This window comes from Nymphalis io, chromosome 7 (assembly GCF_905147045.1).
Source record: "Nymphalis io chromosome 7, ilAglIoxx1.1, whole genome shotgun sequence".
In the NCBI taxonomy this organism is placed as follows: domain Eukaryota; kingdom Metazoa; phylum Arthropoda; class Insecta; order Lepidoptera; family Nymphalidae; genus Nymphalis; species Nymphalis io.
Window position 1 is genome coordinate 2,740 of NC_065894.1, and position 144,179 is coordinate 146,918.

Here is a 144,179-nt window from a genome sequence, read left to right on the forward strand (position 1 = left end):
ACCTACCTACCTACCTACCTACCTACCTACCTACCTACCTACCTACCTACCTACCTACCTACCTACCTACCTACCTACCTACCTACCTACCTACCTACCTACCTACCTACCTACCTACCTACCTACCACCTACCTACCTACCTACCTACCGTGTGCATTAAAACTTTACTGTCGTAAAAAAAAAAAAAAAAAAAAAAAAAAAAAAAAAAAAAAAAAAAAAAAAAAAAAAAAAAAAAAAAAAAAGCCAAGTATATTTTTTTTTTGTCACTTGGTGTCTTGTGGAACAGACATGTCTATTAATTATAAGTATGATATTATTATTATGGTATTCGATTTTAAAATATTACACGAAAATATTATTTTCGTGAATATCGTGATTTATGTAAATAATAATAAATAATAGTATTACGATGTAGGAGGAGATTAGTATAATACATTCGATAGACTTCACTTCTTAATACACGAACGTTCCGCGTTTTTTATGAAAACTCTGAAATCGATAGAGTCCCTCGAGAGTCTATGTCGTGTCATGTTTATGGTTAGCTCGTGTCATGTACGATGTCACTGCTGACTTTATTGTTATTTGAAAATATTTCATAGCACGAACTATGTATTGTTCGTCGAACGTTGAGAAAATATACAATACTTATTATATTTATGTAGTTATTTGTATTTGTATTAATCGTGGATAAATAAATTACGCATAAACTATGTTATCATCGTAATATGTACTTACAACTTCAATTGCACAATACATGAACGTATCGCGTTTATTTTTTCGCATTTGAAAGATATTACATTATCGTTCTGTTATATGTATTTCAAATGCAATAATCGAATGAAATTACACGAATATCGTTATCGTGTTCGATTCTAGTGTTATTTTAAAATATTTCATCGAGCACCGACCGTATATACGATTTTTAACGACTCTCACTATATATTATAATATACACTAACTACGTCGGAAGCGTTGAAAACGTCGTCCAACGTCGAGTTAATATACAACACATATTGTATGTATGCGTTTGTGTTGTTTGTGCAATAATCGCGGAAAGCTACGTAACGCGCCTGGTGCTGATCGAGTCACCGACGAAGCCCTGCGTCACCTACCTCTGCGAGTAATCTCGACGCTGACGCGCCTCTTCAACGGAATCCTCCGCACCGGGCACTTTCCATCTCCGTGGAAACTCGGTCGAATCATCCTCATACCCGAGCAGGGGAAAACATAATGCTTCCTGAGAGCTATCGCCCCATCACCCTGCTGTCGTCGACCTCAAGTCTTCGAGAAACTACTACTGCTGCACATTACGCCCCACCTCCAGCCACGTGACGAACAGTTCGGTTTCCGTGCACTCCACCACGCTGCAAGTCTCAAGGGTACTACACCATCTCGCTACCGCCTACAACAAGCGAGAACATTCCGTCGCAGTACTTCTTGATATGTAGATAGCGTTCGACCGCGTCTGGCACACCGGACTTAAGTTAAGACTGTGGCCAGCCGCAACAGCAGATACACGGAATATATTCCAGTTTCGATTGGTGCTACACTAGCACTGTACACCGACGACGCTGCATTTATAACTACATCTATGAATGCCTTGTATGCAGCGACCAAAATGCAGCGAGCACTGGACGCACTTCCCTCTTGGCTGGAGCACTGGAGGCTTCAGGTCAACGTGGCGAAGACTGAGGCGCTACATATCGGTCGGGCACAAACCCTACCTCCGCCGGTGTCGCTTCTAGGGGAATCCGTCGACTGGTCCCCGACTGTCAAGTACCTGGGCGTGACCATCGACAGAAAGCTCTCAATGCGACATCATATGAAGAACGTGGTAGCGTAGGCGCGCGCCGTAAGAACCCTCCTACGTCCTCTACTGGCGTCACACCTGCCGCTCCGTGTGAAAGTGTGCGTTTACAAAGCGTACGTCCGCATGCGACTCACTTACGCAGCCCCAGCGTGGTTCGCGCTGGCTAGCAAAACAAGCCGCAAGTCACTGCAGACACAACAGTCGCTAGCGTTACGCATTATCACCGGAGCCCCTCATGTTTGGCCGCGCTGACGGAACACAATCCCAGCACTTGCGCGGTATCGCACCATACCATCGGTGACCACCAGACCCAAAAGGACTTCCACGCGACCTCACTCAACATTGACCGCTTACTCGTCGCTGGCTGATGGGCGCTCGCCGGCAACCACCGACGGGCTCGACCTCGCTGAGCGACGGAAAATGACAACACGGACAAACCACTCCGCCACAGATCGCTGATCGCCGACGCTTGATCGCGAATTAAACACCATAGACAATGATCCTACCCAGTGACCCGCCTGTAGTTGCAGACGGCGTTGCCACCACTGCAGGGGGCCATCGCCCCGAACAGTTACCCCAAGACCCACACAGGCCTGAGTGGACATTTCTGAGGGCATTCAGTCAGTTCGAGCGGCGCGTGGAGTGAAGACGTGTTTCAAGAAGTCAGCAAGTTGTTGTTTTCGTTGAAGACGTGAAACCAATTTAAGCGAAGATTATTATATGAAGATAATAAATATAAAAGCACCTCTTAAGAGGTGCATTACGTCATACTACGTCATTGCATGCTGCTTTTTGTTTTAAATAAACAGTTCTTTTCAGAGCTATTCGATGTTTCCGACGATGACGTCATATAATGCATGCATGCGTGGCGTGTGTATTCTTGTTGCTATGTGCGTATCGACGTGCTGCTATATATACAAAAACTATGACGTATTATTCGAAAAAAATAAAATATAATAAAAAGTTTTCCTTTTGTACAAAAAGTATATAAAACAAGTTTTATTCGAAAAAAAATATGATAAAAATAGAAGTACTTAATAAGTACTTAACAGCAAAAAGTAAATAAAGCTTTATTCCATATGTACTAAAAGTATATAACTGTTAGCATCTACTATTCTTTTTTTAAATAAAACAAAACATACACATCATTGAGTATATTTATATCATATAAACCACATTATAACATTATACATTAACACAGTAAATAGTATAGTAATACACATCGTACCTTTGATTTTGCTACCAATGCACCAGACGAACTGAGAGACAAATCAATTCACACGGCCCTTTTAAGTCCTTACCCCTACTTAAAATTATAATTTATTTGACTACCGGTCTTGATGATTTTCTTACATTGTAATAAAGCTTATTCCACCACGCTGCTCTAATGCGGGTTGGTAGAATACACATGTGGCAGAATTTCAATGAAATTAGACACATGCAGGTTTCCTCACGATGTTTTCCTTCACCGTTAAGCACGAGATGAATTATAAACACAAATTAAGCACATGAAAATTCAGTGGTGCTTGCCCAGGTTTGAACCCACGATCATCGGTTAAGATTCACGCGGTCTTACCACTAGGCCATCTCGGCTACATACCAAAGTTAAATACTTCATCTAGGATTTAAAACAAATTCTCCAAAATACCAATCCACCAACCCGCATTGGAGCAGCGTGGTGGAATAAGCTCCAAAACCTTCTCCTCACAAAGGGAGAGGAGGCCTTAGCCCAGCAGTGGGACATTCACAGGCTGTTACAGGTTATTTGGTATTTGGTAAACCTTACCAAATATTGTTCACGATAACAACACTTTTGAACAATATTAAGAGTTTTAAATAAAATAGATAGCATTGCGAGTCATAAACCGAAAGGAAAGTGAATCCCTAGACAAATGTCAACGATCATCTCAAAGATAGTAAATCATAATATTTCTATCAGTTCAAGAATGCATAACGCATAATTCAATCGCATAAGTCAGTGTTTTTTTTTTATTGAAGCTAGAAATTCAAATTAGATATTCGTCGTTTTTATTTTAAACAAATGTAACTGTAACGTGAATGTAAGCCACATTACGTTACAATTTACTTTAAGCTTCGTTGCAAATATTATTATTATTTTTATTAAAAACACTTTTTTCTAATAATCTTCCAGCATATTTGTAAATACGGCACACAGCAGCGATTTGTGTATTTGCTTTGGCTGACAATAAGTTTGTAATGTGTCTATATTGATTATTATAACGGATTAGAATCCCTAACCGAATCGTTAGGAACGGTGTTGTCAGCATAGCTAACCTCACCTTCCTTATGCTTAATAAAATTGAGTTGTACTCACACAGTGAATCCTCCTTGCCTCGACGTTACGCGAAAAGTAAATCCTTGAATTCCCGTTCACCACTCTAGCAACCATCGCCTGCGGCGCTCAGCGACGGCTATCCTCTCAAGATGGCCGTCACTCAGTTAATACACTCACTTTTAAATAATGAATTTAAGTTAACAGTTTTAACGCAACATCATTTTAACTTATTAAATTATAAAACAATTTTTAAGAATTATTTAAACACTGCTTAGAATTTTAGAATATAAAACTAATAATAAAAACATTTTAAAACGGCATACAAAGTTAGCACGCTGAGAGTAAAAATGAAAACTATTTCTTTTGATGTTACAGAAATTCGTAAACACAAATAACCATTGTTACTTATAAATTGTAAGTTTATTTGTAGCAATTTTTTTTTAATTTAGAACGGTGTTAACGGAACTTGCCGTTTTATGATGTCTAGAATAATGCAAGTTATTTACTTAAATGTAATCAAGAAAACTAAACAATGATGTGTTGTTTTTTTATAAATCCAGATAATAGTTTTACAATCGAATTTTTAATTTAAAGATTAACTTTTTAACAAATAAGGAGTAATTGTTCGTCTCTTAAGACTACTCAACCATTACACCTTCTTTTTAATATTACTTAGTCAAATCATACATTTTAATCATAACATTACTTAGTAAAATAAACTTGTAAATTAATTTAGTAATATTAACATAATTTAGATTTAGGAAAGAGTTTTATGATTTTACGTCGACAAATATAACTTCAATAATACGCCGGGATAACATCACTTGCGAGCTGGCAAGGCGGGGGCGGCTAGTGTAGAACATTCTTCCCGACTGTACTGGCCGTCATCGTGTTTGGACTCTATTACCACTTACCATCAGGTGGAGTAGGTCATTTGCCTTCCCGGCAAATATAAAAAAAGTATTCCATTATTGCTATGTGCACCACTTCATTGGTAATCTCAACATGACTCCCAATTCCTCTTCTTCTTTGTCCAAACCCTCTTCCCAGTTCAGCTGGGGTTGGGTTTTTTATACATCTGCGTCAGAGAGCTCTGTTCTGGCTTGTCGGTGTACTCAGATTCTCTTTCTGTGCCTCTTTTTGCATGTTTGACCACCAGGTTGCGGGCGGTCACCCTCTTCCCCGCAATAAGTACGGGATTTTTAAGGCTTTCTTGATGAGATGGTCAACGTCATGTCTCAGGATATGGCCGTACCAGCGCAGTCGACATTTCTTTTTCAACAATTGGTTTTACCTTGAACGATTCCCTGACATACTCATTCCTTACTTTGCCGTAATTCCTACAGATTAATTTTTTGGATGTGCTCGATGAGAGGTTGTTTTCATTCCAAGAATTCCATCCATGACAATATATCATTTGAATTTGAAAGTATATACTTCCCTCTTAAAGTGTGCTTTCCCATGACAATCAAAAGTCCCATTGCCTGTCGTTGAACATGGCCGGCACTGATTTTAATGAGAAGTGGACAGATGGACAGTTTTTATGTTGCATGCTCCAAAGTGAGCTCTGCGAGTAACTAAGTAATTTTTTTTTCCCCAAAAGGAAATACCGCTAACATCGTTTTTTGATATAAATAAGATGTATATAAATTGTAATATCAGAATCGCTGACTAATATTACAATTTATATTAGTTTCGGAGTCAGAGGTCCACCACCTATGTTGCTTATGTAAAAACCATAGATATGGACAAATGGGCCACCTGATGTTAAATGGTCACCATTGTCCTTAGACATTGGCTATGTAAGAAATATTAATCATTCCCTACCACCGTTTACAAAGTGGTGCTTCGATTATTAATTATAAATAAAGTTTGCAGTGAGTTGAATAGTTTTGTTTAACCTGAGATTGATAGAATAAAAAAAAAAAATATATTTATTGGTATGCTTGATGGATAGATGTCGGGGTATTTAAGCAACATAATCATATAATATCATAGATCGGAAGTTTGTATAAAATATTGTTTTCTTCAATCCATTTAAGTCACTTTAAAATATATTAAGTGAAACTACAGGGATTTACAGTAAGTTATGATCAGTCACTGATGATTATTGAAAGAGTAATCATAAATATAAAAATAAAAAACCCTTTACCTTAATTTTTTTTCTAACCAGAATAGCATTTCATGGTTCTTAATTTAAAGTCACAGACTTCTTAACAATCATTATCCTTTCTTTATACTTAAGTGCGAGCGAAGCCAGGGGCTAGTACTAAATAAAATCACAGACTTTGGCAAGGCTACTCAGTTTATTATCCTATCTTTTTCAAACAAATGTAACATTTAAATAAAAAACAAATCCAAAAAATTTTGACTTACATAAAAAAATAATTATACTTATGTTTTAATAAAACCAAAAATAGGGCAATTAAAAATAAAATTTTGTCCATTGAACTTGACATACATTTTAATAAGCTGCTTATGGGCTTACACATACAATATAGAAAAATTATATAATATAAAAAAGCAGTTATATAACAGTTTTGATTAAAATTTAAAAAGCGGTCATTTGACCAATCTGGGAGGTTTAGTGTTAATTATTATTATTAATTTTTAAGGGAAACTTACAATGTTATGACACTTATAGCATATTAATATAAAATAATACATACATCAGCCTAGTTTCCATCAATAGCAACTAAACAATTACTAAAATTAACAAAAACAAAACCTACATAAAATCACATTGCCAACACATGTAACAATAATATTAAGTGAAATCAATAAAGGTATAGTAAGATATTTTGTGTAACCAAATAAAATTAATTATTTAAACAAAAATTTAACAAAAACAAAACATAAATTAAATCACATAGCTAAACATTGTAATATTAAATAAAACCAATAAAAGTGCAGTAAATAAATAATTTATACATAAAAATATATCTTTTTTAACCATGTATTAAAAGGCAAGTAAGAATATGACTACAATTGCAAATTTATAACAAACTAAAAGATTGCATATTAAGATGTGTTCATACAATCATATATAAATTAATATATTATATTTTTACCTTATTTATTTTATATCAAATTACCAACAAAAGTTATAATAATACAACAACCAATATATAATTTAGGCTAAGCAAGATTAATTGCACTTTTAATTATATGTAATTACAGCATGCTTTTTATTAATTTTATATTAACTGAGTGACCAATATATTACATTAATTACATTTTATAATCATTAATAAATAACATATTATGATAACAATAAATTAAATTGAATTAAATTAGAAATTTGTTGTACTTAGTATTCATAATAATTTTAATGAAATTAGTTAAATATTAATTTGAACAATATTGCAAAATATAATCTAGGAGAAAGAAAAAGTGTGACTGTAGTCAAGAATGTCAAACATAATAGAGAAAATCCACAATAATTTAAAAAAAAAAGAATAATTTAAAATATATAGATAAAAAAATACAATTAATTGGAACTAACTAAATTAAATTAGAATAATGTCAAATCATATTTTATTTTAATAAGCATTGATTTTTTCAAATATATAATATGAATATCTGAATAGAATTTATTATAATTTTGGCAGCTATGGCTATTGCAAGGATGAATTACGACCACAATATCTTTCTTGAGTGGAGTGAATCTTTAGGTCTTAATGTCAACCCCTAGCATTATCAAGCCATCATTATTGGCAGACAGAAACAAATATCAAAAGTCAACTGGTCTTCCTTGTCATCCATAATGTTTGACAATATTTGCTTTCCTTATTGTGATCATGTTAAAATCTTGGTAGTTTTTGTGATAATATTCTTAGCTGGACTCACCATATGAATGGCATCGGCAGAAAAGAGTTAGCAGCTCTGAGGTCTGCATTGTCTTCAAAATTTTCTTTAAAATAATGCTCGCACAGATCTACTTCTTCCTATTCTTGATTATGCTGACGCAAGCTTTGTAGCATTAACCGAAGACCAATTCAATAAAACTGAGAGACTTCAAAATACTATTATTCGATTTATATATGGATTAGGCAAATATGACCATGTTTCACAATTTCGTTCTCATCTTAATTGGTTACCCATTCGACTTCACCAGAATATGTACATCCTCTCTCTATACTGCGTGTTGTTTCACCCTTTTACTCCTCCTTCATCACTTGATATGCATTAGAAGATGACAATGACGACGACGACTCAGTGCTTTTATTTATGTGGTCTGTGTTTTGTTGCATGATGACCGTTGTAATAATCTTTAACGTATGTGCGAGCTACTCGAGCACATATTGGTCCGTGATGGACCAATGACTCTTTTAATTCAACGAAATCACATTTTAAGCTGACGATACGACTTTCTAGATTCGTAATAGTTGTTTATATCTTCGTGTTCGCGTTGTTTTCTTATAATATAAATGTATCTATAAGGTCTACTAAAGTAATTTCTTTTTTTCAATGTTGAATTAATTGAATATTTCGACACTTTTGCTCCAATCGAATGTAATAAAAATTGCGATTTTTCTCTTTTCACACTCCTTATCGAAACCAGGGGCTACTAAATAAAGTTCGAAATATAGTAGCCACTTTTTCCAAATTCAATTGTTATTTATTCGTTGTTTATAAGCAACTTCGGTAGGTAAAAAGTTAAATTTTTAACCGCTATTTTAAACTTTTGACAGGAGCCACGAAACTAAATTTAAAGTTTAATGATGTTTAATACCAAGTTAATGTTAACAGCACGCACTTCTAAAACCGTGTATTATTATTATAATTGATCTTTTAGGCTTTGTTACACTTTTATAATATTCACGTATTAATTGTCACTAAATTAACCGCGAGGCTGCATGTGACCTTGCTCACACGCAGCCTCGAGGCTGGTAAGTGAAGAAAGCTGGTAGAAGTTAAGATACACACAATACGTATGCAATATAAGTTTTATGTAAAAACTGCACAAAAAAACACTGAAAACTCGAAATTGTTACCAAAACTTTTTGATTGTGACAACTGCGTTTGACAGTACGAGTGCGGTTTCGGAATTCCATAAAATACTTAAAAGTAAACCTTAATAAATTATAAATTAAATAACTTAACTTTAAGAGATAAAACACAAACACTCAATTATACCATCTAACGATTAGAATTTAGCAATAGGCAGAGCTTATTACATGGTCTTTTACATAATCCGTTTTTTTTAATGGTAACTATTTTTGTGATAAAATCTTTTCCAGAATATTTTTCAATGACCCTACCTAGTAACCACCTAGCAGTTAGTATATTTTGATCTTTTTCTACCACAATGTCATTAATTTCAGGTTCAGATTTTTTCATAGACCATTTAAACCGTTGATTTAAGTTCACTAAGTATTCCTCGGACCACCTTTTCCAGAAGTTATTCAACCATTCTTTGAGTAAGTTCAAACTTCTATATAAATATGTAATCTGTAGACAGTTATGGGCCTCGATGCCTGAATAATAAAGTTATTATTATTATTATTTAACATTCACAGATTGATTTTGACACATTGACTTTGGCAGTTTGACATATTCAATTTGACACTGACACATTGACTTTAAAAATTGACATTTACAGTTTGACTTTGACACTTTGACATTTATAGTTTGACTTTGATACATTGACTTTGGCGGTTTAAAATTTACGACAGATTGCAAGCTCTGGGTAGGTACCACCACTCTTTTTTTTACTCTTACTCATCAAATATTCTACCGTAAAACAGCAGTACTTGATTAATATTGTTGTGTTCCGGTTTGAAGGGTGAGTGAGCCAGGGTAATTACAGGCACAAGAGACATAAAATCTTAGTTCCCAAGGTTGGTGGCGCATTGGCTATGTAAGCGATGGTCGACATCTCTCACAATGCCAATGTCTAAGGGCGTTGGTGACCACTTACCATCAGGTGGCCCATATGCTTGTCCGCCTTCCTATTCTGACAGATTGACTTCGCCATTCGATACATTGACTTTGCCAGTTGACATTGTCAGATAAACTTACTGATTGACATTGACAGATTGACTTTGTCAGATTGACATTGTCATATTGACTTTGACACTGACAGATTGACTTTGACACATTGACATTTACAGATTAATATTTATAGTTTGACACATTGACTTTGACAGATTGACATTGACAGTTTGAGTTTGGACTTTGACTGTGACAAATTGACATTGATGAGATGATGAGATTGACAGATTAACTTTGACACACTGACATACACAGATTGACATTGACAGTTTGACTTACCTATGGCTAAAACCTACGCCTACTGGGAGATTTTTTCGACTCTAATAATATAACATCAAATACAATGGATTATACTTACGTCGAAAAAACTACGCGTGAACATAGCACAGAATAAGCCATGCTCACATATACATCGCAATAATAAACACGTCTTCGTCCATCAAGATCTACAGACATGCAGCCACGTGTTTATTAGACAGACGCAATTATAACACCCTTGCAAATACCACATGAAGGTCCATATCGAGTTGTAAAACGAACGGATAAAGTATTTACAATTTAATTACCCGATCGTCAAACAAACATTTCAATAGATCGATTAAAACCCGCATATGTATTACAAGATTTCGATACCAGAAGCAACCTGTTACCCGCTCAACCAAACCTTACCATACCAGAGGACAAAACCATTACCAAAGAAAGAAAGCAAACTCATTCGCCAAACAACATGACGTCACAGCCATATCGCAATCCTACACAGACGCGTCAAGGCCGCAGCGTCGAGCTGCCGGTACGTTTCACTTGAGGGGGACTCGTGTAGCAGTAAGCATAGCAACAAGAATACAGACGCCACGCATGCCTCATTATATGACGTTATCGTTTGAAACGATGAATAGCTCTGAAAAGAACTGGTTATTTGAAACAAGAAGCAGCATGCAATGACGTAGTATGACGTAATGTCAAGCTCTTAGGGTATGTACGCACTATGCGGATAGCCGGGATGCGGTCAACCGTCCGGTTAGCCGCCGGTTGCAACTGCGGTTAACCGGGCGGCGGCTAGCCATAATCGCAACCGGAAAGTGCGGATAGGATAACGTTGCGATTTCATCGAACCATTTCGAAGATGGACGCTGAAGAAGTCGCAGCTATTTATTATATTTACTTGCGCTATATAAAGAAAAAGAAACAAAGAAAAAGGTACTGGGTTCATCCTTATTTGCAAACTCGAGATGAGACTAAACATTTTGAAATATTTTTCGGAGAGCTCAAAAACTATGAAGACAAGTTTTTTCGATACACTAGAATGAGTCTAAAATCATTTGAAGAACTTTTAAGCATTCTGAGAACCTGTATAACAAAGCAAGATACACAGTTTCGGAATAGCATTAAGCCGGAATTAAAGTTAACGATAGTGCTAAGGTAATAAAATAATTTATATTTAATTTGTTATTTATTTATTCATCAAAAGAAAGGCTATTGTCAAACATTTAAATCATCCTCAATATCATTAATAGAATTAAAAAGTTCAATATAAGACGAGTGTTCACTGTTCTGAGACTGGTGACTGTGAGTTGATAATGGCGATTGTACCTCAAAATTTTGAGAAGGTGGTCGTCCAACGTCCAATGATTGCATAAGCTCAGTGTGAGGATTATTTCTTGAATAATGTGCCGTTTGATATCCACGATAGGTATTATTAACCCTTGAAAAACTCCATGACGCGTTTGAATAATCACAGAACTGCTGTGCATCCTTTATTACTTTTAAAATATCTAACTTTGTCTGCATTTGTATGTGCTCAGGTATTTTCTTAAATTCCTTTACCAATGACAAGAAAAAAAGGCGATCGTCGTCATCATCCATATTCTTTCTTTCTAAATTTTTACTCAACACTCCAACTAACTGTGCACCGACTTCATTATCATCGTTGTTTTTCTTACGTCTTTTTGGCGGCAATGAAGACATTGACGGAACATTGACTTCTGTCTGTATACTCGTGTTTTCATCGTCATTTCCTGTAGCATTACCATCTGTGCGGTTAACCGTTACTGTATCTTTTATAAATAAAAGATTATCATAGAATACATATGGGACCTTCTTTTTTGCTGCAGACCCACTCTTGCTTTCTTTTGCTTTATGGACCTTTACAAAAGCGTCGCGAATGTTTCTCCACCTTTTTTGAAAATCCAGACCTGTAATAAAACATTTTTTTTCAGATATTTGGCAACAGGATGCTCATTCGCCGAATTGCATTATGTATTTAGAGTTGGAGTGAGCACTGTCGCCGAAATAGTTCGAGAAGTATGTGCCGCTATATGGATTTGTTTGAAAGAGATGTGCCTACCAGAACTGACAAAAGAAAAGTGGCTTCAAATTGAATATGGTTTTTCGAAGAGAGCTTATTTTCCCCACTGTATCGGTGCTTGCGATGGTAAACATATTAGAGTTGTAGCACGTATGAATAGTGGATCAATGTGTTTCAACTACAAGGGCTTTTTTTCCCTAGTTTTAATGGCAATTTGTGACAGCAGCTTCAAGTTCGTATTGATTGACGTTGGAGCCTACGGTAGATTCGGTGACTCGGCAGTATTTCAAAATTCTAACTTTTATAAAAAGATACAACAGAATCGCATGAACATTCCTGAACCAGCGCCAATTTCAGAATCCTACAGCACTGCTTTTCCCTATGTCTTTGTAGGAGATGAAGCTTTTGCCTTAAGTGCAACTATGATGCGCCTTTTTTTTTTTTTTTTTATATCGCCGGGAGGGCAAATGACTCTACTCCACCTGATGGTAAGTGGTAGTAGAGTCCAAACGCGACGACGGCCAGTACAGACGGGAAAAACGTTCTGCACTAGCCGCCTTCGCCTTGCCGGCCCGCAAGATGCCTCTTCACGCCTCGTTTGAAGGAACCCGGGTTGTAAGAGGAGGGGAATACGTGAGCTGGTAAGGAATTCCATTTTTTGGAAGTGCGACAAAGAAAGGAGTTGCCAAATTTCTTTGTTCGCGATGGAATTGATGTCACAGTTAGGCGGTGACATCGAGAACCAGCTCGCGTGGACTTAAGAAGGAAGGGGGAAGCAGGAATTAGAGAGAATAATTCCTCAGAGCACTCGCCGTGATACAGTCGATAGAAAGCGCTCAGTGCTGCTATCTCACGACGCAATTGTAAAGGTTCAAGGGTGTTTGTGACCTTTACGTCGCCAATAATGCGTACGGCACGTCGCTGCAACCGGTCCAAGGCCTCAAGTAGGTACTTAGCGGAGCCATCCCAAAGGTGCGAGCAATATTCCACGCAAGACCGTACCTGTGTTTTGTACAGCAGGCACAGTTGTTGTGGCGTGAAAAAGCGCCGCACCTTGTTCAGAACTCCGAGTTTCCGTGAAGCTGTTTTTATAACAGCCTCGATGTAATCCCTTGGACTAAGGTCGCAGCGAACGTCAATCCCCAGCATGGCGATTTTGCTTTGCATCACCAGCGGAGTACCACAGAGGGAGGGAAGAGGGGAAAATGTTGACATTAGCTCTTCTCCAAGCCTCCGGCACACTTCCCGAAGAGAGAGAAAGTTGGAACAGGCGCGTTAACACAGGAGACAGCTCCGCTGCGCACTTCTTCAGCACTATGGCTGGTATTCCATCGGGACCGCTAGCTTTCCGTACATCAAGTGATTGCAGCTCCGCACGCACATCACGTTGCCTGATTTTAATGTCAGGCATCGTATGGCCACATGCAGGTATTGTAGGTGGCAGTGCACTACAATCATCGATGACGGAATTGTCGGCAAAGAGTTTAGCCAGGAGATCAGCTTGCTCTTGCGGACTGTGAGCTAGCGATCCGTCCGGATTTCTGAGCGGTGGCAGCGAAGGTTGGCAGAAATTATTTTGCACAGACTTGGTCAGACGCCAGAAGCTACGGGAGCCCCTAGGATGCGAAACAAGGTCATGACCAATCTGTACAATGCGCTGTGCATCCGCTCTCGAGTATGCCTTTCTACAAGACTTGGAATTTTTATTATAGTTTGCTTTCAGTGAGTCAATGTTAGATGCCCCGCTAATGCAGCCGTTGATCCACTTGCGATATGCCGCCTGCTTAGCTGATACAGCATCGGCACATTCACGAGTGAACCAACGGTTACGCGTACTCCTACTGACGAGATCTCAGCTAGGAATGTATTATTCCATTCCCAGCATGATCTCGCCAGCAACAGCAGCGGCACTAGCTGTCGGGTCATTCCCACTGAAGCAACGTTCCTTCCAAGGGACCGACGCATAGTAATCGCGCATACCGTCCCAATCCGCCGACTTATAGTGCCAAACGCGACGTTAGCATACCGCTAGTGGCGGCAGCTTGGCCTGTGGCACTCTGGTAGAAATAAGGCTGTGATCCGAAGAGCCAAGAGGAGCCTGAACCACAACCTGATATTCCACCGGGTGAGAAGTCAGCAGAAGGTCCAGTAGAGAAGGTGCTTGCCCATCAATGTCTGGGATCCTGGTGGGCTGATCAACCAGTTGGGTCAAGTCATGTGTGAGAGCAAAAGCATGAGCAGTCCTTCCAGCATGGTCAGTTTTGAGGGATTTCAACCAGGATTCGTGGTGAGCATTAAAATCCCCCAAAAACACCAATTCCGCGTTAGGAAATTGCTCTTGCGCAGCATCTGCCACCCGACTAAGATGGTCAAATAATCGGCTTGTCTCCAAGTCACCATTGTGGGCCTATATCCAAGACGTGATTTAAATGTGACCAGAAGAACGTTTAACTATAGACTTTGTGTGGCTAGACGTTACATTGAATGTACTTTTGGGATACTTGCGAATAAGTGGCGCATTTTCCATAGACCCATTAATATTAACATCGAATTAATTAATGATATTATTAAGTCGGCGTGCATTTTACACAACTTCGTTAGAGATAGAGATGGGTATTCTTTTGAAGACTTGCTAAATAATCCACTGACTGAAACAATTGCACAAGATAGTGTACACAGAAACAATACAACTGCATTGAGATATCGAGAATTATTTGCTGATTATTTCATGAAGGAAGGGAGGATAATTACATTTAAACAAGCTCATATGCTTAAAACATGAACATGAAACATCATTGTTAATATAATATATGTTTAAATAAATAAATAAATAAGTGGTAGGTAAATAAGTTCCATAGATTTCCACCAATTCTTCCCAAGCTTTTTGCCGTAAGTTTCTCTCAGAGTATTCCGTAGATTTTGTATTCTATATTGCCGGCCTATTCTGTATTTCAATTATAAACTTTTCTGTATCGAAATTCATTGCGTCCGTTTTTAGCGCGTCAGTAGGTAGGTACACACGTGCGTCGTCAGTGGCGGGCGGTCGACCGCAAACTACTAACCGCGTAGTGGGTATAGCAACCGTCCGGATGACCGTCAGTCGGGCCGCAGTGCTGCGAGCGACCGCAACAGTTGAGCGGCAGCCGCATGACAGTCCGTATAAATACTAATTTTTCATACATTTTTTTGATTGCGGTTAACCGGACGGTTAACCGCACTCCGGCTATCCGCATAGTGCGTACATACCCTTAAAAGAGCTGTTTTTATATTTATTATCTTCATATAATAATCTTCGCTTCAATTGGTTTCACTTTTTCAACGAAAATAACTCAACTTGCCGACTTCTTGAAACACGTCTTCACTCCACGCGTCGCTCGAACTGACTTAACGCGACGAAAACACGACGGTAAAACGAGTATTTGTAGAATCGTCGATAGTAGGGAATTAAGCGCCTGAGTAAGACGCAAAACAGGTTTTTATGCGCCAATCAAAATCCCTACTTTTAAAGTAGACGCGCGCATTTATTTATTTTTTTACACATTTACAATTTATATTTTTCTTGTATTCTGATTGGTTATTTTTTACTTCACTTTTTGTATGTATACTCATACCGTTTTTTAATAAATCCTTCCACGGATTCCACGATATTCCACCGTTTCTATTGTTCTACAATAAGAAGAAGTTTTATTTTACTGCTACAACGACCACCTCCTAATGTACATTTACTTCTTTCCATTGATACAGGGGACAAAACCTGACGGTATAATTTGTTTAAAAGATCCAGTAAAATTAATTAATTTATTTATGTCAGAATGTCCTCAAAACTGACCATGCTGGAAGCTCATGCTTTTGCTCTCACACATGACTTGACCCAACTGAATCAGAATCAGAATCCCAGACATTGATGGGCAAGCACCTTCTCTCTACTGGACCTTCTGCTGATTTCTCACCCGGTGGAATATCAGGTTGTGGTTCAGGCTCCTCTTGGCTCTTCGGATCACAGCCAGATATTTATTTATTATTATATCTACCAGAGTTCCACAGGCCAAGCTGCCGCCACTAGCGGTATGCAAACGTCGCGTTTGGCACTATAAGTCGGCAGATTGGGACGGTATGCGTGATTACTATGCGTCGGTCCCTTGGAAGGAACGTTGCTTCAGTGGGAATGACCCGACAGCTAGTGCCGCTGCTGTTGCTGACGAGATCATGTTAGGAATGGAATACTATATTCCTAGCTCAGATCTCGTCAGTAGGGGTACGCGTAACCGTTGGTTCACTCGTGAATGTGCCGATGCTGTATCATCTAAGCAGGCGGCATACCGCAAGTGGATCAACGGCTGCATTAGCGGGTCATCTAATATTGACTCACTGAAAGCAAACTACAATAAAAATTCCAAGTCCTGTAGAAAGGCATACACGAGAGCGGATGCACAGCGCACTGTACAGATTGGTCATGACCTTGTTTCGCATCCTAGGGGCTCCCGTAGCTTCTGGCGTCTGACCAAGTCTGTGCAAAACAATTTCTGCCAACCTTCGCTGCCACCGCTCAGAAATCCGGACGGATTACTAGCTCACAGTCCGCAAGAGCAAGCTGATCTCCTGGCTAAACTCTTTGCCGACAATTCCGTCATCGATGATTGTAGTGCGCTGCCACCTACAATACCTTCATGTGGCCATACGATGCCTGACATCAAAATCAGGCAACGTGATGTGCGTGCGGAGCTGCAATCACTCGATGTACGGAAAGCTAGCGGTCCCGATGGAATACCAACCATAGTGCTGAAGAAGTGCGCAGCGGAGCTGTCTCCTGTGTTAACGCGCCTGTTCCAACTTTCTCTCTCTTCGGGATGTGTGCCGGAGTCTTGGAGAAGAGCTAATGTGCAAGCGGTTCCCAAAAAAGGGGATCGGTCTGACCCGGCAAATTATCGGCCAAAAGCTATCACCTCAGTACTTTGTAAGGTGATGGAACGGATTTTAAACAACCAACTGATCCATTACCTAGAAGATCACTGTTTAATTAATGATCGTCAGTACGGGTTTCGACCAAAACGGTCCACAGGTGATCTTCTAGCGTACGTAACACACCTCTGGGGTGAAGCTATCGACAAGCATGGAGAATCGTTGGCTGTCAGCCTCGATATCTCCAAGGCTTTCGACAGGGTCAGGCACAGAAGTCTTCTCTCCAAGCTGCCGGCATATGGTCTGCCTGCTCAGCTATGCATCTGGATTGCCAGCTTCCTACACAAACGTAGCCTTCGTGTTTTAGTTGATGGTTGTGCTTCACAATTCTTTGTAGTGAAGGCTGGTGTCCCCAGGGATCTGTGCTATCTTCCACACTCTTTCTTTTGCATATCAATGATATGCTCTCTCTTGGGAACATACATTGTTATGCAGACGATAGTACAGTGCATAGTGGATACCACGGACGCGCAGTGGCTGGGCGAGCGGAAATTGAGGAGAGGCGGAAGGATCTTATCATTGAACTCGATAGGACGTTAGAGCTCATCGCCAAATGGGGCTCTGATAATCTTGTTGAGTTTAATGCCAAGAAAACACAGGTATGCGCTCTCACGGCGAAAAAGTCAACATTTTCCCCTCTTCCCTCCCTCTGTGGTACTCCGCTGGTGATGCAAAGCAAAATCGCCATGCTGGGGATTGACGCTCGCTGCGACCGTTTCCGTGAGGCTGTTATAAAAACAGCTTCACGGAAACTCGGAGTTCTGAACAAGGTGCGGCGTTTTTTCACGCCACAACAACTGTGCCTGCTGTACAAAACACAGGTACGGTCTTGCGTGGAATATTGCTCGCACCTTTGGGATGGCTCCGCTAAGTACCTACTTGAGGCCTTGGACCGGTTGCAGCGACGTGCCGTACGCATTATTGGCGACGTAAAGGTCACAAACACCCTTGAACCTTTACAATTGCGTCGTGAGATAGCAGCACTGAGCGCTTTCTACCAACTGTATCACGGCGAGTGCTCTGAGGAATTATTCTCTCTAATTCCTGCTTCCCCCTTCCTTCTTAAGTCCACGCGAGCTGGTTCTCGATGTCATCGCCTAACTGTGACATAAATTCCATCGCGAACAAAGAAATTTGGCAACTCCTTTATTTGTCGCACTTCCAAAAAATGCAATTCCTTACCAGCTCACGTGTTCCCCTCCTCTTACAACCCGGGTTCCTTCAAACGAGGCGTGAAGAGGCATCTTGCGGGCCGGCAAGGCGAAGGCGGCTAGTGCAGAACGTTTTTCCCGTCTGTACTGGCCGTCGTCGCGTTTGGACTCTACTACCACTTACCATCAGGTGGAGTAGAGTCATTTGCCCTCCCGGCGAATATATATATCTAAATGAGAGTTATTAGACTTAAAGCGTAATAATTTATAAGAAGTATGTTTATCAATACATATATGTTGATAGAGACTTAATACCTTTTATCCAACGCATTTTGCGATGTTTATCGTTTATCGATGTCGAGTGTGATAAAGATGAACAAAAATCATGCCAACTTATATCCTTAGGACTTCGTAAGAGTCTTGTGTCTTTTGAGGTTTCTTCTCCTTTCCACCCTCAGACATACTATCAAAGTTCGGATCCAACAAATACTCATTATTTTCTCTAGCCGACATTTTACCCTTACGAGTTTTAAGTGAAGCTTATTTAATAACACGCTCGAATAATAAGGCATACCAAAAGACGCTTCAAAGGACCAAGAATTTGAATTCATTGGCTGTTCTACTACGAGGATATCTCTGAAAACATTATTAAGAGTAACAAGATTGTCATTTTTTTTCTTGTTGAGTTTGGTCCAAAACATAGTACGAGCTTTTCTGTAGGTAGCGTTAAAATGAGACATAATTAGACTTTTGGTTTTTTTTTTCTTTTATAAAAATAGGACATATTTTGTTTAACGCCATGTGATCACTAACACGTTTCACACATTTAAAGCGCACACGTTTTAGTGCAATTTTCGTGATTCTCACAAAATTTTGGGCAACTACTTTATCAGTAGGTAGTAATTTTTAAAGCACAAACGCACAGTGCGTTTGTTTCATTTTCACTTGGAGCCCATTTTTCATCTTCATTAAGACGTAAAAGTCGACGTACGGATAACAAAATTGCAGGTTATGCACAAAGTATGTTGGTTGTAATCTCCTCCTCCGATAAGTCACTACAATTAAACGGCTTCCCAATAATAATAAGATAGGAAGACAATTATTACACGACATATTGTTATAAGTTAGAAAGTATATTCCTTGTAATTAGTGTTGCAAGTATTAAATATTAAACAGAGAAGATGGGTATTAGCATGTCGGTTACGCGAAGTTAAGAGTCTGTCCCCTACGATAAACCAGCGCAACGCGCCTAAAACACGCCTTTTCACTTCAAAAAATAATAAAAGTCGTTTGATTACGAATAATTATTTAAAGTGCCAACTGTCAAGTACTGTAAGCTGCCAAATTGAACTAAAAAGGACTGTATGACTTCGTTCTAATCACTGGGCTGAAAATTAATTGGGCGGAGAATTATTGCCACTCCCCCATTATTTTCACTATGTTATTTCGTGTCTGCAGAGCTTGAGACAATTTTATAATTTGTTACGAATTTTTTGTACTTGCATCTACTTGGAGTCCTAGTGTATTGATTGGCTGACTTCATAGTCCACACTGAAGTTCAATGGAATATCAGAACCTGGGTTCGTAAAAAAAAATCTCCCTCGGCATGATGAAAAAAAATTGCTAAATTGACCTCTATCCCCAGAAAATTTTGAAATCTGCGAAATTAGGGCTAGATTGTCCTTTACATTTACTAAACCGTTAAAATAAGAGTTGAATTAAACCCTTAAAATTGATACACCATCTTAATCGTGATCTAAATACCTTTTAAATTTATATTTTACGCAATATTTATTTATTTATTTTTGCTATGAACAGAAATTTTTATAAAATATAACATTAAAATAATTAATTGTACGTATTTAAAGATTTTAATTTGACTGAAAATTTTGACCTTTTTTAATAATGTAATTTTTCTATTTAACCAACGGCGTAAAATTGCCTAACCACTGTCGTTTCTGACAGCTGTCACGTGTAATAATAATATAATAATTACAGCAATGTCCGAATACTAAACAGTTACAATACATATTAATACCTGAAATAAATTTAACAATCTGTGAAATGAATCTGTTATTCGACATTAGGTCTATTAATATTCAATACGTATTTTATTTTTAATTTATGTTAACAAAGTTATTTTATAGCAATATTTTAAATGATGAATTAGGATTTTTCATTCTCCTTCATAATTATCATTACAAAGTTCGCACAGGAAATAATTTGTAAGGTATAAATAAATCATTACGAATAAGTGAAGTGTCGTTAAAATATTAATTAGAAACTTACCACAAAATAAGAAGAATTTCTGATGATATTAACAACTCCTTAAGTCAAATGGTTATGGCGACGGATGTCTTAAACGCAGAGCAACAAATCCGGCATGAGGTAATACTTTTTATTTTTGATAAATAGTTATCTACCAGCTCATATAGCTACTATTGCCATACTGCTCCTACAACTACAACAGGGTTAAAAATCTGAACTGAAAGTGGTTAAAATTTTTTCCCTTCGTATAAATATCAACTTATGCTTCAGAAAAAAAAAAAAGTAATCATGTTAAACAGTTATGAAAACAATCTTTTGCCTATATGTGTACTAAAAGTAATAAAGTTTAGTATAATAGACTGCATGCGGGGCTATTTGACATACAAATAAGTATTTGTATTTTAATTACATCCCAAACAAGTAATTTGTAATTGGTAATTCAAATACATGATGCTGAAGTATTTTGTAATTAATATTTCAAGTACTTCGAAATATATTTATCAATCACTCTGACTGCCTCAAAGACACGTGATTAAACCACGAAAGTTCACACATCTACATTTTAACAAAATTGCACTATTTTCCATATAGAAACTGTCAACTTCTGATGAATTGTTGATATAGGGTTCTTGTACATAGTATTTGTACAGTATTCCAGGTATGCAAGGTTATAGCAAAAGTTACTTTCAAGTGTGTAAGATAAAGTAGTTTTAAAATAATAGGGCAATTTTGTAATTTTTATTTTGAATAAAAATGTTTAAAATACAGTATTTAAAATAAGTGTAAAAAAGTATGTTGTAATATGTATTTTAATTAAACTAAAGCATGTATTTTGCCCAGACTGTGTCACCAGATCTGAAAATTACACCACAATCAATTGCATGAAAGTGGTTTAAAATTCAATTGCAGGATTTGACCCATGCATACTAACAGGTTAAGTTAAATGAAGGCTTCACACTGTATGTACACTGACATTTGAAATAAAGGAGAATGACCAAAATTGGTCCAAATGTCGACCACTAACAACACCTATCTAATAAAATAGTCTACTACATTTTTTGTCATTCTCCTTTTATTTTACAATCTGTCCTTCATTATTTTTACACCAAGCTTTTATTTACTTAGCATGTTATATTCAACTAAATTTTAATAAAAGTACATTTAATTTATTTTATAAAATAGGAATGCGGACAATCAAATGGCCCACCTAAAGGTACCACCGCCCATAAGCACTGTAAGAAATATTCCTTACATTGTCAATGCACCACCAACCACCTGGTGAACAAAGATTTTATATCCCTTGTATTTGTAGTTCACTGACTCAATGGCCCTTCAAACCCTGTTGTAGAATATGTGATGAGTGGTCTATACCTGCCCAGATGGACTGGTACAAAGCACCAAAAATATTAGTAAATTGTTCAAAATTGCTACCAAGTATTACAATCAAAGTTATTTACTTTGATTGTAGAGACATTTGTATTTAAATAGAATTGAAATATCTTTCTGATATTTATGTAAAGTGATGCATTTTATTGATTTTGTTTCAGTATCTGTTGCTATGGAGACTATTATAATTTTTTTAAATAATCTACTGTTTGGCAGGAACCAGAGGTGTACAGTGAGATTGGGGAAGCAACGGCTCTGCATGAGCAACTTGTAAGGCATGTACTTGCAGTCAGTGGAGAGCTGGTAAGTGTAACTATACTATTAGTTTTGTTTTATTATCTGCGACAATGAGTATGCAACAACACTTTCTGAGTCATGATCTTACAAGATTATTATGTCAAAAGTAAACTTATTTAGAATATAATGAATATAAGTAATAATTACAAATGTTAAAAATTAACAACAACATTTAATAACTAAAATAGAATTGAGACATTTCCTTCAATGAATATTTGCTTACAAATTATTGGGTCTTTTATTATTAATCAATATCTACAAAACCAGGAGTCGCGGTCGGGCGTGTGGGGCGAACACTCGTACGCCCGAGCCCACGGCCACGCGACCAACTCGCAAGTCCGAGCTCTCCTGCCCGAGCCGGAGCTCGACCCCGAGCCCGACGACGTCATCGACGTGCTGACGGAGCAGCGGCGACCGCCCGCACTCCCGCTCGACGACTGCGAGGACGAGCTCGACGACGAGGCCGACGACGACGGCGCGGACGACGACTGGGAGGAGCGACTCGGAGCCCTGGCGCCGAGCGCGGCGCACGCGCGGCTCGCGCACACGGCGCTGAGCGCGCTGCGCGACCTGCGCCTCGAGCGCCTGGCCGGCGCGCGCGGGCGCTGGGCGCGGCGCGAGGGCGCGCGGGCGGCGGCGCGGCGCCTGCGGGCGGCGCTGGCCGCGCACTGGGCGGGCGGCGCGGGCTGGCTGCACGCCGCGCTCGTGGCGTGCCTGCCGCGCTCGCTGGCCGCGCTGTACGCCGAGCTGGCCACGGAGCTGCGGCGCGCCCTGCCGCGCCTGGCGGACCGCCTGCCGCTGCCGCGCCCCGCAGCGCCCTACGTGGAGCCGCTCTCGGCCGTCAGCGGTGAGTATGACGAGTGTATAGATTATTTCATTGTAATTACTACTTGTAATTATGATGATGTCCTCCTGACCGATTTCGACCGCGGCGATCTCTCTCGAGGGAGACTAGCCAATTTAGCAGGACACATATAGTGTACGTAACATCGCTTCGGTAGAAATTTATTTCAAGCACTCGTTTGTATTCCGGCGATCAGAGCGGCGACCGGCGAGCGAGCCGGGACCGTGGCTCGCCTGGGCGCCGGGAGGCTGCGAGGCCGAGGACGAGCGTTGGATTCGCCGTCTCGGGGCGTCACTACACGCGCGCCGGCTGCGCACCGGCCCCGACGCCGGGCCCGCCCCACCCGACCGCTGGTGCGCGGCCGTGGCTCACGACGCGCGCTCCGCTCTAACCGATCTGCTGACAGAGGCCGGGTGAGCGCCCGACGCCGACTCGCGGAGGTGTGCGTCACGAGGCCTCCCACTCATTTCGATGTCTCACCGCAGACGTCGCGCGGTGATCCTCGGCGGGGCGGGGGCGGGGGCGTCGCTGGCGGCGTGGCTGGCGGCGAGCGCGGGCGCGGCGGCGCGCGTGCGCGGCCTGCTGCTGCTGGCGCCGCCGCTGCTCACGGCGGAGGGCCCGCGCGACTGCCCCGACGACGTCCTCGAGGAGGTGAGCGAGGCGCGCGCGGCCGCGGCTCGGCGGGCGACGGCGACTGATACTATCGGGTGGCAGGTGGAGGTGCCGCTGCTGGCGGTGGTGGGCGGCGGCGCGGCGCAGTGCTGGCGCGGCGCGGCGGCCGAGGTGGCGAGTCGCTTCGGGGCGGCGGAGCGCGGCGCGTCGCCCGCCCGCCGCGTGCTGCTGCTGGCGGGCGCGGACGACGCGCTGCGCCTGCCGCGCGCCCACCGCCGGCGACTGCGCCTCCCGCAGCAGGCGCTGGATGCCGCCGTAGCCGTGAGTGTTCGCGCTGCCTCGCCCGTAGTGCGCAGGGGGCCGGAAGTGACGCGCCGCTTTGCAGGAGGAGTGCACGCGCTGGGCGGCGGAGGTGGCGGCGGGGGGGCTGCGCGCGCGTCGCCGGCCAGTGGAGGGAGAGGAGGCGCGCGCTTCGAGCGGGTGAGTGCCGCCGTTGAGAGGAATAGTAAATTTTTATTATTGTTTAGTAAATCCTAACATTTATTTTTATTTATAGAGCATCCCGATCTGTGGACGTAATTGGTGAGTTTAAATTTTATTTTTCTCTCAAATATCAAATTGTGTTGAGTGAGATACTTCAAAAGGACTTCATCAACGTTATCCTTACTATATAAACGCTTCGAAACATTACGCTTTTTTATCAACTATATAATCTTGTATAGAATTAAATGCCTCGTCTATGAATGAGTTTTCAACATTATTAATCATACCTGGCAACCTACGTCCCTAGAGGGTCGCGTCGTGTCACGCGTCTCCGGCGGCTCGCCGCTAGCGCTGATGCCGCCGCGGCGCGTCGAGTCTCGACCAGAGCCGCGCCCCGAGCGACGAGACGACGCGCTCGCCGTCGCCGACATCATGCAGCTGCCCATCGTGTTCGCCGACGACGACCCTTCCGCCGCTCGCCCACTCGCCGGTAACTCGCGACGGACGAGCCGGACCGCGGGCCCGCTCACCGTCCCGTCACGCGTCCCGTCGTCGCTTTCAGACGCGAGCCTCGCCCCGGACGCCCCCAGCCCGCTCACCGTGACCAGCGGCGCCCCGCAGCGCGACGAGCGCGCGCGGCGCCGGCGCGGCGCGGGCGGCGGCGCGCTGCGCTACACGCGCGTCATCGTCGCCAAGCGCGGCCGCGCCCGCCCCGCGCGCCCGCCCGCGCGCCCCCCCGCGCGCCCCCCCGCGCGCCCCCCCGCGCGCCCCGTGCTGCTGCGGCGCCGCGCGCCCCCCGCGCCCGCCGCGTGCCCCGACCCCGACGACCGACTGTACTGACATTCATTCTTATAATGATAATGATAAAACTATTAATAATAAAATATTATTAATTATACGTGTCGTTTGATTTCACGATTTCGGAAAATATGTACATAATATACGTATAAACTGAGTTTGCAGATGGGAAAATTACAGTCCTGTGAAGCGGGGTAACGGAGATGATAAAATTATACAAGCTTCTTGCAATGACGACCGACGTGCGGATGAATCGGCTTGGAGAAATTTTGCGTTTGTAGTAGCGAATTTATGGGATGAAAGCGAGGATGAAGATGACTGAAATGTCTATAGAGTTCATTTCATATAATTTCATAGAAATTCATGATTTAAAATGATGTATAAAATTTATATATTACTTACTTATAAAAATAAGAAAATTTTACTGGTGGTAGGGCTTTGTGCAAGCTCGTCTGGGTAGGTACCACCCACTCATCAGATATTCTACCGCAAAACAGCAATACTTGATATTGTTGTGTTCCGGTTTGAAGGGTGAGTGAGCCAGTGTAATTACAGGCACAAGGGACATAAAATCTTAGTTCCCAAGGTTGGTGGCGCATTGGATATGTAAGCGATGGTTGACATTTCTTACAATGCCAATGTCTAAGAGCGTTGGTGACCACTTACCATCAGGTGGCCCATATGCTCGTCCGCCTTCCTATTCTATAAAAAAAAAAAAAAATAAGAAACTATTTACTTATTTATTTTTATCAGCCGCCGGTGCACTACTACAAACCCAAAAACATTTCCAAATTGATTTGACTTCGTACCGTATCTATGTCTATCGTACGTCACAATTTCTAGTCAATCTGTTGTTTTTACAAAAGTAAGTGAAAAACGCAAGCGGCACTCAATATGTACTTTTAAAGAAAATCTACAATTACATTGCAAAATGAAATTTTTATTACCTTTAACTTAATTTAAATTAATTGCAGTCCCTATCAAATTTACAATGTCGCTTCGAGTGTACTTTATTTTTTAACAGGGGCCTGGAATTAGACTTTCTATAGAACTTGATTTTAAAAAACTTAAAATTTATTACAATTTGAATCAATTGTATTAAAAATGTGTATTATCCTCAATAGTACTAAGCAATATTTACATAACAGTCTATATTTCGAACCTGTCGTAACTCTTTGAAGAAAGTTAGATTTTTGAATCGACTATATATAAATGGTCACTATTTATCGCACGTAAGACGCGATAACCTCCAACCGCCAGCGCGCAGTACTTTCTTGACTTACTTTGAACTTAGGTTGCGCCCACTAAACGCACACCTCGCTCACCAAACGCTTCTGATTGTTTCTTGTTATGACGTTATTGAGAGTGTTGACTGCACACGTAAGGAGAAGTATCTTTGTGTTACATAAGTGTCGCTCTATTGCTGGAGCTAGCGATTCATCATCATATCAGCCGAAAGACGTCCACTGCTGGACAAAGGCCTCCCCAAGGATATCCATGTTGGCCGGTCTTGCGCTGCCCGCATTCAACGGCTTCCCGCGACTCATTCTAAGCTAGCGATTATTTATGACATATTATTTCTCCATTTTATAGAATCACGTTTTATTGGAACTAAATATTACCTCTTTCCATATTTATATCGTGTTGATGAATTAATGCACAAATAACTTATTAAATTATATGCGTATTTTGTAAAATGAATTTTTGGAACGGAAAAGCCCTGAAACATGATACTTATAACCCTTTTTTAGCTGGATAAACGCGTTTCATCGTTTTAATCAATTAGGTAGGTTTTTTAATATCAGAAATTCGAGTCGGACGTTTCGTGTAAGTATATATCGTAGGTATGTAGATAAATCGCATTATTATTATTTGATTGCAAAAATCCTAGTACTAATAGTAATTGTAATTATAGTGGTAGTAATTGTAATTACAATCGACCGAGCTATTTTCATCCAGAAAATAGTTCAGCTCATATTGCAAATTTAACAGTTTGTTTTAGACAATTGGAAATTTAAACGCTGATTGCCTAATCTAAGATATTTTTTATAACATCTTTGTTCTATAGCCAAACCGATAAGTGGATCACCTGACGGTAAGTGAGCACCACCGCCCATAGACATTGGGATTGGGAACATGGGAACTAAGATGTCATGTTCCTTGTCCCTATAGTTACACCGGCTCATTCAACCTTCAAACCACACCAAAACAATAATAAGTACCTATTGCTGCCTGGCGGTATATTATATGATCAGTGGGTAGTAGACAAACACGTAAGTAGATACATAGTCATTTGAGTTATAGCCCGTAGGTATAAATCAACCTAAATTATTTAAAATTATATTATGATAAAGTGAACCAGCACTTTCAGTTAGCATCATTACATATTATGAAACAAGTATTAAGAAAGACGGGGCGGGGGGCGCAGCGTCTTCCTGTCTATCGCTATAATCAAAGATCATGGGACCAGGTTTCATACGGTTTTATCAATAGAAGGGGAGTGACTTATGACGAAGGTTCATGTGAATCATTTATTAAGATTTTGTTTAAATTGGCTAAAATGTGACGCTAATCGTTTAAAAAAATCTTTAAAATATATCGTGTAGAAAATTTCGTCAGACATATGTACGGCTAATTAAACTAATTCTTAATTCATCATTCATTTAAAATGACGTAATTAACGTTCTAAAGCGGTGCTAAGGGAATTTACAACCGATGCTACAAAACAATGGTGCACTGTACGTGTGAAACGAGCCTGCATCACACGCATGCGCGCGGCAAAGGGCGCAGGCGGAGGCGGCAGTGAGGCGCGAATTGTAGCGCGGGTGCCCGAGCAACCGACGAGCACACGAGCCCGCGCGGCGCCGCGCCGAGAGCGATGCGACGGCAGCAGCTCGCCTGCCAGCTCCCACCGACCCTCTTGACCGCCGTGACGTGTCGAAGCCCGAGAGCTCATCGCGGTGCCGGATCAGTGAGAGACTGCAGTCGTGCAGACCGATCTCCGTCGCAAGGAAATCGTCGCACGTTTCAAATCAGATTATATCCTAATTAGTCTTAAATTTGATCGTGTCGACAAAAGTAGGTTCAACTCGTGAGTTTAGCGTCGATCAGGGAAAAGTGAATTAGGAGCTATAATCTACGAGTACGATGACGTGAGTTCGAGATTTTTATTCAGCGACAAGTAGATATCACTTACATAACACTTACACCAAGGAGGACGACAAGGACGATTATATTTTTAAAGCGATTTGTGTATCAATGCACGTGTAGTGCGGATTGCGGTGAGCGCTGGACGACAGAGCTCACGTAAACATGAGGTATCGATCGATGTTCGTCTTCGTTGCACGTTACACCATGAAAACAAATTTTCTTTCCGGTCGCGGTTTGGCTCGATGCTCTCCGCAAGTCCAAAGGCACTGGCTCAATCGATGCGACCTCAACTCAAGCTATTAACCTTTATAATGTATTATTTGAGGTTCCTATCCAAAAACACTAATGTCATTATTGTTTCTTTGTTTCGTTTTTATTAAAAAAACAACTGGAATATATTTCAATTTTTAGAATAGGAAAGTAAACATGAAAATAATTTATTCTGAAATTTATAAAAGGAAGTACAGTAGGTACACTTTTATATTTTTTATGGAGAAAAATGCATTTGACTAAACTGCAATACTGTTTAATTATATATCAACATAAGCCATCTAAAGCACTTAATAACAAATGAAAGGTAATGTGGTAACTTACTAAAACAAGTGACGAAGACACTACTGAATTCGCGATCGAGAGTGATTACGAGCTGACAATGGTTGCACTTCCATCCTCTTGTCGAATGTATGTTGATAGGGCAGAAGAGCAGTTGCAGGCCTTCAACTAACATATAATTGTGGCTCCAAGTAGCTTACTCGTTTTGTTTTATATATACTTCCACTTCACCTAAAGCACAAACATCACCAAACCTGGGTTTTTGACAGCTATAAATGTACATTGTCAGGCTAGTCGCAATCTGTAGACTTTATTGATAGCTAGGCAAGATGTCCTTTTGATAGCATATAGTATAATTGTGTAGACAAATACAGTACAAATCATAGTGCGTGTTTATTTGCAGTTACCGAGGTCCCTGCTTAAAAGGAGGTCAGAGAGCGCGCGCGTGACGCGGGGGCGGAAGACACGCGCGGCATGCCGGGCGGCCGGCGGGGGCTCGTGGCCCCGCAGAACACCTTCCTCGAGAACATCATACGCCGCTCGTCTTCACAGCGTCAGTATTTCCTTGTCTGAACCGAACCTTCAACCTCCCTTCAAGCTCTAACACTGATTTCAGTAAAAGTAAAATCTTTTTAATATTGTAATTATTTACCTGCATGAGATTTTTTATTTATTTATTTAAATGCTGGAAACAAACAGTATAATAACGCAATAAATTAAATGAATACAACAAATAGGTACATACACCAAGAAAGTTTTTAATCATTAAAATTCTATACAATTTACAAATTGTTGTATTTCTTATTTCCTTTTTTACGGATTGTTTTGTTCGTGTAGCGAAATCAATATGAAGAAAATATTTACTGTACATTTTACAAGCTCTGAGAATTAAAGAGTTTCGGGCATATTTGGTTACTGGAATGACGTCGCATATTATACGTACTGATCCGTATGAACTTGGGCAATTAGTATATTTCATTAATATGAAATCATGTTGGTATACTTGAAGGATATCGTCATAAGTTAAAGCTTACAGTAAATGTGCACCATGGATTTCTGTGTGCAATAAGTGGTCGGATAATTACTTTGTCCAACAGCAGACAGTAGCTTCCTGTTGGCCAACGCGCAGATCGTAGACTACCCCATCGTATACTGCAACGAAACGTTCTGCAAAATGAGCGGCTACAATCGCGCCGAGGTCATGCAGAAATCTTGCCGGTAAGTTTCTTTTGCAGCATCACCTCTTGAATATTATACCTCAGTGCAGACTATCGCTGCTGCTGCCCGCTTATTCTTGTGTAGTGTGCATATACGACGGATATATTTTTTTTCGTTATTTCTTGTTTCATTATTCTTCGGCATCAAACAATTCTCAAGAAAATACATGAAAAATTAAAAGAGTTGTAGTTAATTTTAAATAGTCAGTTTTGAAAGCTTTATAAAGTTATTCTGGTATATGTCAGTGTAGTGAGTATGAGCGTATATCGTGTCGGCAGCTGCACGTGGATGTATGGAGAGCTGACGGAGAAGGAGGCGGTGGAGCGCGTGGACCGCGCGCTCGATCACCACCTCGCGGACCAGTTCGAAATACTACTTTACAAGAAGAACCGTATGTTTTCTTGATTATTCTCTTAGCACAACCTTCGTCTGACTGTCACTATAAACATGCTGTTCAATTTTTTTTATTGAATTTTCATATTCTGATGATGCCTTATTTAAGCTGTGAATTTAATACAGTAATGGACATATCTCAAAACAAAATAAATAATTATGTACTTTTTTATTTTGAATGTTACCACAAGTACCTACCAGGTGGTGGTGGTGGTGTTCGTCTGCGGGTTTATGACGATATTAATATATCGTATCATAAAAATGCATTTTCGTGTTTTGTTACTCTTGTTTTTCTCGCCCACAATCGTTTTTTCTAAATTTATTATATGTACAAAAACTTTGCTGTATTAAAATGTATAGATTGTATTTTTTAAATACATGTATAAAACATTAAAAATAACTGACCCATGTTCCTTAGATATAAAAATTTATTTTTTAACAAAATGAGCGCCCGGTGCAGGCTGACCTCGCTTCGAACACGAGACTTGATTTGTATTTCCCCCTACCATTTCATTTTATGATTGCAGATTATTGCCACAGAAAGGCAGGAACAAAACAAATAATGAAAAAATCTACTTCTTTCTTATATCACCTGCTACATTTAAACATACTTTTTTTAAACTTTTGAATTCTCCGGAACAAATGTATTGACATTCTTTATTAAAATATTGATGCTTCTATTGTTTTATATTTTTAATATACTTGCACTAATTAAATTTATAGAACGTACGTATTTATTTTTAAATAATAAATTTATTTTATATATAGTTGGTTATATGTATGTGTATGTAGTTATTTTATTTATAGAGGCTTCGAAGAGGGCTCAAAACCTTCCAGGTCTATTTTGCACTCATGTGATGTGCCGACACAAGTTCAATTTTTAATAAAAAATAAAACTGTTCTCTCTGTTCAAAACGGAGAGTAACTATTGTTATTTTTTTGGCAAAGCAATATAGCGATGATCGAGGAACTGTTGGTCTCGATCCTCGATGCCATTCCCTGCTATTTACATTATTTCCTAGGCATGTAAACCGATAGCACGACCTATGTATGTTTTGTGGTGAGCAGGAACGCCGCTGTGGCTGTTGGTGCACGTGGCGCCCATCCGCAACGAGCGTGAGTTGGTGGTCCTGTTTCTGCTCACTTTTCGGGACATCACTGCACTTAAGCAGCCCATCGACGCCGATGACCCCAAGGGAGGCAAGTTACACTCGAACAGCGTGCTTACATATCACGACACTATTACATTATTTTTAAATTTCAAAATGAAATGATAAACTCATTTATTTTGTGCCAGTACTTATGCAGTCACAATATATTTATTATTATATCGATTGAAAGCATTGCCTTGGGTCGTTACTCCCTGTGACTCCCGTCTAATTGCAAGAGGAGTGGGTTACTCAGAGTAAATAAAAATAAGCACACGAGAAATAACAACTTTGTCTTACGAACGTCAGCACATTATTAACAAAGGGTATTAGTAAGGCTCCGAAGGTCCACTTTCGACCAGATGGCACTTACACACACGCTACTCTTCTGCTGTACATTTATAGATAATATATAAGTAATGCATTGATTAATGGTGTAAGGATGACGACGCTAAACTATTGGAAATGGAATAAAATAGTATTGGATCTGTACTGCCTGCCCGAAGGCGTCGCTCATTTTAAGTGTAACAGCTTATAGGCTAATTCAACTTGGACACCAGAGTCAGGTATGTAATAAGAAGGCGGTTTACATGTGAGACAGGTCTGTCGAAGTTCGCAAAGTTGGCGCGCAGCGTGACACGCTCGCGCTCGGTGCTGGTGTCGGCGCTGCCCGCGCTCAAGGAGCCGGCGCGCCAGAGCCAGCTCGCGCATGTCAGTACCAACGCACACCATGTAAACACGCACGCTGTTCTCTTCTCTACACCTAGCGCTAGTGCCTACATCGCTCTGACGTGACCGGACCGACGTGTATGCGTTCTATGGTGGATGAGTCAACGCATCATGGGTCCAGTCATGATCAGAATGATACTGGTAAAGTAGTTAGTACGAAGGATATACTATTTAAAGCATGATCTAATATTTTAACTAAGCACACGTGATATGATCTGGTGCTTGTAAAAATTAAATATTAAGGTTATTTCAGAGAATATAAAAGTGATAACGCTATAAAAAATATACACTTAATTGACTGCAGCAATCTTTATTACGCGTCCGATTTTTGAGATCTCTTCCTAAAACAAAACTTTTCAAAACAAGGTAGTTTTCTTTTTGAATTAATTTAAATATCTAGTTCGCTTGAATACATTTAATGAAACCTACGTCAATATCGCACTGTCTTTTTTCATACTCGACTTCCAACTCATTTTGCACTTTACGGTTGCCCCACCTCTCTCAATAACGATGCAGTCTTTATGTAGATTAAGCGAGCACTTACCAAGCTACTGATTGTAATGCTCATCAGCCATAATATTATATTATAAATAGCACATAACAATAGCAACAAATAAATGTGGTATATCCAAATAAACGTAAGTAATTTATACGAATTGCGATCATTTTGATCCAAGCTGAGGTTTTCATTTAGGTATGACTTTTTAATCACAGGTGATGTCGCTGTCGGGCGACGTGCTGCCGCAGTATCGGCAGGAGGCTCCTAAGACTCCGCCACACATCCTGCTACACTACTGCGCTTTTAAGGCGATCTGGGACTGGATCATACTTTGCCTCACGTTTTACACCGCCATTATGGTCCCATACAATGTTGCCTTTAAGAACAAGACTAGCGAGGATGTTTCCCTACTCGTCATAGATTCTATTGTTGACGTTGTGTTTTTCATAGACATTGTACTTAATTTTCACACAACTTTTGTGGGACCCGGTGGTGAGGTCGTCAGCGATCCTAAAGTTATCCGCAAGAATTACTTCAAATCGTGGTTCCTTATCGATCTGCTCTCCTGCCTGCCTTACGACGTCTTTAACGCTTTCGACCATGACGAAGATGTAAGTATATATGTCATATTTTATCAGGAATTTGCTGAATGGTTTTCACAACGAGTTAGCTTTATATCTTTCAAAATGTTAGCTAATTAAGAAATCATATAGAAAACAATTAAAATTATTCCTGTCTTTCCCCTTTAGTATTAGTCATTCGATATTTTGCTGAATTAGTTTTATTTTTTGCCACTTGCGGTTTCACTGCGTCTCTAACGTGCGCACGCATATTATTGTTCGGTGACACATTAAATGTAGCAAGTCGTATCGTCGTGTAGGGTATAGGCAGTCTGTTCAGCGCGCTGAAGGTAGTGCGGCTGCTACGGCTGGGGCGTGTGGTGCGGAAGCTGGACCGCTACCTCGAGTACGGCGCGGCGATGCTCATCCTACTGCTGTGCTTCTACATGCTGGTTGCACACTGGCTCGCCTGCGTCTGGTACAGCATCGGCCGCTCCGATGCTGACTCCGGCCTCCAGTACTCCTGGCTGTGGAAACTAGCTAACGTCACCCAGAGCCCCTACTCGTACGTCTGGTCAAATGAGTCCGACGGACCCGAGCTAGTTAACGGGCCGTCGCGTAAGACCATGTACGTCACCGCCCTCTACTTCACTATGACCTGTATGACCTCCGTGGGCTTCGGCAACGTCGCCGCCGAGACCGATAACGAGAAGATCTTCACCATCTGCATGATGATCGTAGCAGGTGCCGGAATTCTTCTCTTATTAGCCGGAGCACAGCGCGACCTCCGCGCAGCGACGCGCTCTGCGGCTGCGACGGGGGCCGCGCTCTTTTACCCGATACTCCTCCCTCTCCATTCCAGTTTCCTATTGTTTTTCATTTTCTCTATTTTTGTCTGTTTTGTTTAATTTTATACGATTTACTTTTAGTAATATTACTCGCTATCCGTAGTCCGTACATATCAATTACGATAAGTGAATAGCTACTTTTGTTTTGCTAAGTAACTTATCTTGATCGTCCAAAGACGACATTTATTTAAGCTATACTTTCATAAATCATATTATATAAACATATTTTAGTTTTGGGTTTCATTACTTTTCATTATGTTGATTTTATTATGTATCTACTCTCCCCTATTGCTATCCTCTCCTCCTTTGTGCAGGCCCACGAAGCGTCGCTGTGGGAGGGTATCGTTACCCAGCGCTAGGTCACTCAAAGCTTCATCAAATATTATAGTTTTAATCACTTGACGGACCTCTGAGATTAAGAGTTACTTCGAGAATATAGAGCCATGGGCCCGAGCCTTTGATATAACCATGTAGCAATACCATTTTGAATAGATGCAGATGTGTATGCGTGCTTGTGTTTTGAAGGTTTACTATTTATAGTTCTATAACAAAATTACCATGAGACAGAAGCCTTGTTGCACACATAGGTATGTCGCCATACATAGAAGATATGCATATAAACAAATCCTTATAGGTTTTCTTTGTAGCGTAATAAAATCGGTAGATTTTGATTTGAATTCATACATTCATACATAAATATCAATATTGTCTTTTTATCCATTTAGCAAATCTACTACTGAATTTTACAAGTACATACTTCATAGATCATGCAATTTATTATTTACTTAATGCTTGAAAGAAATCCATAGCCACCAGAACACTGCTACTTATTGACTACCACTCATTGACACGGCCGCACTAGTCGAAAGCGAAACAACTGAGAAAAGCGGGTAGGGAGATTTTATTATAAAATGTTTTAAAATTTAATATTATTATAGCAAAACTTTTTAATTAAAAAATGATTGTAGAATACGGGTTTGGTGTTATGATCACGACTTCATAATATTACTTTTAAATAAAACAATTTGTACGGTTATATAGTAAATATTAACTATTACTAAAGTTGGATATTGAAAGAGAAGGAAATTTTATAACCGGTGGATTCATGTCATCAGAATGTACAAAGAAATCGCTATCGGACCATCTCGTAAGATGTAGAAGAGATATCAAACACAGCTTAGTAGAGTAGCGTACGTATGTTTTGTTCCACATAATATATTAACCTTTTAGCGTTGGAATGTTGACAGCCCTGCTTTATGCGACGATTTTCGGTCACGTGACCACCATCATACAGCAGATGACGTCGGCGACGGCTAAGTACCATGACATGCTCAACAATGTTCGGGAGTTCATGAAACTACACGAAGTGCCTAAAGCGCTCAGCGAGCGCGTCATGGACTACGTGGTATCCACGTGGGCAATGACCAAGGGCCTCGACACGGATAAGGTGAAATTGTTTTTTAAAACTTGATGGATGTATGTAATGTGTGAACGACGTTGTGTAATACTTGATACAATATCTCAACAATTTACTTCGAACAGGTGCTGAATTACTGCCCAAAAGATATGAAAGCCGATATTTGCGTGCACCTAAATCGCAAGGTTTTTAATGAGCACCCGGCTTTCCGCCTCGCATCGGACGGGTGTCTACGCGCGCTTGCAATGCACTTCCACATGTCACACTCAGCGCCCGGAGACCTGCTGTACCACACCGGCGAGTCCATCGATTCGCTTTGCTTCATCGTCACCGGCAGTCTCGAGGTCATTCAGGACGACGAGGTGGTAGCGATACTCGGTTAGCGTCACTACGTATTTTTACTGAGTTAAAAATATAATGTCCATTAGCACTCTCTTATTTCAAGTAATATATTTTCGAGGCAGGCAAAGGTGATGTATTTGGAGACTCGTTCTGGAAGGACAGTGCCGTGGGCCAGTCCGCGGCCAATGTGCGCGCTCTCACCTACTGCGACCTACACACTATTAAACGCGACCGCCTACTCGAGGTTCTCGATTTCTATCAGGCGTTCGCAAACAGTTTTGCTAGAAATCTTACGCTGACGTACAACTTGCGACATCGTTTAATATTCCGAAAGGTTAGCAATACATTTCTATCATACAAGCCTTTTTAATAAAAAGTTATTGATACAATTGCTCATTTTCATAATAGGAAGGCAGAAGAGCATATGGGCCACCTGATGGTAAGTGATCACCAACGCCCATAGACATTGGCATGTAAGAAATGTTAACCATAGCTTACATCACCAATGCGCCACCAAACATGGGAACTAAAATGTTATGTCCCTTGTGCCTGTAATTACACTGGCTCACTCACCCTTCAAACCGGAACACAACAATACCAAGTACTGTTGTTTTGCGGTAGAATATCTGATGAGTGGGTGGTACCTACCCAGACGAGCTTGCACTCTACCACCAATATATTTTAGTTCATACTTCTCATTAGCTCATTAAAAGTTAACAAGCGAACTCTATACTAACGGAGAGCAGGTGGCAGATGTCCGACGTGAACGTGAGCTAATGGAGCGGCGGAAGCGCGAACCACAGCTGGAGCAGGCGCAGGACCACCTCGTGCGCAAGATCTTCTCGCGTTTCCGTCGCGAGCGCAGCGTGGCCGCCACGCCCGCCCCCGCGCCCGCGCGCGCGCCTTCGCTCGTCGCACCGCCACCGGACGCCGAGCGCGGCGACGGTACCTCAGCCGACACATTCTTCAGCTCGCCCGCCCGCCACTCGTTTTCGTTCGGTACAAGGAGTGCTTGTTTAGGTACGAGCATTACGAGCGCGTCTAACGGCGCCGCGGAGGAGAGCAAAACGGGCCCGAGCGCCGGCACGGCGGCGGCGCGCGGCAAGTGGGGCCGACTGCTGGCGGGCGGCTCGCTGGACGCGCCGGACGCGCCTCGCGCCGCTTTCACGCGCTCGCTCAGCGCTCGGGACCGATCCGCCCCGCCCGACGCCGCCGGAGTGGCCGCCCTCTCGCTTAAGGTTATATTTACTTTTATTATTCGACGAATGAATATTATAAAATAATTTTGGTATAGATAAATATATTTCATAATAAGATTTTGAGTGAATGCACTTTTTCTCATATATTTTATTGTAAGTAACGTGTCGTTTAAACAGACTGCATTCGGACGAGGACGAGCCGGTAGTGTTTTAGGAGCGGCGGCGCGCCGTGAACCCATCGACGAAGAAACCGATGACAAGAAAATAACCCCAGCACCGGCTCCAGCTCCAGCACCGGCGCCCACCGCGGCACTTGCGCCGTCGCCCACTCCTGCTGCCGCACCTGTAGCCCCACCCGCTCCCGGGCCTGTGTTGCCGGCGCCTGCCGTGGCGTCATCGCACGACGCTGCACTGGCGGAATTACGGCGTGACGTACGAAACGAAGTCCAACGACTTCAACAAAAGGTATTATGATAGATTTTTACAATGATTGAGACAAATTGTATAGTACATAATACGAAGACCTTCTCAAATCCAACGTAAAATGTGTCAAAATGAATGTGCTTTTCAATGAAGCATTAGATGTTTTAGAAACAACAGAACTATAGGCCGATGATAACCAAGTCAAATTTAATCCTACCAAGACTCAAGCGTGTTTGTTCACCGCCAAGAGGAGTCCATTCCACCTGACTCCTACTTTTCGAAGTGTATCTGTACCCATCACTGACAGTATTGAGCTTCTAGGAGTTACATTAACATCCAAACTCAACTTTGGATAATACATTGAATCCAAAGCTAAAACTGCTGGCAAAAACCTTGGCATCCTCAATAAGGTCAAACAGAACTTCACACCGGAACAGCTTCTGACTACTTTCCGAAGTGTATCTGTACCCATCACCGACAGTATTGAGCTTCTATGAGTTACATTAACATCCAGACTCAACTTTGGACAATACATTGAATCCAAAGCTAAAACTGCGGGCAAAAAACTTGGCATCCTCAATAAGGTCAAACAGTACTTCACACCGGAACAGCTTCTGACTCTATATCAAGCCCAAGTCAGATCGTGCATGGAGTACTGCAGCCACTTATGGGACGGCTCTGCCTTAGCAGAGCCGTCGTGGTACTTATACCAGCTTGAAGCTTTGGATTCAGTGGATCGTCGTGCTAGAAGGTTCATTGGCGACCAGACACTGGTCACAAAGCTCCAGACCTTAGAACATCGTCCTAAGGTTGCCTGTCTGTCGGTATTCTACAAGATATCTTCAAGGTATCTTCTAGGCAAGCGCGCTCCATCTTAAACTGTATCTCACTTTCCGTCAGGTGTGATAACAGTCAAGCGTTAGCCTATACACAAAAAAAAAATTCCTTAGTCTTTAGTATTTCTTCGATGTGGCCTTCATATTTATAGATTGGCGATTAGACACATACTTTTGTACAACAGGATCCGAGAAAACGTTCAAAAATATTCAATTGTGAAATTTGAAAAAAATTGTTAAGGAACGTTTGAGTGCTAAAAGATATTACAAAACTAATAACTTTTTAGATGATCACAACGAAACCATCGCCTCCAGGCCATGTCAAATAACAAAATATAATTCTATTATTGTATAAAATCTATAATCGTAAAATTCGAGTTAAAATAAAATATATCCCGCTGAGTTTCTTTAGCCGTTTCTTCTCAGGTCTGAGATGTATATTTCCGAGCCGGTGGTAGATTTATAACAATCAATTAATAAGTGTAACGCTTCTATAGTGACTAAAGATTATTGACTTTGACTTAGTGACATGGAGCGGATCTATAAAAAGTAAAAAAGCTGTGCATGGCTTTTAACAAATTAAATTTGAACAAACTCAATTTCATACGGTTTCGATTATGACCAAAATGAGTAAAACCAAAGCATAAAGTTTGACCTGAAGATAAAGAATTGTAAAATATTTATACTAAGGAGTTACATAAACTCTGATATGATTTTCTAACAGCAGTGATTTATATTATTTCGAGTTTAATAATTTACTGTCTTATTATTTTATTTATTGCCTTTTCGTTGAGCCCGCCTGACAATCGCAGCGTTATTTCAGAGATTTATTTTTGTCATATCATTTCTAACGACGAGAGCTGTCTCTCAATGAACAGCTCGAAACACTATAATGACGATGATGATGTAGATACAAGAATAGGTGGATGGCTCATGTGAAGCATAATTCTTATTAGTATAGTATTGCGACAGCCGTGTAATAGGATTAACATAAAATCCCGCGTGTCTTACAAGGAACACATGTATCTAATGCTATTTATGTTTTTAATTCTCGCCTTCAGAGCAATATACATATTTACAAAACTTAAAGACGGTTTGATATGGTTAGCCTTTTTAAATTTATAATTATAATAAAGTATCAAATGTTGATATTGTATTTTCAAGGAGAATATAGCTAGGTATATGGGAAGCATCAGTTTTAAATAGTGATTTCTACTATGTGACATCGGTTGCTACGACTTTCAAGGCGTGTTGCTGTTGGAACCTGGCAAAATGATAGTTTTGCGATCATCTATCACATTTTATTGCAATCATACCTTGGCAGCAACTGAACCTAAAATATTTCAATAGATAAAATAGTTTTGTATCAAACAGCGATTATAGATGATATGTTTCAATGGAAATGTCATTTTGAGTCGATATATCACATTGCAAGTAGAAAGATGTCAACTAGCGCACCAACACCACAGCAGTATACATCCCGCTTCCTTGTGCTAACACACGCGCATCACGTGCTGATTTCTACGTACATGCAAGTTACACAAAAAAGGGGCCATTAAATGTCAAATGTAAAGGTTCCCGCAATGCTGGTATTGCGGGAACTCATACACGGCTCATCGGTCATGTTACAGATGTCTATGAACGATGGTGATCGCCTTTCGTAATGTTATCAAGACTTTCTAGCCAGTGCTAAAATACTCATCCATGAGGATCACTCGCTGGCTCTTCTATTTCTCATACATGGCACAATATAAAATGTAAAGACGTTCTGGTTGTTTATGCGCGTGTCCCACTGCTGGGCTAAAGCCGAAGTTTTGAGAAGAGTGTTTGGAGCTTGTTCCACCACGCTGCTCCAGTGCGGGCTGATAGACACATGAGAGACATACGATGTTTTGCGACACCCCCGATCATGATAATTATTTTTAACACAAATTTAGCAAATGAAAATAGTGGTGCTTGCCTGGGTTGAACCCATAATCATTGTTTACGATTCACGTGTTCTGACCTTTGGGTAATCTCAGCTTTTTTTCAAAGTGGATATAAAAATAAAAAGAACTACATATAACCTATTTCAACCACAGACATCGGAAGAAACAAATTTCACATTGAATTGACGCGATATCGTTGTTCGAAATCCTGAATATTCTATGACATTCTATGAATCCTAAAAAAATTGCATTTAGAAGTAAAATTAAAGTGGCTATTAAGTACTTAGTTAAGTGAAATAGCGTTGTATTATAAAATAAGAATTGTTTGTAGTGTATATTGTGTATGTAAATATAAATCTTAGGTTTGCTTACGTCTACTCCTCCTTCGATTGATCGATCGATATAATATTCCAATATATATATTTTAATTATGTTGTTTTGTATGTTTTTTTTGACTTAGAATATAATAATAAAAAAAACTGTCATCCATACTTTAATAACTTAAACAGTTGGGTCGAGTCGAAGATCTTTTGACAATGCTGGCTGCGCGGCTCGGGGCCGACCCCAGTGACGCAGCCGCCGACTTCGCCGAGCGCCCGGAGCGAGCCGAGCGCGCAGAACGCGCCGAACGGAACGAGCGCCCCGAAAGGTTGGACCGCGCAGACCGCGCAGACCGCAGCGATCGTGGCGAGCGGGCCGATCGAACCGAGCGCACCGAAAGGCTCGACAGGACAGAATCCGCCGCGCTAGCCAGGAAACGGCGCACTAAGGTTCTAACATTTTAAAAACGCGTACATCTGAGATCAACGTTGTTTCTAACCTCGATGCATTTCCAGGCACGAAGCAAAGGTGCCGCCCCTCAAGTTCCGACGCCGACAACACCGGGCGAGTCTCCAGGCAGTCCCGCGGGTGCGGCTGTGCGACGGCGCGACTTCGTGTAGCGCGCGGCGGCGGGAGGCGCGCCGCAGTAGCGTGCCGCCCGCCCGCGCGCCCTTACCTTCAACCGCCGCCCCCTCGCAAGAGTACTTCCGCGGTACGATCGCACGCCACTCGGGGAGCGCGCGACTACCGACTCCTTAACGGAGTCGCCGAAGTTCATGCGCTCCTTCGGCTCGTAATTAGAATCGAGGAAGCCGATGGTCGTCATTTATGGAAATAGTGTTCGGGTTGTGTCACTTATCGCCAACTTGGCACGTTGTCGATTTGTGGACATTGTCCGTAGCGTTTCGGACTCTACTGGAGATAATCGTCTGTCATCTAATGGGTGACTCTTTTATTTTGATTGATCTAGTTCATCATTATTTTTAAAGCAAAACGACGCTTCTGAGGAGTCGACCGAGCGGTGGAGGTCGTATTGCACGTTATTTTACTATCTACTGCAAAATTTGTAACTATTCATATACCTACGAGTACCTACAGTAAATGTGTCGTCAGACTGATAAGATTCTTTTTCCGAATAAATGACGCCTTGTTAGTTTTTTAAATGGTTTATTCTACAATTTATTACAAAATAAGAATGTTTGAATACTGCCGTTTACTCTGAAGCAGCCACATCCACCGCTGGGCGCCGCTCGTGCAGTGTGCACTGTACGACGTACGATGTACGATGTATGTATAATGTATATAAGAGAGCGAGCTCACGCTGCAAGTACGCTTTAAGCGGCGAGCGGGCGCGGTTGCGTCCGCTTCCTGCACTGTTGTATAGCAATATGTTAATCAATATTATAGTTTGTACTTAGGGGTTTGTAAAAATATATAAATAAATTATATACACTAAATATAATAATTGTAAAGCGTTAGGTACTCTTTCACGGTTTATTTCACTATGACTTTAACATGATCACACAAACGACCAAATATTTTCTTACGATTACGCGATGTGTACATAAACTGTTGCAGATTTTGAATCTATCGTATTTTTATGGGTACGCTTCGAAACACGAGTTAATTAGTAGGTTATATAAAATATCGATTGAATTTGAAATGTATTGAGCAATCGCTTAGACTACCACACATTTATATTTCCGATTTCTATCAATCGAAGTCGCCTTGTTATTGTATAAGAAGTTTATTTCAATAGATTTGTATTTATTGTAAATTAGAGACTCGTTCGTAATACATATCTATGTAAAATGGCGCAGTATTGTCAACCGTAACAACCGTAACACGTACGTACCGTAACGTACAAGGAATTTGAAAAAAACTGGCGACGGATTTATCGGCGACGACGAGAACAATATCGCTTTCGTTTGGGTCAATAAATCAGTTTCCAACGATTCCTTGCAAGCTTTGTAAAATCGTGCGATGTTATTCCGGACAAACTACGACAGTCGATACCACCGTCCCAGCGCCTGTTGTTTATTATGATTGTTTATGCGTTGTTAATGTTTTTAAATTTTATTATTATATTAATTATGACATCGGTGCGTTGTCGCCGCGAGGTCGCGAGCCCGCTCATACATGTGTGATGTGTGGTGAGCTGTGTCGTGTGTCGGGGTCATGTCGCGGGCCGCGCCCTGCGCGGCGCTCGCTCCAAGCACTCCAACGACCCTAACTAACATATATCTATAGGCTATAGGCGGACCGCAAGGTCCCATGCTAAGCCACTGCTCCTATTGTCTTTTTAATGAAAATATATCGACATGAAAATAAATATCCACTTTGTTTTATTTACAACAATATTAAATTAGATTTTTTTGCCCCTAACACGAAATAATATTTTTAACGTAACAATACACCATTTCAATTTACCGTAACCGTAACAGCCTGTGAATGTCCCACTGCTGGGCTAAATGCCTCCTCTCCCTTTTTTTAAAGAGAAGGTTTATTCCATCACGCTGCTCCAGTGCGGGTTGGTGGAATACACATGTGGCAGAATTTCAGTGAAATTAGACACATGAAGGTTTCCTCACGATGTTTTCCTTCACCGTAAAGTACGAGATGAATTATAATCACAAATTAAGCACATGAAAATTCAGTGATGCTTGCCCGGGTTTGAACCTACGATCATCGGTTAAGATTCACGCGTTCTTACCACTGGGCCATCCCGGCTCTTTAAAACGGCTAAAAATTACAAATTGGAATAACTGAATTATTATAGGATGTATTTCAAGGTTAAGTTTAGTCTTTATTTCATGAAAATCGGTTGAGTATATCAAAAGGTTTAAAAACGTTCGTATTTTTGTTGTCATAATGTATGTTGCGGACATTAGCCCATAGATAGCAGTGTGCTAAATACCTAAATTTTTGAATCGTGGTTTCCATATCCAGATATTAAATAAGTCCTTAATATCCCGGACCGACAGCGGGGAAGAGGGCGACCGCCCGCAACCTGGTGGTCAAACATACAAAAAGAGGCCCAGAAAGAGAATCTGAGTGCACAGACAACCCAGAACAGAGCTCTCTAGCGCAGATGTACAAGGAGACCCGACCCCAACTGAACTGGGAATAGAGTTTGAACAAAGAAGAAGAAGAAGGTTTCCATACCCAGATTTCTCATTCCATATATTCCGATTTTCCATACATATTAAGTATTAATTTTTCGATGAAATTATTAATTATGTTGTTGTTATTCTGCTGTCGTTACGTCGGATTGTTGTAATTGTTTTCATTAATTTCATTATTACAATTTACATTGTTACATTAAATACGTTTCGGCCTTAGGTTGCAATTATTAATTAGGTTTGTAATAAAATTGTTTAGCTCTACCTTATTTATAATTTTATTAGATTAGAAGGGTTGTAATTTTTTGTAGTTTGTTCAAGTGTAAGTCATGCCTAAGCTATCATCGTGTAGGACAACAAATAGAAATCAACACCTAATATAGCATACAAGGAGGCATTTGAATAATAATTCAGTACAACCTTTTATCTTTAAATACTAGAATAATAATAATCGCATATCATAAATAAGAACCTTGCACCTATATGTTGTCAATATTTGTTACTTGTTCACGCTTTGTCGCTACAATGTGACACAATTAACACATTTTGGCCTTTTTATCCCGTTTAACTGGATTTTCGATTATGACGAGGGTGAAGAATGGGGCGATTCGAAGTTCATTAAATATGAATGATGATTTGACTTGCGTATCGGTTGGGAGTTTAAAAGCGTCTGAACAATGACATAGCTAAAACTAGCGAGTAACATTAGATGTAGCGTAAGTATTTTATGAATACCGTCTAGCGCGACAACATTATGGTCACATACGTATACAATAAGCGGGTGATGAGTTGCTATGCTTTTTATGGCAGGCGCAAACAGTGAGCTCCGGGCAGTATAAAATTAAAAACAATCGGAATAAGATATTTTCCTGCGGTAAAATAGCGCCTATATTTTAAGTTAGACTTCTAGCAATACATGCAGTAGTTTTTGCGTAATGCGTATTGAAACATACAGACAGACATAAAAATTCTAAAATCTGTTGTTTGGTTTCTGTTACTTTAATAAAGAATATTAGTTTTTTTTCCAATATCTATAAGATTATGTATAAGATTCTTTATTTAATTGTTTATTTTGTGCGATGCTCTATTATTTTTATTGCTTAATTTTTAGTCTTAAATTAAGTAGAATAGGAATAACCGAGTAAAGGGTCTTCATCTGTAATCTATTAAAGAAATAGAATAAAATAAAGTCGCTAAATTTCTCGTCCTATATCTCCGCTAACTCAAAAATAAAACTCCATTTCTTTTAATTTTAATAAAAGTTATACAAATAAATATTACAGCTACATTTACGCTTATATTGCCTACTAAGTCGGAAAAGTAATGCGTATTGAACGCTTTCACGGCGTGCGCTGTGAGAAGTTACACGTAAATAACGTATAGTTGAATTGTTCCTCATATACTAAATTTTGGTCAAATATAATAAATTATTTGCGATGCTTTCTTAACCGATAGGTTGTTATATGTAAATATTAATAAATATATTTATTATCTTAAGTATTTATTTTGTTCTTATACTATATAATTAAAATAAATATCTTTGGAGTTATAAAAATATTTTTTCTAAAACTGTTTTTGGAAATCACTCCAATCTATAGGTACATATAATAAATCTGTAACTGATCTTACTTCACTTAAAATGTAGCGTTTGTTTTATTTCAATCGGTTTATAAATAATAAAGTTATGTCAATTTAAAGAATCACGTCGAACATTTATTCGATACAATTGCTATAAAATAACTGTTCTTCCAATGTAAGTTGAACTCAGATCTATATGATCAATCATATTAAATAGGGTTCAGCCTATGCTGATATGTCGGTTAACTTATATTCACAGTAGAAATTACGTACGAAGCGCTTTGAATCCACATTCATCATTCGCACTGCGAAACTGTGGAATGCTTTGTCTGAGTCCGTATTTCCTGACAGGTACAACGTTGGTGTCTTTAAATCCAGAGTGAACAGGTTTGTTTTAGGCAAGCGTGCTACACCTTAGACTGTGTCGATGCTTAAGATCAGGCAAGTCAACGGTCAAACAATTGCCTATTAAGTGTAAAAAAAAACTCGCCCATGCGTAGATATATGTCTATCTTTTAAGGTTGACTACTTATAAACTTTTGTATTGTAACAACTTTGTTCTAAGATATTCATTATTTGCAGTCGTTTTTATAAAATATTAAATCTTATGAAAGATGTCGAGATAAGACCATAGACAGTTTTTAGAATTTTTTAATAGTTTTGAAGATATCGTTTGCAGTCACAATAAATAAAGCACAGGGAAAGTTATTCAAGTATGTCGTAATAGGGAATGATGTTTTTCTCATATATGATTCCAATTGTTTGTTGCCCTATCTAGATCCGGGTGCAACAAAAACCGAATAAATACTAATATTTCACGAAAAAAAAAACTAAAAATGTTGTACAGGTATATTGAAATAATATAAGTCTGCTATTGGTGATTTTTTTAATTTATATATATAGAAACGGCAGGCACAGCTAGTTGTTAAATATTTATTGTTGTTTATCGTACTTATTGTCATAAGTTTTGTGTTTATTTCTGTTCCACTCGAAAACTACAAATTCTACATGCAATTTTCATATTAATACAATTTATAGTGTTAGCATATGTCGACGGAGTCGAAGAGAAAATATCCGTCTAAGCTCTTATGTAACAAACCCGAAAACTATAAGATACAAAAAAACTTTGTATATCTCCAAAATGTCTACAAAACCGTCAATTATAGCATATGTCTATATATTATAGATAACTTTGTGATTTGTATTCTTAAAAGAAAAGAAAAAATTATAACACCTAAAATTTAGTACGTTTTTTTTTGTTTGCCTAATTCTTATCAAAATAAATAACATATTAATTTTAAGCGCTTCATGTTGATAAGTATTGCTAATACTATGCAATTCGAACCGGTAATTTTACAAATATAACGATATTTAAATAAACGCATGAGAAAATACGCAAGACATGCTGAACTAAACTTTACGCGTATATATTAGGTCCTTACATATGAACTTAGCGTTTTGTCGTACTGACCGCTTTGAACTGAAATATCTCCTCCTTGGTTAAGAATTCCAAATTTAAATTTATAAATTCATTTAGCTGGTACATTTGAGTTTTGAAAACAGTCAATCCTTTGTTTTTTCCTCATTATTTTTTTCTTTGGCGTTGCTTATTACCGCACAATGGAAAACATGAAATATTGGTACCATATGAAATATCGGTGGAAGCGGATCCATCACAAAGCACTTCAGAGATAGCTGCAGGCTTCGGGGTGAATGATAAAACTGTATTAATCCACTTGAAGCAAATCGGGAAGGTAAAAAATCTTTCCTGTCCTAAACGAAAATTGTCTTAAAAAAAGTTACTTGTCAGTGTTTGGTGGACTTGCGCCGGTGTCGTTCACTACAGCTTTCTAAAATCTGGCCAAAAGATTACAGCAGATATCTTTTGTCAGCAACTGCAAACCATGAAGGAAGCTCATATCGAAGGAAGAACTAGCTGCTAAACAACTGAGATTGGTTAATTGCACTAGGCCACTGCTGCTTCACGACAACGCAAGACCACACTGCACAACAAACAACCACTAAGTTAGATGAGCTACAATCGGAATGTCTGCGACATCCACCGCACTCCCCGGACCTTGCTCAACGGATTACCATTTTTTCCGGAATTTGGACAACTTCTTAAAAGGAAAAAAATTCAACTCCGATGCGGCAATTCAAACCGCCTTCATAGAGTTTATTGATTCTCGCCCCCATGGTTTTTTTAGTAAAGGAATAAATGAACTACCTATGAGATGGCAAAAGTGCATAGATAACAACGGTGCATACTTTGATTAATTTATTATATTTTACAAAAAAAAAATCTGACTTTATATTCCTCCCGTACGTAACGCCAACTTCATACGTAAGGGCCTAATATTATTTTATGACCTTAGACATGTATACATACAGTACGTATGGGCGAAAAAATCGAGAAGCGAGTGTTCGATCGAGAAGTCGGAACCGGCAGCAAGTATCTACTTTTAAACTTAAGTCTAAAAAACATTCCTATGGAAATTATAAAACATTGTTTAATTATTTACTTAATGAATTCCAGAAATTAAAATGTGTCAACATTTAAACTTTAAAACCGTTTGAAAGGTTTTGCATGGAAAAGAGTAAAAACCACAGGGTAACATTGTCCACTCAATTTGTTATGATACTATAAAACTACAAACAAAATTTTGAAAGCTATGCCAAGTAACTTAAATGCAAGTAGGAAGTCTATAGTCGGGGTGCTACTATTTTATATTTTTTTCCAAAATATTTTTTTTGTTGAGCTGTGTTATTTATTCGCAATTTTACTGTGATACTAAATTTCTAAGTAAGAACTAAGAATGATGTTTATATTATTTGAATTAAGTATGCGTTACGTAAATGGCATAAAGTAAAGTTAGTGTCTAAAATGGAAAAAGGATTATAAAAAAATAAAACACGTACTTTAACTCCTAACTTTAATATATACAAAAGAAAATATAATATACGCGGAGAGCACTGCGGGCGGAGTCGACTCGAGTCTTGTACCATTTGGAACTCAACGAGAGCCGCTTGTAGTTTCGGTTTAAGAACCGCAATCGGTCGTCGTTTGTTTGTACAATAAGTATATCTGACGCAGAAGTCACTCTTCCCTTCCCGCTGCGCGATTCAGGCGTGGGTTAAACATTTCAATGAATTAGCTTTACTTATATACTTTCTCACCGAAAATAAAAATACTCATATAGTCGGGAGCGAAAACGGACAAGTTTCGTTTCAAATAAACGTTACATATGGTTCGAAGCATGCGCGGAGATATATCGTTTTCTATTTACAAACAAATATTTAAAATTACCCGCTAAGTGTATAATCGGATAAATTTATTCAAGACGTGATCGCTCCCCCATATATGTACAGACGACGAGCGGGGTCGTGGTCGGCGTCGTGGTCGGGGTCGTGGTCGTGGTCGTGGTCGTGGTCAGACGACTATAATCATACTTCATCACCTTACATTATAAATATCACTTCGCGAACGCATTCAAACTAAAGTCGTTAAAACTGCGTAAATGAACACACGGATAGTAAATGCTGAGCGGCCGGCGGGCTCCGGTACGGGCTCCGGTACAGTCGGCTGGAGCGTCGGGACACTCGCTCGCAGACTTCCTTCCTTGAACAACAAGTTACAAAGAGAAGTCGTCGAATGAATGTTTAACTATAGAAACGTAATTTATGTCGGCCATCGGTCGTCGGCCCGCTTCGTGTGGCGGCGAGTGGCGGCGAGTGACGGCGAGTGACGGCGAGTGACGGCGAGTAGCGGCGAGTGGCAGCGAGTGGCGGCGGGTCGACGCTAGTGGCGTCGGTCGGCCACGGCAGAGTGCTGCGACAGGTGTGACAGTGCCGAGTGCGCCGACGAGCAGATGTCCTGCAGGCGAGACGGAGCGGTGAGCGAGGCGGACGGCAGAGGGGGGGGGGGTTCGTTACCATCGGAGACAGGACGAGCACACGCACCTGGTAGGAGAACTGCGGGAACTGCTCCTCCTGAATGCGCGCGAGGCCGGAGTCGCCGTCGGGCGGCGTGAGCTCGACGGACTCGCCGGTGAACTCGGAGTCGAAGTAACGCGTGTCGGTGTCGGAGTCCACCTGCGGCTTGAAGGGCGGCGGGATCTTCTTGGCCACCAGGTCGGCCCAGTTGATGGCGGCGAAGAAGGGGTGCGTCATGATCTCGTGCGCGTCGTCGGGCCCGGCGCCCAGGCGGCGCGCGGGCTCCTTGCACAGCAGCGCCGCCAGCAGCGCGCGGCACGGCGCCGACAGCGCGCGCGGGAAGCGCACCTCCTCCTCCAGGATGAGCGAGAACAGCACGTCGTGGTCGCGGTTGTAGAAGGGCAGGCGCCCGCACACCATCTCGTACAGCACCACGCCCGTGCCCCACCAGTCCACGGCCGGCCCGTAGTCCGTGTCCTCGAGCACCTCGGGCGCCAGGTACTCGGGCGTGCCGCAGAACGTCTTGGTCGTGCGCCCGTACGTTATGTTCACCTTGCAGAGCCCGAAGTCCGCGATCTTGATGTGGCCGTCCTTGTCGAGCAGCAGGTTCTCGAGCTTGAGGTCGCGGTAGATGATGCCCTCGGAGTGCAGGTAGCCCAGGGCGGACACGATCTCGGCGCCGTAGAAGCGCGTGCGCTCCTCCGTGAAGGAGCGCACGCGCGACAGGTGGAAGAACAGCTCCCCGCCGTTGGCGTACTCCATCACGAAGCACACGCGGTCCGCCGTCTGGAACGAGTAGCGCAGCGCCTGCGCCGGCGGCCGGCGTTAGTGCGGTCCTCGTACCGCGTAGGTGATCCGGTTCGAAGGACCAAGGACAATGTTACAATATGTGCGACACTGCGTGGTGCGACCGCGCCGTGCAGCCTGTGACAAGCTTGAGCAATAATAATAGAGATAGCGTCGCGAGCACTGCCGTTACAGTTATATTGAGTAACATAGATGAACAATTAGCGGATACCGTGAGAAAAGGATGCTTCGTCTTTTTGAGCACGTGGTTCTCGGTGATGGTGTGCGCCACTTCGTCCTTCTGTATGATCAGGTTCTTCTTGAGGATCTTCATGGCGTACAGCTTGCCGGTGCCCTTCTCCCGACTGAGCACTACCTTGCCGAACGTGCCCTTGCCGAGGACCTTGACGAACTCGAACTTTTCCAAAGTCTGTAAAATTATATATACTCGTATAAGGTTTTATTCGATCGTAGACGCCGACTGATACTGATGTACTTACTAGTACTAAACAAAACTAAATACATCATATATATTAATTTCGCCTGAAATTAAATAATGCCGCGAACGACCCTAGCGTAACATTTTTTGTTTTATTTAAAATAGTTGGGCAGACTGGCAAATAGACCACATTACGGGTGCGGGTCACCAGCACCCATATCGCACTGTAACAAATATAATTCAAACCTTTACTGTATCGTTATAAGTTCGTATTTTCGTTAAATGTGTGTATCTATAGTCGATGTGAGTAGAGTGCGAGCGAAGTCGCGCGGTGACGTCATCGCGGCGTCACGTTGTTTGTCGTAGCCGTGAGCTTCTCGGAACCTGAGTCACGCGTGCTGTTTTCCTGATACCAAACAGCGCGATGCATACATCGGCCATCGCCTTGTTAAACTCAAATCGTTTCAATAACACAACAGCTGAAATAGATACATATTCAAAGCTATTTCATTACCAAACTTTACCTCGTAAAGTACAGCGTGTTGTGTGGGTGAGGGGGGCGGGTATTAGGTAAACTTTTTACCTGGCCGTCCTTTTAATATTTGTATGAATGGATTCACTCCTACAGACGAGTTCTGTTCCCATAATGCATTATACAGTTGATTACATCGGTCGCCGTTTATACTTATTGCTCAGCTCTGCTCTGCTAAGTCACCTTCCTCACCGAACGTCATCGACAATGCACCTCTTCTGACCAATAGGTCCGAGTACTTTCCGTACTTTTCTTGCGCTTCATTTATAAATAATTATAATTCATCTCGCACTTGAAGGAAAACAACGTGAGGTAACCAATTAATTCAGCCTCATGTCTATCCACCAATCTGCACTGGAGCAGCGTGGTGAATCGGGCTCCAACCCTTTTCCTACTTTACCGTACGAGGGTCAACGTCACGACGTTTGGGATGTCTGAGCAGCTATTCGCGTCGGCACGTCGACATTCAGATTTATTATTTTACTCATTCGTACATATTCTGAAAATTGAACTCCGGTTTAGTTACTGCGAGTTATTGCGGGATTTGCGGTAAACGTGCGGCGCGCGGTATCCAGACATTCAAACAAAATGTTGGTTATGTCGATAGCAAGTCCCCTCGCAAATGATAGTATTAACTAAATAAAACACAAAGTCACGGCCGCGCTGCAATTTTACACACACACACACACACACACACACACACACACACACACACACACCTCTCAACATAACATAAACATGTTATTAGCGACATACAATACCAGAACGACGTTTTTTTGACTCAACTATTGTTTTCATTAGCGCACGAAGTATGTATTTATATAATATATACACGTGTTTAATTATAATATTAACATAATATTATATGCGGTGTTTGTGTGCACACCTTAAAACTTTAATTTATACTAATGATAAACTCTTTGTACCAGTTTTGTGTGTTTATTTATAATGTAACAGCGGGATAACTTCAATGAACTTGAAAAAATACGTTGAAACGTTTTAAATACATCAGTGGTCGATATTCGTTTGCGTGTTAGGTTACAGATATGCTAATTAGGCAGTTGAATTGACTTGTGACCCGCTTTACGCGCCGATCAGTCGACGTAAACAAACAGACGAGCGCAAACGGCCGGCCGGCCTGTTGCGAAACACAACTCGCAACGACAACCAGAATTAACTCGCCGTGAGACGCTCAACTTACTCGTAAAACTGACGCGTAACTACGCAATCGTTCTGTTACACGAGGACAGACATATTTGCCAGTACAATACTAATAAGGGCTAGTACAAGTAATGATTCTCACAATACGGCGCGGGTCGCGGAAGCTGGTCCCGAGCTGCGCGATGTCCTGGTCGTCCGTGTCGAGCGCGCCGAGCGCGGGCGCCGCCAGCGCCGCCGCGCCCGGCGCGCCCGCGCCGCCGCTCAGCTGCGACGACACGAACCGGATGGCGGCCACCCACTCCTCCCTGTAACAGACGCCGCACAAACCCTTAAAAGTTAAATACAAATCTATATTCATTGATCAACATATGAGGGCCTCGCCTTTAAAATGTTGGTACGAACTAATTGAATGGTAATTATCGATATATATTCTATTTATATGCTACATATTACTAGCGCCCGCCTGCGGCTCGATCCGTTGAGTAAGTAAGACGTGAAAGCGCAACATCTATAATATGCTTTTCAAGAGCTACTTTAATCGATTCGAGGATTTGAAGTCAAGCGAGAATAATCAGCAATAGTGAATGTATTGTTAAGGATTCACACGATGAGACGAAGGAGCTCCTGCCGAAATTGTGTCACCGGGGCCCGGCTCACTGAACCGCGGAGACAATAGTCATTCGTCAATCGCGCCATTTACAGATCTTATAAAACGCAAATACGAACGACTTCTTGCGAAGTCTTTCGGTTTCTACTCAGAATTAAAGAAGAGATTCTTATTCCTGTTAAATACAATACATGCAAAAGTATTCGTATGTCCGTGTATTATTTCTTTACTCCTAAAGTAAATGATAATTATTTGTAACTATGAATGTACATCGCACGAGCATTAGTAACTGCAAATGACACAGTCAGGAAATAATGACCTAATATTAATATTTTGCTCCACTTGTCGTCACAGTTTTTTATCAAAACTTTGAACAAAAGAAAACACAGTTATGTAAACTAAACACGAGAGTGTTGGAGTATGGTATGTCAATCACGTGCAACATACAAATATGTCGTGCCATGATCGCTTTCGTTATCTTGATTAAAAATTTGAGGGTCTCAAAACACAGCTTATAAATCTCCAGCATATAGAACTATCGATAGCCGTAGCTGGCTGGGCTTTTCAAAGCTACACCATTGATCTGTCTATTTCAGAAGCCTTGCAGCAATGACAGATAGATTGTCTTCTTTCCAGGTCTTGAAACACTCATACCATTATATCACAATCACTGTTCATACACAAAAAAAAGTGTATCACAAATTACATCTGTTTTCATGTAATACGATAAAAGTTATAAGTTAGCTCAGGTTAATTTTTTACCTTATAGTGTTGACATCATTTAAGTAAATTATTTTGTATGTTAATATTTCTTATACATTACACAGTGTCAATGTCTATGGGCGGTGGTGACCATTTCAGTTGGCCCATTTACTAGTCGGCCTATCTATTTTTAACAATAAAACACTGAAACTAAACAACTAGAACTCACAAAACAATATACCAAGCAAATTTTTTTTTTCTAAAATACAAATTTAATTAATCAAATAATAAGGGAAAAAAAGCAGTATGTTATATAAAAATCCGGAAATGTTATATAAAAGTGTCACTCATATTCACATTAAGAATGTATACAAATAAATAAAATTTAAGTGTTTTTCTGTCTGCATATTGACAATCACTTTTTTATTTTTGTCTGTCTGTTTGTCCGGGCTAATCTTTGAAATGGCTAAAAATTATCAATTGAAATAACAGAATTATTAAAAGATGTATTTCAAGGTTCGGTTTAGTCTTCATTTTATCAAAATCGGTTGAGTCTATCAAAAGCTATAAAACGTACGTATTTTTACCGTTATAATATATGTTGCGGCCATTAGCCCATAGATGGCGTTGTGCTAGATACGTCAATTTCTGAATTGCGGCATCCAGATTTTCTGGAGTAGTGCCTTCTACCATACATATAAGCATTCGCGTTTCGTTCAAATTTACATTGTCGTCGTTCCGCCCGATTGATTTAAGTTTATTCTTCAATTTCATTATTAAAGTTTGCATTAATAATATTTAATACTTTGTGGTTGATACTAGGTTGCAATTATTAACTGCTCTAGTAATATTTTTATTTTGAATTTTATAGATTATTACTTTTTACTTTTAAGGTACTTAAGATGCCTATCTAAGATATCTATTCCATAGTTGTAGGGTTTAATAAAATTTGCATTAAATTGTTTATTGATTGATATTGATTTACTCGACGAGCCGGTTGGCGTGGTTGGTGGATGCTTGCCTTTCACGCAGAAGATTGTGGGTTCGATTCCCACCCAGGACAGATATTTGTGTGCATGAACATGTCTGTTTGTCCTGAGTCTGGGTGTAATTATCTACATAAGTATGTATTTACAAAAGAAATATATACTATATGTAGTATATCAGTTGTCTGGTTTCCATAGTACAAGCTCTGTACAAGCTTAATTTGGGATCAGATGGCCGTGTGTGAAAAAATGTCCCAGGATATTATTATTATTTATAGTTTCATAAGATAAGAAAGGTTGTTATTTTCTTCAATTACTTGCTGCTGCTTTACCCATGGGCAAGCACACTTAAGCTTCACAGTATAAAGTAGAAATGAAAGCGAGCTTTTCATCTGGCTAATCAATCAATGAATCAATAATGGACAATGTAATTCTGTCACTCTCTGTCAAGGCCTGCATAATATTTATCTGTAATAAACAAGCCAATACAAGACAACAATATAATTGTTATAGATTATGCAAATGATCTTTACTTATTTGTGAAGTCATTATGAAGAGTTAAATTGTTGTTTTCGCTTATATTGTTGTTTACTTCAAAGTAGGAAACTATTGCAATATATTGTTTTCATTGGGACATAATATAAGTTATACAGATTGTATCCCTTACTAACAGCACACAAATATGTTCTCTTTACTTAGCAAGCTATGTTAGCTCTTACTGGTGTTGGGGCTTGGCTTGCTATTTACTAATTTTTATACTGTTGTTGCAGCTTGAAAACATAATATAGAAAAATATATTATTCATTACATGAGAACTATTTACATATAGACAGATTAAAATTCAAAAAAGTTATCATGTTTCCAAGATAATGCCAGCACCAGTTTTAATGTCTATAAATTAAAATATAATTATGATTCATAGAGCAAAAATTTAACCAGCTCCCTTGGTAGCTGTCTCAGTAATAAAAGGAAGTGTTAATTATTTTAGGAAATTATTATAATTCATATATTATTAATTATCCTTATTATTATTAACAAATGATTATTTCAAAAAAATATTTTGTTAACATTTATTGGAAAATATGTTCAAATCGTGCTATATTAATAAGATATACTTACAACAAAGTTATAGAAACTTACGAATAAAGTTTGAAATATGGCAAATTATATGTTCCTAATGTAACCACACCACTGGAATATTTTAACCTATTTCAAATTGTCTCGGTTCAATTTGCTCTGATCATGCTACCTATATTCGAGTTTGTATTTATGTTTATATATAAAATTTATACACTTAATTAAATTTATAAACAACAGATTTCAGAAACATATCAGGTGATTTCATTTTGGATTCCTTACATTTTAAATATATACAATAAAATGCCTTGGTATTTTCTTAAAATTTTTCACAAATTCCTAATTTGAATTCCCTTAAGAATCTTCAATTAAAAACACCAACATATGTCATAAGATAATATGAGCACATACAACTTTAGATTGTAACTGTATAGGAAGTTAATTAATTTAATTTCCTTTACTTGAAGCACATGGCAATAAAGTATAAATTTAAAGTTAAGTAAGCTTGTGTCGGAATTAATTAAGAAATCATGAATATCCACTATAAGTTGAGGCATTTATTATTGTTTTGGTTTCTATATTTAGAGGATTAGAACTGAATTAAGAAATTAGAACTCAGAATCTTATTAGACTGTTTATGTTTGTGTCAGTTTAGGATGTTATGTATATGTTATTACTTTTCTCTTTTCATTTAATATTGTTGTAAAAACCTGTAGTGGTAGTCACACTGCATCAATTTATGCATGCAAATTTATCATGGTGTTCGAAATAAATAAATAAACTTTATTTTTGACCACAATATTTGAAAAATATAACATTCTTACAAAGAACATAAAACTTTATAAACAATAAATAGCATATAAATATTCCTTGAGATAAATTAATCACTCGGTTATATTCTTAAAAAGACTTAAATAAAGAATTCAGACCCCATTAGAATTAAAAAAAAAAATGACAGTTCAATTATAATAGTATGCTTCTAGCAAATAGAAAAGTAAAAATATTCAGTATTAGATAAATTTACTATCTTAAATAAACAATTACAATATGAAACAAACAATCCATAGGTGTAAACCTGAGAATAAGAGGTTGCCAAGTCAGGGCTGTGAGTGTACTTGGTCAATGTAAATAAACAAACAAGTGGACTTTGGACTTGTGACTTCTGATTTTGACCACCCCAAGATACATGTCATTATATGTAGCTTTATACACAAGTTCCATTCTATATAAAAACTATTACTTGACAAATAAAGTTTTACTCAACTATACTGTTAGTGACCAGACAATAGAACTGATTTTTCCTTATGTTTTATAAATATAAAATTAATACTTTTCCTGTTCTATTAATAATTAAATATACATACATATATAGCTACAACTGTATTTAGGGAGTAAGTTACAATATTAAACAATTTTTACATAATAAATAACCTTTTGCACTAACATTACAATTATTTGTATACAGACTAGATGTGTACCTTTATGTAGATGCCTAGTGTAGGCATGGTGTAAACATTCTTATAAAACATAATAAATTGAGAGCTACTAACCGTTCTTCCTCTGTGGCTACGGCAAAGTTTCTTTCGATGACTGTGGTCCACTGGAGACCACGGATAGTGAAGACATACGGGCGCGGTTTGTCTACTGCCATTATCTGGCAGTCGCGAACAGTAAACTTATTAAGCGGATCGCGATAGTTGCGCTCTGGCTTTGCTTTGAAGCCGACCAGGTCGCCATTGTCAAAAAGGATGAAGTATCGGTCACGCCAGTTGCGAATGTGCTCGCCGCGCTTCAGTAGCCAGCCCTCCTTCACGATGGATCCGGGCGCCGCTTCCGCCATCGCCAGCCGCCCCTCCGCCAGCCCTTGCTCTGGCGAGCTGTTTGATAACAAATCGCCACCGACCACCACACTCCTACCACGTTTACCTTCGGGTACACCACGAGCGTTTTTCACCCACGCTGGATTGTACTACGAATAAAAATATTGAACATTTTTTGGTCTGCAGATGAGTTGAAACTCTGATAATAATGTTTTTAGTATTGAAAACGACACGAATTAGCAACGTAGCCTCGCGGTTGTGATGTGATAAAATATAGAAGTGATACTTAATACAAAACAATGAGCGCTAGTTTATATGAACAATACCATGAGTAAGACAGAGAAATCCGAGTGAGTAAATGTTACAAATACGTCAACTCATTTAGCTGCATAATAACCTATTTTGACAAATTAGTGCCATGTGTCTGCCGCTAGGCGAATAAATGGCGTTGTTTCTTATTTTTTTTATTACGTTCCTTTTTACCTGATCTTTTTACTATTAAAATATTGTTTAGTGTTCATAAAATTTACTTTTAATTACTTACACCGTTTATTAAAGACACTGTGATTCATTTTATGATTAATTGTTGTTTTTTTTTTATATTCGCCGAGAGGGCAAATGACTCTACTCCACCTGATGGTAAGTGGTAGTAGAGTCCAAACGCGACGACGGCTAGTACAGACGGGAAGAATATTCTGCACTAGCCGCCTTCGCCTTGCCGACCCGCAAGATGCCTCTTCACGCCTCGTTTGAAGGAACCCGGGTTGTAGGAGGAGGGGAACACGTGAGCTGGTAAGGAATTCCATTTTATCCATTAGGCGACAAAGAAAGGAGTTGCCAAATTTCTCTGTGCGCGATGGAATTAATGTCACAGTTAGGCGGTGACATCGAGAGCCATCTCGCGTAGATTTATGAAGGAAGGCGGAAGCAGGAATTAGAGAGAATAATTCCTCAGAGCACTCGCCGTGATACAGTCGATAGAAAGCGCTCAGCGCTGCTATCTCTCGACGCAATTGTAAAGGTTCAAGGGTGTTTGTGACCTTTACGTCGCCAATAATGCGGACTGCACGTCGCTGCAACCGATCCAAGGCCTCCAGTAGGTACTTAGCGGAGCCATCCTAAAGGTGCGAGCAATATTCCACGCAAGACCGTACCTATGTTTTATATAACAGGCACAGTTGTTGTGGCGTAAAAAAACGCCGCACCTTGTTCAGAACTCCGAGATTCCGTGAAGCTGTTTTTATAATAGCCTCGATGTAATCCCTTGAACTAAGGTCGCAACGAACGGCAATCCCCAGCATGGCGATCTTACCTTGTATCACCAGCGGAGTACCACAGAGAGAGGGAAGAGGGGAAAATGTTGAATTTTCGCAGTGAGAGCGCATACCTGTGTTTTCTTGGCATTAAACTCAACAAGATTATCAGAGCCCCATTTGGCGATGAGTTCTAATGTCCTATCGAGTACAATGACAAGATCCTTCCGCCTCTCTTCAATTTCCGCTCGCCCAGCCACTGCTCGTCCGTGGTATCCACCATGCACTGTACTATCGTCTGCATAGCAATGTATGTTCCCAAGAGAGAGTATATCATTGATATGCAAAAGAAAGAGTGTGGGAGATAGCACAGATCCCTGGGGGACTCCAACATTCACTACATAGAATTGTGAAGCGCAACCGTCAACTAAAACACGAAGGCTACGCTTGTGTAGGAAGCTGGCAATCCAGGTGCATAGCTGAGCAGGCAGACCATATGGAGGCAGCTTGGAGAGAAGACTTCTGTGCCAGACCCTGTCGAAAGCCTTGGAGTTATCGAGGCTGACAGCCAATGATTCTCCATGCTTGTCGATAGCTTCACCCCAGAGGTGTGTTACGTACGCTAGAAGATCACCTGTGGACCGTTTTGGTCGAAACCCGTACTGACGATCATTACTTAGACAGTGATCTTCTAGATAATGGATCAATTGGTTGTTAAGAATCCGTTCCATCACCTTACAAAGTACTGAGGTGATAGCTATTGGCCGATAATTTGTCGGGTCAGACCGATCACCTTTTTTGGGAACCGCTTGCACATTAGCTCTTCTCCAAGCCTCCGGCACACATCCCGAAGAGAGAGAAAATTGGAACAGGCGCATTAACACAGGAGACAGTTCCGCCGCACACTTCTTTAGCACTATGGCTGGTATTCCATCGGGACCGCTAGCTTTCCGTATCTCAAGTGATTGCAGCTCCGCACGCACATCACGTTGCCTGATTTTGATGTCAGGCATCGTGTGGCCACATGAAGGTATTGTTGGTGGCAGCGCACTACAATCATCGATCACGGAGTTATCGGCAAAGAGTTTAGCCAGGAGATAGGCTCTTGCGGACTGTGAGCGAGCGATCCGTCCGGATTTCTGAGCGGTGGTAGCGAAGTCTGTGTCTAAGTGTCCTTCGTATCTTCTATTTAAATATGCCAGGACCCTTTTGCGACTACATTAGGTGACATTAACATAATAAGTAATTGTCGATATATATGACATAAATTATGTAATTATACTATGTAGCCTATTTTCAAAATACAAGGTATAAACAATATGTGCAAATTAAATATATATAAATAATTATATATCACAATTGTACGTAGCTGCTATAAATAACATTTCTTCATGGGATCTTATCATACTTGTGGAATTTTGCTTGTGCAGTTGTGCATTAAAAATTAAAAATCATAATAATATGCGTTACGCCGCTAAATATTTGATGAATATATTATATTTTAGTTTATTTAATAACACGCGTAAAAAATATTATACTTATTTTTCAAAGTAATAAAATATGAATAAGTATATATAATATAAAAATCAAAGTATATAAAAAAAATTATGTAACCCAACAAGAGCGCCGGAATTAAATTTGCTGCCATTTTGTTAATACGAGTTGTATGTTGTTTTTTTTTTAGTTGTCACGTACATGCCACGCGATTTAAGAATATGGAGAAGTATTCAAACGAACAACGTTTAATTATTGTAAAAACCAATTACAAAAATAGTTAAAATGTTGTAACGCGTTTTAACAATAATTAAACAATATCTTTGATAATGGGACTGGAAACTCTACTGGTGTGGTATGGTGGCTTTGTGCAAGCTCGTCTGGGTAGTACTACCCACTCATCAGTTATTCTCCCGCAAAACAGCAGTACTTGGTATTGTTGTGTTCTGCTTTGAAGGGTGAGTGCGCCAGTGTGATTATAGGCATAACGAACATAACATCTTAGTTCCCAAGGTTGGTGGCGCATTGACGATGTAAGCCATAGTTAACATGGCTTACAATGCCAATATCTATGGGCGTTGGTGACCACATACCATCAGGTGGCCTATATGCTCGTCCGCCTACTTATTCAATAAAAAAACGCTAACTGTTAATGGTGTGGGGTATCGCAAAATGTTAACAGAGATTTTGTTGCCCGAATTGAATATAATTGATATGGAGGACATATTTTTCCAACAAGACGGTGTGACCAGCCAATCAGCACGTGAAACAATGGTGTTACTGTAGACCAAGTTTCCAGGCCGTGTCCATTTCTCGATTTGGCGATCAACGTTGGCTACCAAGATCGTGCGATCTAACACCGATTTACTTTTTATTTGGGGCTATGTGAACGAAAAGGTGTATGCGAATAAGTCTGAAACAGTTGAATATTTAAGAGGAAATACGAAGCGTTATTAGTGAAATACAACCACGTTTATGCGAAAACGGTATTAAAAATTTCAACAAAAGCTTTTTTTTTGTGTGGATGATAATTAATTACTAGGATGTGATTAATTATTTAATACTTTTTTAAGGTCTTCATATAAAACGCACGAAATAAGTAAAAATAAAATTTCATTTACAGCTAGTTTTTTTCCACCATCCCGTTCTTGGGCAGTCCGCATCCATCTCGTATCTGCCACCTTTTTTAAATCGCTAGTCCAACTTTTTTTTAACGCTGGAAAAACGTATTATGCATTTCCCCCACGGGAACAGTGGAGGGGTGTGTGGGGCTCGCCGGTGTTCAAGGCACCGAGTATGTAACCGTGACACGGTGACGGCCGTCAGAGTGTCACGGTTGCATCCGCCTATGCGGGCCTCCAAATCGCCTGGAGACATGACGAGCCCACTTCCACTTCAGCGAGCTAATTCTACGCACGATGTCGGTGACTCTAGTTCTGTGGCGAATGTCTTCCCCGAAAAAGAAGAAAGAAATCCCAAGCATCACTCGTTCCATTGCTCGCTGAGCGACCTTAAATTTGTAAACAAGTCCTACGGTGAGTTTCCATGACGCACTGATTAAAGACCCTGATCTTAAGCGACTGGGATCGATGATTCAAAAATATGATATAATAAATTATCGAGCTATTCATCACAAGCTCTTAAATTTACGTTTACTTTCTATGTAGGTCATTTTTTTAAATTCTTAATACATTTTTATACCTCATTTTATAGCATCTCGTTTAAATATAGCCCAGCACTTTGCCATATTTATGCTTTCTTCATCAACAAAGTTTTTCAAAACATTAAGCATAACCGAACCGAATAGCCGAGATGGCCCTGTGGTAAGAACGCGTGAATCTTAACCGATGATCGTGGGTTCAAACCCGGGCAAGCACCACTGAATTTTCATGTGCTTAATTTGTGATTATAATTCATCTCGTGCTTTACGGTGAAGGAAAACATCGTGAGGAAACCTGCATGTGTCTAATTTCACTGAAATTCTGCCACATGTGAATTCTACCAACCCGCATTGGAGCAGCGTGGTGGAATAAGCTCCAAACCTTCTCCTCAAAAAGAGGAGAGGAGGCCTTTAGCCCAGCAGTGGGACATTCACAGGCTGTTACGGTAAGCATAACGGGTTTATAAAGGAATATGTCGCCACAATAACACATTAAAAGTCTACTGACAGATTATCTGCTGCGGAATTGATTGCGTTGTGAATTATATGGGTTCCGAATCCAATACTATGCCTGTATAATGGCGATGCTTATAATACAATGTTTTTTCTAGCGTTTCATTTATAATTTAACGCTCACCGATTAATTTTCTCGTATCTGCACTGAATACATTATTGTTTGCGAGTTACTATTTCTAAAAAACCACATTTTTATTGATCTCATAGAATACCACAATTTTATAATCAAAATATTTTTGTCATCGCTTGTATTAAATAATTAATGATAGATTGGGTAATTAATTCCGTGTCAAAATAGCTTCAAACATGACATAGTATTAATATAGTGAAGGAAGTCGTACGTAAGCCACGTGCTTGTTTTGACAATGTTTTTTCAACTTTAATCTAACGTTAGTTATATAAATAATAAATTTGTTATTGCATTCTAATGTGAATAAGTCATTAATGACTTTAGAATACTAATTGAGGCATTACACTCAAAATAAATTCAACGAGTCTGTATAAAAACTAAAATTAGCGAAGCTACTTTACGTTTACTTTCCGAGAAGAATCAGATACACGTGTAAGTTGTTACTACTATTCATCGATTACAATAGGTATTATACCCTGCGTCCATTATTTTTGTACTAAGCTTACTTTATACGAGGCTTATTTAGACAAGAATTATCCACATTGTCGACTTAACTGGATGTAAAAGTAGGTCACAATTAAAATATCTGATTTACAAATACTAACCATCCGAAACGCCCTTCGAAATGAAATCCGATTTTCCAGACGAAAAATTAACAAGCCTTTTGTCAGCAATGAAGGAATTGAGTTAATAATGTAATGTTGTGTAGTTAGTTTTTTGTTTGTACAAATAAGAACTAATAATAAATTATAGAAATATATTAAAATTTATTTCAAATTGAATATCGTTTTTACGATCTCAATATTTAATAGCATAACGTTATTGTTTTGTTTAAAAATGTAGTGTATTTTTTAATAAGCATTTATTCATTTTTAGTTTATAAGGTTACATTTGTATTACAATAAATCACTGTGAATGAATGGGACGTGAGAGATTAGTTACATAATTGGAGGCCAACGGGCAATGGGAGCTCGCCAGCATCGCCCACCAGCGTGAGATGGCGCATCGGGTAGGAGGTGCGCGCGACGGCGTAGGGCGAAGGTTTCAGCAGCGACTGCGCGCGGCGCCGATCGATAGCGCCACCCTCCACCGCTGCCACCGCTCTCGCCTCAGTCCCGAGCCAGGCGCCCTCGAGCGCAGCCCGAACGCAGCGCGATCGTGTCGAGTCCTCTGTACCCGTGTGTTGCAATGAAGGTATAGAGTCCCTACCCGTAGCGCGCTAGCGGTATGAATTAGCTGTAGGTGGCGGCGGTCCCGGTACGTGTCCGTAGCTAGCCGCTGTGTGTGCTCCGCCGACGTCGCTGCGGATCGCCCGACCGCTGTCATTTCCTTTTTTCTCATTTCATTATATCTCCACCCAAAAGATTTCATTGACCTACTGGCATGCATATCGCATATGTATTGAAATATCACGTAGCTATTAAATGTAGAGCCGTATTCTCCTTTTACGAATATTCACAGCACACCGAATGTCTTTAAATCATACATTAGACATTGTTGCATGGCTATACGTACAGTTTCGTATAACGCTGTGTGTGGTCGTTCTCGCACAGACTACATTGAGGCACCTCGGTCGATCAATAAGATAAAAACGTCAGCCGTCTTTTAGTATTCTTCAGACTTTTTATTTAACGTATGCAAATTCTTAAATTCAAAAATGCATTACGTAATAAAATTTAAATTGTTTTGTGGTTTATTCTGGTGATGTTATATGTATGTATATAAATGTATACATTGATAATCGTTTTAGCCTATTATACGAAATATATTCAATAAATTTTTACTGATATCAATTTAACTATTTTTCAAATAATTAATTATGTATCTCGTTAGACAAAGAAGATTTGAAAATGAGTATAATCTAAATCAAAATTACAAGCATCTAAAAAAATCTTAAATATTGACTGACTATATTATAAAATATAAGTGACTCGTAAAATAAGCGTTTTTTTAAATGTATAAACTTAATAAATTTTGGTTTGTTAAAAAATCTGTCAATATTCCTTCTCGATCAAAAAAAATATATTTAAGCTCAAGTGTTACTTTTGTGTTTTAATATTTTAAATATTGAGATTTTAATTTTTTTTTTTATATAGAATAGGAAGATGGACGAGCATATGGGCCACCTGATGGTAAGTAGTCACCAAACGCCCTTAGACATTGGCATTGTAAGAAACGTCAACCATCGCTTATAGCCAATGCGCCACCAACCTTGGGAACTAAGATTTTATGTCCCTTGTGCCTGTAATTACACTGGCTAACTCACCCTTTAAACCGGAACACAACAATATCAAGTATTGCTGTTTTGCGGTAGAATATCTGATGAGTGGTACCTACCCAGACGAGCTTGCACAAAGCCCTACCACCAGTAAGTAATTAGATATGTTTTATTGTTTCAGCAACATAAAGAAAATACTATAAGATCGTATAATGCTAAAGTTACCCAAAGGCCTTAAAAAGAAGAAAAAGGGCAAAAAATCTAAACGCAAAGGAGACGAGGAACTTTTTACAGAGGAAGAGTTAGAGAAGTATAGAAGAGAACATCAACACCAAGGTGAAAGTGAAGGATCTGCTAAAGAAAATGAAGAATGGTCAAAATTTAAAGATTTGACAACTGGTGTTGATTCAATACTTAAGAAAACACAAGGTGATCTCGATCGGATAAAATCTACTTCTTTCTTTCAACGAGTGCCCGCGGGTCCAAAAGAAGTTGAATCAGTACAAAAAGAAGAACCACGAAGGCCGGTTGTCGAAGTAACTGAAGCAGATTTTCCCCACTTAGCGGCAGCTGCTGTTGCTGAGGGTGAGAACGGTGAAAAAAGTGACTACGGCGTCACTGATGATGAGTCTGAAGACGAAGACGATCAAGACGATATATTTGACACTTCTTATGTCGATGCTGTTGAACGTGGAGAAGTGAAACTTGCTTACGTTCCGGATTCACCTGAAGAGTTTCAAGACGACGATATTTTCGATACGTCCCATGTGGATGCACTTATAAAAGGTCAAGAAGTCAAAACATTAAAAGGGAAAAAGGGTCTAGACATCGGAGTAGCTGTTGAGGTCCTCACTGGTCGCATAGATAATGTTACTGTTACCTCTAAAAAACCAAAAAGGATTATACCTGGTGATTTATTGCTAGACAGTGAAGACAAAGACGCAACAACAGTAAGAACAACAACTGTAAATGAGCCTATTGAAAAGAGTATATTGGACATTGACACAGATATACCTATAACTACGCCCATCGATCTTAGTGTGTCTTTACATACTGCACTAGTAAAACAGAAACAAGATATTAGTGAAGAAGTTTTTCCAGCAAACGTTAGTGAGGAAAAAACAAAAGAAACTGAAGAAACAGAATTCGATGAGTTTACGTTATTGGCAGCAGAATCTTTGGAAATTAAAGCAACAATAACTAAATTAGAAGAGAAGGAAATAAAGATCGAACCTGTGTTACAGGAATCGTGGTCAGCGTTTGAAGCTGATAAAAACGAAACAGTTTTTGCAGAAGGAATAGTTGAAGATCAACTTGATGTCTTAGATCCTTATATAGATCAAGACGACCCTTTTGATACTAGTTTTGCAGACGCTGTGGTCCCGTCAAGAAATTTTGAGCAAGTTAAGCAAGAAGCTGCAATATTAGAGGACGACGACGATTTTGATCCACGTGCAGAGGAGGTACAAATCAAGCTAAACAATAGACGTAAATCTTCTGTTCGAATCCATTTAATAAATCCCTCGGGTATTAGGGAATCGATTACATCTGATGATTTAGTAGAAAATGAAGAAAATAAAAATCAGCGTGACCTTTTAGGAGGAAGTACAACTGACTTAACACTACTTGGAGATTCACCTTTGGATCCTGTTAATATAGATAATACTGAAATAGACCCATTTGATACAACAATTGTTGATAAAATTGTTGCACCTGGAAAAGTTGAGCTTAAGCTTTTAGAACAAGAGCTTATTGGAGCTCCTGTCTCCGTACAAATTTATCGCGTTCCAAGTGATCCCGATTTTGATCCCAGAGCTGATGAGCCTAAAAAAGTAGAAAGAAGAGCTTCGCGCCCAGAAAATTTAATAGTTAGTAAAAATGTTGTTTTTAACGTGGGTGGTGAAGAAACTACTGACTTTGATAGTAAATCAAAGCATGCTAAGCCTTTAACTCCATATTATACACGTGAAGTATCTATAACAGAGGACTTAAACGAAGAAACCGAGGCCAACCATCGAGTAGCTGATGTGTTAACGCGAACCCGTTCTGAGGAGGATTTAGCAACAAATATAACTTATCAAGCTAAAAGAAGACATTCGGAATATCCAAAAGCAAATCGAAATATTAATAACTTTAAGGCAAAAGACCTTCTTCACGACCATGCGAATGAGTTAGAAGCTAAAGTTTTGACACCACTTGGTCCAAAACCAACACAAGAATCTTTAACAAACGTAGAGTCGGATCCTTTCGATACTTCTTTTGCTACAGATATTAAGCCTAGTAAAACAGAGTTAAAACTATTAGCAAAAGAATTTTCATGCGATAATACCTCTGAAGTCGAAGGTGAGACTGATTTGTTAGATCCTTCTGATGATATATTTCAAGTGAAAGCATTAACTCCTGAACCATCTTCTACAACCCGAATTCCCGAAGAGGAATTTGATCCTTTTGATACTTCATTTGCTAGTGACTTAAACCCAGGAAGGACAGAGATCAAACTACTGGAATCAGAATTTCTGAATTAGTAAAAAAACGACAAGATGGCATATAATCCATTTTTGAGTATGAATGAACCAGCAGCTCCCGTAACTACTGATGTACTTAATCCGTTTATGATGTCTGAATCAGAAACTTCTAATTTTACGCCTGGTGATAACCCATTTGCCACAAGCAATCCTTTTTCTGATTTAGAGAATAGCTATGAACCACCTGCTGGAGATACAGTACCTGTTGATATTTTTGGAAGTGCCGAACCTACAGGCATTGGAGCAAAGCAATTTGATGAAACTAATTCAATAGACATATTTGGAAATTTATCAATGGATAATGAACGTCTAGTAAAACCAACTGAACTCGAGCTAGTTTCTACGATGGTAGATTGCAGTTACCCCGAGGAAGAGGAAATTAAAGATTCACAATTATCGACAAGGCCATTACCGGCTGAAACTCAAAATTTAATCTTGACCGTTACGGGTCAAATGGAATTTACAAGTTCTCATTTGCTTGATCGTATCCCCCCAACGCGTACACCAAGTCCAGTATCAGTACGTGATATTCATTCACCGAGTCCTACGCCTGAACCTGATTTACTTGAAGAAAATTCGTCTATAGTTGATACTAACCGTAATAAGCCTGCTAGACCACCCCCTGCACGTCCACCACGTCCCGCCCCACCACCAAGACCACAACAGCCCCCTGTTACAGTTCAATCCACCGGTGATGATATTAATTTATTTGACGCACCTGTTCCGACAAATGTTAAGCCCACAAAAGAAGCAATCCTTAGTTTATATTCAGCACCAAAAAAGGAAGAAAAACAAATAGATTTTCTAAGTGATGACCTCCCAGAATTATCTTCTGATATTGAAACAAAAACTATGGATACCACGTTTCCGGTTGTTACATCGTCTTCAGCAACTGAATCCTCCAATCTAATATTTAACGAAGAGGACTCATCGATGATAGTTAGTTCGACAGAGCCTGAGGAACAAAGTACTATATTTGAGGTACAAAAATCAAATACAGTTGATGATATTACTGCTCCGATGGATTGTTCTGAACCATCGGCTGAAGTAAATGCAACTTCTCCAAATGCTTCGCCATTTGCTGATATTACAGATGATAGTTACCAAGTACAGGGTAATGAAAGTGAGAAAAATCCATTTGAATTGAATACTTCTGCAGACATTGCTTTATTTAATCAGGCTGAGTCTGATATAAGTGGTCTTAAATCTGAGGATTCAGTCATGGTATCGAACACTAATTCCCCATTTACTACTGAGGAAAAATTCGTAACTACTCCACAGTCAAATATTTATAACCCACCAATGGATATTTTTGGTACAATGGCGAAAGAAACGTACGAAAACACACAGACAAATATTTTTAGTGCCGAGCAAGAAAACATTCTAACCGATCAATCTGTAACTACTTCAGATATGGGTTGGAATACTATAGACAACATGGTGCAAGATTCCTTTCCTGAATCTCAAGACGCTTTTGATGCATTTTCAGCTAAATTTGATTCAACAGGCGGAAATCATATGAATACAGGTAAAATAAATATGAAATAATAATAATAAATAATGATATCTTAAATATGAACGTTAAATTTAAATTTTGTTAACGATTTGTGCAGATGCATGGGGCGATGACAGCAATGCGGATTCAGAGCCTGGCGGATTCGAAGCAGAAGCTTTTGACCCATTTTTAAGTATGGGTGCACCACCTCCGCCTGCCGCCACACCTCGACTCGATCACCAGGGCTCCCGTGATTCGACAGATGACACATTTTCGGTATTCATTCGGTATGAACGTAGTTACAATAATATATTTAATGCAATAATGCTTTATGAAGTGTCGTTAACCTTGTATAATTTAACTTAGACCAAAGGACAGTGAAGCTGGTTCAGTGGAATCCGCGGTGCCGGTATTGGCACCTCCACCGCGGCCACAAGCTCTTCCAGAATCACCACGTGTGAATCCGTTTGATAAGAATGGAACCGAGCAAATACAACAGCAAGTGACTTTTGACCAAGGTATAATTGGTATACGTTTAATGAATGTTACATACTACTCTACATACATTTACAAATTCTGCTGATGTTAGGTATTCATGGGAACTCTTAATCAATTTTAAGCAAATATTAATTATAAGCTAATTATTACACTGCTAAAAATAACATACGATATTATTTGACTAGTATAGGTATTGCCAAAGCTTACTCCATGCAAATGACGCTTTGTTGAATGTTATTCGATCAGAGGAATCGAGACGCAGGTCGGGTAACGGGGGCGAAACACCACCGACGCCGTTGTTCGATGACGACGTGTCGATGCCACTCGAGGATTTCCCCCGCACCAAGTACACTGGGCCCGGCTGGGAGATGCACCTCCGCCAACCAAATAAGAAAAAAATAACAGGACAAAGGTTCATAAAATACATTATTAAATTTAAAGAATAATCTATTTATATTCGTTTAACTAAGACACATTACAAAGTATGCATAGATTTGCTGATCAAATATTAATATTTTACGTTTTACAATTTTTTTAAGTAAACATATACTTCTAGGTTCTGGAAAAAGATCTTCGTGCGCCTAGCCTACCAGGGCGATAATCCAGTGGTGCAATTGCTAAACACCGCGACCGATAAAGAGCCAATACAGGAGCTGCCGCTACAAGCGTGCTACTCAGTGTCCGAGGTAGGAGCACAGCAGTTTGACCAGTTCGGCAAGATCTTCACTGTCAAACTTCAATTGATCTTCTATAAGGAGCGGCCTGGTGTACGGTATGTCCGCTGTTTCATTTCAATTCCTTACATGCTTTTAAAATTTTAAATCATTACAAATCTATCAATATGAATAAATAAGCGTTCATTCTATCGTAGGCCTGGGCAGGTGACAAAGGCAGAGCGTATTACGAACAAACTGTCGCAATTTGCCGCGTATGCAATTCAGGGTGACTACCAGGGTGTCAAGGAGTTCGGTAGCGACCTACGCAAGCTGGGTCTGCCCGTGGAGCATGCGCCGCAGGTTAACCAACCTAACTATAAAACTCGTCTTGTCCTTGCTACATGTATTAGACAATGATTTTGATAATTGAAGTGAACTTTTGTGTTCTTTATGAGAAATAAACCGAAACCGAATTAATAATCTCGAGTCGAGATAGTAAAAAGTTTTAAATCTCCTTTAATAAATTCACACTAGCAGCCCGGAGTTAATCAGTCAGGCCATTAGTCTGCACCTGATCCGGTCTAGTCAGTCCGATAGGAACGTAAGAATAAGATAATGTACATAACACACTCTTTGAATAAAATCAATGTGACGTTTTTATTTTATTCTTAAAAAATGTCCTATATAGAAAGATAAATAAGTTCTAAATAAATTAGTAAATAGAGAGCTATTTTTTATTTCCTTCTACACTGAAGTCATCTGGTCGCGAGCATTGGTAAAGGAGCATAAACATTATTGTGTAATATATAATTAAGTAACGCTTAGCACCTCGCTCTTGCATGTCAGGTGTCGCAGATGTTCAAGTTAGGCTCGCTGAGCTATGAGGATGTGAAGCAATTCTCGTGTTGTGTGGAGGAGGCGCTGTTCCGTCTCTCCGCGCATCGTGACCGCGCACTCACCTACAAGATGGAGGAGGTAGGGTCTGTGGTTACGCAACGATTCGTAGTCATATACGATTACGAGTGTAATTCAATGAGTATAAAGAAATATATATTTTTTATTTTATTTATTTAACAATATAAACAACCACATAACTATTAAGTGATGGCACGACAAAAACTACAAAAGCTTACCTTGAGTTCCTCTCCGTCTATGGAGATACATACAATATACGCTATAATTGTTTTAAATAATACATCTTCAACTTATATTTAATATTCAAATATGAAATAACAAGATAACAATCTAAGCTATTTATTAAGCGAGGAATCATGTAAGAGCTGGTACGCTCTCCATATTTATTGTTAGCTGAAATAGTTAATATTTTTTGTTCTCACCCAACGGGTTTTTATATTATGCGAAACGTTATTCCGAAAATCTGTATTGAAGATTTGTTCTTTCAAAATAATATGATACTTAACTTTGTTATGAATGGGTGTTATCATTAGACTTACGCATAAAATGCGAAGGCCCAAACACAGACCCTTGCGCTGCTCCTTCAGTGCCCTTTGTCGGGATACTATAGCTATCGCCTATTTTTACACGATAGTTTCTATTAGAAAGGTAATTCTCAAACCACGTTAATAGAGGACCCTCGATTCCCGTGTTTTTAAATCTTTATATAAGCTGTGTATAATTTAATGTCAAATCTGCCAGATAAGTCAACGAACCAAATAGCCAGGACGTGTTTTGTGTTCAAAAATGAGTTAACTTGAGCATGACATCATCATGATCACAAAAATGAGTTGGTTAATTAATATTACTATCGTAGTATTGATTGCGCAACCTGGCCGCAGGTGCAAATAACAGCAGTGGACGAGTTGTATGTGGAACAGGACGCTGAGGGGGCTGTGCTAAAGCAGATAGCTCGCGTGCGACTTTTCTTCCTTGGTTTCCTCAGTGGTAAGACACACATTATTTAAAAACATTTTAATTTTAAAATTTATAATTAAAATATATATTTTATTTTCTAATAAGCTGAATCAAAAATTAAACGCCGTCAAATGATATTTTCTAAAGTATGAAGCAGAGTTGAATATTTACTATTTCCAACTGTGTATGCCATTTCCCGCCAGGCATGCCGGACGTGGAGCTTGGCGTGAATGACCTGCGGCGGCAGGGCAAGGAAGTCGTCGGCAGGCACGACATCATCCCCGTCGTCACCGAGGAGTGGATCCGCGTCGAGGATGTCGAGTTCCACGCCTGCGTGCAGCCCCAGGCCTTCGCTGAATCACAAATTATCAAGTATAGCCCGTGTACTCTGAATAAATGTTTTTATATGAGACATAATATTAACAAAAATTAAGGATTAAATGAAATATAGGCTAATATATTCTATACTATAGTAGAAAAATAGTGCAGCTTTACACAATTTAAAAATAAAATTGCTAGAACTACTTAAGAATATACAGTTAGGAATAATGTCACGTCACCTCCTACCGCCGTTCTGTTAAGGTTCAAGCCGCCCGACGCTTGCTACATTGAGCTGATGCGTTTCCGAGTGCGGCCGCCAAAGAATCGCGAGCTGCCGTTGCAGCTGAAGGCCGTGTGGTGTGTCACCGGCAACAAGGTAGGGCTCATACCTAGGTAAGTCGCTCGTGGTCGGCCGGAGCACGTATATTGACTCCTGTGTGTGTGTCAGGTGGAGCTGCGCGCTGACGCGCTGGTGCCGGGTTTCGCGTCCCGCAAGCTGGGCCAAGTGCCGTGCGAGGACGTCGCTGTGCGCTTCCCCATCCCCGAGTGTTGGATCTACCTCTTCCGCGTCGAGAAGCATTTCCGATACGGATCCGTCAAGTCCGCGCACAGGTCACCCGTCTCACTACCACATCAGGCTATTCCCACCGTCTCTCAGTTTTGCACTAATGTTCGACAACTGTCACTCGGTAGACTTTCTATTTCTTGGCACGGTCTGTAGTCTGTACACATAAAATATTTCATTTTTAGAATGCGACGATGTTTTTAAAACAAAATACTATAGCTAAGAGCTGCGTTATAAATTGATACTTACTTTTTTACTTCTTTGTAAAAACATAACCAACTAGAAATATTATAACATCTTTAATTGTTGTTGTGCTAGCCCACTTAGATAGATACCACGCAATCATGAATGTATGTTACTACTAAGCCGCACTACTTAGTTTAACTGTGTTTCGATTTTAAAGCTGGTAAGCCAGTGTAATACCAGGCCTAAAGCTATGCACTTGTTAGTTTCGAAAATTGGTGTGGCACTTTGGCACCACTTTGTTAATAAAGTAAAATAATTCGTTTCGAGCAGACGTACCGGCAAGATCAAGGGCATCGAGCGTTTCTTGGGCGCCGTAGACACACTGCAGGAGTCACTCATCGAGGTGACCTCGGGGCAGGCCAAGTACGAGCACCAACACCGCGCCATTGTGTGGCGCATGCCGCGACTACCCAAGGAGGGACAAGGTGGGACCATATACTCATGCTGAGAAACTTTGAGACTCTTACACACTTATTTTGCAATATTCTTTTTTGTTATTTTTTAGAATTTTCTCGGACTGCAAGTTCTTAAAAAGTTCACCCTATATTATACAGAGTTGAGTCGTAACTAATATAGCAAACTTTGAAATAGTCTGATATAATGATCACTCGCAGGAGCATACACGACACACAACCTCGTCTGCCGCATGGCGCTGACGTCATACGACCAGGTGCCAGAGGAGTTGGCGCGGTGGGCGTACGTGGAGTTCACGATGCCGGCCACGCAAGTCTCGCACACCACAGTGCGCTCCGTGTCGCTGCAGGAGCACGACGGCGATCCGCCCGAGAAGTACGTGCGCTACCTCGCACGACACGAGTACATGTGAGTACGCGCACGACTCCATCACCGAAACGTTGCACACCGCAGTATGTAATCTGACGATGTCGTCTGTCCGTGTACAGAGTGGGCATCGAGCGTACCTCGGGACAGGCCGTGGCGGCCTACTCGCTGGCCGCTACCAAGGAGCCCGAGCCGCCACGCGAGACCATCAAAGAGGCTCCACGCGAGCCCTCTTCTGACTCCGACTCGGATTAGGCGTCTGCTCACTGATGCGACAGCTCCTCTGAGTATTCTGATCCTCAGCTATAAAAGACTTGGTCCTCGGTTAGCCGTGTCATCATCGGTCTCGCCGATTGTGACGGAACATTTTATGTAGTTGTCTTAAAATAGTAAATTATTTGTCGACCCAACTGTTGGCGGCACACGGGCAGAACGGACAGTCGACTAAGTGTAACGTTTGGTTATTATGTTCGCCAAACCTAGTAGAGATTTTTTGAAGTTTGTGAATGCAGTTTTTACTTGTAATATCGCTCTATAATATAATAGGAGATACGAGATACGGGGGACTTCTGCCAACCTCATACTGTAGCTATTTAATAGCTTACTCTTACTGATTGATACTCTTATGTAAATTAAAAAAAAATATGCTTGAATAAAAAACATAGAGTAATGCATATCCTCATATTTCGCGATACCAACTCGGGATATACATAAGTATCTATATATGCGACGGTACCTATATGGCTTCTGTAAATAAATAAATTGCTAAAGTCGCACGAATATTATCTTCAAAATAGTGTATGTGTGTGTTACTAATTAGAGAAAGAAGTAGACAAAATTATTAATTAATTATTATTCACATGATATGATATGATTCAAATATTGTTTCGATATATTTGGTATTGGTAGATACAAAACACAAGAAGTGACCGAAGTGATTGAAGGTGATAGAGAATAAGTTAGGCTAGGGACAGACGGTCAGTAGAGTCGCTCGCGAGTTACCTGTTTAAAGGATTACGTGTATATTTTTTGTACAATTTACTTAAGTGTATGGTAGTAGTTCAATGCAATATCACGTAGTTTATAAAAGTTTACGACAAATTAATCTATGAAATGTGAAATGTGAGAATGAAATCTATGTGAGAAATGGAGAGATCATTCGGACGAGTTTAGACCAAAGAGATTTGTATATAAAAATAAATTTAGTAGTTACATTTTGGACGAACCCACCGCTGCGGTTAGAAGTGTGCTTATCTCAGTGGTCACTGTACCACGCCAATAGTGTCGGTCGGTTCAGGCCGCACCTGCCCGATGTGAGTTATCACATCTTAAGCAACATTACTTAGCATGTACAAATATTTATATAGGAGCATATCCTTAACGAATCTCTCTATGTGCAGTTTTATCTAAAAGTGAAATAGAACCTGGTAAGTGGCTGTTCCCTTAATATATATTTTAATTGCCATGCCTTTGAAGTGTTTAATATTGAAGAGAAAGTTAAGCAAATGAATGGTCCAAGTATATATTATTACTTACTTATTTTACGAAGCTATTATGTATAACACTTGAAGGAAGCCTTATTTTAAAGATTTAACCGTATATAAAAAGTAGAATTATATTGAATTGATTAAAAATGTGTACCTACGGCAATCGACTCGCGCTATTGAAGCGATAACTGACGGGTAGCCACCAGCGATATTGGTTATGCTTAGCTTGAAGCTTTACTATATATGATAGCTTTTTCTTCCATACAATATGCCCGAGTGGTTATTCTCACTGTTTCGATGGGAGCCTATTGAACGCGACAGCGCTACTCTGTATACTGTAACACTTGTGTACTCGGACTATCTAGTTTTGAACTTTTGTACCTTAACGCTGAGACGTCATTTACTCCTGCTACGAGTTATTGATATTGTACTATGTATACAAACTATGTGACATTAATATGTACGGTTCTAGTATTACTAACAATTATATTGTAACTAACTATTTATTTGGTAGAGCACAAATCTTATATTCAAAATATTAAAATAAAAATAAAACTTATAAGCTAAAGTACCATCCGAAATGTCGGTGACGTTCGACGTTCACTGAAGCTGGTTCGATGTCTGTATGTATCCTCATAAGCTTAATAAAATATATCTGTTTCTGTGGTAGTCATTGTATAGATGTTACCGATGTATATTGTGAAACAATTTATTGTTTGTTGTTGACGTCATATTCTCTTAACCATTCATTGATAATAAAATAAGAGTAATGACATAAATATATCGTTACATCTAGCGTTAACATATATTATATAGTTTGGAGAAGCTAATACATATGATATATTGATTGTTGTATCCAAATAACTAGACCACCCCCTCGCCCCGCACGGAGCAAGTCACGCGACGTACTCGTACAGTTACGAGTAGATTGGATCTACACGACGCGACGTGACATGAGCTGCACGCACGTTTGCACGTCACGACACGGCGACAGCGCGTGCCGGGCTCCGTGACAGTCGCGGGCACTCCATCCACCGCATGTGGACTATAATGTTGTGTTGTCAATAAAATAAATACGATTGTCGAAATGTTGTTTCATTTGTCTGTCCAAATTCTACATAGATAGCTATCTAATATATAGAGTATTTTCTTGAGTATCTTCAACACGAGGGTATTGAGGATAGGTTGCAATATCTTCTCAGCAGAGTGGCATGTTACGGACCGTTTTGAATTAATGTAACGTAAATTTTCATAGACCCTTATATTCTCTACGAGAATTAGATATCAAGGCTATAATAATAAGAAAATAGTTCAACTTAAACTCCGAGGAACAGAACAGAGATCGATGGCGCGGTTTAAGGAACATTAGGATTGAATTCACTCAACATCGAGGTGACGTCAAACTAATCATTGGACACTACAGTGTTAATACAACAATGTCAAATTATAATATTATCTGATTATTATGGATGTTAGCATTAATTTACAGTACATTTATAATAATAAAATTAACTTTACTATATAAGTATATGTATATAATATAAAACCTGGCACAACAACTAATACAGATGCGTCTTTAAAAAATAAGCAATAAATGATGTTTTTACTAACATCCTGGTAAATAATTAAATTCTAATTATAATCTGACATTATATACATATTGCTTACATAGCTACATTATAATGTGTCGAGTATGGAGGGCTGTAGGTGGCCCTTCACTGGGTCACCGGGTATTTGTTTTTGGTGACATGACTCTTATGAAACTAACTACACTACTAACTAAACAAGAAACACTCGTCAGTATGTTCAGCGATGAATCGCTTCTCCTCGTTATACCTCCTATTATTATAAAACAATACTAGAAGTATATGTCTTAACGTCACAGTTCCATCGTTTATTACTTGTGATTTACAATATACGATCCCTCCTGGAAATGCAATCAAAATATTTTCGTGATGTGGGTACGTCATCGCTTACGACCTATCTTATAAATGAAATTTCATACCAACATAAAAAATGTAATGTTGCCAGAGATGTTGACTTGGACAAATAAAGTTTAACTGTTTGAATAGATCTTTTAATCATTTTAAGAAAGTTATATATATATTACGTTAATATATTTTTGTAAGTTAATTCTTAAAAGGTCAATAAGTTATTTGAATTATTGGTTACTGTGTGACCATAACTATAAATGTCACTAAAATTTAATCAGTGACACGTCCAAAATGTCGATATCGATTTCGATGCGGAGGTTACACTATATTTAGCTAATAAATGTGAGCATGGCAGCCCTGACCGGCGACATCGCATTAGATGACGGGAGACTTTGATTGGGTAGGGTTTGACTTGGTAGGGGCGCTTGCGCTAGGTACGCGCACGCGCCCCGCAGCGCTCGATGGCGGAGGTGGAGGGAGACATCCGGAGCGCCAGCTCGCGCCGACACCCTCCGCGAGCAGCAGCGTGACGCGCACCGCGCCGCACAGCCCGTGTCGGCTCGCCTGCCCGAGAGCCCGCACGAGTGGCTCTGGCCAGCTGCGCCGTGTCGTGACACGCACCACTCGGCCACAATCGACAAGACCACTCGATACGTACTCCTGGAATCACTCACCTTCATCTTGTACACGATTTTTATGTCGATACACTTGATATAAATATCGGAACTGGACGAGAATATCGCCGCCTGCGATGAAGTGATGTAAATCGATTGGGATTAATGACCAGTGGACAGAGCTGTCAAATTTCCTAAGTTTCAGTACGTATGACGTTATGTGTCGGCTCACAGTTACCGAACGTAAAATGTTTTTAATGTCATTGAACCCCGAGTATGTAGATAAGAGATTGTCGTGAACTTAATGACCTATTAACCTACTGTACACAGTCATTGCAATTATCTAGAGAAACTCACTCCGTGTTGCTTCCATGTGACAGTCGTTCACGTAAAAAATTACACTATGCATTGTTTTCTCATGTGTTGCTAATATTTATGGATAGAGTAATATATTTCCGTACATTTAATTTTGTTCTAACACTCCAAATCTTTTATGTTCCCGAACCTCAGTGACACTAATACCTATATTAATATTATATTAATTTACTTACTGATATCTACATATAAAGATTATAAGCTTTCCTCAACATGAGCCACTATAAGTTTCCATTGTAACACATATTTTTTATTTCAATAAATATTCTTGAAAACATGATTGGTCCATAAATAATACCAATTTAAATGTAATTATTCGATACGTTGTGTGTCGAGTACATCTTAAATATAAAGAGATACGTAAGGTCATGTGCAACAATATATTTGGCTGGTTTTGATGATAATTTTTTTGCTCTTTAGTTCTCGCAAATGTGAAAAGTTTGGAGAACAGCTCGTGGTTAGCGAGTGTGAACAGAGCGTCGCGGCGGCGGCGGCGGCGGGCGCATGGCGACAAGCGGCGCCGAGCGCCGGCCGCGCCGCGGGCCCGCGCCTATTGCCTCCTTTGATCACGACGTGTCGGAAGAAGTAAGTATCTATCAATATCAATTTGACCTTTGACATAGACACCAATTTAAATGTGGTTTCAGTATCAGACTATTAACGTTTATCATTTAATTTTGCAGTCAAGTCCGGAGAATAAACAAGCTTTTCGTTTACCTGAGATTCGTGAAGATCCAGTGAGTTCAACGTCGAGTGTCATTGTGTCGACATCAGGCGGTGTCGACAGTCTCGCACCGCCAGAACAACGCGCAAGGTCACACTCTTCTCCCGCTGTTCATACAACGACGACGGTGCCAACGACTTCTGGTCTACAAACGCCAGCCGCCCCTCGCATTGACATATCTCGTGCATCTAGTTCTAGTCACCAGGATTCGCGTGATAGCTCACCTGAACTGGCGCTATTTGCGGGTGGAGGTAACAGTGAAGACACACGCGCTCGACTCGAACTTGGCTTTCGAGAAGACGGAGCGGCAGACCTTCGTTCATCTACTGAAGAACTTGCATTTTTAGAAGGTGCACCTGGTGGTATAGACACGCGTGCACAATCTGCAGCACCACCTTCTCGTCGTCACTCACGTAAGGATAGTCAGAGTTCTGAGGTGGCACTTCTCGCTGTATCAGGCCGAACTAGCCGACTCTCTAGTGTTGGATCCCAGTGCTCCGCGCATTCAGCACTCTCAGGATTTAGTCACGCTAGCCGGATATCGAGGCTTTCCGTAGTGTCGGGTACTTCTCGTTCTCCTTCACCGCACAAAATGCTACTTGAAACATCTTTTTGTGGCCCAAAGCCGATAGAGACTGATCCCGAAATATGCACAGCTGCTGTTGAAGAAAGGCTCCTTGAAATTGCTAAAATGACGAATGAAACAGCACCTTCAATTTCTGATCCTCAGTCAACGCCCATTCAACCTGCTTCAATCCCACCAGTCGACGCGCGTGACCGTCGCGAGGTGCGGACAGAAGTAACTGTTGAGAATACGCGACCGGCTAGTGCATCTCGCCTTACTTCTCCAAATGCATCTAACAGTGCACCCGCTCCAGGCCTAGCACCATCTACTACATCATTAGATGATGAAAAGCGATTAAAAGAAACAAGAAACCGTGCAAAAGTTGAAGAGCGCCGTGCAAGATCCAGAGACCGCCGTGAACCAGTTCAGCCCGAAGTACATAGACGTGGTAATCGTTCGAAAGACATAATAAGAATAAAACTTAAGCCTGACGATGAATATGAAGATGACGAAGATGATGAAAGTGAAAGAACTTTGATAAGTGGAGAACCTGCACGAAAACCGATAACGCTAGAACTAAACGATCGACCTGCGCGTCCCAATGAGCCAACAAGTCCACAAACCTTGAGGCGACAGCGAGATAGTCGAACACCTTCCCCTTGTGGCGGACCAGTGTCGAGAAAATCATCTTTCTGTTCCCTTTTTAAGTCACGTGAAACTATCGCATCACCAGACTCACCATCTGATGCATTGCGTCGTAAAAAGAGCCTTAATGAAGGACGATCTCGTAGCAAAAGCCGTGATCGTTCTGCAACTCCCACTTCAACAGGGAAAATAAAAGGCTCAGTACTATCATTGTTTAAAACACCACGGCGAAGTGGTGCTTCTCCTTCACCAGGTTCTCGCGATGCGTCTCCAGTCGTCCAACAACAACGACAGTTCCCACAACCAACTGTAGACAAACAAAGAGGAGAAAAACTTAAGTATTACGAGGATTCAAAAGATGGAATTATTCATATTCCCTTACATACGCCACCTGATGAACTTAATTCGAAAGAAAATATAAACGAAAAAGTTTCTTCCCGTGAGATTTCACGCCCTGCATCAGCACCGCAACCGCGGGCTCCACTCGAACGAACTGCAGTTATTCCTTCCGTTGCTCCCATATCCATTCCAAAACGGACTCAAAGAACTGTACTACCCGATGGGAGCATTATTATTCCTTTACACTCTCCGACTGAAAAGACCGTTTCTTCTGAATTAACTACAAATGTAGAATCTACTTCAGATGCTGAACATATTGCAAGGAAACCAGAAATAGAATTCATTCCCAAAAAAAGTATCACCAATGCTTCAGAACAAAGTTCTGATGCAGGATGTACGGAGGCAATGGTATCTGAAGATGTTGCAGCAGTTGCAAATGTCGCAGATCGTCCTAAAAGAAAAGAACGGATAATATTCACGACACATGTGGGAAGCAAAGAACAGGTTTTCAGCACTCAGTTTAGTATAACGAAAACACCGAGTATTACTAGCGAAATATCAGAATCGATTCCAAGTTTCCCTGAAGAAGTCACATCGAACGAATTGTCACATCCAACATCGACCTTAAAAAATATTGAGGTTGAAGTAAATGAGGTTTTGCCAACAAGCGAAGAAATGGTCGGTGAAATAGGAGAAGAACAAACGATCCGACAATTGAACACAAGTCCACCTCCAGACCCTGGTCGTGACTCTTCAGAGTCAGAAGCGAGTTCCGAGGTAGCGACGACTCATGGAGGGAGCGAAGCGGAGCATCGAGGTCTTGTAGTACAAGAATCATTTGAAGAGTTGCCATACGTACCAACAACGCTTCCTTTGGAACGATCGCTAGCATTGCCGATGATCCCAATACGCGACCGCAGTGACATTCATGTGGCTGGAGTACAGCGACCACGGGCAGCCCGAAGTGCCGGAGGAGCATTGGGCGCCTTAACTCCCCCGTCGGTACCTACGCCCAGTAGCAACGCAGCGGAACTTAGCGGCGAGAGGTTACACATCAGATTACCACGGCGTGCACGTGCTGCTTCCACCGCTTCTGCTGCGGCTCCACCTCCTCCACCGCGCAACGCACGAGCTCGTTCTCTAAGTGGTGGTTATGGTAAGCTACGTGTTTTCCATTGCTTTGTTTAATGTATTTGTAAGCAAATTGTATGAATTTATTTTCTAAAATGTAGCTCGTACAGTCATATATTATTTAAGTACAACAATATTTTATTAATATTTTAGCATCATATCAATATTAATCGTGATTTTGTCACATAAATTACATACATAAAACGTAAGATGACTGAGAAGTAACACGCACTAGACATTGCAATTTGTCATGGGAACCGCTATGTTAGTTATCCATTTATTGATAAATAATATTGGATATTTCTTTGTTTCCTGCAGCTTCATATTGGTTTACTTGAGGAACAATCAAAAAATTTAAAACTTATATTTACATTTATTGATTTTTTAATAAGTTGATGACAGGTAAACAATAAAGTGCTAGGGAGTCAACGAGAATCTTCACTAACATGTAAACCATTTTCTACTAATTTATTTATTTGTTTATTTTAGAGCCACCTACAAAATTATATGTATTTCTAAACATTCCAAAGCTTCGGTTGCACATAACTTCGCTTACAGGTAGAGTTACAGCATGCAAGTTTAGGTTAACGCACAATAACTTTGCTTTTAAAATAATAATATCCTAGGACAATTTGTAAATACATACTTATATAGATAATTACACCCAGACTCAGGACAAACGGACATGTTCATGCACACAAATGTCTGTCCTGGGTGGGAATCGAACCCACAACTTTCGACGTGAAAGGCAAACATCAACCAACTACTAATATTTGACGAGTCAACCGGCTCGATAAATACCGGCTAAATAATTTTGAAAATTAACCTATTGTATACAAATTAATATAAAAACAAAAAAAATAACGTAAAAGATATCAGAAATAAAATAACTTTAATAAAAATTACTGCTTCATTCCATGTGACTGTTAAGTATAGTAATAATTTTATTTTCGACTTTTCATAAATTGTCACTAAATAAATTAATAATCATACTTGCTTAGCCTAGGTATCAAGGAGTGATGACTATGTGATGTAAAGAAGTACATACATATTACAAATAAAATAAATATAAATATGTACTTACTAAAAATTTAATAAGAGAAGTATACGATACATAAGGAAACTGCAAGGATTGAGGAAAAGACACAATTGTTGGGAAATGATAAATTGATAACTCGCGGAAATAGAAAACCCATTCGAATATTTACAATACAAAACATAAATGGTCAATGTCTTAAAGCTTATAACAGACTCACACTTCTAAAAAATTACATTAAAATTTTAGTTTTTAATTTCTTAACCTTTTAAGTCAAAAACATCGTGCCCAAAAAGTACGTCTCTTTTTACAATCTCTTCATTAACTATGAAGCTATACCTAATGACTATGAAAAAGCCTTTCCGAACATAGAACGATTGAGATCACTGCATTTAAAATTAAGGGATTCTTAAAATAAATCTCAATTTAACTGTAAATATATAATTGATGTTAAATAGCAACCGGCATGGAGGCGCGAGGCAAATCAGACTGGATTGACTTCTCCGAGGTACCGGAGCGACGGAAGCAGCCGAAGCGCATTCAGACGTTACCAGCGACCGCTCGCGACTCTGTGGTATTCAGTTACGTGCCGCCCGAGCGGTGTCGCTGCGAGTGCCACGCGCATGGACACGCGGTAGACGCGCCACCCGACGACGAGCTGCCACTGCTGCAGGACGATTCCCGGCACATGACCGTCAGCTCCTCGTCGCTGGAGTTCGAGGAGGACGGCGGCCACGTGCAGGTCAATGTGCATATCGCGCCCTTCACCGCCGACCTGGACTTGCAACACAACCTTGCAGATACGGTACTTATGTGTTAGCGTTACACAATCACTGCTCGATTCTTAGGAATATATATAAAAGATAAATTAAAATTGTCATCACTTACACTGTTTATCATAAGCTACTTGCAGTATTTCCGACTTTACATACTAAGTTAAATGTTATAATCAGGCGAGTTCTGCTTCTTTGTTTTATCGAATGTGTTTGAAACACACAGCGCTAATATAATTGGTATTGAATTTTTATATTTTATTGTACGAGGTTCTAGAGTCAAATATAAAGTTATTGGGTTTTTCTGTTAATATCTCGGCACGTCGGTTATATTATTAAATATAGTAATAATAATTATTTTATATATCTTGACGTGTTGTTTCACACGCAGATTGTATTGTGGTATTGTTTCAGACGCTGCCTCAATGACCGGCGGCCGTCGCTTGCGCTCACCGTAACCAACTTGTGTCTCTACGAGTTTAACTTTTATAAGATATATTATTCTCTATTAACTTGATGCGACATGTTATCAATTTTGAGATGTAAATTTACCCTTTAAGTATATAAATGTATAGTGTCGTTTGTAACTCCCACTATCCATCGTTGACCTTGCATTTTTCGATGTTTATATTAAATTGTTCGTGTTTATTATTTCGTTATGCGATCGTATGTGCCGACTGTATTATAGCACGTAAATAAGATTTACGGACAGTGATATAGCGAAGCTGCTTTAAATACTAGCTGAGTGTGACCGGTGGCGACCAACCGCATCCTTATTCAAACTTTAAATTAATAATATTCGTTGTGAAAGTATTGCTCGTCTCAAACATCTATATTTAGATAATCGATTATAATTTACAAATTTCACTATCTAGCATTAATAAAGTATTGATTGTTCTGAATAATAAGGTATTGTAGGTACTATGTGTATATAGGTATGTTGGAACGACGTTTGGACGAAAATATGTGGTTGAATAATTTAACAAAAATATTTGCTCAATTAGCAGTGCACTGATTACCGCTGTTATTATTTCAGCTTATATTTATATACATGACATATGTGCAGTTCTCTTTATCAGATATTGTACAGAAAGCAAGATTTTTTTTTAAATTCTAAAGTACGATTAATAGGTAATATCGTCGTAGAGAAAAATAACTAAACTATTTTGAATTCCACAGCCAATGAAGTTCTTACATAAATCATTATTTTGTCTCTATTTGTGTCTAGTCGTCGTATTTGTAAGATTTAAGACGGCAAAGACAATGAAATATTCAGTCGTTCGCTTCGCTATAAATAAAAAAAAACTCCACGGCAATAACTAAATCAATTGATTTTAGTTACGAAACAGTAACCTTTTATTTTTAAGTTTGGAACGCTATAACTCGAGTTACAATTTAGATAGGTACCTAAATTGTTACAATATTTGTTTCTTTAGGTTTTTATCTCTACGGGGACATCACAAGGACGGTTTTAAAAACAAAACTAAAACTTTTGATCGTTTTTGTATCGTATATCTGTTGTACTGAGATGAAATATATATAACATTATATGTATGTCTAATTGAAGGAATGGGCTATTTTTAATAGGGATAACCTACTGATACAAGGATGTGTTTGGTGACGCAGTTTTGCCATTTACAAGACATATTCATTAGATATTTTGTTGTAATTTTATTTTGCTTCGACTAATTAATGTAGCGCTATGAGTACCTACATCGTTATCGACTTAATACAATATCTTATTCAAACCTATCTGTACAAAAAAATTCTAAAATATATACCAGTTGCTGAATTTCGATTGTAAAAATAAGAATAAACATTTATTTACAAATACAAAATTTGTCACATGAATGTGCATTTTGTAGTTATTGGAGCGAAACGAATTAAATAGTGTTATAAAACCTTTACTATCAAAGTATTTATACTATTAAGAAAAGAGATATCAGTACAAGCTGCATTTATAACTTCGTCATGGTATTCTCACATATCATGGGTCAAAGTTTTAAATTTTGTTAAATGTTTCAACCCGATTACGGAGCAGTGGAACTAAACATCGTTTGTACATATCATGTACAAAAAGTCTCATACGATTCATAAACAAAACTTCAAATACCTATCTATTAATGTTCCGAATGTTTTAAAAATTGTGTCATTTGTGACAATATGGGAAACGATAACAAAGTTTTAGAACGTTAATGGTAAGGCGTTTGTTTATGATTCTACCAAATGTTTTAGTCGTTTTTCGAGTTATTATTGTTGACCATTTTAAAATGTTAATACTTTGTTAAATTGGTTACTTTTAAAATGATAGATAAATTAATAAATCGCATTTTGAAAATTTCACAAATAGCAATATTACAAATTATGTTTAATTAAAAGTTAATGCTTTTTAGAAAAATATATTTGCCGAATGTAACTAATTATTCAATTAACATGTTCATATTCCAATCCATCCTTGTCTCGAAGCTGTATAAGCTACAGCCAGAACTGTGCGACCAAGCAATTTAACCTGCGCGTGTCTGTGCAGTTATAAAATTGGCTTTTGTATATTATGAATAAGAGCAATAGATTATTTAAATAATCATTTTCTAGCTAGTCACCCAGTGCTGGTCCGTTTCGCTCGCCTTCGTTTTCTTCAGCATATTCTTGATAGTTATTTTCTTGCAATAATAAGTGAGAATGTATGTACCAATGTTAAAATACTTCTACAATTTAGTCAAAAGTCTGAAATATTAAATTTTGCTTTCGAGTTTTGTATTTTTATTGCAAATTTACCTATACCTTTTGAATGTCGGCGAAATTGTTATCAGAACATTTTTAACTTACAAATAAAGATAAAATATCAATCAAAATTTGTTCGTGCTTAATATTAAAACAATTTCTTAATTATTGGAGATTTTAATAAACCGAACTTAACATGGCACAATACGCCCACATCTAATGATCTTATACCTAGCTCTTGTCAAGATCACAAGTCACGTTTATTACTAGATATGATGAACTTTTGCAATCTCAGTCAATTTAATTGTATTCGAAATCATAATGATAGACTTTTAGATCTCGTCTTATCGAATCTGTCGATAATCAAAGTTAACAGCGCGGTAGACTCAACTTTAAGTCGTATTGATAAACATCATCCACCTATTACCATTAGTTTTAATCTTAAATCACAGGGTACAATTAAACAAAATAAGCGCATGAAACTTAATTACTTTAAATGTAATTACCAAAATGTTCGATCGGTATTGGAAACCATTAATTGGACTAAAACTCTGTCATTTGAAGATATGGACACCAATGTAGAAGAATTCTACAAGATCTTAAACAAAGTAATCAAGGAAAACACACCTCTGGTACGAGACGAATCGTTTCGTTACCCAGTTTGGTTCAGCCATGGACTTAAGCGTTGTCTGAAAAGCATAAATATCATAAAAAGTTTAAAAAATTTAATAATCCGCGAGACTATGACACTTTTTCTTTGCTACGTAAAAGGAGTAAGAACCTTATAGACAAATGCTATAACGATTTCGTGTGTTCGGTGGAAGACTCAATACACAGTAATTCAAAAATTTTCTACCGATTCATAAATGATAAAAAAGGCTCTAAAATTAACTCAATACCGGAAGTTGTTAAATATGCGAATAAAACTTCCAAAAACGCCCAGGACGCTTGCGAATTATTTTCAAATTATTTTAGTTCAGTATTTAGTTCCTCCAATCTAAAAGGCTCACATAATTTTCATGCGGTCGATTACAATAATAATGCACTAAGTAACTTTTCTATCTCTAAAAATGAAATATGCAAAAAAATTAGGAATCTAGATCAAAATAAGGGTGCAGGCCCTGACGGGATTCCACCTTCTTTCATAAAATTATGTGCTCAAGAACTTAGCACTCCACTGTCTATTCTGTTCAACATGTCCCTGAACAATGGTATCTTCCCTAAATACTGGAAAACTGCCTATATTATACCAATTTATAAATCTGGAGACCGTTCACATTGCGAAAATTACCGTCCTATCAGTATTTTGTCATGTTTCTCCAAAATCTTAGAATCTATCGTATACGATAAAATTTATCATCACGTATATCCGGCACTATGCAACAAACAGCATGGCTTTGTAAAAAATCGTTCCACTACATCAAATTTGGTAGAATATAAGAACTATATTTGCAACACTTTTGCGAAATGTGGACAAACGGACTCGATATATACTGACTTCTCAAAAGCGTTTGACAAGGTAAACCACATTTTGCTCTGTCGCAAACTAAAAGCATACGGAATCCATGGCTCCTTATTAAGATGGGTAGAATCATACCTAGACAGGAGAACACAATTAGTTGCAATCAAAGGGTACACTTCCTCCCACGCAACAATTACATCTGGGGTACCACAGGGGTCGAACCTTGGACCTTTATTTTTCATAATATTTATTAATGACCTAGCTAAAGAGTTGTCGTATCAATTTTTACTATACGCCGATGATCTTAAAATGTATTCTTCGATTAATAACGTCAATGATGCTATATCTCTTCAAAAGGACTTAGATACTCTTTCCAGATGGTGCACTAATAATCATATGACGCTAAATATAGAAAAGTGCTTTGTAATAAGTTTTACACTGAAAAGATCGAAAAAAGTACTTTTTGATTACACTATAAACGAAAACATACTTTCACGCAAATCCACCGCAAAAGACCTAGGAGTAATATTTGACGAAAAACTCTCTTTTAGGGATCATTACGAGTACATAATTAACAAGAGTAACAGATTGTGTGGATTCATAAGCAGGTGCACTAAAAGTTTTAAAAGGCCTAAAACTACTATACATCTTTACTGTTCCATAGTTCGCAGTATTTTAGAATATAATTTGGTTATATGGTCACCTAACTATGCCACTCACTGTGAAAAGGTAGAAGCCGTACAGAAAAGGTTTTTACGATTGCTCAGTTTTCGCTATCAGTACGGACGTAAACTCGAATGCTACAATGACAGGCTTAGTCATTTTAAATTGCAAACACTAGAAATGCGTCGTGACTGCAATAACTTAGTATATTTGCATAAAATAATACACGGTGTTATTGATTCACCCTTGCTTTTAAGATCCATCAACATAAACACTAACTTTAAATACCGACACCCTAGAATATTTACCCTGGACGCATACAATAACAACATATCATATCATAATCCTATCGGTCGTATGTGTCGCGCATATAACAAAATTTTTCTCGAAAAAGACGCGAATGATGGTTTTGACATTTTCAACAATAACCTAAATCTATTTAGAAAACAATTGGTTTCAATATTTTCAATTAACAACTAATAATAGTGATTAAATCTATTTTCTTATTCATTTCAACATTTCATAATTTCATTTTATTTTTCATTGTCATAACTTGTTCATATTTTTCTGTATAATTTTTTCTTTTCATTTATTGTAAACGTTTTTTGTAAAGTGTACAATGTATTCTTAAGTGCTGATGTTATTTGATTTTTATAAGTGAAATATTTCGTCTACAATCTGTGTTCACATAGTTGTTGGGTTATAACTTAGCTTGCTTATAATGTTTACTTATATATTAAATGTGTCTTTAGTTATAATCTGTTTTGTGGACCATAAATAAATAAATAAATTAAATTAGTTATTAGCAAAAAGCTGAGATGGCCTAGTGGTAAGAACGCGTGAATCTTAACCGATGATCGTGGGTTCAAACCCGGGCAAGCACCACTGAATTTTCATGTGCTTAATTTGTGTTTATAATTCATCTCGTGCTTAACGGTGAAGGAAAACATCGTGAGGAAACCTGCATGTGTCTAATTTCATTGAAATTCTGCCACATGTGAATTCTACCAACCCGCATTGGAGCAGCGTGGTGGAATAAGCTCCAAACCTTCTCCTCAAAAAGGGAGAGGAGGCCTTAGCCCAGCAGTGGGACATTAACAGGCTGTTACTGTACTGTACAGTTATTAGCAAATCGCTTGGAATACCTATATAAATATAAGGTTTGTTATCTTTACTCCATTGGAGTATCTCCGTTGGTAATTTTTTAGAGGGGTTGCTGGGCCTCTACCAAGAAAAAAAAATCAAACTATGACAGTTCAGTTTCGCTTCGTATTTTGATATTTAATCTACGAAGGTTATGTTTTCACATATATTTCATTTTCATTCATGAAACGAATGGTACCTTGCCTGTATTCAAAAGCAACTAAAAGGAATGTACAGTATAATAGTATGTAAAACTAAGTATTTATATAGACTTCTACGTTGTAGATAATTATTTGATTTCAATGATTTTTGTTTAAAGTTTCTTAGGTATCCAGCTTAGAATCATAGTGTTTCAGTATTGAGAATGTTTTGGTGCTTCGGGCTAGAAAAGAAAACGCCCCAGGCGCTTGCTTTGTTATGGCTCTTCAATATGTGTTAGGAATTTGTAATAGGATTGATAGTATATATCACTCAAAAATGACCGTTCATCTTTGGCATTTGTCATCGAGATACATACGATACTCAATGATTTTCACAATTATTATTTAGAATTAAAAAACTTTCTTAAATAAAAAACCAATTTGTATTTGTTACAGTTCTTCATACAAACGCAAAAATAATCATGGCTGTTTTGATAAGAGATATAAATGCATTTACTTTACATATAAATTTGACTTAGCACTCGAGTAGAGAACTAGAAACAAAACAACCGAGCCCAGCACTGACATTCAGACAACTTATACATAATATATATTATTTAAATTCCTATTATATATATAAATTATGTGATCATAGAAACATTTTGTAGTTTAGTATCAAAAAGTTATTCTTAAATATTTTATAGACGGGAGGACTGAGGTCAGTGGCGGCATAGGAGCTCGATATGCCTCTCACTTGAAGATCTTGCCCTGATTGAACTTGCGACCCTTGGAGTCGGTACCAGACCACGAGAAGTAATCTTGCACCAGTTTCTTGGTCTCCTCGCTCCTGGGATCTAGCTTCTTCCAATCGTATGACTCATAGTCAATCTAGATATTAGAAATAAAACAAATTTTTAATGTAAAATACAGTGAGAATAAATAGGGGTGACAGTATTCTGACACGCGGCGTCACCTGCCAGTCGGGCGACAGCGGGAAGGCGAGGCCGGCGCCGCGCCACACCCACACGCCCGAGATGCTCGAGTCGTCGTCGGCGCCGAACAGGCACACCGACGCGAACGCCTGCTTGCGCATCTTGTCCAGCCGCTGGAACATGCCTGCGCGCAGACCACACGGGTGACACGACTCGAAGATGACAACATAATTGTGTCGTTAAACATATTCGAATCCGTTCATTACTAACCAGTGATAAGGTTGCAGCTCATGAACACTTTGGAGAGCTCTTCGGGGTACTTGTACTCTGCATACCAGATAGAATAGTTTTCAGGGTCAAACTTCTCCCAGAAGTATGGGATAGACACTGCCTCATCCTCGTTGGAGTAGCACCTCTTAAAATCATCCATGTTGAAAGTGCTATCAACAAAGAGAAAATTAAAATTTATTTATTTGTTAAATGTTTTTAAAATATTTCAAACATACATAAATTCCACAGGTTTTCTTGTAAATATTATAAAAAACCTAACATTTTTGTTCATACCTGAATGGTACTCAACATTCACAGCTGATCTAAGATATTTTACAAATTCACATCTTATAATTATGTAAAATAACTTTGATCAGTTGGTTAGCAGTACATTCAAATTTTTTCAACAATTACACAGTTATAATAAAGTGATATATTTTATAAAAATTGTTAGTGTACTGAAATATTTAAAAATACACATGAATTTAAAAAAGTCTTAGTTCTTTTTTTGGAGTTGGTTAAAATGTGAAACTTATTAAGTTATATACATTACATTTATTTAACGATTACAAAATAATGGGTTTTGTTACTTATTTGAATAAGCACTAACTGAGATTTGTATGGAATTCTGATTATTATAATTAGAAAGGGTTATTTTATTTTTAATACTGAGTGGGCATTGTGTGATGCTGATTGTATTATATATACTATATTATTAGGCATGACACCAAAGTTACTATGATTGATTTTTACAGGAAGCTTCTTATATTTATGCCATAATAACTTTTATTTCTAAAAGAATTCATAATTTTTAATTTCATAATTTTGTCAATCTTAACAGATGATACTGAGTTCAAACCCGGGTAAGCACCACTAATATTTCATCTGCTTAATTTGTGTATATATTTCATTTTGTAGGTGACAGTGAAAGAAAACATTGTGAGGAAGCCTGTATGTTTTTTTTTTTTTTATAGAATAGGAAGGTGGACGAGCATATGGGCCACCTGATGGTAAGTGATCACCAAACACCCTTAGACATTGGCATTGTAAGAAATGTCAACCATCGCTTATAGTCAATGCGCCACCAACCTTGGGAACTAAGATTTTATGTCTCTTGTGCCTGTAATTACACTGGCTCAAACCGGAACACAACAATACCAAGTACTGCTGTTTTGCGGTAGAATATCTGATGAGTGGGTGGTACCTACCCAGACGAGCTTGCACAAAGCCCTACCACCAGTAATTCCACCAACACACATCGGAGCAATGTGGTGATATTCCAACAATAAGCTCCAAGCCTTCACCACAAGGAAGGAGAGGAGGCCTTAGCCCAGCAGTGGGACATTCAAAGGCTGTTACTTTATTTTTTTACTTTACAATTATAAAATTTAAATTAAATTTAAGTAATTTGTTGATTTATCAAAAACTTACCCCTTGGGCATGGAGTCAAACGGATCCTTAGATTCCTTGGGTTTCTCATCAATGTCATCATCTAATGTGGGCTCTGGTTTCTCCTCCTTTTTTTTAGGCTGATCCTTCTTTTCAGCCTTCTTTTCCTTCTTATCACCATCCTGTAAACATAAATTGTATGTTTATTTCTGGAATCTGATATAAGTATTTAATTTAATTTATTTATTAATTTATCATTTGCACTTTAGGGTAGATGGTAGGGTACTGAATGAATTTGCCACGGTAGCATGCGAAAGCGATCCCGTGGCGCTCCTCGTTAAGACGGAAAGGGTACCGCTGGTTTTTAGTGGGTATCCCAATGTTCGGGGCGCACTCGGCACCTTGGACACCGGCGCGTCCCATATACCCCCCCCCACTGTTCCCGTGGGGGAAACGCGTAATGCGTTTTTCCAGCGTTAAAAAAAAGGGTACTGAATTAAACTAGCCTTTTCTTTCAATTTGCATGCATTTTATGTTGTAGTGTTGGATAAGTTAATAAAAAAAAGATTATATTAATTTCACCTCCACATTCATGCCATTTAGTTTCATTATATCTTGAAAAATGTTACCTTTTTGGACTGAACAAGACACTTTTTAGGATTATAGGTGGGGGGTGCTTCACACAAGGTGATGGCTCCTGTGACAGAGGACACTTGCGGTTGGTTAGCCAGTGTCAAGAACCAACGCTGTACATTTACTAGTGACGAACGTAAGCTGGGGTCCAACACATTCTGTAATTTAACAGAAATTTATTCAAAAAATGCATTCTAATTTATGTGTTTTAGAATCAACAAATATTTAAAGTTATACCTGGAAAGCATGTATCAGTGTGGAGAAGACAATGATGTCAGCCAGGGTGATACGTTCTGTGACCAAAAATGTGCGTGTGAGCAGATGGTCGTCCAGCACCTTCAAGGCGGCTAACAGGTCGGTCTTTGCACGCTCCACATTCTGTTAACAGAAGCTATGTCATTACTAAGTTATTATATCATAGATAAATGCATAAATACTTCGAAAATGAATTGTTACTGAAATTGTTTATATATAGTTGAAATTGGTATAACATCAATGGATTAGCTTATATTAAATTAAACTCTTGAATTTCAATTACAATATAATAAAAATCCGATCCCAAATAGTATTATTCTTGAGAAACAATGAATGTTTGTTTAATGAGTTTTAAAATATTTTGTTACCTTGATTGCAATACAGATGACATGTATGATTGTAAAAATGCAATTATTGTCTAGCAGTTTTAAAAAAAATTTTTGGCTATGCCGTTGAGAGATACAAAGCTTTTTATCCAATTTTAGATACTTACAAAATCGAATGAAATACGAATTTGGTAATCCCAAATAACAGTTTGGTTTTTTGTTTAGTTATTACAAGAGGTTGGCAATCATTAAACAAATAAAATTCTGTGTAGCGGCGGTATTTCATTGTCAGCAATATTAAACAATATATATATTTAAAAATGTTTTGTATAAGGTAACCACTTATCTAACACTGCCTTTGATAATATTATTTAAAGATGGTGTAAATAAATGCTGATTGAACCTGTTTGTTGAACTGCATAATGCCCAGGTAAGGAAAGACCCAGGCGCAGGAGGCAGGCAGTAGCTCACTGTCAGCCCATGATGCCCACTGGTAGATAGCAGCCTGTGTGGCCACATCTGACCCACGGAGACTAGCATTTGCCACTTAAAAGAAAAATATTCAATTGGACAATTAGAAAAAGTTAATATTTACATAAAGTAAGTAGTTATCTAACTTTAAATTATAAAAGCATGTACAAAAAAGATAAAATTTGTGCAATAAAAATACGAATAACTTTTTCAATAATAAAATTAAGTCTGTGTGGAAAATACTATTGCAAAAATACCATGACATTCAAAGCAGTATTGTAATAATTTAGTTAACTTAAATACATAATATAATTAAGTATTGAATATTAATTATACATTTAAATTTATAGCTACCAAAAGGTTATAGGTAATCAAATAATCTAAAAAATTATAATAACTTACCATAGTAGGCAATTGCGTTGCTTTCAGTGAGTAGAACTTTCCCGTCAGCGCTTTCGTATGCTGGTACCTAAAATAATTTGCAATCATTACACGTCACCGTCAAAAACATCTGGTCCGATAACACATACACTACACTAATTAAATAATCATCACTCACTTTCCCGGCCGGGAACTTCTTCAAGAACCCATCTGACTTATTAGTTTCGCCAAACACAAAGTTAGGAGCTACTTTTACATCGGCTCCAGAGTACTGTGCGGCGATCAACGCCTTATAAGCACGAAAATTTTCCGGATAAGTATAAAGTACCTAGAAAAAATATATATAAAACATATTAGAACATAAACTGACGGTAGTGTCTTTCATTGCAAAACGCTGGATGACTTTAGATCACATAGATAATTTAAAATTTAAAAGCACGTACCCCGGCCGCCATGGTTGAGGTGTATTCGGAAAGAGAGAGATCACGGGGGAGGGGGAGGGTATAAGAGATTGACATTGACATTCACTGCAGTTCGTCGAAAAATTACTTAAACTAGTTAGCAAATAGAAATAAAAACATGAACTAAGTTTAAAGTTAATGTTTTCTAAGTGTAATTGTTATTTTTAATTTACAAAAAGAATATAAAATGATTGTCTCCCGTAAGATTAATTGATAACGTAATTATTGCTACAAAACTATTATTAAACTGACATAATATTTAAATATACCTTCTAAATTTTTACTCGATAATCGAATCGTAGCTATCAAAAAGTTATTATAACTTTATTAGATATACTTATTAATTCCACCGAATACTTTTAATCAGATAAAATTTTCACTTGTTGCCGTTTATTATCTATGTTTTTAAATTATTTATTTAATCTGTCGACTTTATTTAGATCGATCATCGATGGTGTGTTCTGCAGACAAGTCGTTTTTCATTAAAAAGTGATAGGATCAACCCAATTTAAAAATTGTTACAAAATATCAAGAGTGCTACATTCTTAACCGAACGTAATATAAAAACAACACCATGGTAAGAATCACAACGGTATTTGAATTTCGACTTCATCATTGGTTGCTCGAACTGGTGTTTCTGGGTGTAAACCGGTGATTTTAGGAATTTAGAAATAATTTGAATATTTAAAATTCGTGTCATTCATTAATTATTAGATCACTTAATGTTTGGCTATATTAAAGTAAATTTTAATTAACTGTAAAAATATGAATTTTATTTTTACAGGGCAACGAAAATTCAATTCCTATGGAGCTCTGTTCTAACTGTGAGTATGCATTTTGGTTTTGCAAAATCCTTCACCTTTCTGTGATTATTTTACTTGCCTTATTATAACCAGTGTTTCATTGCATACTATTTTCCGTTACCAATACCTAATCTTATTTGAGATAAAACAATCTTATCCTTTGAGTAACAACTCCCTATTGTAATGACTAGCATAAAATTAAGTTTTCCCCAGTACTTAACATATTGTTAGCTTCCCGTTGCAAGAGGAGACGAGTAGTGGATACATTTTGAGTGGGAGTAGGGTGTGCGTAAGAAGCATAACATGAGGTTTGTTTCAGCACGTGTTAACTGCATTGATTTTAAGGTGGAGAACTGTGAGTGTCGTAGTGTCACTCGCTGATGTTCATCTCCATGTTGACACACCGCACGTACACCCCTAATATCCAGAACAATTTTTTCTTAATTAATCTTAATTTACATAAATTTAATTTAAATATTATATAAAAAATCAGCATATTAATATTTTTGAATGGTGTAGGAAAACCATATTCTATATGTGAATGTTGTGTCATGTGTAAGCATTTAAATGGTGATTTGTAAACTAACTTAAAGTTTAGTATTGGCATCGAATTCAATTTAATGGTAATTCTGGCTATTGCCAGTTGTTTAACAACATAAACATTTTGCTTGCTATCATTATTTGTTAAATGTTATCTATGTGTGCATAAGCAGCTGGACGCCATAGTTCTTAGATGAAAGCTTATCTGTTTGTTCATTCTAGTTGTTCTAGGTGTACTATGATTTTGTTGTAATTTTTATATATTTATGCTCTTCTCTATGCTCAAAATCGAAATTAAAAATTGTTCTGGATGTACATAGATTATTTTAAAGTTTGGGCTAATGCATCCGCATCACCAGTGCCTCTAGAGTACAGAGTTCTTAGAATATATTGTGAATGTTTGTGATGGTTAGATTGTTTTATACATGTGCAGACGTGAGGAATGTATGTGATGGGAGATGTCAAATATTGGGTCACAAGTGAGTTTTCTTATGTTAAATAAATAAATGGCGACAAGTTAATTAGTCTATCGTATATTTGGTCAAATCGCCGTCGAGATAAACTTCCAGCTTAGGTTTGAGAATCCTAAAATATCCCCCGTGTCTTTTTCTATTTTTTTATGTTAAATTATTTCTGTTACTTTGTGCTTCTTATATTCAAAATGTGATTTAAAATGAGCTTCTTTGTGGACTTTCGTATCTGACTTCTCTCATTGCTTTATATTTTTGGTGGCTGGTGTAGACCGAGGCGACATGTTTGTCCGCCAGGTATCGCTTTCGTACCGTTTCGGCAGGAACAGATGCGCAATGCTTCGAGCACGGGAACGTTTAGAATGGCTTTGTATGTTAATAATAGAATAGCAGGTACTAACATACAACGTGGGCGTTCATAGATCGCTCACGACAGAACGACACTAATCGAAATACAGTCGGGTTGATGGTATCTATAATAGACGTAATACACACAAAAATAGAAGTCTTCTATTGCTTAATATTGTACGGAATTTAGTCATTGGTTTAAATTCAATACTTAAAGTAAATATTATCTCGATTTGTCATCATTATGTTATACATACTGAGTATAACAAATAGCTGTGTGCCGGTTGTGAGATAATCAGTATGCAGTTTGCATACATGACTTCCGCGCACATAAAACAATACGAATTCAGTCGCAGTTATCGCGAACACAATAATAACGAACACTGGTTCGACCTTGAAGTGTTAAGAGACGAACCCGAACAAATAATATTGAAAATGAACATCAACCGATTTAAAATAGGTCCACTCACTCATTAAATATCGAGTACCCACAACACTAGATAGCGGTCAATATTGTAAATAGCAGATTGTAGTATCCAAGCCACTTACACTGTACGCTTGCACTCGCCGCGGGCGGTCCGGCCGGGCCGGGCCGGGTCCGGTCGGGTCGCGCCGGCGAGCGCGTCCGCGGCATGATGTTTGTACGCGACGCAGTCGACGCGGACGAGATCCGGCGGCTGGGCAAGCGCTTCCGGAAGCTCGACCTCGACAACTCGGGCGCGCTGTCCATCGACGAGTTCATGTCGCTCCCGGAGCTGCAGCAGAACCCGCTCGTGCAGCGCGTCATAGACATCTTCGACGCCGACGGCAATGGCGAGGTAACGTTCACCTATTCGTTGACACCTTTGACGGCTCGGTGAGTATGGATTCCTCATTTCCGTTATTCAGTGACTAACGTCCGTCGTGTTCGTGTGCCGGATTGTCAAAATGTGATGTGAACTTATTGTGTTTTCGGTACAAAACATTACTTTTGAATATAATATTAAAATCTGAATAATAATAGTAAGTTATGGTAAAAATTATATTTGTAAAATAGTATTGAAACTCTTCAAGGTGGACTTCAAGGAGTTCATTCAGGGAGTGTCGCAGTTCAGTGTGAAGGGTGACAAGCTGTCGAAGCTGCGATTCGCGTTCCGAATCTACGACATGGACAACGATGGCTTCATCTCTAACGGCGAACTCTTTCAGGTAACATAAAGCTTTGAATTGCCCTCTGCCATTTGCAGAGTTTTGGCTGTTAAATTTAGTACTATTTTCGATCATTTCGTTAGTTCTATTCAAAAAATAAACTTTACTTTCTTAGTTTCAAACCTAAACTAAAGCTTAGTAAATAATAACAGACCACAACTTCGCAACGACTTCATTTTATAATGATCTTCAACCATTAAATAATTTCAGGTTCTTAAAATGATGGTAGGCAACAACCTGAAGGACACTCAGCTCCAGCAAATCGTGGACAAAACGATCCTCTTCGCCGACAAAGACGAGGACGGCAAGATCTCCTTCGAGGAGTTCTGCAACGTGGTGGGCAACACGGACATACACAAGAAAATGGTCGTCGACGTGTAGGCGACCCTCGCCGTCTCCACTGTTTCTCGAGAAGTTTCTTGCCACGATATTGTACTTCCATTGAAATTTCAGGGTCGTCGTCTATCGCTCGTATCCCATCGGTCGTTGCGTGTCGTACGAGACACGTCGTGTTCTCGAGATCCCCTGGAGGGAGACGCCACTCTTTCTCATTCGTCGTCGGCTCCTCTTCGCTCTAGCTAGAACACTATTCAAATTGTGCGTCTGTTGCCCCTAAGTCGATGTACTGTAAGTGAACTTGTGTTTGTGAACGCGGTTGTCGTCGCTGTGCGTAATAAATCGAGTGACTTCGATTCGATTTTCTCTCGTCTCGTCGGAATAGTTTTCTTGTTTGCGAAAATGTATTTTATTCAAGTCATACTTGTTTTCCAAATAACTTATTTATTAAACCGAGTCGTCCGTCTCGTGTGATATTGTACAGTTACCGGAGCGACTAGGGGCGACCGAGGCGCCTCAAATCTATCATAATATATCATCATACATTACTAATTAAATATAAGACATACATATATTTACTTTATATTATAGATATACATCGTTAGAGAAACTTTTATTGTAGTCAAATAAATGGATTTTTTTTTATTATTTTGTTGCAGTAATATTAATTCGTATTGTTATTTAGTATTTTATGTTACGTTAGGTATCGGTTTCAATGCAGTCGGTGTGTGTAGGCTCTAGCCTAGCCTCGGCCGGGAGGGTGCTGTTCCGCAACTTGGAATGCCCGATATTTCGTTAACGCACACCAGTCGCTCCTGTCCCATCAAATGCTCTTTCAATTGCGAGGTTAGTGCTCATCTTTATGCGCAGAACTTTTTACTTAATACATTTAAGATTAGTAAAATATATTTAAATAAACTATACGTCGACCTTCGAAAAATGTCGATATTTATAACAAAATTAAGTTAAATGTAAAACACATAACATCTCTGCTTATTAAAAACAATATTACGATAGGTACAATTAAATTATCTTTTAACTTTGTCCGAATTTAATAAAAATAAATTAAGAGTAAACTGTAATATTAGCTGTTATTTATACTGTGTTGAGAAACTCGAGCGTCTCCAGGCGCTATTATATCAATACATTATATATATTGGGCGACAGCTCCGCGAGCGGGGCGTCCACTACGAAACTTGCCTCCCGCCGACACCTGCGGAATGAGGAAATAACTAAACAATCCTTTGTGTGTATGCAACGCAAAGGACCAAAGCGTACGGTTTACGTAGTGGCCGAGTCGGTCCCTCCGTCTGTTTCCGTATCCGTCCTAACCCCCCCTCCCTCCTCAGCTCCCGTCAGCCCCCAGTGCCATACCTCGTGTTACCGATATGATATGATTACTGTATACAAATATATTATTTATCACATATCACCATGGAAACTAGCCCAGTATGAAACTCACATGAGTAATAAGATAACACTAACGATGAAGTGTCGGTTAGGGAGTTCTAACAAGCATTGTGTATTTTTTGTTATATTAACATTTAAAAAGTTTGTGTGTATAAATAGCTCGACTCTAGAGGAATAATTGTTTGTTGTATACAAATTAATATAATATCATAATTTCCTTAAATTGTATATTATCTTTATTCCCGCGCGGGTCGTGTTTACTGATCGGTAAAACTCATAGCAGGAATTTATCTCCTAATAAATATACTATATTCAATTTTCGTATCATAAACGATAGGTCATAAATACAATTTTAAAATATTTTCTTCTACCGATCATGGGAATGTTAATGGATATAATTAAATTATGGATTGTCTCCGCTAGTTGTGTGTTATATTATAGAATACTTAAGGGAGGTTGCATCCAATGAGCCAATGGTATTGTATGAATGTGTTTATCCCTCTCCTCTAAGAAATTTTGGAAATTCACTGTAATAGCAAAACTCATGCATATTCGTCTCTCGTTGGATGCGATCTAATCAGAGCTGTGGTCGGCGGCACCTCACGATATAATGTAGCGAGCGCACGTGAATCTTAAACATCTAGTCACATTTGTTGTGAATTATATAATATATGTAATATTAACGCGTATGTACCTACTTAGTCTGCTCCGAAACGAATTGCGTTCAATTATTACGGCATGTTCAGAAATATAATTTCTAAATCAGCCGAGAAGTACAAACATTTTGATCTGATATTTTGACCACTTTTGTCTTTAATCGGTAGACCATGAGGCTGGATTATTTTAACTTTTTAGGAACGTTTCAATTATGTTTGCAATTCAAAAATATAGAATAAAAATTATAGCTATAATGTTAAAGCCTTATCTCGGGAAACGGCGACATTACGCACTCGACACGAGTAGTTTTTATGTTTCTATTGCTTTGTGACCATTATTATAATTGTCGCTTTAAAAAGAAACCAACGACACAATGGCTGTCAGCGAGTTATGTAATAAAACATAATTACTATAATAAGTTGTAAAGGTGAGCCGTGGTTACATTGAAGTTTATGTGAAAAATATGTAATGGGAAAATAATGTGTCGCTACAGTTTTGAAAGCAATATAAAGTATTTTTATTTTTTAAATTATGCCATCGTGTATTTCGGTTAGTGGTTGTTAACAGAAATGAAGTCATTTTCTAGTGTGTTGGAAACGTTTCCTCGATGTCGTCGTTCCCGGTACTGCACTCTGTGCACTACACTGCGTCCTTAGGATATGAACATGTTATACTGTAGTTGATGTTGTGTCGTCTGCTCATCTCCATCAGTAGGTAGCGTGTCCTAATAAGTCTGTTCTCGATTGGAACTGATTATAAGTTTTAATAAATTTTCAAATTTCCTTATGACTTTTTTATATTCCTCCTCTTTTAAAATTTTATATTAATTCTTAATTGTCTATGGAAGAAGTTTTATTTAGACGAGTTTCAATATTGTTTGAATAATAATAAAATACTTTTGAAAATTATTAAGTTTTTTAACTAAAAAATATGTATTATTTGTATGAATGTGTTTATCCCTCTCCTCTAAGAAATTTTGGAAATTCACTGTAGTACTACAGGCCCGGTCTGAGGGATCCAAGGCCCCTTTGACATTTTAGGCAGTTTGATATTTGAAACTCCCAATTCCAAAGTGGTTACAGTAAAATTATATTATTTTTAAAGGCTCCATTTGTTGAGTACTACAATATTTAGATGAATAGTATACAACTATAATGAACAAACAATAAAGAAAACTGGCTAAAAATCGTTTGTAAAAAATTAAAGCTACAATATACATAGGGCTCATTGGTTGGTTATTCAATTTAAGTACTAAATTGTATAATGATTAAATCATTTTTTAAATTTTGATTTAACATGGGTAATTAAGCCTCTTTGCAGATGAAACGTAAACAAAAAATAAATACTAAATAACTTTATTCAATCATTACACTACTAAGTCTATCTACACAAATCTGGTTGCAATACCTAATAGTTTGGTGTAGTCAGCTCCTTTAGCGTGGGTCCTCTCTTTGAGTATAGTGCGCAGGATCGTAGGAATGGGGACATGGATACGAGTGCCGAGAGGAGTGCCGTTGTCATCAATTAGGACAATGTTGTTGCTATCAAACTTTGGCACTTTTACTTTTTGGGTTTGTTTTAAACCTACTAGAATTCCTTTCTTTTTTTGACCTTTAATAGCTACCATTACTCTATCTCCAATATAGCCCACACCTGTGAAAATTAAAAGATATATTATTAAAATACAAGGTAATAGAAAAAACTAATAATAATCCTATTGGTATAAGCTCATAACAGTCCTTCAATATAAATTTTATTTCTATAATATTATACTTTATTAAGTTAATACGTATTGATAGACCAAGTAACAAGCTTTATCTTTATCTCAAAACATAATTTATTTATTTCTCAAGAATAATTTTAAGCACTTGCTGTTTTTTGTGCTTCCATCTGAATAAAATTTGATTTAATCGATCCAGTGGTTTAATAGTGATGTGGTAACAAAGTGACAGGATTCCTTTTGCATTCATTATCTTAGTCTGATTACTTTGATAATTCTGTTTGCACAGTATTTTGAAATAAAAATATACTCTTTAATTAACAATGCTAATATATATATGATATTTAAAACAAATGTGTACTTTGTCTCAGTTACTTATAACAAATATTTGAACTTGTAAACAAAATACAGTAGTTGATTGTAAACTACTCTTGCCAATAGTTCCTTCCTGAGAATAGTTTTTGTAGTATGTATAGACTTATATTTTCGTTATACGTACGTTTTTTGTTGTAGACACAAATAACTTTGGGTGGTTTGCCTTCTGCCATAGCCCGCTTGCCTATTTCAGAATTATCCACTACTCTGAGGCGGGTCAGTAATTGTACTTCATGTAAACACGTTGTCGTGTGAAAGCCATGTGATTGAATTGTACTTATTTTACTTATCAAAGTCCTAAACATTTTGATGTTCGTTCAGTACTTCGTTTAAAAGTAAGGTTATATTTTTCATATATGACAGTGACGTTTGATTTGGAAATATCAAGTTATGCACGCTACGTTCAGAAATGTATAGTTTTCGACATTTCATATTTTATTTCTAAATTCTTTCTTGTCTCTTAATTGAGCATTGAGTAAATAACAAGGTAGGTATTTAAATCCTTTTTTATGACAAATAATATAAATACCTGACTGCAATTATAAAGTGTCGTTCTTACAATAGACTCAAAATAACGCTCACTGTAATATTATAATACCTATACCGTACGTTATTACAAAAAATCTAGATCCAGTTTTAATAAGTATTAGTTAGTTATAGAGCATTATAGACTTTTAAGTCTCTGAGCGCACTCTTCAATAAATATCATTAATAAAGAAGCAACTTAGGCTTTATTTTTTTAGTTACTCTACAGACCCGTGCCAGATCTGGCTGCAGTCCACTATGCATGAACGAACTTGCGTTTGATATAGGTAAGCCACTGAACTTTTCTGAAGCTTTTCTGGCGTAAATTACTTTTTGACCTTATTTGGAATATCAAACCTCATACTAGCAATTTTTTGCTTTGTTGTCATCGTCTCAATTTGAGATTGAAATATCAAATTCTAAATTTTATCAAAGTTGGAGTTGGAATTAGAACAATTATGTAAATGATAATAAGATTGATCGATTGCTGTTTGACCATGGCTATCTGTCTATCTATGACAATTGTTATTTGACAAACGTTTATTTATAAAAACAAAACCCTGTCTGCCCACAATCACAATGTTCTTAAAGAAAATACGAACACTACTTAATGAGAATCTTTCTAGGATGCTGTTGGCTGGGATGCAGTCGCTGGTATAATTTTTATGCACACATAGACGACATATCGAATACCTACACATTTTTGTAATCCCCTATAATGAGCAATTCGCAGTTATCCCACTTCAATATTTTCTGACTCGCTCATAAGTAATTTTATTAAACAATTTTACTTAAAATTTATTTTTTCATGAGAAGTTGTATCAATTTTCACTCCGGTGGTTATTTTTATTTTCATCAAAAAACAACATATGTGGAATTACACACTACCAATTTTTATGTAAATTTCAAATAAGCAGGAACATTATGTAAGGAAAGAGTTTAGATCAATCAGACAGTAGGTACTAGGCTTTATAATGTTATGTTTATAGCGATCCGGGCGATTTTATAGCAAACGCTACCAAAATTTAACCACATGTGTCACCCTCCTATGTATTATTAACCTTCATGAATATATGATCATCATAAAGTTATGTTTTTTTCGTTTATGCCTCGCATAGGCCATGTGTAGTATCAACTTGTGCCCTTTTTGGGTACTTTTAGATCAGCGCACAAATGTGTAATTGGGGATCATGCATGAGTTTGTTCCAAATTTGGGTACAACCGTATAAGCGTACGTATGTAATAAATAAGCGTTATAAAGTATTAAATTAATAAATTCATACAATAAAAATAAATACCCAAAAAGAATATCTATATAAAAAAAATCAAAATGTAGTTACCTAATTTATTCATTACAAGATAGAACTAATTATTCAATGCAATTTTTTTTAAATAAAATAAATCATTATATATCATTAATTGACGTAGCTAAAAATACTTGCGGAGTATTAATGTAGAAACAAATACAAAGAAGGAAGGGTTTATTGACTTTGCGGAGTACGAAACTTAATATTATAAATTTATCTTTAGGTACTTCTCGTGTCGAAAATATGACTATATCACTGATTCTATCAAATGAATGGTTGGATGGATTTAATTTTTAGAACAAATGAATATTAAGGAAAACATTCTAACTCAACGTATTTATAACCTAATAACCTATTTTATAATACAATAAATAATTATTCAAAGATAAGGAGTGTAAACAATGGGACCGCTTGGCTATTGATGAGAGTAATTCGATCCGTCAGAGAGGAAGAGGTCTTGGTAGATAATAACAATAATATAATCTCGGCAACAGACGCGCATCGCGCATCGGTCGCCTCGAATTACCGTCGCGGCTCGTTAGCGATCGCCAATTTCCCCTGGAGCTTGTCAAGCTGTCACCAATAATAATCTAAAGTTTTCGTTCTCATTTTTTATCAAATAAAATCAAAGGCGTATTGATTACGGATCTGAGCGGAGGTGCTATTGATTGAGCGTTCGTTAGAGCGCTTTCTCGATTTCAGCGCTCGGCGTCAATGATTAAAGGCGGTAACCCAATAAGGAGCGGATCGCGAACGCTTATCGGAAACAAAACAAAAGAGTGCGAGCTCGATTTACGTCATTAGGGGTTGAGGGACGACACCTCAAAGCTTTTAATGCTTTCTGTGGCTCATAATGCTCGCATCCGCCGCATTGTGGCTATTGTGCCGCTGTCCAAACACCGGCCGGCCTCTTCCGGATCCATTTCACGCTATCTTCGAATGGAACCGAAGACGCGTCTGTTTGTCCGCACTTCGTTCTCGAACAATGGCTCCTTTGAACAATTCGCAGAGAATAGAGCTGTTTTGGGTATCGAGCGCGGGTTTTGTGATTAGATTAGATCGTGTGTCGCGTTCCCTGTCTGCGTCACGTCGATTCTTTCTCTTATTGCCCGATTTTTGTTTTGTACTGATCGTTTTGTTTTTATTATAATAATAATTTTTTGTATACAATAACAGACTTAAGTAAATAAAATAAATTAAAATAAGATAAATAGGTATTAAGGCATTAGTTGACAGAATAAAAATATTATATGTGTTTTACACTTAATATCAAAAATATTTCTACAATTTCGTATAAACGATGTTACCTACGATTAGCTCTTCATGATATTTAATGTGTTTTATGAACCTATTATTTGTTTTTATTAATTACATACGTCTTTGTTTTAAATTACTTTCGACAGATTGTACGAAACAAAACGCCGTCGGGAGCAGTCGCGTCGCTCTCTGCTCGTCTATTTCATTTGTTTTATCATTAAACATTTGAATATAAACTATTATATAATGTAGCGACGACTACACGTGTGGGACTTCTTTGGTCCTTTGGTTCTTTGGGTCCTGGTCGTTTCTTCACTCGTGATAAATATATAGAATAGGAATTCTAATTTATTATCTTGAATAATTTAATGTTAGTGTTTATTTCTCTTCACAAAAACATACCTTAAATAATTAACAGCTGATATTTGTATCTAATGATATAAATTCACAATCTAGAATGTGTAAAGAGCTGGCGTCTGAGTTAGGCATATGAACGTCTGAATTACAAGTCACCAGGTCTTCACTCCACGGAAAAACAAGAGCATTATTATGACATCATTAATGATACCGTTTTGGAACATACCTAATATAATAAGATTAATAATTAATTTTACAATATTGTATTCGTGTTACCATTCAACACCAAATAATAAATATTAAGATTGGGTAATTGTATTGGTAATTTCTTAAATATATACTTCTAGACATCTATTACTACGTACGCCTAGATAGATATATATTTAAATAGATTTTTTTCGCTTCTATTTTGCTATCGGTTGGAAGAAAACTTAAATGAAATATATTTAACTCAATATTCTAGTACCTTTGAGGTTTGATTTTATAGTAAATAATGTCCCTTTTAATTTGTAACAATTATTATTGAATCAGATAACAGTAAGGAATGGTATGGAGATAATTACTTAAAATTAAATATACGATGTATAAGTTAGGTGCAGTGCGTGGGTACGATTGTAACCAGAACGTAAACGGGAGGCAAGTTTGCCTAGATATCTTTACTCTATAAAATATTCGCGTTTCGGTATTTCGTTACTGTATTAATTTTAAAGAGTTCACTTTTCATTTTTCGATTAAAAACGGCTTCCTCGGTAACAACAAATGTCGTTTCAGACGAACTCCTTATTATCTTGCAAAGAAAATGACATAATAAGTACTGATTTTCTTATTAAGTATCAGTGTTATATATTTTGTAATTAAATATTTAATATAAATGTATCTGGGATCGCCATAAATTAAAATAGTATTAAAAGTTGTCACAGTAACTATAGTAATAGGTATGTTATGGATATCTTCAAAGTGAACGAAGGGGTTCACTTTAATTACTTATAGTTACTTAATCACAGTAATCAAAAAACGGGAGAGGTGACGTAGGCTATAGCTGAATGTTTGTATATTGCTCACTAAAGCCGTCTGTTCGCACGTAAAAATGTTTGTCGCCATTTTGAAAGAGGTGGCGAATCAAATAATGGAGAAATAATTTAATCAGCGGCCCTCTCGTCGTCGTCGCTTTTAAGGAGTCGACTTACGGCGGAGTTTCGTCTGTGCGTGACCCGGGGGGTGGTAAAAAAAGTGTGTGGTTGCGTCGTGTGTGCAGCCGCCTTAATAGGTGGATCCTTCCCCCCATCCCGACCGGCGCTCCCCCCGCGACCACCTCGCCACCCTCCGCGAGTCTTTGCGACCGCAAATTGAAATGAAATTGCATAATTCGTGCACGCAGCCCACAGCCGGCGATGATGTTCGGCGTCGGAATGAGGCGTTTTTTGCGCGTAATGAAGTCCATTTAGCGTTGCGCTACCGCTCGCAGCGTTCCTCATGAATACTTCTTCAACGAAGAAAATGACTCTGGAATTGTGACGTGAATAACAATTATTTATTTAAATGTTGGCAAAATGCTGCTGCGCCGCCGATGCGTGGCGAGCGGAAGACTAGGTACACTCTCGGACAACGTCTCACTCATCTGACTAAGTTGTAATCGTATCAGTAAAGCTTCTAAATCTAATAATATTTACGATATTTGTTTCATTATGAGACAGTGACTCGCGGCATAATACCTTATTAGCAGAAGCTAAAGCCGTCGGTCTGTTCTGCTCATCTGAGGATCAAACAATAGGCTCTTTGTAATCATTTGTGATCTGTCAACTTTCAAGTGACAAGTTTACGAGACGTTTGTTGTTATAATTGATGCATTTATAAAACGGAACTTATTATGATCTTGGTTTTGTTCTCATGTCTTTTAATCAGTCAATATAAATACAGTTATTTTTATTTGTACCGAAGCTTATGCTCTATATATTTCTGCGTGTAGTTCATTTGAAGACGTACTGTTCATAATACTTGAACATTTTATTTACTTAACCTTGATATTTGTTTAAGTAATTTCAATTGCATTTCTATCCTGACCTCTGTTGGGTCGAATAAGTATTGTGGTATCCCGGTTTGAAGGGTGAGACAGTGTAACTACATGCTCAAATTCTTAGTTCCCAAGATTGGTTGCACATTCGTTGTGCAATCATCCAACATTTAGGAGTGGTTAATATTTCTTACATTGCCAAAATATATGAGTGGTGGTTACTTACCATCAGGTTGCTCATTTGACGTTCCACCTTACTTTACTTTATACTTTATTGTACACCACACCACAAAGAGAAAAATACAAAACATGTATACTGTCTAAGTAAATGTACAATTATGGCGACCTTATCGCTACATAGCGATCTCTTCCAGGCAACCAACGGTGTAAGTAATTACTGACAGGATATGATAGGTAGGTGGTGGTATGAATAAAATAATAATAATATTTAATAAAAACAAAACCAATAAATGAATGTAAATATAAAATACACATATTATATATCAATAAATAAATTATATTATCAGTACATACAAAATAACAAGTATATGATATAAATATATACTATATACAGCAACAATGGATAAAACGGATAAGTCCTCAAACATAACAAGAAAGAAAAAAGAAAAACAAATGAATAATACAAAAAATACTAAAATAAAAGAAATTATTGGTGATAAGGCATTTGAGACAAAAAGTGATCTTTTACAAGTTTTTTAAAAATATCTATGGAATTGGCCTCCCGAATATTTAAAGGAAGATCGTTCCAGAGTTTAATAGCCTTTATAATTATAAAAATTATTTAATTTATAATTATAAAAAGCCGAGATGGCCCTGTGGTAAGAACGCGTGAATCTTAACCGATGATCGTGGGTTCAAACCCGGGCAAGCACCACTGAATTTTCATGTGCTTAATTTGTGATTATAATTCATCTCGTGCTTTACGGTGAAGGAAAACATCGTGAGGAAACCTGCATGTGTCTAATTTCACTGAAATTCTGCCACATGTGAATTCTACCAACCCGCATTGGAGCAGCGTGGTGGAATAAGCTCCAAACCTTCTCCTCAAAAAAGAGGAGAGGAGGCCTTTAGCCCAGCAGTGGGACATTCACAGGCTGTTACGGTATAATTATAAAAAATACAATCTCTTTGGCATTTGCACTGGCCAAGTCTGTATTTTTCCTTACTATAGAGAGAACGTTAACAGTAACAAAAAATGTCTCTGTTGAATATTTCTAAATGAAATTCGTTCATTTTGGCCGGAGCCACAGTCCTTATCATGAGCCTGCTAGATTTGGATGGTTGATTAAGTCAGTAAGCTTGTAACAATAATGTCATAAGCTTCCGGCGGCCCGTAAGTCACTGATTCAAAAGTAATCCGTGTAACAAATGATGTCTGGAAATTGATTCCTCTGTAATTTGTATTCAGAACATTTTGTTACTAGACTTTTCGTTCACCTTCAGATATATTCTCCGTATTTAAAAATTCTTGTATGAATATGAATATATAATATGAATTGGATATCAAAGCATCTAAGTATCGAGCCCGTCTGGTAGGTAGCACCCACTCATCAGATATTCTACCGATAAATAGCAATACTTGTATTCTTGCGTTCCAGTTTGAAAGACGAGTGAGCCAGGAATAACATCTTCATTCCCATTGTATTGGTAGGTTGGTTGCGCATTAACGATGTAAGGAATGGTTAATATTTTTTACATCGCCAATGTCTATGGGCAGTGGTGACCACTTAACATCAGGTAGCCCATTTGCCCGTCTGGCTCCTAATAACATAAAAAAGAGTTTTTAAAAATTTACTGAAGAATTAATCAGATCAGAAACAAACCGACGGGCAAAACAAAATATAATTAAAGTTCATGTTCAACTGAATCATGCGTGGACAGAAGTGACACTTACACGTGACACGTAATGTATGAAACGTTACAATGTGAAATGTTGCACTCATTTTCTCCGTTCATATTTTATCTATTTTCTCTGAGTAAAATCGGCGAAAGACACGCGGTGGGCACTGTTTTGCCCTTTTTTTAAACAATTGTATTTATTTATTTATATTTCCCTAGATGTGATCGTTTAATTCCCAATGTGTTATTATCTAAAATATAAAGTTTTTTATCATTTTCGGGAATAAAGGGACCATTTTTTATATCCATATGTTTTCCATATCTATACAGTATATACACATAAATATATAACCGGGAAGTAGCTGTAAAAATACTTTTAATGATTAAATTGATTTTCATTTAATTAACACATCGACTCTAATAACTAATTAACCAACCTAAATAATAAATCGCCTCAACACAAACGAGTAAGCGATTCATTGAATTCGAAATTTTAATATATATTTATAGGACTACATTGTTATAATATTTAGAACAAATTTTATTTTGTTATTAAGTCGGAATAAAAATAATATTATTAATTAACCAAGGACGGTTAAAGGACATTTTTAAATAAACAATGATTTATCTGTTTCTGCTATTATTTATTTGTCATTCGAAAAAAAAGGCACAACATTACACTCTTTAACAAATCAGCAATTTTATAAGTAAGTCTTTAATTTTAGAACGGCATAACCTTAAATTTTAGTGTTTTTAAGGTTTAAAATTTGCTGAGAGTGCAAGTGGATCTTAAACAAACGTAAGAGGTTCAATTCCAGGCAGCGTCATTAATTTTGAGATGGTTTTAATTTATGTTGACTTAAATCGTTCGTATGGTACGGTATAGCGGTACAGAAACACGCCGATTGGTTATGTCTTGTTTACACGTCGAATCGGAAATTCGACTCCATGAGTATCACCCCGAACTCCCCACGCAGTTGCGGAACAAGCTCAAAACATATTAAACAGTGGCATAATTAAAATACTAATCTACACTGTAAAGTTGAAAACGATCGTATTATTTGTAACTGTTTACAAAACATCAAAATTGTTTTAATCAAGTTTATCAAGTCATGTCTATATAAAAACAAATGCTTCTTTGCCATACAATATAATAATATTATTATATTTACACAGGAAAGTTTTGTCTGTTAGTTTATTTTCCAGTTAGTTAAAAATTTAATAATCCATTTTTTATGGAACTTTCATATAATGATAGGTCATAGTATCAGGAAATATGAAAGGGCGCAATATACATACATCGTATTATATATATTTGTGCGCGTTTTAAGTCAACACTATCAAAACTATAATAAGCACAGATTAACTTTAAAACTATATCTATACAAATAAATAAAATTGAAGTGTCTGTCCGTCTGTGATTTCAAAATAACTGCCTCTTTTTTGGTTGATATGGCTATTTGCAAGCTACCGAAATCAACACATTATTTTATTGTCTGTGTGTTTGTCCGGGGTAATTTTAACACGACTAAAAATATAATTGTAAATAATTATAAGGAGAAATATTCCAAAGTACCGTCTCGTTTTTATTTCATCAAAATCGGTTGTGTCTATCAAAAGTTAAATCAAACGTATGTATCTGTTGTCCACTGTTTTAGTTTATCTGTACATTATACACACACATGGACAAATGAACTAGGCATTATGTCCGTTAAAATGGAAGATATTAAACGATTTTCGTCATAAACTGAATTACACGCTATTATATAACCTGCGACAGTTCATCTATTTACCTTTAATAGATAAGCCGCAGCCACAGCCTTGTGTGCATTTAGTAACATGTTACAAATTAAACAATAACTTAGTTGAAATTATTTTATAACACCCCGATTATCCATATAACAATATTTTATAATACTATTATTTTTCCGTAAATAAATGTTGATGTTAACACATCGCAATATGAATTAGTTGTTTTGAGATATTACAATTGATTTTAAAAAAAAAACATAGGGCGTGCAGTAAGGTGTATAATTACAGTGGTTTCGGGCGTTGACATTGTTTGGCTCATTATACTTCATTTTCAGATATATTTCATTAAATATTCCGACGTCATGAAACACTATTTCGAAGTCGAAGTCGCGACGCGTATCAAGCTATATCAACAAACATGAGTCTATTTAGTTACATATAATGTGCTTCAGATTTACTTAGATTTATTTAAAATTATATAATAAATACTTGTAATCAGTGTCTTATTTAACACAAACGTAGGCGGTGATAGGTTGACACATCTACTGATGTGTATATGAAACACACGAGTCTCCTCCCACGCACCACTATTGTATTACGTTTTATATTTTCCAGTGTTACTCACACTCAAAAGACAATGGAGGTAAAACGGATTTGCCGCTTACAGCTAAAGAGCAGGATTTATTCTTACTTGACGCAGTGAGCGACTTTTAATGATAAAAGTTTCTAACCGCGATACGCTCTTTGTTTGCTCGGGTGTGATTTTTTTATGTTAACGGAGAGAATAGCGCTTGACTCTGACATGCGGGTTTAACAAGCCTCTGGAACTTGACGATACTTTTGAGAGAAAATATTTCAAGTATTTAGAAGAAATGTGTGTTTTGTTTCCTTATAAGTACACCTCGTTAGTACTTCAGAGAATATAAAGACACTTTACAAATAATAAAATACATTTTAAAGCCACTATTTATACTTCACTAAATACATACGTACGTTCTATTATATAAATGCAGAAAACGAATTATTCTCGTAATGGCCGTGGCGACTCATCTCATAAACTGAGCAAGATGTATTATGCATAAGAGCACAAACACAGGTGTACTCTGTTCCTTCAGTCTCATAGACCGATGAGACGGTAATCCCATACGAGTAGAGAGAGATCATTTGCAGGAGGAACGGCCTTACGCGCTTTCCGAAGCATGGGAGTGTATAGACTTCTAATTTTCAAACTCCAAGGGGCTACTGATAATCATATCTAAACTACTGTTTAAAATACATAAGTAAGCTCCTTCATGTTTATGTTGTCGTCATTTGAAAAGGCAATTAAACGGAGTGCTGTCATTAATTCGGAGTTTGAAGAGCTGGCAGGAAACTTTTTTTTTTTATATGCCCCGGGATGGCAAATGACTCTACTCCACCTGATGGTAAGTGGTAGTAAAGTCCAAACGCGACGACGGCCAGTACAGTCGGGAAGAATGTTCTGTACTAGCCGTCCCCGCCTTGCCGGCCCGCAAGATGCCTCTTCACGCCTCGTTTGAAGGAACTTTGTTGTCGGTGTGAAAGTCTACTCTTGTTTAAAACTAGAAGTTAATTAATTATTTGAAATGAAAAATCATTATAATTAAATTAGGTGCTCGCACACCAGTTTCAGATTTCATTACACGTACTTGATACAATTTGCCAAATTAGTCGATAAAACTTCGCGCTTATATAATGTTACATTTTTTTGTGATATGTATAACATTATTGTAAATACAATATATCGAATGGATCGGTGGTTCGACATAATCCGCTATTTTTTTTAGAATATATGTTTTAAATTGCTTATAAATAACTTAAAACAAAATAGTACACTTACAATCGTTAGGTGGGTAAAATTACATTAAATACTATACGTTCTATAATTTGGTGCGCCAACCGACACGGCGCAAAACACCCTGGCGGAGTGTGCCGCGTGGGGGCCCCAGAGGCTTTCTCTGGCGGCAGTTGTCGGCGGAGACCTCTCCTTGCCGAGCATCATCAATGCGATGCTCGGAAGCGATGTGTGTTGGTCGGAAATGGTCTCCTTCTGTGAAAATGTAATGTCGCAGGAGGCCGCGGAGCGGGAGCGGGAAGAGGACGCCGCTGCAAACCTGCTCCGCCGAAGAAGACTGGGGAGAAGAATGAGGCGCTATGCGCACCTTCTCCCTCCACCGCAATAGGCGTCGCTGGGACTAGGGGGTTCTCAGTACCCTGGTAATCCCCCTAGAGAATGGAGACCTGCATACGCATGCCGCCCGTCAGAGCGTCGCGGTAGCATGCGCAAGTGATCCCGTGGCGCTCCTCGTTATGACGGAAAGGGTACCGCTGGTTTTTTACCCCCATACATATACCCCCCCACTATTCCCGTGGGGGAAACGCGTAATGCGTTTTTCCAGCGTAACAAAAAATACGTCCCATAATTGTTTGTTCGTGGATATTATAACTCGGATCCCACATGTGGCCCGATGGTCTATGCGGTCACTTTTGCACATTTTTTTTTTTTTTTTTTTTTATAGTATAGGAAGGCGGACGAGCATATGGGCCACCTGATGGTAAGTGGTCACCAACGCTCTTAGACATTGGCATTGTAAGAAATGTCAACCATCGCTTACATATCCAATGCGCCACCAACCTTGGGAACTAAGATTTTATGTCCCTTGTGCCTGTAATTACACTGGCTCACTCACCCTTCAAACCGGAACACAACAATATCAAGTATTGCTGTTTTGCGGTAGAATATCTGATGAGTGGGTGGTACCTACCCAGACGAGCTTGCACAAAGCCCTACCACCAGTAATAAACATAGATACTGACCCTGCTAGAACTCATCACAACATGCCGCCAGTGTGATACAAGATATTCTTTGTATCTGTTATGACTGGCTGGTGTTACGGTTTGGGGGGGCAAATCGTAACACAACATTACTGAATGTTGTCGTACGGCAGAAGAATATTGTCAATATTAAATTTAAAAATATTTCAACGAAATAAGTATTTAATCATTAGATTATTAGTTTTATACGGAGTATTATTTTAATTATTCGATCACTTTATTGTACTTTGTTTAAAAATCACCATATCGTAACGGCTTTTTGATTCCTTATTAATTAATTTATAATTATAATCCATGTAAATAAAAAAATTAAAAATCTTATCAAAAGTAGGTTTTTCATAGTTGCGCACGTGAAACTTACTAGCGCTTGCCCGGATTTGAACTCGAAATCATCGCATTGCGTTGATATGTACGTGATATAGGTTTGCGAAGTATATAAAACTACAATTTTTATATTTATAAAAATGTGAATTTGAATTATAGTTTTTTCTGTATACATTGCCCAAATAAAGATACGTCTTGTTAACTGTTGAGGGGAGCGACAGATATAGCAGCGCTTGATATGATAATGAGACGGGGGCTGTGCGGGGTGAAGGTGCACACTGTGCGGAAAGGGGGCAGGGGGTGGCTTAACCGCAGGAAACCGTTAATTGACGAGTCCTCGAACACCACTACTTTACCTGCGATTGATTAAAAAAAGAATATTTTATTACTCACTACGTACAAATATATTAAGATTTATGTTAAAATATTGTTTTATGTAAAATTGTCAGCGAGCCTCTGTTGAAATTGAGCTATTACTATTTAAACAAGGTTTGTAATGTGCAATAATCGAATTCTTTTGACAATCGTCAAAAGAATTCGATCAATTTCAGAAAGAATAAAAAATTCAACTGAATTAAAAATATTATTTACAAAGAGGCATCATTATATTTATGTATGTTTCTGTTTGCAAAACAAAGACAATTTTGATAATAAGTAGATCTAGAAAAGTAACTGAAATCGATATAGATCTGAATAACATATACCTACCTCGTTACATAACTACCTCGGTACTCTGGCGACTAGCTTATAAGACTACAGAATCTTGGGAACAAATCTCGGACTGGGTCAATAAAAAACTTATTAGGTTTTAAGAAATTCCTAGTTTGGACCTTGTGTGATATTTTACATACTCTTACTTTGGAAAGTAAAGCCGTTGGTGCTGCGCCTGAACTCCTTCCGGTCTTGAGGGGTTTGCTTTATTACATTCTCTTATATACAAATGATTTATGAGTTTCTAGAAATTAAGTGTCAGAAAAATGAATATATATAATAAATATACAACGATAACGAATATGTTTCTATGTTTATTGAATCTATATTTTATAGGGAACCCTTAATACGTGTTGGTACATATATTTGTAACTGTATACATATTATTAATGCGAGCATATAGATATCTTAAATTGCACTGAATAATTATAGTTAGGTATTATTTATATACCCAGTGATAAGAAAGTAAATCTTAACCGAAGATAAAGAGTTTATTTCCGGGAAAGAACCTCTGAACTTTATTTTCTTCATTTGTGATTATGATTCATCTCGTTCTTGGCAGGGAATTTAAACATCGTAAGAAAACGTGCATGTGTAAGTTGAATGTCTGCCACATATATTTATATGTCCACTAACCCAAATTAGAGCAGATTGGTGAAATAAAAAGAGGCCCTACCACAAAATCTCCTTCAAATAGAGTCGTGTGTCGAGTCCCTGCTCAGGGAGGACATAAGCATTTCTTTCGGGCAAGACGTCGTTGAAGTCCTGGTAGTATTCCGGTATATCGATATCTATTAAAACGTCGCGTCTAGTCGAGGCCGTCGGACTGAAATTGAGACGAGAGTAAAAATAACAATTATCATTGTTATTTTTACTTTCGAACATTATCTTCGCGTGAGTTGCGCACGTCACGTTAAGTGGCGTGTCGACATTTATCCCACTAACATTGTTATGATGTTTTTTCACCATATGGTGGAAGATAATTTTCAAAAAGCTCTCTAACATTATTACAAAGTTTATCTTTTTAAGTGTTTGATTTTGGTTTCACTTGTATGTAACTAAAAAGGTCCGTATATAAGGAAATCTAGACAGTCGATGATAACCTACTTATAACTATTTGTCTTATCGATTATAAATTAGCAAGTGTATGTTATTCGGATGTCAAGACTATAATTTGTTCGATGGTGACAAAGATCAGATCTGACGATTGAGCCAGGAGGTGAATAGCGGAGGTCGCCAATGGCTACTCTTACAAGGCCCGCGAGTTGGGGGTGTACGTGATTACCTGGGATATACAATACCCTAATAAATAAAATAAATTACACGACGAAGATATTTAATTAATATTGTTATTAACTAAATATATAAAGTGTTGAAAAATGTTACATTTAAATAAAAAATATAAAATAATAAATGATGATGACGTTCTAGATAATTGACAATGACATCAAATAAAACAAAATAATATAAGATAAATTAAACACAAAATATATACAAACAATAACAATCAATACTTTTTTAACCCATTAATCAGCCTAAATTCTACAGCTGGTCACAGCCCCCCCCAGGCCTTCCCTAGTTAGCACTACTCTGATCTATCCTGTGCATTCTGAATCCCATCTGGGCATTCAACGAGTCGAGGTTTCAGTTCGAGGTTTATTACTCATTTATTATTTTAATTATAGGAAGCCAACCAAAAAAGAACATTTTTTTATTTAAAAGGTGAGATACTTTATATTAGTTACAAGGTACATTATTTACCAACTAAAGGATCTGGTCTACAACCTTAAAATTTTACAAAAAAGAAACATGTTAAACAAACGAAGCAATGTCTATTACAAAAAATAATAATTACGAATGATGCTTATAATTAAAATGTGTAATTTTGAATAATTAATAGCATGAATTAAAAAAAATAATTAAGCAATAAGCTAATGTATTGACGAGCTTTGTATAAAATCAAATACTGTTTCGAATAACAAATAAAAATAATAAAATAAAATTAAATACAAATATTTTATTATATTTGTCAGAGTGCTCTGAGGAATTATTCTCTCTAATTCCTGCTTCCCCCTTCCTTCTTAAGTCCACGCGAGCTGGTTCTCGATGTCACCGCCTAACTGTGACATCAATTCCATCGCGCACAAAGAAATTTGGCAACTCCTTTCTTTGTCGCACTACCAAAAAATGGAATTCCTTACCAGCTCACGTGTTCCCCTCCTCTTACAACCCGGGTTCCTTCAAACGAGGCGTGAAGAGGCATCTTGCGGGCCGGCAAGGCGGGGACGGCTAGTACAGAACATTCTTCCCGACTGTACTGGCCGTCGTCGCGTTTGGACTCTACTACCACTTACCATCAGGTGGAGTAGAGTCATTTGCCATCCCGGGGCATATAAAAAAAAAAAAAGAACCATTAAAAGGAGCTATTGAATCGAAATTACTATTGAAATGTATATTTATGACGAGTATTTCACACTTGCATTTAGGTTATAATTAGGTTAATTAAGAAATATTTAAATGCCCAAAAACATGCAAACTTTGTACGACAGATTCCCACTTTTTTTAATTAATGTGAATAACGTAGACTAGAAAACGTGCCGTCTGGAAGTGGTTATCTCTGCATGGACGGAAGTCTATGGACACGTAACATTTATTTGGGAATCATTATATATTCATATTAAATACTTACAACGTGTCAAAAATCAAAATCAACTAAGTTTGTACGAAAAACATACTGATACTAAATTTAATCATTAAAGCACAAAAAATATTTTTAAACTATAAATTCTTTAGTATTATAATATAAATATATTTCACTAAAATTTTTCATATCATATACATATATTAAATATTTAAAACTGTTTTTTTATAAGTAATCAACACAATCAAATTAAATTAAATTCATTAAAATACATGAAATAGCTTTTTGCTCAAGACATAGTATTACAATAGCTTAATTTTATTTTTTATATATTAATTGATAATTTTATCCATCGCATCTCCGCCTGCACTTTGTTACGTGTTACTCAATCGTTGGAAACTTTTATTAAATTAAGTAAAATGTGGATTGTTGTTACTTGATTCTCATAAATAATATTATAAAATAATAATTGACAGCCTCGTTGGTCTAGTGGTTAGATGTAAGGCCGAAGACCCGGAGGTCCTGGGTTAAATTCCCAGGTCTGGCACACATTTGTGCACTGTAATGTATCCTGCGCAGTTGGCTAATCTCTCTTGAGATTGGCCGCCGTGGTTAAAATGTCCGGAGGACATTAATATTAAATGTAAAAAAATCGAAACTATTTAAATATTATTTTTCCCAAAAAGCTAAGTCTTGTCCAGGCCCAAATTGTCAAGTTTGAAAGTATTTGAATAAGTTTCCCTGAATAAAGTATGTTATTTATTTATATTTCAATATTTATAAAAAGAAATTTTGTTTCCCGTTTTAGAAGCTGTCCAAGTTTATCGAACGTGTTGATTGTTAATATATTATATGTTTTGTTTCATTACCTCGTTACTGTAGTGATATATGTACAGGATTTCCATCGACACATGCTTGTTTCCTCACGATGTTTTTCTGCATCGAAAAAATGGAGCTTATTAAAATGAGTCATATTGTACCCGTAATCTACGAATAAAACTCACGTGTTCTCTCTGTGACCACCGCTACTGATGATATCAAATTTTAATTATGTAAAATTAAACAAAGATTTCAATCTTTGGCTTTGCCTTGGAAGAAATATCATTAATAAACTATATGTTTCAATAAATTGTAACCTAAACATACATCAACCTTTCTGCGAATGCACTCTACATGTATTTCGAATATTTTCAGACTCACATTCTCCAAACCAAAAGCTGGATGATGGATGGCGAACGATGTAATCAAATTTTCGATAGTAATTACGTTCGATATTCGACCACTGTGCGAACGTTACAATGAAATATACTTGTCTTAACTTATCGATAAACTGTTATCCGAGTTTAGTCAATATTTTGTTGTGTCAACTAATTTTACTTCAATATTTAAACTTCTCGTCAATAACCAATCTAATTAAGGCTCCTCTCGCAATATACATAGTCTTATGTCAACAATGGACCGGAGTGTCACGGATTTGCTGTTGTTACAAAGTAAAAACTTGAATATTTTAATATTAAAGGATATCACAACGGTGAAGGTTCAAAGACCCTTACAGTACGAGACTAGATTAGAAGACGACCTTTCTCATAAAATGCGACGAAAAAGCTACTATTGCCCAACAGCGTATAATGTAGTGGTTGCAATAACGCGCCAAATGAAGAACTTCGTATTCTACACTGATGTCACTGACTAGTTAAAAGAGAATCAACGAGAACTACCAAAGATATTTTGGACTATGAACTTACAATTCCTAACACACGTGAGTGGACAGAGTGGCTGAATAGCATCCACAACAGCCTAGAAATCCAAAATCCCGCTTAGATCATTTGACAACAACACAAGAAAGGTAACTGACACACAACAAGAAATGGACAAACTAACATAAAAATATGCAGGCACATAAAACTACCAAAATATTAGATACACTGAAGACATACACAGTCAACGAGATGTTGACTTCCTTTATGTTACGGATAAACATCACAACGTTGTAAAGCTGTGTTGCTCTTTGAGCTTCTAGGAATCTAAAATAGTATAATTATAGACATAACAGTATCACAAGGTTCATATCATCTTAGATTTTATCGTTAGGGGCACATTGACGGTACAGAGAGTGGGTTATATTATTTGCAGTGTCAGTGTCAGTGCCAACCATTAGGTAGACATTACAAATTAATTATAATGTGACAGTTTATTCTGATAATAAACTGCATAAATAAGAAAAATCTTCAGCATCTACGAGTAGGAAGCGTTTGTTAGTTGCCTGGTCGCCTTCCATTCCTTTAAAAGTTGTCTCAATATATTTTATCATATTTGTAATACCTCTTTCTTTTTCTCTTTAAACAATAGCTTTAGTCAATATTGCGAAAAAACTATAAAATATTTCATTTTGAGTGTCTACTGCAACATAAGCACGTAAAGCCGTTTTACACTTGAAATCTCGTGCACCTCGTGCAGCTGTGCTCACTAACACACCTGTTGCTCTATATATATAAACTGTCCGGCGCAGCTCGCCAGTCTTCAATGGGAATGGCCACCGTGGCCCGTGACCGACAGCGCTCTGCCGGGCGTCATCAAATCATATTATTTCGATCCATGAAAGCTTTGGTATAAAATACATTTTAGTTTAGTGTTACGATTGCATTAGCTGTTCGTTTGTTTGTTTGTAAAATAATAAAATCTTAAGCATCAATTATTTTTATATTTATAAAATAGGAAAATAGACAAGCCAATTTATACATATAATCTCTTTCTTCAATATAATTTTTTCTTCAATGTGAGAAACATTTGTTTCAATAACTGTTCATTGTAACGTATACTTAATTTAAATATGTTGTTCTGTACTCGTACCATATAGATGAAGCTGATCTCAACAACAGAGCTCGTGATTCGATACGATCCCGAAGTTTAGGAATCAAATTGACACTTTGTAAGTTATTACTCATAGATACAAAAGATCTATAACATAAAATATGAATGTCTGATTTAGGCTCTTGATATACGGTTTGTGTTGGAAATAACGTACACTGAAAAAGAAAAAGGTTTCCAAATCTTTCCCAAAAAAAATAAAATTATTAATTGGGTGCAAATAAATGTACTTATTGTTTGATCTTAAGAAGAGCCAAAAATGTTGTTATTTTTGATGCGAAAAGATAATTAGCGTGCTACTTAAAAATGAGTTGGGAATATATTTAAAACTGTGATATTGTGAATACATTAATGTATTCATAATATCTATTTAGATATTTTCACTCTTTTCTTTGTCGCACTTGTTATTCTGGGAACAACGGAATTTCTTACCAGCACACGTGTTCTCCTCCTCTTATAACCTGGGTTCCTTCAAACGAGGCGTGAAGAGGCATCTTGCGGTCTAGCAAGGCCCTAATGCAGATCGTTCTTTCCGTCTTTACTGGCCGTATTCGCGTTTGGACTTTACTACCACTATCACTACTATATATATATATATCTACAAGTATTCAATTTCTCTTTTTTGGCTTGAGTGTTTACGTTTAGACAAAATAGCCCAGTGGATAGAAAACGCGGTCACCACTTTGTTTTCATGAGATTATTTTGTGAGCTGTTCAGAGGTGAAAGAAAACCTCGTTAGAAACCCCGCCTATGTCAAATGAGCCAAACATTTATGTTCCAACCCACACTGGAGCAGCGTGGTGTTTTCTCCTGAAGGCTTTGCCCAGATGTGAGAAATTGAATACCTCTACTTCTATCAACTATTTTAAAGTTATTATATTTCTGGTATGCATTCGCAAACCATTAATACGCTGTAATGTGTTACGTTGACCATTAATTTTACAATTAAAGAAAGTATTATTCTTTAAGTTACTTTAACAAGAACAAAATAACTAAGTTTTAAATATTCAGCAATTACTAACATTAATTTAAACTTCATTTAAAATATTTCAGTGCCGAATGTAATGCGCTGCAATTGTGAAATTGCAGCGTTTAAAGTGTAAGAGATGAAATTTAATGTAATGTAAATTATTTCGCACTTACTCTGTTTACTGACTTTGTTGTCTTCTTATTATTATAATTGATATTTACATTAAATTTGAATGAAATTATCCCCTTACTGAATCACGATTGTAACATTTTTAACAAGTCAAATGAATCTGTCAGATTCTATGTTTTAAACGTATTAAAAAGCGAATGTTTCATATTCGTTGCTTAAGGATATATATTTTATCTGATAAAAATAATTATTTAGTTTCTCGTCGATACTTTTAGGTAGAATCCACATTCCGAAACAACGGTAGCCTTACATTCAATAACATGACGATTTAAAAGTATATCAATAACGTAATGTTGACTGTAGCAATTAACGATGTGTTCCAGTATAAAGTTCTTAGTTGTAGTAAAAGTGTTAACGCATAAAAATACTATATAACTTAGGTAACTTATTTGTTAGCATATTTAATACTATAAGTAAGTAAACTTTGGTTATATTTTTGTTAATATTGTGGAGTACCTAAACGTGTTGATGACATCTCATCTTTGAAATTATAAAAATTTTAATGACAAACGAGGCCGATAATTGTTCTTGCATAATGTATAGAGCTTTGCGGAATACTGAGACCGTTTGTAAGCAAACAATCCGATTAAGCGCCTAACGGCTCTTCATAAAAATAATTACATAGACGTCACGCGGCGAGCCGAAGCCTTTGACGAGGATTTAATCATTATGTACCGCGGGCTTCATTTGCACTATGTATTGTACTTGAACGCCGAGCGTCAGCGGCGCAAAATGCGCCTGAAAAATAATTCGCGCTTTAAGCTGAGCGCGGAATATTTCCCCAATGATTAAAGCCCGAGTCACTCCACTCCGCACTCCATTATGCGAAACTGTAATCACGAAACTATCCATCGAGCCTCGCCGTCTAAGTCCCGAACCCCCGTCAGCGCGTTACTCCACGAGTACGTTCGGCTCCTGCAGCTCCGTCCTGCGGCGACGAACGGAAACACGCATCGCACTCGTCGCGATTTACGTCGACGCGAACTTCGCCTACATAATTATTTAAGTTAATGATATACTACACCTTTCGTGCCATAAATGATTTCTCTTCGCAGTGCGCGTGAGTGAGATCATTTATTAAGATTTAGCGCGAGCGCGATAAGGAGGAAGGAAGGGTGGCACCTCCCTCGTGCGAGAGCAAGCTCGGTTTATTATATTGTAGGCGCTTGGCTCTCACTTTGAAAGCACTGGACTGTTTTTTAATCATGCTTACTTATGTACTATGCGACAGTACCTAGCTCGTCGTATTTAATGTAGTGTTTCCTAAACAGGCGATCATTTGACACGGCAGCTTTTAATTTATTGTAATTGATTCCGAGCAGAACGTTTGAGAACACTGGAAGACGATATCGGATACACATCATATATATTATTGGTATAATAAATATCTCAATAAAATCTCTAGAAAAACTTTACTTATAAACATTATACTGCATATTCACTATCCTGACATATACATTTTGTTCTAGTGTTTTTTGTTTGTTGTATTTTCGTTTAAAACCAAAGTCTTCGGGATATTTGTAATGTCGGAGTGGAAATTACTATTGAGATATTTTTTAAGAAAAAGTAAAACTTATTAATATCACGCTTTAAAATACATTTACAACAATTTATTTAAAAAAATTAAAAAATAAGGTAGTGCAATTTTTAAAACTAAAAAAATGTTAAAAAACAATAATACAAATAAAATAAAATTAAAAAAAAACATCATATACATGTACCCATTTTATAGAATATTACACTTAAAGATGCAATGGCAAATGTTGTTTCATAAAATTTCATTCAATACATCCTTCCTGGCTAAGAATAAATTTTAATAATATTTGTCACTCATAATACAGTTGACGTGTGTGAGTTATATTGACTCGTCATATTGCACTGTTTTCACATATGTGACATACATCCTTGTGGTCCCAATGTTGTCGTTGAAGAGATATTCTTCGGGAATTCAATACGATTTATATATATTAATATTCGATTATATTGTGTAAAGTTTTATATTCGAATTGTAACCAGTAAGTTAAGAAAGAGTTACTAAGAGACTGAAATATATATGTACATAAAAATCATCTGAATTACCTCAGTAAATAAATATTTGATATCAGCTAAGAAGATAAGAAATTCCTGCAAATAATTAAAGCTCATGTTAAAAATAATATTCGAATAGATAAGGCATATTATTTTGTAACAGTTTAATTAGATGATAAAAGTTTTTTAGTATTTAATGATTTTCATAAAAGATATATAATTGTATGTGATTATGATAAGTAGGAATATGATCGATGAAAACTACTTACTGAGCTCTGCTTTAATAGATAAATACTAGTATAGCTAGGCTTATATTGAGATAAAATATATGATAAAATATATTCCAAGGTTGGTAGCGCATTGGCTAAGTAAATAATGGTTAAATTTTCTTACAGCGCCAATATCTATGGGCAGGGGTGACCACTTACAATTTGGTGGGCCCATTCTCCGACTGATTACCGTTTTAAGTTGTTCTGCTTTAGTGCAGCTAGAGTATAAAATGTCATCTATTTTTCGTTTATTGTTCTGAAAAAATACAAAATACAAAAAAAGTTTTTTGTATTCAAATATTTATAGGCTAGTGGGACTATGTAAAGACATCACTCTAAAATATAGGAACAACGCTTCATATTTTTCTCGAGTTTAAATAGGGAAATATAATATTATAATTATAATTAAAGTCACCAGGTATGTGCCAATCTATGACGTACGACAGATACTATCTTCGTCTGTGTTCTTGGACTGATGTAACTGTACACTTCTAGGTCTCATCTGTTCATCGGACTTACTTTCAGCTAAATGAAAGTGTGACTTGTGAATCTGAAGAACCACTTCAGCAACACTTAGATTTCACTTCACGTCACTTCAAAGGCATAATCAATATTAATCAAACTCTTTTTCACGGCTTGACTGACTAATGAAATCACCCGCAAACCAATGTGCTTCAGTTCAATTTTTTTTAAGACTATATATTTTGTACATCCTGAAACATCTACAAGTAGAGAAAATAAGAAGCATTCCTTCTTGAAAAATATTTTGTGGAATTATGATAGTTTCTGTTAATAAAATCCTTGTTTACATTTAAAGTTTTCTCGAATAACTATCTAAGGAATTTACTAGGAGAAATTCTTAAAACTCCTTGTAATTAATTAACCACTTAGATTTTATTTATAATGATGTATTTATTTCTTAATTCAATTCGAACTTGTCTTTCGGCATTAAATTTATTTTTTTATTCGATTTAGAAAATGTATAATATTTCACTGTCGAAAAATATTTTGTGCCCTAATTAGTAAAGTTGCCAAGAATTGCCACTGATATGCTGTTGGTGACGCCACCACGGTCTGTGAAAGGTAGTCATTGAGATTGGGACAGAGATTGGGACCGTTATCTTCATTTTCTGCAATTTATTCTTGTTGTGCAATAAACACAAATGTAAACGTGTATTGTACATTTCAAACATTTAACATTTCAGTGTTAAATATAATAAATATAATAAGTTTTAAATATAATTTTAAATAATATTAAATTTATGTTTATATGTTTTTTGGAGTAATAAATTTGTCTAGAAAAAAAAATAAGTACAGTAACAGTAACAGCCTGTTAATGTCCCACTGCTGGGCTAAGGCCTCTTCTCCCTTTTAAGGAGAAGGTTTGGAGCTTATTCCACCACGCTGCTCCAATGCGGATTAATAATTCTACCAACCCGCATCTGCCACATGTGTATTGACACATGTGACATAATTTCAACGAAATTAGACACATGCAGGTTTCCTCACGATGGTTTACTTCACCGTTAAGCACGAGATGAATCACACACATTAAGCATATGAAAGAACAAGAAACACAAATTAAGCATATGAAAATTCAGCGGTGCTTGTTCTTTTGAACCCACGATCATCGGTTAAGATTCACGCGTTCTAACCGCTAGGCTATCTCGTCATAAGTTATTAGTAATTAAATACAATTCAGTCGTATGATCTCCTCAATCTCATTTGTATATATTACATATTGTTGAAATTTAATTATTTCAATTGTAATTTTTTTTAACCTATATTTTAATGGCTTAATTACACGTCCAAGGAAACGCAGCACCTACCTACTATCACTTTTTTTAGAAAGAAAAAATACATAAAATTATCAATAAAAGTGTTCGCAATGTGGTCGAAATTGACTTGGATTGATTGTGGACCATAATCATTATCGGACTGAATTGATTGTGGACCATAATCATTATCGAAACTTGAAGAAAACATAAATTTACGAATCTGCTTGTTTCGAATATATATTCCACCTCTTATTTGAATTTTTTTTATTGATAGTAATCCCTTCAGTATTTACATCGTGAAATTAAGGATAGAAGAAAATGAAAATCGATTGACAAACGGAGAAAAAAGAGGTATTGTTACTTATGTATTTACCTACTTAAATAAAGATTAACATAAATAACTCACTGTATATTGTTATTGTTTAAGAGTCAGCTCGAATAAAGTGTATTGTGATTTGATTACAGATTTATATCTTTGTTGTAATATTTCTTTTCCACCGACCCGCATTGGAACAGCGTGGTTGAAAAGCTCTGGAACATTTCCTCGAGAGGTTCATTTACAGGTTGTTACTATTATATACTTATGACTGTTTTGCTGTATCTAAGAAGTGTACAATGACGAATACTCGTTATTATATGTAATTAATTTATATATCAAATAATTCTCATGCATTCAAGATACATACACACAAGTAATATAAGCGTTATATTAATCAAGCGCACGCCGATGTTCTTACCTTATTTCAGCTTGCTGCCGTTAGGTTTTAATCGTCAGCCAAACATTTTATTAATTAACGTATGTATCAGTGCGATTTACTATAATATTCTTCTGCATCACATTTAAATTTCAAATTGCAGATAATATATATTAATAGCTCATACGAGAGAGCACGATCCGGTCGAGGAATCTAAATCGACTATTGTTCACAATCAATAAAATTTGGGCAAACATTGATGGATGGATGGATCTTTGAACGTTCCAGTTCTTGAATTGTGTTTGTGGTAGTGGTGCTACAGGTGCAATGATGCTCTGAATAACATTACGTAAATCATCACCAAATCTGAGGCATTTCTCAAAGAATATACATTTGCGCGTTAATGGGGTTTTTAAATTTAATTATTACGACCTCATAAATAAACCCAAAGGTACTCGTAGTTTATAATATCTTATATGCATAATATGCATTCCGAGTTCCATTATTATTCATAATATAACTTTAAGCCTTTGAAATTTGCTCTACATAGGCACATTAAAACCTCTCCTATATACATTCTGAATAAATAAGAGTCGTGACAGCAGAAATACATAGCATTGTATATAGAAGTGGAGGTAAATAAAGGCGGCCGCAATGAGTGGGCGGGCTCTCTTAATGAGATCATTTCGTCTCATAATGGTAGTACATCCGACGCTCGTCTACATAGATCATTATCCATCACTAGCGCCGGCCGCGACTTTGTTTACTTATTTATTTACTGAACCATCTGAACTTTGTAGTAAAGCACAGAATTTATCTTATTAAAAAATAAAAAATATATTTTAAAGTAGTTAAATAGTATGTATCAATCAATATTCTTTTTAACGCCCGTTTAATTTTGGTGTGTCGTTTCACGTAGCAAAAGAGTAATGGTTCGGCGTTTTTTTTTGTTAAATAGAAATAACTATTACCTACATTTTAGGGAGTAAAGTTTTTTTACCATAAATATAAGATTTCAAGATTAGCTTTAACAAATACGATATGCATTTTTTTAAAGTATAAAGAATGTCATGCCATACCTCGATTAAGTAACATTATGTTTTACACTAAATAAATAAATAAGAATTGAAATCGTTGTGTGAATAGACGAATGAATGACGTATTGGTACAGAGTGAGTATATTATTTATATGTCGTGGAAGGTGTAGCTCATAGTTGAGACAAAAGAGTCGGGTTAATGGAAGTTACGATATCAATAGTGAGATTACTTTCGAAACTCGTGGCTGCAAAATGCAGAAGCTATCCAGAAGTCTATTTGAGCTGCGAGCGCTGCGAGTGTAACGAGATCTCTGAAGTACCTATCGCTCATCTCGCTCGTGTGATAGCTTTCTTAACGCGCTGTTGGCGCTGTAAACTCGTACGTGCAAATATTACGACATGCGAGAAATATTGAGCGAACATCAAATATTGCACTTTTATTATTAATATAAAAATGTCTAGGCGGCGCGATGATAAGTCGTTCTTAAAATATTGTTAATGACTTTTTCTTACATAAAGTAAAGGTTGTTCTGAATGGGTATGCTCTAGAGCTTTGTGGCTATTATACTGTCGAAAAGCTATAATACCTCCAATTGACGAATGCCTCTGTCACTGGAGAGCAGGAATATTTTAAAACACCTTTACTTTAATTACTTTTTAAAATATGACTGTATACTTCAATCACGGTATAATTCTACAATATGAAATGTAAATTTGTTTTTTTTTCAACATACTAAAAAAATTATTACAATAAAAGAAAATAATATATTTCATAAATTTTTAAATTTATTTTATAATATACATTTTATAAAATATATAAATTTTGCTGAACGTGTAGACAAAATCAGAATATTAGTTCATTTGTATGTAATCATTTTTATTCTGTCGGTACGTATTGCTGGAGGGGCGAAGCATTCGCGGGCACTATTTATGTACCGCGCTGGTTAACAATACATAAGCGTTCAGGCTGTATTATTTGTCTTCGTAAGTGGAGAAAATATAGTTCTTATATACTCGTGTAAATTGCTCGGATATCTGCGTCTTCTACTGTATATAAGAGACATAGTTTTCTTGAATATATAATTGTTTTCAATGATAGAAACAATTATCTCTTTATTTAATTCCTTTATGTGGTATGCGGGGTGTAGGTGTACCCGGGATTGATCTCTCTAATTTAGATAGCTAATATATTTTTTTTTCAAAAATAATAAATAATCTATAATGGAAAACTTATTTAATATATTAAATACACTTAAGAAGAGTCTTAACAGCGGGAGCTTTCAATGCTTCAACAGTAATTCAGTAAGAATCTTTATTCCTGTAAATACGTTTAGGCTCAACGTAATTAGAGGAATCACATTAGTTTTGGATTTTTTCCTCTCCCATCAAATTATCTACGCAATCTCGCAACGCAATATTCGAACTTTTCCAGTTACAAAAATAATGTTTAAATTTAAACAAAAACATATCTTATTGGATTGTAATAAGACTGAAAAAAGCTTTATAAGAGTTTGACAGGGCTGTCGGTAGTGAAAATTGCTTCCGATCTTCGCAATATCTTCTCCCAGGGGTACCGCTTCGAGACATGTATTGTTTTAATATTATTTTTATTATTATTATTTATTTTAAAAGTAGTATTATTTGTGTATACTATTAACACCCAGAGACACTTCTTTTTATTATAAGGAAAACAAAAACAATCTATGCAAGAAGTATAAGGGTAGGATGTTTGTTAGTGTAGTTGCATAATTACTTAAACGTGATGGTTTATGAAAAATTTTAAGGCTTTTACCAACGGTGCTGAAAAAAAAAGAATTTTTGGTATAGATAAATCAGACTAGGCGGCTAGGCAGGCACCGGAGGCAATATTTGACATAATCGTCTTAAAATAAAATTGAAGTCCGTAACCGTAACAAACAACAGCCTATGAATGTCCCACATGCCCAATGTTGGGCTAAAGGCCTCCTTTCCCGTTTCGAGGAGAAGGTTTGGAGATTTTTTCACCACGCTGCTCCAAAGCGGGTTGGTGGAATACACATGTGGCAGAATATAAGTGAAATTAGACACATGCAGGTTTCCTCACGATGTTTTCCTTCACCGTAAAGCCCAAATTAAGTCAACGGTAAATAAAAAGAAAAAATATTTTTCGTGATAATTTATTTGATTATTCGAGAAAATACACAGGCAATAAGCGTGATTTGATTATAACTTGTCAAAAATATATTAGGTATCTATCAGTTAGATAATGGAAAAAGAAATAACGAAATGAATTAGAATATGTCACCTAGCAAGAAGCAGGCTGCGGCCAGCCCTGTCCGTCCTGCCACTTACAGTATTAGGGCTCCTTGTTCGAGTATAATTCGATAACTACGTCGCCATTTTGTCCCGACCCCACCACGAATTATCCAATCAAGAGCCCTGATGAAAATGTGCCCCACGGCTGCTGGAGTTACGCACGGGGATGATTTGTTTTAGGGAAATAATTTTTAAAAATGTAAGTTTGATTTAGAAGTAAATAAAATAAAAACTTAAATGAACCATATTAATGTACAAGTGAGTTTGTTTGTTAGTCTTGTTTTTATGTCTTGCACATAGCTAGACACATAAAGGGATACCCCTACGCATCTATTTTATTTTTAAGTCTGTTACATTCAAGCTATACATTTATTATTTACAGTAATACTTAGATGATAGATATAGAATAATAGATACGATAGATGATAAATCAAAGTATAAAAGTAAATGTCTTACTTGAAAACGTTTGGCACAATAGTTTCAAAAATAAAATTAAAGTTTTTATATTTATTCAGTAATCACTGATCACAATCACCAAAACCATGTGAAATAATTTGAAGTTCAGATTGTCAAATAAGTATTATTATTTATAAATTATGATTAATGAAGACAATACGCTTTAAGCCTAAATTTTTGATGCCTAAATTTGAAAAAATACAATGTCGATAACTACCAGCTACTATATTTGGCAATAATCGCTATTGTATAACTGTAAATTTTTTAAGCTTATGAGGTCTCTTTTTCGCTGGGATGCATTTATATGTTTTTTTTTAATTTTTTTATTTTAACAGGATCTCCAACAAGGAATACACATGACAAGTTATACATTATGCGAATCGTAAGTCGTCTGTGCTCCCTCAGTTACAGGAACCCACAGCATCCATCACATACAACTAAGTAACAGCTAATATAAACAGTAAAATTTAAAATGAAGAACTTTACAAATTTAAAATGATACGACTTAAAGAACTTAAACAAAAAACAAAACTTCATATGTCGAATGACTAAAATTTAGGTATAAAATTTGAGAAGCCAAAAAAAAGTAATAGAGAAAAAATACTAAAACTACAAATAGAATGAATGAATGAACTTTATTTGAAATATTGCCTGAGATTTTTTTTTAATTTACTTCGATAATCGGCAATATCCAAGTTATTGCTTTTTGCGAGATCGTTGTATTGTCTACATATTCGAGGTATATCTGAATTGTGTCCGAGGTTGGTTTTAAATGTGGATATTTGAAAGTAGTTGTAGGCACTAAGTCGGGGCAAACGAGACGGAGTATGAACAGTTAGAAATGAAATTAATTCTTTGCAGTCAACGCTACCATTGAATAGCTTATGAAGGAAGACCAGATTGTGTATCAATCATATCAACAAGCTAGTGAGGACATTCGATACTAAGTCAATCTATTTTCACAGCCTCTAATTACCCTAGATAACATACGGCTTTGTTTAAATAATATGTTTTTTATAATTCAAACGTTTTTGATTTTGTACAAATGAATTAGTAAATTGCTGCATTCATAATATATAATATCATTTAACTCAGAGTATGCCTTGGCTAACTAAACCGATTGTGGCACCTTTGATCATCTGCAATTCCTACACCGGTATTAAACTATGTATTCTAAAAATGACGATTGAGAGCAAGACACGTTTATATGTATAGCTCATGCTGCATGAGCTGCACAACTGCTTTGAAAATACGAAAAAACTCAAGCATTCATTTTATAGTATTTTTAATTTATACTTAATATTATAAATGCAAAAGTAACTCTGTCGGTCTGTTAGACTTTCACGGTTAAACCAATGAAACTATTTTTTTTAAATTAAATTTGGTATGAAGCAAGCTTGAACCTTAAGGACGGACATGGGTTATTTTTGTACCTTATACCTCCCCATTAAACGCGGGTGGATCCGTGGGTGAAAACTAGCATAATATATTTATTTTTGTCTTTATTATAAAAGGGATATATTAAAATATAGATAGAAATGTTCATTAATTAGATGATTAACAAAAAATTGGTCGAATTTTGTTAAAAAACAGTGATTTACAATCACAGGTTACATTATGTACGATAAAACCTTTTACAAATGGTTAAACTACTTCGGTAGAGTTACACGTGGACCAATCTCTATCCAACTAGCAGTAAATGTGACACAATACGACCGTTAACCATACGGTTCGTCCGTACCTTCGTCCACTGTTTCTTCTTAGAAACAGCTAAATATAAAAATATGTAAATAACTCGCAATGAAAATCCTATTTGATTCATAAAAGTCACTTCCCTGCATTTCATTTTCTATTTATGCCCCTTTTGCATAAAGAACATACTAAGCAAGTTATTCCCTCGCCTCCAGTGCCCTCTGGCGTTTGTGAATCGTGCATAATTTCTTTCCCTCCGACCAATTTCATTTTAAACTTATTCAAAGGAGCCTCGTTTACCGAACAATGCTTTATTAGAGGTTTAGCAATTTTTCATATTGAATTATCATTTGTGGAAAAAAAATCTTAACAGAGAACTGTCGACAAAGAACAGTTGGCATATTTACTGTATTATATCTTTCTTACTTATGTTTTGAGGCAATATAGTTTTCTACACGAGTACTACTTTTTGCTTTATATAGCTTACACTTACAAAATACAGTTTCATAGCTCTGCCGTAGAAGATTTATGGCTGCTTATATACATATATAATAAACGGTTATATGTAGTTTTTAAAAAGACGAGTGGGCCTAGTGGTTAGAACACGTGAATCTTAACCGATGATCGTGGGTTCAAACCCGGGTAAGCACCACTGAATTTTCATGTGCTTAATTTGTGTTTATAATAATTCATCTCGTGCTTGACGGTGAAGGAAAACATCATGAAAAAACCTGCATGTGTCTAATTTCATTGAAATTCTGCCACATGTGTATTCTACCAACCCGCACTGGAGCAGCGTGGTAGAATAAGCTCCACACCTTCTCCTCAAAAGGGAGAGGAGGTCTTAGCCCAGCAGTGGGACATTAAGAGGCTGTTACTGTACTACTGTATGTAGTTTTTTGTACGAGCCGGTCTGAGTACACATAATCAACACTTACTACCGCTTAACAGCAACACTTTACATTGATGTATTTATATAGTATTTATATTAATTACAGAAGCATTTGTTACAACTTAGATGTCACATTTGTTCGTCTTCCTTCCTGCAAATTTAAGATGAAATTGATTTTTGAACTACCGTCAAAATTAATCTATCTTGATTCTTCAATATCCTTGTGGTTCACATCCTGGATGCTTACATCTTGTTAAAGAATACTTGTTAAAGAATACTCTTTATAAAAATTAAAATTCTTAGCCATCTGAAATTAAGGAAAATATCTTGAAAAAGCCTGCGTGTGTTGATGTAATTTCGCCACATGTGCATGCATCAATTTGCACTGAAACAGAGTGGTGCAATAAGCACCAGACATCCTCGAGAAAAATGGAGGCCCTTGCCCATTAGCATTTAACTAAGTGTTACTTCCTAGTTTTCGACGAACATTTATATTTACAATTAAAAAAAACTATTCATTCCTTTTATTTCGTAGTAAGATAAAAGTTTTAAAGGCGAGGTATACGCACTTACTGATGCTGTAAATATAATTCAAAACCATCCCCTTTTAACGACTTTAAACCTGTGTTTGTTATATGTAAATTGCACTTCAATAAATTTGAAGTACTTGTCGAAGCACTATCAATGTTAGACAAGCCCTATGTAGAGGCACACGTAAGAAGTAGTAGCGCACAGATGTAAACTAAACACAGACAGAAAGCGCGCGTTCTGTGTTATTCGTGTGTTTAAAATTGAGTATCATATTTTATTGATACTATTTGCATAAGTACTGATATAAGTTATCTAGTTATTTCTAGTGGTCGCGATCACTTCCGATGTCTTTATGATTTGAATTTTGCAGTACTTATTTTATGAGGAGAAATTCCAGTATAAATTATAATATTAATGAATAATTGCACTTATTACAAACACATGTACATTGTACATATTACGTTTTACAGTTACAGCTGTGCATTGACTGGATGTCGGTTAACACTACAACTGTAGCTATTTTGAATATGTTTTAATGTCAGTTTCTACTTTTTTTTGTATTACTACGAAGCAGCGCACAACTGACAATACCGATATGTCAATGAAGAACCAAACTGAAACAGGAACATACACAAATTGAACTCCGTCAAGCGCACCCGGCTAATGAACGACCCATGTCACTTACCGGTGGTAGGGCTTTGTGCAGGTCCGATTAAATGGGCAAAACCATTTATAAATTATTTTACCGCCAAACTGGACTACTTTGTATTTTTGTGTTCCAATTTCAATGGTGGGCGAGCCAGCGTTTACGAGTGAAGATGCCTATCATCAGGCATTATGTTTGATTGCTTCATCATCAAACACCAAAAAACGAAAACTCATTTGTCATCGAGCACGACGTTAACTGTTTTGGAACTAATTTCTTATAAACTCTTTGTTACGCGAAATGTCTTAAAAATAAAGAAGATAAGGCAGATAAAGCAAAATCAATTAGATGACGTGCTAAGTACGCCTTTTTGAAAATTGTATCAAATTTTTATCTATTTTCATCTATATCTAGAAGAAATTCACGAGGATACAAGTAAATGCAAAACTTTTCTATTGGAAAATGTTGGTTTCCATAAGAAGGTTCCAGAAGAAAATTAAAACACCACTTCCACATTCTAAATTTTTGTGAATTGAGTTTTACAGACAAATGCAGCTCATCTAAAGTATAATAGAACTTTTTTAAGCTTATCTTTCATATTATGTATGTACAACAAATAATTAGATGCAAACCATTTCTTTGACTATGTAAAAATATTGTTTGTCAAAAAATAAAAAAAAGAACCCTTACATAATCCGCATTCTCTTAATTTACCACCAATTAGGAGTATCATATAGACACTGCGGGGACAATACACGTGGTCTGAGAGCACTCGTGTACATAACAACTTAGGTACATATACCTAACGCATACATACTTGTAGGACAGATCCCTGATTACGGCGCTCATTATGAAGATGTGGGGCCTGCCGGGTATTATTCGCTTGCGAATATTTTCATTTTCTGCATTTTAGAACTTCGTACATATTTTTTTTAATTTAATCAGAATATTGGTTTGTAAATGCAGAATATTTTGAAAATTACTGCTTTGATGTTGCAGTAGAAGAACATTTTTTAAGCCAATTAGCCTCATCATCAAATAACAGATGACAGTATATATCTCTAATAAAGTATCTTAATAATAGTCTTAATAGTAAAATGACTTGATCACCTTAAATTACAATATATGGTTTTAGTTGGTATGTAATTGCATAATTAACTCTTGTATGGAATTATTTAGATACTAATTTTTCTAGATATGTTGCAAAATATTTCATTAACTAAAATGAAATAGATCGAGCAATGTCACTAAGCTTTTACAGTTGTCTCAGTTTTGATAATGACTTTTTTCGCAATGTATGAAATCGCTAAAAGCGAAGGAGACGCTCTCGCTTGACGCACGAAGACATTACTTGATAGTGCATTTTATATATTTTTACATTTGCGCACAAAACGCTCATTACGGAATGCATTTGCTAACGAACGAGATGAATTCGCGAGGCGACGTACATAACGGGGATAGGCTGGGAGACGGCTGTGTTTTTCACAGCATATATTCAACCATTTGTGTAATTTTGCTTTAAAATAATTTATATATGTTCTATTGATCTACTGAATAAAACGTTAATTTTAACGGCGACTACGATGGTACAATTGACTAGGCTTATATACTTTACATTTGTTACACGACGAGCCTACTACCACGCTGTCACCTGTCACTTACATCTGTTGTTGTTAAGATTTGTGAGAGATACTTCTAAGTAAAAAGCTTGAATATGAAGCAAAAAAAGTATATCATGTGTATTTTTCCGGCTAGCTCCTGAGCTACGCAGCTCAAAAATGGCCTGGCACATGGCTAGAAGCTTTGTCTCTAGGTAACGACGCAGTTCCGCCCAGTAACGATGTCCTCCCGCTAATGACTCCCCTCCGCCCCCCACACCGCCACACTCCCCCGCCTTCCCTCATCATCATCTCAAAACAATGATATTATAGTGGGAGTAGTTCTGTGTAGCCGGAGGTGCAATATCCTTTATTGCGAGGGACGGTGGGTGGTTTCAACCATTATGTAAATTACGTAGGTGATAGTTTTCTTTAAAAGTTAACGGTTGGGTTCACAAAACACTCTCGTATTATTGTATTATGTGTATTGTGTCAAACTGAATACAGCCTATGACGGGCGCAACGCGACGCTCGTGTGCGGGTTGTATGCGTTTGAGCTTTATATATGGTCAGATTTTTTGGCATCGGCTAAGCTTTACATTATTGATGATTATTCTTTATTAAGCTAATGAAATAATTGTTTTCAATCAAATGATATAGAGAATGTTTACAGTTAATGTAAATGTAGCAAAATAAAACGAAGTGTTAGGAATTGAAATCAAATGGCTGACTGATTATTTTGCTAATGTCTCGTGGAGCAGACCCGAATTAAATCTCGACCACATCGTTGATCGGTGGACATGATATAAAATCAATGAAATTTTGAAGACATTAGTGTGAATTTCTTTGTTAATAATAATGTTAAATTATTGTTGACATTTTGAAGAATAAAAATCAATCGCAAATACATAAATTGCCAACTACCTGAGCGGAAACACATCACATGGAAATACATCATATAATAGTTACATATTCACTCAGAAAATAAATCTAGAAAATATTCTGAAAAGTTATAAGTAACGTTTCTTACGAAAATACCTATCTGTGAATTTGAATAAGGAAATCAGGAGAAGTTATTCCATTTCGCCTTCGAGTGATTGTGCCTCGACGCCTACGAGTACATGCATAATAAATCAACTCCTGAGGATGGAAAGTTTTCGCATCACTGAGTATAATGTCATTGTCACATCCACACACGTCTCACGTATAATATACTTATACGATGGAATGTCATCCCCTACGGATTAAACTTAAATACAGGATTTTTATCGATATTAGGTAATGGTAAGCACATCGTTTTTTATATTTCTATTAATAATCTTTATTTATATTAGTCTTAATATAAGAAGTCAGTGTAACCTGTCATCTATCATGTATATCATTTAATTCAACGTTGTGTATTTAGTAATTATGTACTTATATAATCTTTGTAATACTAATATAATTTAATAATGATAAATGTATGTTATCATTCTTTCATGTTATCTATCTTTTATTGGTGATTATTGTTTAACAGAAATTCCTGTTAAATTATATCACGTATGCTATTTTGTTTGATTTTAAACACATCAATTAATTACTTTGTTGATGATGCTGAATATTTAAGTATATTATTCTTAATCTCGACACAATGACACCCATTCTGGGTTAGGCTAATTGATTAATTTTGTTCAATAAAGATTGCAATTAAATAAATTATTTTGACCTTTGTGTACATATAATAAAACTACCGTTAACATTACCATAAGTTATAATTTATTATTGTTTTTTTGCAAAATTCATGACTTTCTTACTCTGAAAATTTATAAAGTTTTGTTATTTATCGTTTAACACACAAATATTAGTTAACGATTTTTTTGAATTTTACAATTGTGTTTTTTTAACTTTTATGGGGTTTATTGTAAAATCGTACATAATCATAATCATACATTGTCCCAAAATGTTTTATCGCACACAGTAGAGCGTGTCTTTTCATCGTCAATTACCTTTGTTACATAACCCCGTTTTAAGAGCGTATATTATATATTTACTACTCACAAGCGTTGTAATGAGATATGACATACATCCACATGCCTTTCGTTTTTTAATTAGATTTTAAAAAAATGGAGATATTACATCATTAAGAGGTGAGATGAGTGAGTGGACCTTAAACGAAAGTCTTAGATCAGATACGCGTAACAACACTTGGCTTACATGTTCTTAATTTGTGTTTAAAATTCACCTCGTGCTGGATGGTGGAATATTTTGCTTGAAAAGAAAGGAGGCGCTTGTCCAGCTGTAGGGTATTTCATGCTGTAATGTACTTTTATATTTATATTTGGGAGCGTCCAAGACTTAATAGACCAACAACACTGTGCTTTCAAAACAAGTTAATATATTTTTTATTATTATAAAAGTGACCATTTTAGAATAAGGTGATAAATGTGCCAGAGTATTATGTTGTAGCTAACCTACCCCGGGGAATCTACTTTAATCACAATTTATCTCTCGACATAATATACTTCATGAAACAAATTGATATAAACTCCGATTTTTAAATGAATTAAGAAGGTATTTGTGTTAATATTGGTATTAGGAAGTTAATGTAGTGATTAAACATTTAAGAATCTTAAGCTTAGCAGCAGCACTGATTTTAATTATTTATTTATTTACCTAAATGGTTTACCAACTAAATTCATAGAGAATAATTATATTATTATTACTCTCGTAAATTCGTAGTCTCGTAAAGTTTGCATAAAATTTCTTAATGGACATAATCACGTTTTTACGACAATGTAATATATATAAGCTGTTTATAATTACAATAAATTAATTATAACATAATTTCAAATACTAACCATGCTGACAACACATAATCTTAATTATATTGTGTTGTTTTCATAAGTTAACACATGAATTATAAACACAAAAAAGGTAAATGAAAATTCAGAGTCGCTTGCCTGGGTTTGAACTCGCAATCTTTGCTTACGAGTGACGTATATGACTCACCGCTAGGCTATCTCTACTCTCTTAATCATAATAGACACAAATAATATGCTTAACGAGTATAATTACTTATTATAATAAATCTTACATCCAATTACATAGAAAAGACATCAACGCAAACTATGAATAAAACATTGTCAGACATCATTAATAACTAAAAATAATATTACATAATTTGTTCAAATAATGTATCTGATGTATTGATACTTTATGTAATTTGTAGTTATGTAAATAGATTATATAGAAGAGTTTAACGCTTCAAGAGAAAAAGAACAAAGTTACACAAAAACATCTATGAGGCAGATCATTATCAAAAAGATATTATGATCGTTTATCTAAGCGAAGTATCTATAGTTTTTTTTTTAATATAACGTGTCATCCATAACATTTTTTTATACGACGAAATGTGCTTTTGCGTATCTTGAAATGCATGATGTTTGTGTATCTCAAGTCTAAAGGCTCATACGAACGGAGTCGGGAAACGTCGTACATAAAACAAAAACTTTGTCAAACGTAATATCTCAAAAAATAACGTTACATAATGAAAACGAAATAAGAAGTAGAAAGTAAATTATACATCAACGTAATGATGGCGGTTTTCAAAGCGAAGGTTTTCATTTTCAAAGGTCTTTGTAGGGCTCTTCGTTAGCCGGAGAGCAGCGCCACAAAGAATACGCCTCAAACAAAATAATATGGAAATGCGAAATGAAAACATCAGAGAGCGATCCACTCCAATCAGACGACAATACTTCTATTTCTAAACATCGGAAAAGTATATCTTACACTGTTGGACGATTGCAAGGATAGACGTGTCGGGATATTATGAGAAGATTGCCCATCGAGATTGTCTTTAACTAAATATAAAATGAAAAAGTATTTTTTTCATTTTTATTACGAATCGAATAAGGCATTTTACGTGATTAAATTATTTTAAAACTTATGACACAAAACACTCAGTTGTGTTAACAAAATGACTTTAACTTTCTCTCTTTCTCTCAGTAATTTTTAACTATACATGATAAAAAAAATATAATTTCTACTCCTGTTATATCAAAATTTTATTAAATATAAAAAAATATTGAACCAACTGTGTCCATTAAAGTGTTTTTTATTAACAACTACAATTATATCAAGTTTTTTTTAAGCATATACATTTGACGTCTATTCGTTACTGTCATTGTCGTGAGTCGTTTTGTTGATTTTTTAGACATTAAAAATTGACGAAAATATTGTGCTGTTGCTATGTATGTTAGCATGAACGGCGGTGTACGACACCCCGGTTCGTCACAAAGGCAGATATTGTGTGCGTCCATCAGCGAAGTGGGCGCTCCGTCACATTGTTTGTCTTCGATCTCAGAGAGATCCTTACAAGAGCATCTTATAATTACATGCTGCGAAATGTATATATATATATATATATATTAACTAATCTACACTTTTAGAATTAGTAGCTGGAAAAGTTTTTATTATGTAATAACAAGTCAAGCAAAGTCGAGCCATGTATCTTGTTAGATTTTTAACATACATACCTATATGAATTTACCAATATAACAAATGTAAATTAAATCATATCACGCCGTTTTAGTACAATAATAGTATTTTATCCGTCGTCCATAAATATAAGTATAGTTCATATTTGCCTCACTTTGCCTCACTTTGTCTCTTTTATAAGACATAGCACATCTCTTACAAAAGTAAAAAGAATCAGTAAAGTAAGTGTAGGCTAAGTGAAACAAATTGTATTTTATAATACCTGATAATATAATAATCTTAAAAATAATTATTAAAAAGCAAGCATTCATTTAAATAATATAAACAATACTTACTGTACAGAGATTGAAATTGAATAAGTTTATCACAAAATGTTCTTCAAATTGCGCTCTAAATTTATAAAATATTTTATTTTATATAACTATAGACGATGACAATTGAAGAATTTCTCAATTCGGCGATGTTTTTAAGGCATTCAATCCATTCATGTTATACACCCCTGACGTCTACTCAAGATTTAATGTGATAATAATTGTCAAGGAAAGGCCGGCTTAGATTGTATCATTTTCATCGCAAAAAACGGTAGACAAGGCAAGGCAGATGTCACGAAATTTATATATTTCTCAAAACGGACTTGTGGTGCTCCATATTTTTTTTTTCTCTGTTTGTATTTGCAATCAGCCCCAAGGCTTTGAGCAAATTTGTTCAGTGATGCTGTCATGCGGAGTGGCTTCCCATTGGAAGCGTCTACTCATCTGCTGCCCAGAGCTACTGCCGGTCTTTTTGCGAATTTCTTCTTTGATTGTTCTCATTTCAAGGTGCTCGTGAACTTCCTTGTTGGTTATGTACCATGGTACTTTTTGTTATGTGTTTCAATTGTCCTTATGATCTTGTTCTGTTGGCGTTGGAGTATATTTATGTTGGAATCGCTTGCGCTGCCCCATAGTTGCAGACCGTATATCCAAATGGGTTTTAGGATGACTTTATATATAAGGAGTTTGTTGTCCAAAGAGAGTCTGGAGTTCCTTCCTAGCATCTAGTATAGGCTATTGTACTTTAGCTGAAGCTCCTGTTTTTTACATTTGATGTGATGCCTCCAGGTTAATCTACGATCAATGTGTAAGCCAAGATATCTTACATGATCACTGTTGGGTAGAGTATATTGACCCAACTTTACAGGTGAACAGTCTCCTTTTCTAAGGGTGAATGTCACCTGTACTGATTTTGTAGCACTAGCCTTTATTTTCCATTTTTGGAGCCATTCGTTTACTTTGTTAAGGCCCTTTTGCAAGTTCTCTGATGCCAGTTTTGGGTTTTTATTACTTACTAATATTGCGGTGTCGTCTGCGAATGTAGCTGTGGTTATCCCTGGCGTTAGCGGTAGGTCGGCAGTGTACAACGTGTAGAGCATGGGGCCCAGGACAGATCCTTGTGGCACCCCGGTATCAATCTCTTGGAACTTAGAAGTTGCGTCACCTTCTTTCACATAAAATATGCGATCCTCGAGGTAAGATTTGAATATATTCTGCTTGATCTTACATAGTAGGCCTTTGTGCCAGACCTTGTCAAATGCTTGCTGAATATCCAAAAACGCTGACGAGCAATATTCTCTTTGTCCTAAGGACTTTCTTATGACGTCACATACTCTGTGGGCTTGTTCCACTATGCCATAGCGTTCTCTAAACCCAAATTGGTGATCTGGTATCGCTTTGCGTTCCAAGAGTCTAGGCATAATTCTGCGAAGTATTGTCTTTTCCAGTACCTTGGATAGAATAGGCAACAGACTGATTGGTCGATAGGACGTTTTTTCAGTCATTAATTTGCCGGAATTGTAAATCATGATGATTTCTGAGACTTTCCACGCACTCGGGAAATACGCTATTCGTAACATAGCGTTGAAGATGATGGCGATGAAGACAATTGCCTTTCTCGGTAGTTCCAGCAGTACTTCTTTAGTTAGCTCCATATTTTACGCAAGTTATATATACATACGTTTATAGATAACGCTCCGCTACTATCGGGTAGCGAGAACTTATATATCCCAGAACTTCCCTCAATAAATGGAAGTTCTGAGATTGGCGCATTAAAAGTAAACACATAACTTCTTTACCTTTGCGATACTCGTATTAGTACAAAACGCCCACGCCCACGACCCGCATATTCGTCAAACAAAGGTGTCCTTTTCAACAACAACCGCTTCCATTTGATATTTCACTGTGTATTCGTGGAAGGGGACACATGGTGACAGTTTTGACAGCTGTTGATAGTGTCTGCTCATTGATTTGTTGTTGAATTATACATAAAGGTGAATTTATATTTTTCTGATAAAAAAATGGTATAATCTTAAAATTTAAGTATTGAAGTCTATGGGAGTTAAATGTTGAGATAAGCAATAATTTTCAGAGTTTATTTTAGATTTCTTTTTTTTTATTGTATAGGAAGACGGACGAGCATATGGGCCACCTGATGGTAAGTGGTCACCAACGCCCATAGACATTGGCATTGTAAGAAATGTTAACCATCGCTTACATCACCAATGCGCCACCAACCTTGGGAACTAAGATGTTATGTCCCATGTGCCTGTAATTACACTGGCTCACTCATCCTTCAAGTTGAAACACAAAAATACTAAGTACTGTTGTTTTGCAGTAGAATATCTGATGAGTGGGTGGTACCTACCCAGACGAGCTTGCACAAAGCTCTACCACCAGTTCTAATAATAAGTATATGTAATGCTTATAATATTGAACAAATATTTTGCCTTTGATGTCGCGTTTAACTTAATTAATAATAATAATGATTCATGTTTGTTTGCAACCGCACAGACCTTTATGGAATTGTGCTCAACTGGCATACCTCTCCTTTTCAAATATTGTTCTTCAAAGATTATTTTTGCTGAAGATATTCTTGTGTTTATCGTCTTATTTTATTTAACAATAGTAAGCGAGTGACTGTTTACTTCATAAAAATGAGATTTCTATGACCTTGAATTATGTGGAGCGTGTATTGGAACCGGTACTGAGTCAAGGGTAATTGCGGAAGTAGGTGAGACACAATCTGTTGTTTCGGCCATTGTTGTCGAAGGCGGTCAGAAGCGAATGAAACAATAAAATGTAAATAAATAAACAATAAAGTGAATGTAAGAGACATTCGAAACGAACAATTCACTTGTGATGGTATTTGGTTATAGACTATTAAATTCATTTTTGGAAAAAATACTTTCGTATGCTGTGTGAATAAAGCGTTCTACTTAAAATAAATACAGTATTAATAAATGAGCGCTTCGCACATTTTATACGTATTTAGAGCACGATAAACACCTGTACTGTACAAACAGCTTGTATAAATATATTTATTTTCCATGAGCAAGAAGAAGTAGTTTGTTCCCTTTTTATTGTAAAATTTCGTTTTAATATTTAGTAAAAACTTAGTCTGCAATAAAGGTTTTCCTGTATATATTGTCAAAACCGTGATGGTTTTATTAGAAGAATATAGCAGTTCGTAAATGTTTTACTTTTCGGCATCGGTCTCCTTTTCTCTTAAGAAGAAGCTATCTACCTATTCCGCTCAAGTGAGTCATAGTAGGTACGTGTGATTTACTAACAATTGTTTATCATCTGTTCGTAAACATAAATTGTGTAGGTACATAAAGACTCAGTGTACAAGGTCAGATTTCAACTCGCGTTTTTCGTTAAATATCTG

The 144,179-nt window shown here is 37.4% G+C and overlaps 9 protein-coding genes across 13 annotated transcripts; 6 read left to right on the forward strand and 3 right to left on the reverse strand.

Annotated features, from left to right (window-relative positions):
- The first annotated feature begins 10,831 nt into the window (after positions 1-10,831).
- LOC126769718 (uncharacterized) lies at positions 10,832-12,809 on the forward strand. The gene is made up of 4 exons (XM_050488636.1): positions 10,832-10,894; positions 11,282-11,523; positions 12,321-12,440; positions 12,803-12,809. Exons 1-4 carry the CDS (start codon positions 10,832-10,834, stop codon positions 12,807-12,809), a joined length of 432 nt encoding a protein of 143 aa, XP_050344593.1.
- Positions 12,810-20,526: 7,717 nt separating this feature from the next.
- On the forward strand, positions 20,527-25,529 carry LOC126769719 (uncharacterized). Its single transcript, XM_050488637.1, has 11 exons — positions 20,527-20,907; positions 22,390-22,476; positions 22,738-23,317; positions 23,511-23,727; positions 23,800-23,965; positions 24,029-24,247; positions 24,312-24,406; positions 24,483-24,508; positions 24,717-24,899; positions 24,972-25,242; positions 25,373-25,529. Exons 1-11 carry the CDS (start codon positions 20,857-20,859, stop codon positions 25,527-25,529), a joined length of 2,052 nt encoding a protein of 683 aa, XP_050344594.1. The 5' UTR covers positions 20,527-20,856.
- Positions 25,530-28,042: 2,513 nt separating this feature from the next.
- Positions 28,043-43,077, forward strand: LOC126769581 (potassium voltage-gated channel protein eag-like). 3 transcript variants are annotated; one of them, XM_050488441.1, is made up of 16 exons: positions 28,043-28,359; positions 29,313-29,462; positions 30,007-30,127; positions 30,406-30,518; positions 31,589-31,720; positions 32,270-32,400; positions 33,112-33,507; positions 33,777-34,200; positions 35,552-35,751; positions 35,847-36,099; positions 36,186-36,397; positions 36,810-37,008; positions 37,084-37,301; positions 37,440-37,727; positions 40,959-41,219; positions 41,286-43,077. In XM_050488441.1, the coding sequence occupies exons 2-16, from the start codon at positions 29,384-29,386 to the stop codon at positions 41,388-41,390; spliced, it is 3,132 nt and encodes a 1,043-aa protein (XP_050344398.1). In that variant the 5' UTR covers positions 28,043-28,359; positions 29,313-29,383; the 3' UTR covers positions 41,391-43,077. The 3 variants fall into 3 exon arrangements, with proteins under 3 accessions (XP_050344398.1, XP_050344399.1, XP_050344397.1); XM_050488442.1 differs by having other exon boundaries at positions 32,270-32,379; XM_050488440.1 differs by having other exon boundaries at positions 32,270-32,379; positions 36,810-37,301.
- A 5,312-nt stretch (positions 43,078-48,389) lies between these two features.
- LOC126769411 (RAC serine/threonine-protein kinase) lies at positions 48,390-57,793 on the reverse strand. The gene is made up of 5 exons (XM_050488173.1): positions 57,244-57,793; positions 52,464-52,626; positions 50,422-50,619; positions 49,431-50,210; positions 48,390-49,344 (listed from the first exon to the last, which is right to left on the reverse strand). Exons 1-5 carry the CDS (start codon positions 57,531-57,533, stop codon positions 49,270-49,272), a joined length of 1,506 nt encoding a protein of 501 aa, XP_050344130.1. The 5' UTR covers positions 57,534-57,793; the 3' UTR covers positions 48,390-49,269.
- A 5,829-nt stretch (positions 57,794-63,622) lies between these two features.
- Positions 63,623-76,317, forward strand: LOC126769647 (protein stoned-B-like). The gene is made up of 16 exons (XM_050488536.1): positions 63,623-63,760; positions 64,966-67,281; positions 67,348-68,837; positions 68,923-69,091; positions 69,171-69,322; positions 69,549-69,714; positions 69,859-70,074; positions 70,174-70,318; positions 70,805-70,933; positions 71,755-71,860; positions 72,034-72,202; positions 72,413-72,527; positions 72,600-72,763; positions 73,233-73,387; positions 73,577-73,784; positions 73,865-76,317. The coding sequence occupies exons 2-16, from the start codon at positions 64,997-64,999 to the stop codon at positions 73,995-73,997; spliced, it is 5,802 nt and encodes a 1,933-aa protein (XP_050344493.1). The 5' UTR covers positions 63,623-63,760; positions 64,966-64,996; the 3' UTR covers positions 73,998-76,317.
- Positions 76,318-77,589: 1,272 nt separating this feature from the next.
- On the forward strand, positions 77,590-86,108 carry LOC126769374 (microtubule-associated protein futsch). 2 transcript variants are annotated; one of them, XM_050488099.1, is made up of 5 exons: positions 77,590-77,981; positions 78,573-78,737; positions 78,836-81,581; positions 83,051-83,397; positions 83,780-86,108. In XM_050488099.1, exons 2-5 carry the CDS (start codon positions 78,657-78,659, stop codon positions 83,792-83,794), a joined length of 3,189 nt encoding a protein of 1,062 aa, XP_050344056.1. In that variant the 5' UTR covers positions 77,590-77,981; positions 78,573-78,656; the 3' UTR covers positions 83,795-86,108. The 2 variants fall into 2 exon arrangements, with proteins under 2 accessions (XP_050344056.1, XP_050344057.1); XM_050488100.1 differs by having other exon boundaries at positions 78,604-78,737.
- A 3,358-nt stretch (positions 86,109-89,466) lies between these two features.
- Positions 89,467-94,696, reverse strand: LOC126769591 (elongation factor 1-gamma). The gene is made up of 10 exons (XM_050488455.1): positions 94,595-94,696; positions 94,330-94,479; positions 94,173-94,239; positions 93,703-93,845; positions 92,956-93,096; positions 92,715-92,876; positions 92,128-92,267; positions 90,697-90,866; positions 90,468-90,610; positions 89,467-90,382 (listed from the first exon to the last, which is right to left on the reverse strand). The coding sequence occupies exons 1-10, from the start codon at positions 94,673-94,675 to the stop codon at positions 90,245-90,247; spliced, it is 1,335 nt and encodes a 444-aa protein (XP_050344412.1). The 5' UTR covers positions 94,676-94,696; the 3' UTR covers positions 89,467-90,244.
- Positions 94,697-94,996: 300 nt separating this feature from the next.
- Positions 94,997-101,146, forward strand: LOC126769634 (calcineurin subunit B type 2). 2 transcript variants are annotated; one of them, XM_050488516.1, is made up of 6 exons: positions 94,997-95,189; positions 95,397-95,436; positions 95,735-95,770; positions 97,428-97,591; positions 97,827-97,961; positions 98,172-101,146. In XM_050488516.1, the coding sequence occupies exons 1-6, from the start codon at positions 95,187-95,189 to the stop codon at positions 98,340-98,342; spliced, it is 549 nt and encodes a 182-aa protein (XP_050344473.1). In that variant the 5' UTR covers positions 94,997-95,186; the 3' UTR covers positions 98,343-101,146. The 2 variants fall into 2 exon arrangements, with proteins under 2 accessions (XP_050344473.1, XP_050344474.1); XM_050488517.1 differs by lacking the exon at positions 95,735-95,770 and having other exon boundaries at positions 94,998-95,189.
- A 557-nt stretch (positions 101,147-101,703) lies between these two features.
- LOC126769641 (39S ribosomal protein L14, mitochondrial) lies at positions 101,704-102,821 on the reverse strand. Its single transcript, XM_050488527.1, has 2 exons — positions 102,584-102,821; positions 101,704-102,017 (listed from the first exon to the last, which is right to left on the reverse strand). Exons 1-2 carry the CDS (start codon positions 102,762-102,764, stop codon positions 101,749-101,751), a joined length of 450 nt encoding a protein of 149 aa, XP_050344484.1. The 5' UTR covers positions 102,765-102,821; the 3' UTR covers positions 101,704-101,748.
- Positions 102,822-144,179: the final 41,358 nt, after the last annotated feature.

What these genes read in the sequence shown, in the direction of transcription:
- LOC126769634 (XM_050488516.1), top strand. An exon ending in TGATTTTAAGGTGGAGAACT is followed by an intron (nt 95,771 to 97,427) that starts GTGAGTGTCGTA and finishes TACGCGACGCAG; the next exon opens with TCGACGCGGACGAGATCCGG. An exon ending in CTAACGGCGAACTCTTTCAG is followed by an intron (nt 97,962 to 98,171) that starts GTAACATAAAGC and finishes AAATAATTTCAG; the next exon opens with GTTCTTAAAATGATGGTAGG.
- LOC126769581 (XM_050488440.1), top strand. Translation starts at nt 29,384, where the DNA reads ATGCCGGGCGGCCGGCGGGGGCTCGTGGCCCCGCAGAACACCTTCCTC. An exon ending in GTCATGCAGAAATCTTGCCG is followed by an intron (nt 30,128 to 30,405) that starts GTAAGTTTCTTT and finishes TCGTGTCGGCAG; the next exon opens with CTGCACGTGGATGTATGGAG. An exon ending in ATCGTTTAATATTCCGAAAG is followed by an intron (nt 36,398 to 36,809) that starts GTTAGCAATACA and finishes AACGGAGAGCAG; the next exon opens with GTGGCAGATGTCCGACGTGA.
- LOC126769591 (XM_050488455.1), bottom strand. Translation starts at nt 94,675, where the DNA reads ATGTCAATGTCAATCTCTTATACCCTCCCCCTCCCCCGTGATCTCTCT. An exon ending in GTCTTGTTCAGTCCAAAAAG is followed by an intron (nt 92,268 to 92,714) that starts GTAACATTTTTC and finishes TTATGTTTACAG; the next exon opens with GATGGTGATAAGAAGGAAAA. An exon ending in GAGCTGCAACCTTATCACTG is followed by an intron (nt 90,611 to 90,696) that starts GTTAGTAATGAA and finishes GTCTGCGCGCAG; the next exon opens with GCATGTTCCAGCGGCTGGAC.
- LOC126769647 (XM_050488536.1), top strand. Translation starts at nt 64,997, where the DNA reads ATGCTAAAGTTACCCAAAGGCCTTAAAAAGAAGAAAAAGGGCAAAAAA. An exon ending in CCGTGGAGCATGCGCCGCAG is followed by an intron (nt 70,319 to 70,804) that starts GTTAACCAACCT and finishes CTTGCATGTCAG; the next exon opens with GTGTCGCAGATGTTCAAGTT. An exon ending in ACTACCCAAGGAGGGACAAG is followed by an intron (nt 73,388 to 73,576) that starts GTGGGACCATAT and finishes GATCACTCGCAG; the next exon opens with GAGCATACACGACACACAAC.
- LOC126769718 (XM_050488636.1), top strand. Translation starts at nt 10,832, where the DNA reads ATGACGTCACAGCCATATCGCAATCCTACACAGACGCGTCAAGGCCGC. An exon ending in GCCGCAGCGTCGAGCTGCCG is followed by an intron (nt 10,895 to 11,281) that starts GTACGTTTCACT and finishes CGCTATATAAAG; the next exon opens with AAAAAGAAACAAAGAAAAAG. An exon ending in AAGTTAACGATAGTGCTAAG is followed by an intron (nt 11,524 to 12,320) that starts GTAATAAAATAA and finishes ATTTTTTTTCAG; the next exon opens with ATATTTGGCAACAGGATGCT.
- LOC126769641 (XM_050488527.1), bottom strand. Translation starts at nt 102,764, where the DNA reads ATGTTTAGGACTTTGATAAGTAAAATAAGTACAATTCAATCACATGGC. An exon ending in TTGTGTCTACAACAAAAAAC is followed by an intron (nt 102,018 to 102,583) that starts GTACGTATAACG and finishes TAATTTTCACAG; the next exon opens with GTGTGGGCTATATTGGAGAT.
- LOC126769374 (XM_050488099.1), top strand. Translation starts at nt 78,657, where the DNA reads ATGGCGACAAGCGGCGCCGAGCGCCGGCCGCGCCGCGGGCCCGCGCCT. An exon ending in ATCACGACGTGTCGGAAGAA is followed by an intron (nt 78,738 to 78,835) that starts GTAAGTATCTAT and finishes TTAATTTTGCAG; the next exon opens with TCAAGTCCGGAGAATAAACA. An exon ending in TTCTCTAAGTGGTGGTTATG is followed by an intron (nt 81,582 to 83,050) that starts GTAAGCTACGTG and finishes GATGTTAAATAG; the next exon opens with CAACCGGCATGGAGGCGCGA.
- LOC126769719 (XM_050488637.1), top strand. Translation starts at nt 20,857, where the DNA reads ATGGTTATGGCGACGGATGTCTTAAACGCAGAGCAACAAATCCGGCAT. An exon ending in GCCGCTCTCGGCCGTCAGCG is followed by an intron (nt 23,318 to 23,510) that starts GTGAGTATGACG and finishes TCCGGCGATCAG; the next exon opens with AGCGGCGACCGGCGAGCGAG. An exon ending in CGCTGGATGCCGCCGTAGCC is followed by an intron (nt 24,248 to 24,311) that starts GTGAGTGTTCGC and finishes GCCGCTTTGCAG; the next exon opens with GAGGAGTGCACGCGCTGGGC.
- LOC126769411 (XM_050488173.1), bottom strand. Translation starts at nt 57,533, where the DNA reads ATGGCGGAAGCGGCGCCCGGATCCATCGTGAAGGAGGGCTGGCTACTG. An exon ending in TCCGCGACCCGCGCCGTATT is followed by an intron (nt 50,620 to 52,463) that starts GTGAGAATCATT and finishes ATAATTTTACAG; the next exon opens with ACTTTGGAAAAGTTCGAGTT. An exon ending in TCCCGCAGTTCTCCTACCAG is followed by an intron (nt 49,345 to 49,430) that starts GTGCGTGTGCTC and finishes TCTCGCCTGCAG; the next exon opens with GACATCTGCTCGTCGGCGCA.